Below are 121,383 nucleotides of genomic sequence, written 5' to 3'. Positions count from 1 at the left end.
AAAAGGTTACATAATGGTGTAATTTAAAGTGGATACTTTGGCTGAAAAATGTGTTTTTACTGATACATTCAGCGTGTGCTTTAATTTGCCTTATAGGTTAATAATGTTTCCCAATTACAGTGATAGAAAATGTAATTTTGTAGCAATTACATTTTCTTTAGGACATATTTGCGATTGCAATTTAGTTCTATAGAAACATAAATTGTAGGGGACAAGTTTGAAAAGTGTTAGCAGATCCTTACTAATACTATCTATCTTGCCTGTGTGATCTTTCCAGCATATATTAAACATTACAGTTACTCAGCAAATGGCAAATACATGAATGATATCATGATGAGTACAGCATCATAATAAACCATTGCTCTTGGCTAGCTCAGTCTGTAAAAGCAGAAATAATTTTTCCAAAATTTTCCACTGCTTCTTAAAGGCTCTGAGTGTAGCTCCTGGGACTAAAATACAAAAATACTTACAAGTGGTCCTAAATAAACACAAAGATGCAGCAAAGTCAAGGAGCTTATTCATCCCACCTCTGCACTTTTTCACACACAGAGAGACCTCCACCCTTTTGTTGTTGGCTGGCTGCCTCTCAGGAGGTGGCTGTGGGATTGGGCCTGACTACAGAACCTCCTTCCATCTTCTTCTGAGAGACAGGGAGGCCCCTCTGCAAGCATACATGCAGTTTTATATTTGCAGCCTGCCTTGTTGTCTGGGTGGAGAGGCTGTTCAGACGGAAGGGAGGAGGCACCTCAGGCCTCATTACAGGGATGTTCATTAAAGCTGTCTCGGGTGTCGACAGAGACTGAAAGCATACTCTCCATACCTGAATACTTGCAGTGTGTCCAGGCGTGCTCGTTTCATGACGTCTCTAGCAGAGGAAGGAAGACATCATTAGAATCAGCCCAAAAATGACAGTATAGGCTAATTGTTTGATGGCAGTTAAAACAGCCAGTGTTTATTTATTAAGGTGACCTCTTGTGGTTGTGTGAATAAGTACAGTACTTGTAAAATCTCCAAACCTTTCAAATAAGCGATTTCATGATAACTCATTTCCTGACAACCATCCATATATTGAATGGGATGAGAGAAGGATCTAATATGTGGTCAAAATTGTGAAAGGGTCTGTTTATATCCAAACCATTATCTCCTTCTAAGACTAAACTAATTTAGCTGCCACCAAAATCAAAAAAGCTAATTAATAAAAATCATAATATTAACTAAAAATAATATTGTTCTCACATGGGGCACATAGCCACCAGCAAAGTAAATAACTGGTGATCATAGCCTTGAAGCTTGGAAAACGAATTACTTTGGGTTTATTTTGTTTGTTTGTTTTTTTGTTGTTCACTGATGGTATGGTTTCTTTTTGTTCAGTGCAGTAATCTTCATGAATACAATAAAATATACTTTTTTAAATACCGCTTCCCCGAATCCAAGATCTACAGGCTGATCTCACGTGTTTTCAGAGCTGTTGATCATGTTTTTTTCTTTCTTCACAGTGTGACTGGTGTCATGCTAACATTTCAACCAGGGGAGGATCCCCGAAGGAGCCTGCCAGGCACAGGCCCAAGGGCCTGAGGTTAAGAGATCCTTGGGCAGTTCTTCTGTTGACATTTCCTTTTAGAAATTTAATCAACCAGCTACAAAGAGGGACAAGATAACTATAGGTGCCTTTTTAACTGCCTCCTTTTAGCCTGGCAGTGCCGTACAAACGTGTAAATGCAAATTGACATTTCCCTTCAGTTTCCATCAAGAGCTGTTTTCAGCAGATCAAAATGTATTTGGACACAATGGGCTCAACATACAACCACACAGTGCAATGCACCATCTGAATGATATAAAAATATATACACAGTTCAGCAGGCTGAGATTTTGGTAACAGAACAGTTACGATCAGCCTGGCATAAGCAGAGCAAGTGATTTGTTTCAAGGTACATAAAGGTGGTTCTTTGAATCAGTGTCAATTAGGGTTATGTGGGAGGAGTGAAGGGCCTCTTACATATCTGTGCCCAAGATCCCATTGTCTCATAGGCTGTGCATGGTGCCAGCTAGATAAAGAGTATAAAGACTTTTTTTTCTTTTTTGTATGTTGTTAGCGTACAACAATACCTCATTGTGAGTTGTTTTTATCGGAGATAATACTGATTTTTTTTTAAGAAAAGAAGAAATATAAACATTTCAAGTTTCATAAAAATAGCAGTTTGGGGGGGAACTTAACTGACTGAAGACCACGCACTATATAGAAAGTATACTGCTGCTGCTAGGTTATATGGCCTTGTACAAAACACACTATTATTGTTATTATTATTATCATTACATTTACTTAATTAATTAATTAATTAATGTATTTATTTATACAGAATCGGTTTTAACTCATATTTACCTGATTTTGTCACGCTAAAATACTACCATCCATTCGTATTCATATGGGTCCTGTTTTAGCGGTTGTGACATTCATATGTTCTGAGTCTCTTGAGTCTTTTTAAAGCGTGAACTAATCCAATAATAACCAGAAACACATTCGTTATGCTGATCACGACTCATCAGCAGCACCAACCTGCTCCATCATGCCTCCTTAGCTAAGACGACGGAGGGTCGTACTTTTTGCTTTTGTGGAAAGTTTAGCTTATAATGTTTTGCGCATTCATGACCGGAATTGACTGATTGATTGATTGATTGATTGATTTTTTCCCCCTGTGTTTATTTATTTAGTTATGTCCTTGACCTTTATTCAGTGAAACACTGAAGCCTAGAAGTGATTTGAAGAAGGCATTTTATTTTTATTTATCATTTCAAAATAAAGTACCCGAGACGTTTTATTTTGAAATAAACTTTTAAACGATAATAAGGATTAATTCCGTGTAGCAACCCAAATGTAAGTAGACCTCCAGCCTCCTCATTTTATTCAGTCTTAATTCCTTTTTTGCATCATCCGATAGCTCATGTGTTGGTATAATATGATATCGATACTTCAGAAATATAGTAGCAGGGTACTACAAGTATTAAGATTTTTTTAAACTTAAATAGAGGAGAAAAAACTAAAAGTTTATCATAAATCAGCTGCTGGGATTATGAAAATGCATTTAGAAAAATGAATTAACTCTGTCCTCTCTTAGGTTGGGAAATAAGTTTCTGTTCTCCATTTTTCAATCAGTAAATGTGCTTAAACTGAATTTGCGTCACATATTAATTTTTATGATGTTACAGTGACTGTAAAAGATGAAAAGATGAAAAATGAAGAAAATATAAATTTTCTAATGAGAAAAAGATAAACTAGAAAATGATCATTTTTTATTAAGAATAATGATGAGTGAAATCTCCTGCTTCGGGCAACAGGAGTTTCAAGCAGCTCCTTGTGTACTAACAGAGGTGATCTGTATGTCCTGTAATCTAATATGGCTGAAATAATCACAAAGATGTATTCAAATGTTCAAAAACGAAAAAGCGGCCCTTTATTTGTGATGGTCACCGGACAGGAGCTCTTCTCTCAGGGCCTTTTCTTTCTCTTTGCAGGCCCCGCAGTCTCTCCATCTCTCTTTCTCTCTCTCTTTTTCTTGCCCTGTCTGCTGAGGGGTGTCTAATCAGGAAAGACAAGCGGCTGACGGAATGACGATGCTTAATTGGCATGGAGTCGTGGGAACGCGTAAACAAACAGCTGCCATTTTCATTTTGCTTGTTTCCCCCTCGTCCCTCTTCCTCATGAATAAAAGCCGCCGCAGAGAAGAAGTGGAACAGCAACCTGGCAGCTGCAGGGAGGCTGAACTGAAGGAACGAAAAAGAGAAGAAGAGGAGGAGGCCCGGATTGGAGATTAGCTTCACTTTAATCCGCCCTCAACCTCCTCCAGTGATGGGAGGAAAAGAACACCGCACAGATATACCTTTCTGAACAACAGAAAAATCTCCTTTTTACATAAAGGGGAACACATTTCCAAGAAAAGTCCTGCATGTGATTATCCCTCTTTTATACAAGCATAGATATGCCCTGTAAGGAAACAAAATACCCCCCTCCCCCCCAAAAAAATAATCACAAATTTATCTCAAGAGCCATGAACTGCTCCATATAAATATAGCGTATTGTCTGTCCCTCATGGCTCTATATTCCTATAATATCTCTGTTATAGTGGGACACACAATTTAAGATCATCTTTTTATACTACACTTAAAAATTTGAATTGCTCAGACAACTTCAGTACACAAAAATTACTACAATAAATTAGAAAATAACTATAAAAGTTTAAAGATGCATAAAAGAGGTATACATGAACAAAAATGCCAACTTCTCTTTCACAAAAAGAATGCTTTGTATGTTTTTTTATTTATGTATTTTTTACATTGAATAAATTTTATTGGCTATTTAACTATAGTGTCCACCCAAAATCTGTCAATTGATTTATTTTGTGCCTGTGAATTGATCACACTAACAAACAACAGTCATAACAGATTAAAATGTACAGAAAAAAATGTACAAAAAATAGTTTACATATTACAACTGTTAGATTTAAAGTTCTGCATCAAAGGTAAGTAAGTACATTTTATAGTCCTACATAACTCTTAAAAACAAATATTTCAAAGTGCTGCATTGAAAATAAGAAAATACCAGACTAATAACAGATGCAAGTGCAGTAAAATGCATTTCACCAAAGAGATATGATGTAAGCCAAAAGACCAAAGAATCATATGAGAAAAATAAGGAATTAAAAAAAATATTTAAATATTATTGTTCATGGTAATGAAAGAACATGCTGACCAGTTCAACAGTGGACCAAGTGAAGTTTTTAATTGCTCTATGCTCCTCAGGGACAATATATTTCTCTGTGGCATTCACTGGCAATTAGAAAAAATAAGTTTTCTTTGCATGACTTCTTGCTTCTGTGAATTATTGTCCCTGATGTGAACTTTAGCCATTACAATGCAAACATATTAAACTTTACAAATAAATGCATGTTATCCTCCAGCACTGAATGAATGAAAAGGACCTGTAAAGGTCTGACCTTCTATACATGTCTCTTTTCTGCTCTTCAAGCTTTAAATCACCTTTGTCAGTTAAAGAAGAAACATGCATTATTCATCTGAGCAAAAGTCCACTAACATGTCCTGCTTACTTAAATTTATCAACATGAAACCAGCGATCGGAGACGTCTTCAAATTCATTATCTCCATTAACAATGCCATTAATTCAAATGGAAGCTGCCTGTTTCTTTTCATAATGTGTTTTGATGGAAATCCTGTAATTTCATCAACTTAACTGAACTCTGAATAAAGCCATAACCGCATATTAAAGTTAAAATGTCACATAAAGAATATTTTACCATCCATGTCTTCTGCGAGCCAAACTGACAACTGCACACTTATGGCACTAATTTATCTCTGAAACATGTTATTCAACAGTTAGTATAAATCTCCACATTAGCTGCTCTTCTTCTTTGAATACATTCTTATTAGCATTTCATTTTCAGCTATTTAATCCCCGCATATGTTCTATCAGAACTCCATATAGTGCCGAGCAGACATTAAGATTAAGCCTTGATTAAAAATGAGAATTAATTAATTCTTTTGAAGTTACACATGTTCTGATTGGCTTTTGTAGTGAAGCAAAACTTCATCCTGAAATGTGAGATCTGCTCTGACAGGGCTCTGCAAAGGTAGTACAAACAGGAGAGCAGTGCACTAACACAAATGTGATATGTAGACTGTATTTATAGAGCAAATCAAAGCAGAAAAGAGATATCCAAAGTTTCTCCTTGCTTAGCAGTTGATGCAGTTTTACACAGCTTGTCTATCTTTGATAGTGCCAGTTAATTAGCCCACTTAATATACACAAAAAGGGAGCTTGTGCAGTGGGATGGTCGAGTTAAAAGTCATCATGACTGATTCCTTTCTTTATTTTCTATCTGGATAAAATCAGAGCGAGAATCTGCACCTTCAGGGTTTGATTCTAGTGTCTTAACAAGCTTAATGCATATCAAACTTATCTTCCTCAGCAGATGGGGTTTGCATAGCTTTTTCTTTTCTGAACACTTAAACAGCTTCCAATATTTTGTTTGTAGTAGTTAGAAGTGTTTTACACAAAGAAATGTAACGCTTACAGCATGCTGCATTTTCTGTTACTTAATTTGTATATTACTATTACATGAAATTTCCCCTGTCAGAGGGGGCGATTAGCAATGTGACTTTATGTTTGGGATAAATGCTGTTTGGCTTGTCTTGTAGTGTACTAATCATCTCTGAAAAGGCTTATTGGTGGACATGAGAAATGTTTTTGAAAAGGAGTCCAATCAGTAAGCGAACTCCCACTGCTTGAAGCCAATGATAGGTGGGATGAACGGGGAGGGACCGCAAGCAGAGCTCTTCTTGTAAGGATTTAAGAGTTTAACGCACCTTTGATATGTTTCTTTAAATATAAGGGAGAATTTTCCTTTTTTTGTTTCCCGGAGTGGTATAATTGAGTATGGCAGCAGAAAGGGGACACCTCTGCAGAGCCACAAATTACGCCATTTGCAAAGCTGTGCTGTATTTTCTGCTCATGAGAATATGTGGTGGTGTTGGGGGTGCAATAGGAGAAGAAAAGCAACACAACCACAATTGGACCAATGAAGCATATCACGTGCATTCACTTTGCATTTGCCACTTCCTTCGAGACTTTTCTTTCTTTGATTTCTTTGATGCACTGCGGCACTCCTCACATGCTAATAATAGACTTGTCCATCAACTGTCCCCACCCTTGGAGTTAATTGGCGTTGTGCAAAGGGAGCCAGTGTTGCTCTGAAGTCGGGCCATCATTAGATCAGTGGATGCTGACCATCCTCTGCTCACATACATCCCTCTGATCTGCACACGCTCCCCATCTCTTTTTCACCACCCCACCTGCTCTCGCAGCATGCCCCCACCCCTGCAGAGCTGACCCTCCCTTTTGCCATCCCGTGGTGTCTTCTGAGAAGGTCTTGAGAAGGCCGACCTGGCTCTTTTCACATCTTCGTCTCAGATGCTTCTGATCTGATCTCACTTTAACTAGATAGCTCTCTTACAGTGCCCACCCCCCACACCTCTTCCCCCAAAAAGCCAGAAGACGGTACTCATTCTGCAACGGCAGCTTGGTTTTACCTTTATAAAATTCTCTGCTCTGTGTTCGTCCGTCAAATTTTTCCATTCAAAGTCTTATTGAATCACTTGTTTCTCTTATTTTTTTCTCCTTCTTATCTTACATAAAATCTTTTGCCAGTTTGTTGAAATTACTCCCACATATTCCTACTGTTTTACGCAGTTCTCTGCTGGTATGACTGGCTACTTTTTTTTTTTTCTTTTTTTTTTTTTTTTTACCATTTTTTACCCTTTCATTTAAATGATTTATCAAAAAACGGATAGTTAGATTGATTTTTCTTCCCATGTTGAAAAGCAATGGTTACAGAAGTAGCCATGACATAAACACACTGACTGCCAAGTTCATGTGTGTGTGTGTCAGTGGGTGGGAGTGTAAACATGTGAACCTTTGGTGCACACAAATATACACAATGCATATGTGTGCCAGCAAGTATCATCCTTGTTTTTGGCTTCTACTGTGATGTGCATGCACATCTCCAAAAGTGTGTATCTTCACTGGTGTTTCACTGATTGATATTGGTGTTTCATCAGGTTATGGTGGATAGTTATTTAAACATAGGAGAGATGTGGTGGTGTCCACAAAAAGGCAATGACTGGAGTAGTAAAACAAAACAAAACAAAACAAAACAAAACCCTCAGAAGAAAAACAGGAAAATATGATATTTTCATGGAGTGAAGAATTTGGACACCCAGCATGGGGTTTAATTCTTTTTACAGTCGTTTATTTTATGATATTTTCTTTTTTACTCTCAGCGCATTTCATTGGTTTATTTTTTGTTATTCGCCTGCCACTTTCATGAAAAGAAAGAAAGAAATTGAATCTATGCCAATAACAAGTATTTTATTTGTATTCAAAGCCTAAAATATCTTGCTTCTCTGCCACCGAGCTCCATTGTTGTCCAAAAGCACATTAAAAACACATCAGTGAACCATACTGTTGCATTGGGTGACATGATCCTTCATTACCATGAGAACGCACAAATCTTTTTCTATCCCACATGCACTGCCTTGCACAAAAACACTCTGTAGATCACTAAATGTTGATTAACGCACAGCTGATAAACCTAACAAATGTTTTTCTGAGAAATATTTCACAAAAACTGCAACAAAAGTGATTTGGATTTTTTCTATGACAATATATAGATTTCTGTAGAAGATGCTAATCTTTAGTAAAACAGTAACTATTACTGACTATTAACATGTTGTTAGTCCCTGGAATTTTATTATTTGAATGTTATATGGCAACAAAAGAAAGGATAAGATCAGTGTTTTATTCTTAATATGTGTGAATCTGTGGGGTTGTATTTAGATAGGCGGCGTTTTGGAAAAGTTCCATAAGAAATGTGTTAAAAAAATTGTGCTGAATACAGAATGAAAAAATAATAATTCAGATCTTTGTTAGAACAAAACCTCTAACAGCTAATGCCTAAAATATTGGCACCAACCTTAAAAAGTCAGCAGTAGCTGAACCCTGCTACATACATGCAAGCCCCAATTTGTGCGTGCAAGAGAATAAATGTGTCCTTTTGGGAGTTTGTGTATGTATATGCACAGCAATGAGTTTCGAACACAAAACACTGCCTCATGCCCTCTTTGTCCCATCCTCCTCTGCCCTGGCAGCTCTCCCAAAATGCCCCTGCCCCCGGCTTCCTGCCTCTAATGGCCGTCTCTGTGTGCCATCTCGGGAAGCCTGACATCCCCTCTAGAGGCCGAGGGCCTGGCGTTAATGAAAGCCATTGACGGGCAAAGAAAGCCTCTTTTGTGGTGCCGGGGGCAGGCGTGGGCACCCGTTTGCTCAAACACAGCTTCCCCTCCGCACACACTGGGCCCACCGCTCAGAACTGAGTGCCAAGAGCGGAGATCGAAAGACAGGAGAAGCAAAGTGCCCCCTTACCAGGGAAATGGCAGAAAGCGATGGGTAAAGCCGAGGGAGAGAGGAAGGGAGGGGGAGTGCTGGTGAGAATGAGAGAGGGAGGGTGAAAATGACAGGGGGTTGCGTTGGCAAAGAAGGGGAAAGCAAAGAGGAAGGGATAGGTGGGGATAGGCCCTAGTGAGAAGAAAGGCCGAGAAAGAGCATTAGAGATTAGCCCAAGAAGACAAATTCAATTGGCGCATAGGAGGAATGAATAAAAAAGGGGAAATGGGGTACAAACCTCGCAACCAAACACAGAACACCAGAGAAAGGAAACCTGGAGAAAAGGGAAATTGAGCAGCAAAAACAAAGAAACGGAGGTTGGATTTGCCCATGTAAATGAAGCTGGGTGGCCTTGAAGGATAAAAAACAGTGGCAGGGTGCTGGAGGTCTCCCTCTGCCACTGTACAGCCTGTCAGCTTCTCACTGGCTCACACCCCTTTTGGTGATTTATAACACCTGAATTGTTCTCCTTTAACAGAGTTGTGAATGGGAGAGAAAGAAGAGAGCTGCCAGCATGCCAAACAGTCGCTCCATTATTGATAACCAAACAGATGTGTCCAGTTTGGATTTAACATCTGACGCTAAATCTGGGCTAACGGTTTTTGTTGTCAGGGAAATACTGTAAACTGGCAGCCAGGCGCTCAATAGAGATGCAGAGTTATAGTGTGTAATATTGGCTTCATTCAGTTCAAATAAAACCTGTGTTTGCTTGTACATTGCCTTGCAGGTGAGCTCCCTTCCTTGCTTCATTGTTGGCTGTGAAAAGCCTTTAGCAGAAATCTAAAATACACCTTTTTGATTGTGTTTATTTAATGACACCTCAGGTTTGAATGCACATTTTGAGGTTTATGCATGGAAAAAAAAGAGCTTTTGTGCAGTTTTAAGCTTCTTTGACTCAACATCGCCACCTATTGGTTTGACATTCACCCCATCAGCCACCTCTTGTCTCCCTGCTGTGCAGCACACAGCCTACTGTATTGTTCAGGCCACTAATTCATCCCAACAGCTCCTGCTGCTAATTTCCAACCACTGGCAAAATGCCATTGGCGGAAGTGGCAGTGTGCGCTGCCTGTATCCATGCGCCACCGTGGGAGAGCAGCAAGAAAGTAGTGCCATATTTGTCCCAGTATGTCATCTGTTTAACACGCCTGATTGGCTTTCACACCATAGCCTTCTAATTAATATGCAGTGGCCCCTCGCCCCGCCTCTCCTTGCCATGCCCTAAGACAAAAGCGTATTGTGTGAGCACCTCCTGTTTTAATTACGCTCAAAAGGGAGCTGTGTGAAGGTTTTCAGTGTGTGTGTTCGTGCTGCATTTATGAATGCATGAGCAGCACTTGTCCACTTGTTTGTGTATATGTGTGTGTACACACGGTATGAAAAAGTACAGTATGTGCACCAAGGGAATCATAAAACAAGCACATTCGTCGTCGTGTCATCCTGTACGTATGCTCCTGCTTGTGTGTGTGTGTGTGTGAGTGTGTGCATACTAAAATGAGAAGAATTGCAATTCCATTGCTAGGGGAGGAGCTGCTGCTGTCCTCTCCCACAGGAGAGAAAAAAAGTGTTGTTGCTTGTTGCCTTTATGCAAATAGGCATCCGATAAAGGTTTTTTGGGAGAGCCACAAAGAGGGTTTGTGATCGGAGCACTGGGGAGAATGGGAGAGGTTAGGAGGGGTTATGGGGAAAAGACAGGGACAAAATTCCCATCGGTGTACCCAGACCCATCATGTTACATCTCTTCTCTGACTTTCTTTTTCCTCCTCTTTCTTTTCATCCCTCTTTTCCTCACATCCATGACCCAGTTATTAATTTGGTTGAGATTAGTCACTCGTTAATTAACGCACCCCCCTCAAATCTTTTAGTCTTTCATTCTTTCCTTCTTTTGATTGTATCAGATTCTGGCTATTTTCTTTTCCCCTGTCTTTCATCAGAAGGCTTCTTTTTTGTCTTTTTGGTGATGAGAATGAGGTAATGCACGGTGTGAGGGGAGTAAGAGAAGAGGATTGTGTGGGTCTCCTCGATTCCATCAGGGAGCTTTTCCAACACAGATAGTGAACACTTTAAAATAGGATGGTCTGAACTGCTGAATTTAAAATTTGATTTCATAGACAGCTGAGATCTGGACTGATTGCTTAGATCTTCAAACAAATTCACTGAATTTCATCCTGGAGAATGACACACAGAACACGTTTCCACCTCTAAAAAGACCTTGTCTTGTCTTTGTTCTTTGGTAGCTCTAGGATTTAGTGAAATTGAGCTCAGGGGTCTCTAATATGAGGCATACAATAAGATATATGCAGTAGCATTGAATAAATCGAGTCTGCTGTGTAAACAATTAAACAGTGAATAGTATGACCAGCAGCAAGATTCAGCTTGGAAAATTTTAAATTTAAACCCCCAGAATCTAGCTGGGAATATGTGTGGTTTGGCAAAAATCTCTGACATTGTCCTGATTCTTCTGATTCATGTATGGCTTCCTGTAAAGCGGTTGTCTTGATGTCTTCTTCATTTCTCATGAACCAGCATGTTTAGTTAGCAGATTATGTATCGTATTATTTCCTTTTTGGTTAAGCATATAGATGATTAATATTTCAGGCACACTCTTATGAGTAAGAACTTAAAACATCTAAACATTCCAATCAGACAACATTTTTCTGAAACCAAATACAAAAAGTTCCGTTTGGACAAAGAAACAATATTGTTGTATGCTATATATATATATATACACACACACACACACACACACACACACACACACACACACACACACACACACACTATATGTGTGTGTGTGTGTGTGTGTGTATGTTTTATTGCTTAATTAAACTTTTTTCCCAGTCATCTACTGTGTATATCCTGTGCACCAGTATTCAGATGACTGCTGTTTCCAGCTGTTTCAAGCTCTTTATATTCAGGTATTCAGTAGTTTTTATTAACATGTGGCCAATTTTGAGGATTAAATGCTGAATACTGAGCATCATGATAACTTTGGACCAAGACCTGAGGTCAGCATTATTTACTTATATTAGCTTTTTACTTTGTTGTTAAAAGTCAGGCACAATAAAATGTTTATTATCCAACAAGGTGATGCTATTGATAAGGTCTCAACAAGAAAGTCTTTACAAAGGAATTTCATTTAGAAAGGGCAGGTAAAAATAAATAAATACAATCGGCTGAAAACCTGCACATGTATTTAACCATCTTTTATATCTGGATTCATAAGGGCCCAAATTAACATTAAGCTCAATACTGTAAAAGCAGACAAAACCACTCCAGAGACGTGAGAGGTGGTGTGATGGGTTCTGCTGTTCATTCATACTGTCATCTCTCTCTCTCTCTGAGCTTTTCCTGCTCCGCCAGCTAAACTAGCGTGACTTCATAGCTGCTCTCAGCCCCGGGTCTGGCCATGCTGAGCCACATGCTCCCTCAGTGGCTCACTCAATTAAAAGGCCACAAAGCCCCCAACCTCTCCCGACCTCTGCCGACCCCCTCGTGTCACGTATCTCCACAATGCCTGCAGCACAGTGGGATGCGTGCGGTGGAAGTGGCTGATCTGGAGCAGAGGGCTCACGAGGGGGTTGGAGGTTTGTGGTGGTGGGGTTGGTCAGTCCGCTTTTGTTCCAGTGGTGTCCAGCTTGCCCCCCCTTTCACCCCTGGTGTCTTTCATAAGGAGTGTGTAATAACTGCCTTTGTTGGTTTTTCCTCTTGTAATGGGTCCAGTGGGAGGCCTTGTTAGTGCACAGGGTGCTAAGCCAGGGGACCTCGCAGGAACTCTGGGATTAGAGGATGCCCCATTCTGCCCTAAATGTGATCCTTCTCTGTCAGAATGGTCATTCAACCAGTGGATGAATGCTATTTTTTAGATCTTCCTAATTGCAAAAGCCTTTTTGTTCTATCTAAAGGTCTTACGTTTCAGTTTACTTAGTTATCTAAGGGAGAATTAAAGGCCCAGTACGCAGCTTGAGGAAGGATAAAGAGAAGTATGAGTTATAGAGTGGCACATCAATGATACAATGACCTCAAAGAAATAAAGTAATAGAGACTTGTGGAATGAGGTCATAAGAAAGCTGTTTAGTAGCAGTAGCAGAAATTGACTTGCTGTTTCTGTGGATTTGTGATAAGACTTGGATGCATTTTGGTCTTGATGTTAGGGGGGTGTAATTCCAGCACTTGGGTCTTAGTTTTAAAACAACAAGAAACTTTGGTTTCAACCAATTTTTATCCCCAATTTGATAACATCTTTTCTTTTTTTTCATCTAAGCTTGCTTTAAAATGACTTGAATGCCTACTTTAATTACATTTTAAATAGTTAGTAACACTCTCAACTCTAATATCTATAAAATGGTGTTGAATTGATACAGTTAATTTAATCTTAAAAAACTTCAAGAGGATAATGGTATTAAAATAGTGCTAAACAATGCATCCCTAACAATTTGCAACACCTCTATTTTTGAATCAGATGCTATTAAGTTGCCAGTGTCACTGCCAGTGACACAGTGATTATAACATACATTATCAGGTCTTTGAAGCTAATGATGGCTAAAATATTAATCTTGGTTGAGAAAATTTTAAAACACACTTCCCTTAATTTCCAAAATGCCTAGGGATAGGGTGAGATAGATAGCTACATGTGCCCTACAAATTCAGTGTGTGAATTTCTAACCCATGTTTGTATGTAATTTGGGGCATTATGAGTTCAACAAATCTTGAATTTTGTTCAAGAGAGAATATCTTCAAATCAGTATTTGCTCATGCTGGACTTGAGGGGAGGTCCAGGTGTGACGGGTTGCACTCTGCTTTCACACGCAGGATTTGTCGACCACAGGCAAGCTATAAAAGAGGCCCATATTTGAGGGGCACGAAATGAACACTGCCTCTACTTTTGTTGATTTGGCATTCATACAGCTAGCCATTTTTCAGGGAGGAAATTCAAGTGAAGCACTCCCATGTACTTGTGAAGCACACTGAAGGCAATTTCCCCTCAGTCAAGAGGCTAAAACCCACTCAAACTGAACTACTTCCTGCATTTAGTCAACACCCCCCCACCGACACTGCTGCTCCATCATCACCCTGCTTAGCTGGCATCAGTCACAACCTCTTACTGGGGCTCTGCTCTTTCCAGAATGGTGACAAGGAGGCTACAACAACAGCTTTGTTTCTGAACCTAAACCACAATCACAGACATAAATCTCAAATGTGCATTTAAGTTTAGTTTTTGCATTACATCCTATGGTTTGTTTTCCACTGTGAAGATTTTAAGTAGTAATGCTCAAGCAAAAATGTTTTCTGTGGTGTGGTGATTATACACACAGCTGACAAGTGCTGATTGGAGAGCTGATATGGCTTTTGGGATGACTTCAAAATTATAAGTGTGTGTTAAATTAACATTGATGAGTGTACACTTCTAAATGTACCTACAAAGTGTTTATATTTGTACTTGTGAGTGCAAATCGCAGCAAGAAGTTTGCTTTTGAGGGTCTCAGCTAAAGCCATAAGCAGATGGAATAATCATGCAATCAAAAGATTATCACTGTAAATTAAGAAGTTAGGTAACCAAAGTGCATGAAGTTTTGCACTTTTAGATTTTACTTTTTCACTCAGGATTCATCATGGAATAGAGAAAGCACTATGGGTTATGAAGAGACTCATCTCTGTGCTTGTCGTGTTAGGCCTCAATGCAGTAGTGCTCTATATTGTTGATTTTAATACACAGACTAAAATACACTATTGTTATCAAAGTAAATGCACAACAGTGGTTTGAATTATATCTATCTGATAGACTCACAGTCGCAGAGTTCCACAGGTTTCTGTACTGGGACCAATAGTTTTTACATTATACATGCTTCCTTAGACAGTATCATTAGAAAACAATGCATACGCTTTCATTGTTTGCTGATGATGTCCAGCAATGTCTATCTATGAACCCAGATGACAAAAATCAATTAATTTAATTGAAGGGTGTCTTAAAGACAAAAAGCCCTGGATGTCCCACTATTTTCTGACAAAACTGAGCTTCTTGTTCTTGGCCATAAATATCTTACAAACATGATGTCTAACCAGGTACTTACTCTGGATAAAATTACTTTGGCTTCCAGCAACGCTGAGAAATCCTGGATATGTCCTCCAATGTTTACAAACAAATGTAGGTATCGCTAAAATTAGAAACATAGTGTCTCAGAGATATGCTAAAGAACTAGTTCATGCATTCATTACTGCTAGGCTAAAGTATTGCAATTCATTATTATAAGGTTGTTCTAAAAGTTCCCTAAAAAGCCTGACAGGGATATACGCTTCTCCCATACATGCTTCTCTTCATCATTCATCATTACTGGCCAAGGTGGCTAGCAAAACGAAACTCATCTGTTACGATGATGTCACTGAAGCTCGTTTATTTGCTAATGCTAGCTAGTTTCCACGCAAAGTGCAGATCATAACTGATCTCAGAGCAGTGAAAGCTGAGCCAGAGGCAGTTTGCCTTGCACACTTGTCTCCCATCAATTTACAGTCAAAGACAGGAGGTTTATCCACAACATGCATCTACAATCAACCAGAAAAATGCTACCTGCCAATCAGCTTGCCCAGCTCTAATCATTGCTAACAGGAGACAGTGGAATTATCGACAGAGAGAGCGATAGTTCCTATGAGCGTGAAACAAGTGCAGTTTCCAATGACAATAGCTGACTGTGGCCACATGATGGCAGTATTTTAAAGGATGAACTTTTTTATAGCCCTGTCCGAGATAAAAGGAGAGAGAAATCAATTTACTTTGGTATGTTAATTTATGTCTGTTGTTAGATTTAGCAAGGCAAGTACTGCTTAACTTGCTTGTCCCAATGATTCTGAGAATTTCTAAACGTAGAATGGGAGGTAAAGCCTACAGCTATTAGGCCATTTCCTGTGAAGCCAGCTCCCAGTTTGGATTAAAGAGACAGATATTCTCTATATTTTTCAGATTAAACTCAAAACTTTACTTTTTTTTTAAAAAACAAACAAACAAACAACCTTTTAGTTAGACCTGGATCAGATAACCCTGAACTATCCCTTTGTTTTTCTGCTATAAGCTGACCTGCTAACCTGAACCTGAATTTTTGTACAATTTTTGTGTTTATTTTGTTTTTTTAAATTTACATTCAACTACACAGGATTTTATACTTTTACTGCTCTATACTTCTGGATGTATTCCAAATACCACATTATAAAATTATGTGGTATATGGCCTTACTTGTTTCCGAAAAACACTTTGAATTTCATGAATGAATAATTTGTGGTTTGAGGTACATTTTCTTAAACATTTCAGGTAAATAAATGCCCCCATTTCATGCTATCCCTTCATAAATGATGTATTTTCTTATAAATCTTATCAGGGTCTGATATCTTGTCAGTGTGTCAGATCAATATAGCGGTGTAAGCCTTACCCCATTATGGCCTCCACAGGACTGCAAGCAGACTAAGAGCTCCCACAGGGGACCAGGAGATCCTGAGGGAGCCTATTAATCCATTATGTTCACCTCCAGAGCAGTGTTAAGGATAACAATCACATACGAGCCGGAGGCAGGGCCACAGGAGGCTACAGCTGCTTAGGATGACCCGCGTTGCCTGGGGGACTGATCAGCATCATTCCCATGCTGTGTCTTGCCCAGTGACCACATGTAGAGAAGTACAGTTATAAGGTCAAGAGTATATTATTTGTAGAAATTTGGATGTGATGTTATACTGATAAGTGGGAAATCATGTGTTTTTTAAATTATATTCTACTGCCATATCAGGAAAAGTTAATATATTTTAACAATTTTACCAAAAAAATGTCATCATCATAATAATTATAAAAATGAATGAAGACAAAGACTTAATTCTAAAATGTCCCAAAAAAGGAGAAAATATGGCATTTCCTGTCCAGGCTTTATTTAGATTTATTATATATTTATTTATACCAGCTCCCTAAAGGATCTACTTTGGGCAGTAGAGATTTAGTATCACCATTTGTTTTCTATTATAATGAAAGCTTTTGTACAAGCTTGACAACCTCAAAGGATTTTTACTTTTTTTTTTTTTGTCATTGTCTTCAACATATTGCAGGTATGATGCCAAAGAAGCACATCTCCAGAAGACATATTAGACAATAGAATAATTACCATAATCATGATTATTTTTCCTTGCATTTTAATTAGCCCTATGAAGCTCAATTAAGCTCTTCAGTATAAGCGCCTATTCAGTAAACAGCTGTCCACCTGTCTTCTAGTTCTTGGGAAAAGGCTGTGGCGCCTGTTCACGCCAAGGGAACCATCACCAAACTGGGTGGGGGGTAAAACAAGGCCCCTGCAGCCTGCAAGGGGCCTCTTATGTGAAGGGCGATTAATGCAATGCAGTGGCAGGAAAACAACAGGGACATGGACTATATGCATGTATATAATCCAGACTGAAATATGATGTGACTGATCAGAAAAAAAATTGTTTTATAGATTGAATTCTGCTTGTTTAAACAAGCAAAAGCATTCTTGGCAAAGTTATCGGTTTGAAGAATACAATAAAATAAAATACATATATAAAAAAAGAATTAAATATTTTTTTGTGAAATAGTATATAATATGTAACAATATGATCCAAAAAATAAAAGTTCCACTATAGTGGACATAGTTATTATGGTTGGAGCAAAGGAGGAAGTTGGGATGTGGTCAAACATTGGACTGGAGGTGGCCAGTTACCTATGTCACTTCTTGTCTAAAGCATGACATAAAGCATGTTGTTCTGTGTTGTTATGTCCCACTCTTCCAGAGTTTTACTTGTAATGTTCTAACTTGTTGGAATAAAATCAGGTAAAGTGGTTATGTTTCTAGATATAAACCATACTGCTGGAACATCCATACTAGCGTCTCTTAAATGTATTGATGCATAAAATGACGGTAGAAAGAAACCATTGTAGCTTCTGTTTGTATTTTTCTTTCCATTATTTGTAATAAACCTGTGTGTGGTTACCATCAATCAGTCCTGCAAAGCAAATATAAGGTTGCTATTTTTGTATATATGCATTGTGAATAGACACGCTGCATTAGGTACAAGGGTTCCTCATTGCATTCTAGAAAAGGAAACAAAGAAGTGTACAAGTATATTTTAGGCACTGTAGACAAAGTTTGATAGTCACAAGGCAATATTTAAAAACTGATTAAAAACCATACAAATAAGAAGAACTCCGTTTTTTTTACATGATATACCATAATTATATTTATGGACAGTCATCTCAATGGACAAAACTGGATCGCAACTGATAACTGATTCTACTGACTGGGGGCAGATGCAAGGGAATAAGTTATTACAGTATGTGTCCTTTTTTAAAAGTTCTTCATCACGATGCAAATCCTGTCAAGTCTTTGTAGCTGCCAACAATAAAACAAAGTGTGCACACATGTTTTGTTTTTGATAGCGCTTCTGTACTTCTTTTTATTGGCATTAAGCACCTCTCATACAGAGGCACTGAGGACACCATTTCTTGTGAGGACACCTGCTTTCTTTGGTTGTTTCATCCTTGAAAGAGAAACTGTGTAAATTACTTGTGAGAGACAAATCCCATATGAATTGAAAGCATTAACCCATTCTGTCATTATTGCTACGCAGTCATTAAGCCTTCAAGACAAAAGAACTAATGATGACTGGCCTTCATCATAATAAGCAGAGACTTGATTACAAAGCTCCTTGCCTTCTTACCATATTCTATAAAATTACTAAAGAGGCTAAAGAGAGCCAGACCTTTCTATGTTTCATTCTGATGGCCATTTTTTGATTATGATGATCAATAACTGAATGTAATTTGTTTTTATTCCTATTGTTTCTGACCCCATCAACAAAAAAGTGCACCCACTTAGTCATAAATATTAAATGAGACACAATGCACATTTGAAATATTTATTTTGCCAAAAATATTACGATATTGTCTTTCAAAATTATTTAACTTCAGATGTAACCTTCCTTAGGTCAGTCTCGTAAATGTTAAAATGTGTGTCATACTAACCAAATAGATGTGCATAACTATAAAAAACAACATATTGGCTGAAGAATAATATTTGTAATATGTAATGTTCTGAAGGTATTTTTTATTAGATGTACGTCTTTGGTTTGAATTGTCTGTAAAACTTGTATTTTGTAACAATACCTTGCTTTAGGAAACAATTACAAAGCACCTTTCATCAAATGGACACCTCATTTGGAAATGCAGCCTTTCCGCAGGCCAGTAGCAGAGTGATGGAGCTCTAGATCGACATCTAGTGGTTGAAACTGTCTAGAACATATTAAATGGACACTTATGTTCTTTTTAGTTTCAGTTTTTTGGGGATTTTTTCATTTTGAAAAGCAAAGATGTGAATAAAATTGTAAAGGCTTCTAAAACAGCACATTTTGGCAAATTTACATTAACATTAGTACAATATAGGTAGCTTTATATATTTTCTTAGAAGGGTCTAGGTTGCTATAATCTCACAGTGTGTGTGTGCCTGGTTCTGTCTTTCTGTGTCTTTTTGTGTCTAGTTGAGCTTCTCAGTCTCCTCTGGCTTTGCAAACTCTTCTGTCCTCACAGTGGTCAACTGGGCCTCATGACTTCCCTCGTCCCCAGGTACCTGACAGATAGCAGGAGATTATTGAGTTTCCAGACTTACGATATCAACTGGTCTCAAACATCCTTCCATTTCCCACTATGTCACGATTCAAGGCACTCATTAGTAGCTGCTTCTTGGTTTAATGGTATTAATTGTCTACTGGTTCACTGTATCTAAATGTCAGACAGATTGCAAAAAATGGAACAAATGTATTTCTTTTAAACGTGTGGTCATTCAAATATTCATAAACACAAACTCAAAAGCACCAAGGGCAACAAAAATCTAAATGACGTCAGCCCAAAGTAATCAGATTCTGTGTAATAAACCAGGCTGATCATAAATTGTAGTGTTGAATTTGCTCCACCTGGTGGTTCAACAGCTTTACTAGCTATGAGCGTATGACAGTCTTTGACATCTGATTGTTGGTGAAACACTCCCATCTTGTGGCAAAATTAGGCACTGGTCTGTTTTAGAGCAGGGAAGTCTGAATCTTAAACTCCACGTAGCCTATAGTATAGTTGCAGTGTTTCTTTGGCTGTGGACAAATACAGAGTTTAGAAGTGTCTAAAAGTTTCTTTGAACTTACTTCCCAGTAGATGCTATCCTCAAAACACGAGGCGTCAGAAGGAGCTCCATAGATGGGCAGCTTCATAATGAAACCTAAACAAAAGATTATTTGTAATTAATCTTTTTTTTCTTAATTAAGATTTTTAAGAAGTTATTAAGATATAAGTTGAAAGCAAGGTTTTGGGTTTCTGCTGACCATTAAATTATAAATCTTGAGATATCGTTTACATAACATTTTTGGTTTTTTACTGATCTGGTAACTCACAGGTCACAAAAGTCCAGTAGATTGTATTTTATGTTTTGTATCAGGTACTTTAAAAGTGTGTTAAATCAAAAAAAAAACTAAAGGAGGGGTGTGAACCTACCAACAAGAAGCCCTCCCACCAGGGCCATGCCTAAAGTGACAGCAAGGGAGATGGCCTGAATCCCGCCTTGGGAAGATGCGCTTCTCGTATTATCTGCCACGTCAGGGAACACGTCTTCCATACTGAAATTCGCACAGAGGAAAAACATCAAGTAAGCTCACATTTAATTTATAGAATGGCTGGATGGATTTTTCACTCTCAAAATCGCACACCTCCACATCCAAAATATTTCCACCCCATTGCAACCCCCAACAATGAGAGGAGCAGGTTGAAGAAAGCCTTAAGTTTTCTGCATGATAATTTCTGATTTGTAAATCATCAAAAGAATGATTAATATGTATATATGATTACATTTTTTATATATAACATTTTAAATCAAATATTTTTAATGTTCTTTTATATCCTGGTCTTGACAGTTCATAACTTAGAACATATGCTAAAGTACATATTCGTTTTGTATTTGTTCTTACAAAATTATGTTTCAAATTCTATTTTCACTCGAGTTCTTTGCCATATGCTCTCAACTCAGATCGCTTCAAGATGTTTATTGGTAGTGCTCCTTTTTTTTCTATACTAGTAGAAGTAAAAAATTATATGTTGCTGTGTTCCTTTAAATCAACATTCTGTATTGTTATTTATGTTCTCCCTTATCTTTCATTACAATATTTTTTTGCGGGGGGAAAGGTCAACATAATATTTGACCTTACACCTTTTTCTTTTTTCAAACAAATACAAAAATAAATTTTTACCCGTCGCCATAAATCTCCGTGGTAGCTAGAGAAGCAGTGACTGCTCCCACAATAGCGCCCATAACACCGGGCATACCGTGTAGGTTGTGAACCCCACAGGTGTCTTGGATCTTCAGCTTGCTCTCCAGGATGGGCTGATGGAGAGAAAACAAAATGAGAGGATTATGTGGCAGTGTTTGTTTTGTGGATGAAACTGTTGCTAAATAACATCATCTATCCACAGCCCATTCAAGTTAATAATATTTTCAGTAAAAATGAATTCATTTTAGTGTTTTTTAACCCCACTTTTTAATAACCTGAAAACATAAATTAGCACATACATATTTTTGAAAGATTCACCAAAATTGTGTGTTTTAGCAACCAGTTTTTGTTCCTTTCCCTTCCACAAGTACATCACAGTTCCTTATCTGATTTATTAAACATGAAAACTGAATCATCCTTACTGAGAGGTATTTGTAGCCCAGAACAGAGATGATACCAGCCACGAAACCGACAATCATGGAGCCAAAAGGAGTCAGCATCATTTCTCCAGCTGTTCCTGCTGCCACTCCACCGGCCAGGGCAGCGTTTTGAATGTGGACCTAAAATAGTGACAGATGGACTTTTAATAATGCATCTTTAAAATTACAAAGCAAATCCTGTGGTCAAACTGATTTAGAAAATATATTAATTTTGGACTTCCAACTTTTAAATTTGAATAGTTTATGTATTCGGTTACCTTTGTAATGGAAAGTTAAAGAATTTTTTTTTTTTTTTTTACTTTTAATTTCTTATTTAAGTACATTTCATAGCCTGTACTTTTTCACTTTTACTTAAGTTGCTTCAATACTTTACTTTATTGGAGTATTTTTTAACCCAGGTATCTGTATTTCTACTTATGTAGAGAAAGTCTGTACTTTTTCCACCTCTGGTCCTGTGTTATGTACCACAAATATGACTTAAATAATCCCGTTTTACTCTCTTTTCATGAAACGCATGCTTTATTATCTTGCTTTCAGCACCTACAGTTCTGCAGAATGTAAGGATTTTAATATCTGTAGAAGAGACCTACAAAATAATAAATGAACAGATGAGACCATCAGATGTGAGCACCAAGAACTGTAAGATAATTCATCTTTCTCTAGCAAACTGGTTTTGCACCACGTGCTAGTAAATAGGTGGAAGATATTACAGACAAGCTGATTCCTTCCGGTGACTGGTTTGTCTTTACTATCAGCAGGTTGTGTGGCACGTCTGTCCCCTTTGTCAATTTTACGAGCTGTTTATATTTCCCTCTTTGGTTTGATTCAAATCAGCACAGGAATGTCTCGTCTTGACTTCTTATGTTAACAGATGGGCTTGACAACAAGCACATGTGACTAACTGACAGTGTCATCTTTGAGGAGGGAGTGTACCGTCAGCTGACACGTTTGTCAGTTTTTATCACAAGTGACTCTGTCGTGACCCGGATCAGCTGACTTTGACATTGCTGACAGGAGGAAAAAACCTAGTTCTTTCATTACTTTGTCTTGACCACACCCTCCCTTCACTGTGTTAATACTGATTGTGCACTCCCTCTGACCTCTGTTAAGAATATTTTTAATTATATTTTTTATTCTTAAACCTTTACCCCATAAAGAAGACATTTGACAACCTCCCCTGAACCATTATAATAAGTTTTACACCTCAGTATGGATCAATAAAATAAAATAAAAAATAAAAACTACACTTCTTTCTGGGTTTTACTAAGGGTAGCTGCATAGGCAGAGACCACCCAGACTAACTTCTAATGCAATCTCAGTTCCACATCTTTGTTCCACAAGGAGGCCTGAAATATGACAGTTTAGAAATAAGCTTCAAGGTATACTCCTATTAGGCTTTCAAACGGTAAAGAGTTAAGGTGAATTGCTTTTTGAAGCTACAATTCAAATCATAAATTATAATTTTGTATCCTCACCATGTCCAGTTTGCCATCATGAGCTGTGAGGGCAGACATGGCATAAGTAGACAGAGTGCAGGCTGCCAGGGAGTAGTAGGTGTTCAATGCTGTACGATGCTGATCGTCTCCATGCTCAGTGATGGCAGAGTTAAAGCTGGGCCAGAACATCCACAGGTAGAGAGTACCTATGTAGAACCAGTACAGAAAAGACAACATTTTAATATTTCATCACTACAGTAGTTTTGATTGAAATATACACTTTGAAACTACTCAAAATATAACTGTTCCTGTTTTCCTGTGTTTTCCTGTGTTTTTATTTGGGTGATTACAGACAGTTCATGATAATAGCACCTAGCAAGCACCTGGCAGCACAAGTGACCAAAGAGTTACTCTTAAATGAGACAACTATAGATACAATAAGGAACATTTAATATTTGTTTTTCACAGAAGTAATTGCAGGTGTTTACCGATCATAGCAAACATATCAGAGTGGTAGACTGAGCTGTTCTTGTGTTTGCTCTTGTCCAGGTTGGGTCGGTACAAGACTCGAGTCACCATCAGGCCAAAGTAGGCTCCAAATGTGTGAATGGTCATGGAGCCACCAGCGTCTCTGGTCTGGAACAGGCCAGGAGTAACAATGATGAAAATAGGTGACAATTCAGATATGCATTGTGCATTTTAGGCCAAAGTCTTCAGTCCCAGTCTTTAATTATGTAGTTAATGTTTTCATAATATGAATATCTTTATACAGTAACTTACTCCAAGAAGGCTCAGCAGGATGAACTCATTGACTGCAAACAGTGTGACCTCAAACACAGCCATAACAAGCAACTGGACTGGACTTGTTTTACCCAGAACAGCTCCAAATGAGATCAGCACAGAGCCGGTGCAGAAATCAGCATTGATCATACTGAAAGAAACAAAAATGTAAAAAGACAAAAAACAAACAAACAATTGAATTCATTCAAAAAATTAATTTCAGAAACATAAACTTCACAGCACAAAGACAACATAACAAAATACAATTCATCTTTACTAATCCACAGATTAATTTTGTAATTTGCATGATGTGACATATTTTGTAGCACTCCATTTTTTCTCAGCATTTAGAAAACCTTTTCAGTATGTTCATACTCAAAACTACTCTTGCTACCTAGAGTGAATACCAATTTTTTGTTTTGTTTTGGTTTTTTTGCATTCATCAAGTGATAAGAGTATTGACAGTTTACTACCTCCAGGTAACCAAAGATGTATTCAGGCTGCTTTAAATGCAGGATATGCAACTGGTCACATAGTGAAGGTGAACAATATTTCTAGGAATTGCTTAACCATGAGGCATTAACACTGCAAAAGTAGTTAGCCACTCCTATAGTTTTGAGAAAGAATATTCTGCCCCCCTTGTCATAAGAAAAGGCTAAAATAAGACCTTTATTGCCATTATTTTATATAAGTACACAATGTGCCAGTCTCACATGCGGAAATCAAGACTAGCTCTAGAATAACAAATGAAAATGATTTGTTTGTATATGTATTTGCACGGGTTAAATTGTTTGCACTCGTGTTTATGATTGTAATTAAGAGGATTAAGTGTCAAGAAAAAACAAGACTTATCCTATGTATTTTGCATATTCTGTATGTGTTTGCGTGCACATTCATATATGCATGGTTGTCCACATACCTCTCCACTCCAACGTGGATTTTGCCTCCATGCATACCATGGAAGAAACCCTGCATAAGTGTGGCCCACTGTAAGGCTAAAGCTGCAATCAGGAAATTGAAACCAACACTGCTGAAGCCATAACGCTGGAGGAAAGTCATGAGGAAACCGAAACCAATGAAGATCATTACGTGTACATCCTGGAAACCTGCAAAAGTAGAGCATATGGATGAAAAGAGTAAAAAACTGAGAAACAAAAAGATGAAATAATGAAGTATCTATGGTATTTAAAACATTTTCCCCTCATGTTTTTTTTTTAATCAAACTACAATTAATTTTTATTGGCCAGAGGAATTCCAACAGCACTTCAGGGAGGATATCACTCGCTTGGATTGGTCTGGAATGTTTTCCTCAATAGCTACTCTCAACAAACTCACTCAATCATTGCCAGCGACACTATGACTCGAGGGCTTTGTAGTCTAGAAAAAAACACAAACTGAATGGCTACTTACATAAGCTTTGGTTAACTGGAACATCAGGTTAAGCTGTGACATGCTTCAGTATGGTGAAACATCCTACTGATTCTTGGATCATCACTTTATCACTTGTATTGTGTAAAAGACTAGCTTTTGTGACAAGAGAGCATATGAATCTGAACTCTCTGAACTTGCACCTGGGTGTTTCCATTTATGTTTATCTATTTGTCTGATATTCCCAAACACAAAATTGCACTGTGCTTTGCCTGCTGTCACTGTGGTAATGGTTAACTGGCAGGACCATGCAGAGGTGTTGTCTTGATTGCTGTTTTGGCCCAGATGCAGTTCTCAGTAGTTCCTAGTTGACGCCATACAGTAAAAGCAATAATACGCTTCACTGGGTTGAGTAAGATTCTAATATTTTGCTTCCGCTTAACCTTTTGTAATAACTATATAACACAGCTTATTTGCATGTTTCCACATTGCATTGAATTCAAGACACTAATATTGTCTCTCATTTATTTATTTCTACTTTGGTTAAAAAAAAAAGAAAACAAAAAAACAGTAAAAGCATTAAAGCTATTACAGTAAAAGTATCTATATTGCTTAATGACAAATAAAATATGCTTAGTTGATTTAGGGTCAACAGAGACAGAATGTACACACTTTATAGTACATTTATACAAAAAATGTTTGTCCGCAGTATAGGGTATCAACTTGTAACCTTTAGACCACTGAACGATTACCTCTTTCATTATTTACTGGCTTTGTTCACCTTCAGGTAAACTATTGCACAAGAGTTTGTTCAATGGCACAGTTCTCAACTATAGTTCCTCAGTTAGATCATTTCTGTTTTTTTCCAAACCTACCCATGCAAGTGTTTTTTCAGTGAAACTTATATCTCACTGGTTTTCATAAGAACATATTTCAGAGAAAGTCCACATTAGGTCTTCATTTTAACTATAAGTTGTGACCTGTGTGTTTGTCTTTCTGGAGGACAGTCCAGTAAAACACAGGCTTTGTACAGTGTAAACTTCTATGTTTACTGTACATTTTTTCCTAAGAATGAAATAAGGGTAGACAATGTAGGTTTTGCATACACACAGGTGAAGTTTTCTTCCATCTCCCAGGATATTGGGGGTGTCAGGTTAAAGACTTCCATACACCACTATGAATCTTTTGTCTCTGCTTATTTTTCTTATTTTATGAATTTCAAATAATCTATTACGTCCTGTACTGTTTGAGGCAGAGCTGAAGAAAATCGTTGTTATTTGGTCAAAGCTTTGTTAAAAGTACAGTTTGTAATGTTTCATTTTGTCCTGCGACATTTCACATTGAATGATGTGTCAAAATGCAGTGACTATGATAACCAACTCATAACAGTCAAGTTATTAGTTTAGCTCACCAAACACATTTCCCACGTGTGGTACTAATAAAGGTGTATCTCTCAGTGCAAAGAACAGATGTTGCTGATAGAAATGTGATGAGTTTGTAGGATTTTTTTTTTTATTTAAAAAACTAGAGGGTCATGTAATAACTACGTAAAAAAATATTGCTGACCTTGTGGCTTTATTAGTTCCTGTAATTCAGTTTTGAAGTCACATGTAACCTAATTCTGCTGCAGTAGGTTCTGAAAGGTGACTTACTAATAGGGCAGGGCAGGCTCAACACCCAAGTTAGCTGCCTGCAGGTGGGAGGTGGCTTGTAAAGAAGAGGGAATTCATTTCCCCAGATTCTCTTCGCAGAATGCTGTCTGATTTGTTAACACACGCCCAGCATAACACAAAGCCCCATCTTAACAGACATGCCCAACTGCTAAGCTAGAACTTCCAAGAACTTCAGGGTTAAGTTTACCAATGTAAATCAAAGAAACAAAACGCCTATTTTCCATTATTAAGTCTACAACATTTCATTTTAGGTTCGGCTAAAAAAATATAATTGCTGCCTGGAAGTTCTATATATTGTCCTCTTGTGATAAGCAAAATGTGTCCTTTATTATGGTTTCATGTTGATTAAGCGTAAATAAAATGAAATGTAATAAGAGTGGAAATACAATCATTTCAAGTTATTACTTAAAACTGACCACAAATCTATACTTTTATGTATCCAATGAGTGCCCCTATAAAAGTTTTTTTTTTGTTGTTGTTGTTGTTGTTTTTGCCACTACCAGGCAACTTAAATCACAAAGTTAACAAATAGCGGGGACAATGTTTTTGCCTGCATGCGACAGCAGTGGACTGGAAGACCTTTCCATGAAATGTTCACTCATAATGAATAGGACTCATCCAATTAGAGAAAAGAGAGCTGGTGAAATGCAATTCAGCAGATTTTTCTCCTTTAATGCAGAAGAGAACATTTGTGTTTTGTTGAAAAAATAGTTGCATGCAATGATGAATTACGCAACAGTCCTAAAATAAGTGCACAGTGAGGCCAAGTCTCAAAACAACAGGCAACAAAGAGAACCACTTTAACATATATCGGCCTTTGAAACTTTGAAATAAATTGCCGATAGCCTTAAGAACAAGGCAGAGGCAAGCTTACTATTATTACATTATTATTTAGTTTTTTGGTTTACACTCATCTGTAATATGCTATGTGCAAAAATAACGTTATATTAAGTAGGAGTAATGTACAAACTTTCCTTTCCATATCTACAGAACACTCACTTGGGTAGCGGTAGTAGAAATCGTTGTCATATTCACTGTGGCTCGAATTGTGCCACTTCTTTGCGTCTGTCTCTTTGTCATACTCCACCAGCACCCCAAAGAGGATGATGAGGATGATCTCCAGGATGAAGCAGGTGATCGGCAGTTTCAGCCGCATGTTGGTATTTGTGTCTGTCATGTTTTCTTTCCGGTGAGATGAAGACGAGAAATTTAATGAGGCTTGTTCTTCATGAAATTAATTACAGCTCTAGCACAGAAAGTTGGACACACTGTCTCTCTCACACACTCAGGGGCGTCCTGCAGAGACAGGAGGATGTTTTGTGTGAGAGTGGAAGAACTAGCTCACAGACAAACACAAGCGCTGATCTCTGTGTGTGTTTCATCTCCTGGGACACACCTACCGGACCTAAAATGGCATAATTAATATTATTCCCGCCCCCTTCTACTTTACTTTTTAAGGTGGTTTGAAGCGCTGGAGTTCAGCAAATACGTTTATAATAAGTAATAATCCAGTACTTTGGATAGATACAGCTTGGTAATTTGTGTTTCTAGTGTTTTTAGACACTAATTTATGGCTAATAAGTTTAAGCTAGTTTAAACTAGTAGCTTAACACTTAGTTAAACCACTAGTTTATGGCTGCTGGATTACCACATTTTAGCCAGCAGCATGAGATTTAAGTGTCATTTTTATTTTCTGCGTACACTTGCCATCATATAATATTGCAATTTGGCAGCAACCACTCCTTCATTCAGAGGACATACAGTTTGAGACAGTTTCTGTTCTGTATTTGTGTTTCATGCTAAAAGCAGAGAAAAGCAAAGCAAAATAATTCAGCTACACAGATATAGTGGGTGTGTGTTTAAATACTGTTTGAGATAATGCATATACAAGTTCCTGAAAGTTCCTGAGACAATTCACTCAAACACTCACTCTGTGGGGATAGGTTTGCCCACAAAAACTACTTTGGTGTGGTTACTGAAAAAATATATTGTTTGGTTATGAAGCACCCCAATTGGCATTAAAAAAATTAAGCCACTGGAGTTCCTGGATTAGCCACTTAGGGCTGACTCACATGTCACTAAGCATGTTTACAGATGGGTAAAGAAAAACAAAAAAACAACAAATAAGAGGTGACTAAAAGTCCAGACTTAACAAAACTTAGAGCACAGTCGTCCTGTCTTTGAGGATGCACAGTGGATCTTCTGTTCTCTCAGTGATCAAAAAAACTGTAGCCACTACGGCCTACTACTCATACAACTGTTAATTAAAATCACACAGGATGAGTTCAGAAGGAACAGGCCAAGAAGCCAGAATCAGCAAATACATATAGGGGTTTATCATTTAAAATATTTGTAATAATACTAGACCATTAAAAGAAAAAAACCTTATTTGCACAAAGTATTAACAGTTCACACCAATGCCTTCTAATGGTGCAATATGCCAGCACTGTAGCAATCACCTGAGAAAAAACTATTAAATCACACCAACAGGAGGCTTATGGGTTACTTTAGTAACAAATCCACTATAAATAAATGGGATCCCACAGGAACTCAATACCTCCCCACTGCAACTGTTGCTAGCACTGCGACCAAATTATACTATCCTATACACAGAAAATCCTTACATCATGAACAATTATACAAAGCCCAACTCCTACATGGTATTAGCCCCGACTCAGGAATTGCGCCGTACCCAACTATAATATTGCACCATTGCCAGGTGACATAAAAACAAACCAAAAAAACAACATCCACAGTAATAAAACAAGGGCCTTTTAGCCTATCTGAAAGTAATACCATGGAAAAAAGGAAATTGGGGGGGTGGGGGGGTCAAAAAGCATGAGAAGAAGAAAATAGAATAAGTATCATATAAATAAATTACACATAAATATACTTAGTAAAACGTATACATGACCTAAAACATTGATTTTGCACCTTAAACCTCTGCTGAATGGTCTGAACGGCAACCAAATCTTCTCTAACGAGTCTCTGTTTTAACACTGCTGAGATAAATGCACATAGTAGAAGCAATAATCGTGATATTCTCACGTGATAAAGCTACAGTTCTTCAGCTGCTGCATTGCTTATCATGACTTTGTAGCATCCCACAAGCACATTTGTGCATAACCACAATTCTGCATCAGAACAAGAGAGAAATGATGAGCCTCGCTATTACTTCCACTTTATACTATTCCTTCTATCTCCTGGCTCCAAATAGAGACTGTTTTGAAAGGTCACTGTCCCTTTGATAAGTTACAGCCAGGGCTTAAATAAATGTAGGACCATAAAAGTACTGACACCATGAAGGATCAGTGGGTTTCTAGTTGGACCATCTGCAGTTTTATTTACACAGTGGAAGATGAAACAGATTACAGTGGTTTCCTGAGTGGCGCTCTCACTTGGGGTTGGCTCTCACAGTGGTGTTTTGTGTCTGCTTAGGTGTAGCAAATTTCATTAAAAACTTATAGATAATGTCTTATTTCATAGTGTAATCTGCACATGTTTTATCCAAACACAATCTCTGTTGATTCACCCATTAATTATATTCACAGTATGGCCCCTATAGCCAGTGCAGCCAAAGGTAGCGTAGCCACTATTAACTCTTCTCCAGCAGATTGTCCCAAGCAGCAGGAAAAACCGGATCACTGGGTGACCGTGGGGAGGGCGTATAGTCCTAAACAGAGGCCCACAGCACACCACCAACCCATTCATGTCTCTCATCCTTGTCCCCCAGTCTGTGACACACCCACTAAAGAGACGGTAACCATCCTATTTGGGATAGAGCAGCTCTCATTTCTAGCAACTGGGCCAACCCCCCCCCCAAAAAAAATGTGACTAAATAGTTTGGACCAGGAAGCAAATGTAACAGTGTTTATGTGGTATTATTCCACTTGCCACAAATGTTAGCGCAATGGGGAAACAGCGCCCCCCCCCCTTCTCGGTGTGGCCAGTCATACGACAGTGTGCTGTGCAGAGTGGTGTGTGGCCCTTTGCACTGATACAACACCGTTGTGTCCTTTCAGGAAATAAAGTGGCAACGATAGATTAGAGACTCCTTGTCTTCTTAAAAACACAACACAACGCAGAGTCGAGGAGTCTGTTTGTGCCGAACTGTTGCAGCGGGTTGAAGCAGAAACCGGTTACACAAAGTTGCAGTCTTACACGCCTCTCTGCAGCTTAGAGACTGTGTCTGCTCTGAAACCAACAAGAAACAAAAAAACTACATAAAAAATCACAAAGAAAGAACAAATTGTGTCCACATGTGTGCTAAAGAGTAAAACAGTAAAATGTGAAACATTAAACATTAGGTCTCTTTCTTCTGAGTCCCTGTTAGTACAAAAATGAAAGATCTCCTGTTACTGCAGCTTAATGAAATTTGCCGCAACTCCTGCATGCATGTACATTTCACACTTTGGAGAGGTCTCCAAAGTGTCAATTACAGATTTTGCCATGATATTGAGTTGAGCAGAGTGGCATACTTAGCAAAGCCCCACGAGAAAACAGTGGTATTATGAAGCAAACTACAAATGACTAGAACTTTGTGCTAGTCGGCAGTGGTAATTCAGCTACTTATGAGAGTCAATGGCCATTTAAAATGCAGAAATCACATGCCACAGATACCCATCTTAATGCCGCGGCACTTCTCTAACTTTAGATTGTGCTCTGTGAGTCTAGTAAAGACCAAATCAAGTCCTTATCAGTCCAAGTTGCTGATAAGGAAAATGAAAAAACAACAATACTGTCCAGATGCAGCAGCAAAGACTCTGCCTCCAAGCAAACAAAGACCTGCTAATTCACTTCTTATACTCTTGGCATCTTACGTATGTTGCCAGACTTTAATCACATACAAAAAACAAGATAAGGCAAAATGGCAATGTCCATCTCCGCCTGGTGAGGCATCTATAAACTGGGGCTCCCTGCTTTGTACTTCTAATGGATTAATTCTAAGTTTAGTATACTACATCAATTTGTTGGAAGATGTAATTACACACTAATCAATGTATGTTTATGGGAACAATATGACTGATTGTACCTAAATAGCATCATACCTTAAATTTATGGAGCAATCATAGATATCAGTGCCTCATAATGCTGATTTTTTTCCCCCGATAATTGCAAGTTTTCTTCCTTTTACAATAGAATGTCTGATATCTGAAACGAGAGAGTTCAACAGAAACAACAGAAAATTAATTCACCAATGTTGATATCACTCTTTTTGGAAAAAAAACATTCCCAATATGATATCACTGTATGTTATCACAATCAGTAAACTAAAACCACAAAAGCATAGACCATTTGCTATGCTGTTTACACAGACAGAGCTGTGACAGGCACTAGAGAAAACAGCTATATATTTGGGAAAGGACTGGACAAGCTGAGGTTGTACAAAGCTAAGGGAAACTATCATGTGCCTTCTTTTCCTCTTGCTATAATGTTTCATAACATATGTCACTCACACCTGTATCTTCATCTTCTATCAGCACAGGCTGCCTTGTCTTCAGAGCTGGCAAGAATGCTGTTATGTTTTTGAAGTATTTAAACTATTACCACGAGACACCACAAGAGTCAAAGAGAAGCCATGAACTCTGGAGAGACAGATAACTCTTTCTGCTCAGCTTCCTGTCACAAAGTCAAAATGTCACTGATCGGTATTCTCCTGCATTTCATTCAGTCACATGATGTCATGTGACAAATTAAACATTAAATAGTAATATAAGCTTTATTTCAATGAAAATATTTAAATTAACTGTGAATTCCTATGTGTGACATAATATTATTTATTATTCCTCTGTACCAAAGATTTAATCTAATATGTTGAGCTGAATTCATAGAAAAAAATATTATACTCACAAATATGCACTCTTTAATGTGTAATTGAGTCTTCCAACAACTAATCTTTTTGTAAATTTAGAATTAGTGGCAGTGTTAGCCCGCAATCTTAAATGGAAAATCACCATTCTACTTGGCTTTTATGTGTGTGGCACCACATTCGTAGTACGTCATGAGAGGAGAAGAGAACTTTTGAGTTTGTGTGCCATGGAGGTCTTTTTAATTCATGTCTGCACCTCCAGAAACCACATATGAAAGTTTAGGCTTGCAACTACTGTTTCTATCTGTTCATGTTTCTAAAGTAGAATCACTGTTGCAATCACTCTGAATGCTCTTTAGGCTGGTTTCCAGCTTTGCTTTGCATTTTTGGCTTTATGTTCATATGTAACAAGTACAAGAAAGATTGTATCCCCCTTAAACTTTAACTTTATTTCTTTCTTTAATTTCAAGCCCAACACTGCTCTGAAATGAGCTTCACTGACTCATCAACTCGGTTTCCTTTAAAGCCTCCTCCAGAGTAAATAGCTAAATAGCTCCGTTCTGCATGTGCATTGTATTCCTAACAAATGTAAGAGTAAAACCGTTTTTTAAGAAATTCTTATCCTAACAGAGTATGAAGATGGATTAAGGTTACCAGTGTTAAGAAATCTGACACACACCCTGACGAAGACTTTTTGCAGGTTTCGTACCTAACTGTTCAATCTAACAGAAAACAGAAGAATGCATTTAATTCAACATTCATGCAGGTATAGTGTTGTTTATGGGGGAAAAAACCCATTAGAAATGTCAAGTTTTATGATTTATAACCTAAATGAAACATAAAACTTCAGAGATAAGGACCTACATGTAGACATGCCTCATCTTGTCTTTGCTCTTGAACTGATCCTGTTCCTCATCGCTTTATCTTAGCCGTTAGAGGCTTACATTTAAAATCAACAAGGTTTCCAGCCAACTTCAGCTTTCTAAACTTGAAGCTGAAACTTTGATTAAAGTTCACAACTGCTGCTGCTGTTAACAGGAAAATGACAACATAGAAACCTCTCAGCTCATTGTATATGAATGTGATGAGTGATGTGCAACAGCCTGAAACAGAAACTGAATGAGAAAGATCTTGTTAGAAATGTAAAAAAGAGAGAGTTGTTTAGATATCACAGGGAAACTGACAGCTGTCCCAACAAATGCAATCTGAACCTGGGACGGCAACAAAGAGACATAAAAGAAAATTAAAGTTTTATATAAAACAAACAAGGAAATGATTTACAACCAATATAGGGAATGAATCCCCTTCTCTAATAAGGATCCATTACTTTAGAGAAAAAAAAATCATATTTATCATGGTTTGGGCAGTGAGATCAATATCAGTAAATCAGTATTTATCACATTACTGTAACTGCTTGTATGTTAGTGTTAGCCAGTCCTCCGTGTCTCAAAATGCTGCTGCATGACTTTTAACAAGAACAAAGAAGAAAGAGCATATTACTCATGATTTATCCTCACAGCAATGGCCAGCTTTCCATTTTAGAGTTCATTATAAAATTATTTTCTTTGTTTTAAAGTGTATAAATGGCGTTGCCCCATCCTACCTCTTTGAGCTGCTGCACTTCCACTTTCCTTTCCAATTGCTCAGATCAGCTGACCAGCTGTGGATGTGCCAGGCAGACAGGGCTTTTGCTGTATAGCAGCTCCCCAATTCATTTCCATTTCACATTCGACAGACGTCTTCGTTTTCAATTTTTAGATTTGCTTTTAAGAGCCATTCTGGCATTTATATTAGATTATTCTCAACCATTCCAAAGATTCTTAAAATCTCACATTAATATTGCAACACTTAAGATACTTAAGACAATTTTACAGTTAAAATTTGTGGCTCGTGGTTCTTTATAGATACTGATACTTTTATTTTGAGAAAGTATTTAAATGTTTTGACGTCCCTGACTTTGGATTTCGTGCACAAATTAGTTACTCCAAAAACACAATGAGTAACAATTTTTTATACTGTTTACTGTAATACTGTTGTTATCAATAGATAACACAACGTGGCACAGAGCAGGTAAGCCCAAGCTGAAATATATCCAAATATCGCTCTTCACAATCAAAACATCTGGATAATCCTTAGCCTTGCAACTTTCAGTGTTTATTTAAATGGGATTAACCTGCAAGTGATGCATGTGTAAATCTCACTCCAACAGGTGCATCTAAAAGTGTTGAGGGAGGGGAGCCAGATGTAATGAATGTAATAATCCAATTATATAATGAGCAACAACAATAATAAAACACAGTTGTTACCTTACTCAGTTGTGGATCTAGAAAATTTTCCATTGAGGGGGGGCAAGACGTCTAGACAGGGTGGCACATACCTCTTCAGTGAGGTATGTGAAAATCCCCTATATGTAAATGGAGTCAACAAAGTACCCACAAAAACACTTTTTCTTGAATCATTTTCTCATCTAAGAAAACAAACAATTTGCACAAACAAGCAATTAGTTATTAACACGCAAACACTTTTCTGACTGAAGTGAGTAGTAGCAACAGTGCTGTATAAATAAAACTGAATTGAATAGTAATAAATAGTAACTTCATTGTCTTCATGAGTAGATTTAAGCTAAATGCTAACTGTGGTGTGACAATATGCCCACAACCAGCTGGCCAAGTTCAATGCCCTATCGTGTAGTTATAAGTGTAGTGCAGTGTAGTGAAGCTCTTCCTTAACCATGATTTGAAAATGTTTTTTGGCCAGTTAGCTTTCCTGTCCTCTGATGTCAAAACAGACAAACCAACCGACAGACAAATGGGCACCAGACTTATAAGATACCTCAGCTGCACTTCTTCAAAGATAAGGCTGAAACGCTGCTGTGTGAGATAAATTTAGAATGTTTGATATCTTTTCCAGATCTTACGGGACAGAGGTGCATATGGAAACTACATTAGATAATTGTAGTCGGTGTGTCACCTGACTCATTGTGAATTAGCGCCAGGGGTTCAAGCGTGCATACCACAGGTTTTTTTTTGTAGTACTGTTTTACTTATTGTCATTCCATCACTGCAGTACTGGCTGCTCTGATCCACTGATAACACAATCTCCCCATCAGAGGCAGTATAGTAACAACAAACAGAACAAGCCCCAGCACCACATGAAAAGAGATAAATGCAAGCCTAAGCTTGCCTGTTATGTAAGACCGAGATAGTTGACAGTGGGAAGCTATACTGGTACTTAACAGTTTTATACTGTACTCTGGGAACTTTGCCAGGCCTATGTGACCTTTTAAGGTGCATCTATTAATTGATCTTAATATATGCATGAAGTTTCTTGTTATAGCGTTTTTGTTATAGACACAGACAGTACCTGAAAAAATAATATAGCTTCCTGTACAAAATGCCTTAAAATGGCATGGACACATATGAATTAAAACACATTCCTAATGAGTTCATAGCGTCATTGCTGGTTCACAGTATATATGTCTTTAAATAGTGTCATTAGGGTTAGGGTTACATCATTGCAGGAAATACTTTACATATATTTTTAGATATAAGTTATAAGGTAAATGACTGATATTTAAGCTGAAAATACCAACTGTATGTATACGAGTTACCTAAAGAGTGTCCCTACACACACACACACACACACACACCTACACACACACAAATAACGACTCTGCATTTTGTTGTTTTTGGTTTCCAGTTCTGGCAGGAAACAACCTGGAGGGGCTCCGTGCTCAAAAGGGAAAAACATGTATGGTGCTACAAAATATCCCCCTCCCTTCCTGATATAATGCAGATAAATATAAAATGTCATTTTTAAATGATTATTTCATTTATGTTTCAGTGGTGAACCTTCCCCGGAGTGGCCAGCTTATCAAAATTACTGACACTGTCAAAATCCACTGCTGATCAAAAAGACCACCATGGCTCGTCTCACATTTGTTTCAAAAAAAACAACCCCAAAACATCTTGATGTTCCCCAAGGCCTTTGGGAAAATATTCTGTGCAGTGCAAAACAAAAATTGAATTTTTTGGAAGCTTTGAGTCCTATTACATCTGGAGTAAAACTATCACGACATTTAATGAACATCACACCAACAGGCAAACATAGTGCTGGTATTGTGATGGTGTGGCATTACTTTATTGCTTTAGGACCTGAATGACTTGCTGTATCAGTGATTGGAAACACACCAGCAAGTCTACCTCTTATTAACTTCAAAAAGTAGTGTTAAGGACTGTAACAGTGTGTGCAGAAACTTGAAAACTTCTTTATATAAATAAATAAATGTGTAGCAGTTTTTATTGAAGCATTTTGTTCATCAAAACTAAACAATGTTGAAGTGTGATAATAATTTTTTTTGCACATCAGGTCATCCTGCATATTAAGCTATAGCTCTTTTGCACACCCCCATATTTTGTCTCCTTTTCTGTCTTCATTTATTTATTTGTACTATTTGTATTTTATATGTTCTATTTCTATTGCATATATTAATCAGCATCTGTGTGTGGACAGCAAAGAAAGAATTTCATTGCACAGAGAAATATCTTTTCTCTTGTGACACATGACAATAAACACTTTGAAGGTTGAAGGTTGAAGGTGTGACAGGGTATGAGTACTCTCATTAGAATGATGTATCTGAGCAGCCAACCAATGCATGATCCGCATCAGTGCTTCGAGACTAGCAAGTGTCACATGTCTTATATCGCAACAATCAGCATACCATGAAAACGTGATTTGTAGAAAATCATGGACAGAGTCAAATGACACATCGCACCGATAACTTGACAACCATCAGCGTACTACAGAAGTGGCATTACGGGAATGTTTAAATGCTTACAGCACGCTACTAAAATATGACACTATCCTACTAACATTCCAAACACAACCTTACACAACGTTAATTTGTATTGAAACAGTAACATCAGTGATAATGTGAAAGGAAAAATAAAGACACAGTCAGCGCGACTGGCACAGAGAACAAATATCCAATTCAATGTCAATGCAGTTTTTTCTTATTTACTTAATTTTTATAAAGTGCAAACAACAGCAAAAAATGTTGCTAAATTTGGAAAGTGAACTGCTACCTTGAATTATGTTCACTGGTAACATTTGAGTCAATTGAGCATGGAAAATGTGAAGGGATGTGAACGGGTGAATGGTAAGTATACAAAGGCAAGTAAAGGACTGATAATAATGACTGGTGTTTCCATCCGGCAGCCTGCATGGTGTAAAATGTGTTTTGTTTCATGTAAAAACATTTGCCCTTACTGATGAACTCATCTAAAATTACAACCTGACTCTGTAGTACACCTCAGCTCTACTTCTTACAAGCTTGTTGTTTTGGTTTTAAATACCAGCAACTTCATTTTCAGTGTAACAGTCAGTTGAAATTTCCAGAGAACTGTTTTCTAAGAAACAGTGTGTGCCCATATGGGGTTTATGGTTACAAGGACGGTGAAAGTTTACAAGGACCTCTGAAAGTAACAGGAAAAAAAACTACTACTATTATTTCTCCTAAGAGCTGGCTGTGAAAAAGAACCATGTCACTTTTGGTTTCACACATTTCTGCTGTAAACTTATGCACATTACTTGATGTAAAATTAAACTAGCGCAGGAAAGGAGTGGAAAACAGCTTTCAATGTCACATTTCTTATAAAAGATCATTATGCATTATGCTTCATAAGAATCAAAAGGTCAAAAGGTTTTATTTCAGACTCCTGGTACTTAGATGAAACGCAAAGACAAAAAAGCCACCTACACACAAGGAAGACACGGGAAATCTAGCCAGACAAGGAAGTGCCTCCAGTGACTCCTTAGCATTGGATTTTTTTAAAAACTGTAAGGAAGGTAAATAAGTCACTATGCTCACAAACTGTCACTCTCTCACAAGAAGAAGGGTATTTGTAAGTATGTTAGAAGTAAGGGTGATGTGTCTTTACATGATGAAGTTTCAGAAATGTTGGCAAAAAGTACATACTTTTACCATGAGGCACTTTCATGACCCCAGCACTTTTTTCACAGATTTTGTCAACAGAGTCACGCATCAGTACTACATCAGGGCTGCAGGCAGGTCGACCAGCTCTCATATCAGCCCCACTCATCAACTGTAGATGGACTGAACAGTTATAATATGTGTTGAGATTAAAATGTTGAATGTTTTTAACTGACTTTGTGATTTGCAGCCCTGCTTAGTGCTTCAAAAGTAAATTGCGAAACACCAAGAACACATCCATCAACAAAATGGAAACTAATTGTCACAGAGTGCAAGAGCATTTACCTGCAGGCTTTAATAAGTAGCTTTGAGCCTTAGGCAGCTGCCGAGTATAAGAAAATGAGCCAAAAAGTTGCAGTGAAAAAAAGAGGCTGTGAGGCTTTTTGAACTGATGTATATTTTTCAATAAAGAATAATTTAAAAAAAAATGTTGAAAAATATAGATCACAGTTTGGCGTAAAAAATATATTAAAACTACCACATGATGGCACTATGACAAAATAAAGTTACTTATTGTCGTTATGATAGTTAAACTGCAGAGGGCAACATTTCTATGCAACATAAATTCACACTAACAGCACAAAGCCCTCCAAGCAATATTCAGCTATCCATTACAATGCAACCAGAATCTGAAGAACAAATATCCTGATGATTTTGATTTTCTGTTCTATGATAAATTGGTGTAGCTTCCCCAAAATGGCATAACATTGTTTTTCTATTCATAGACAGGAGATCAACACTCACAAAGACCATGAAAGGCTGCATTTTCATAAGAGTCCATACACTTGATTAACTGATTATCAACAAGTGTGATCTCCTATATATAAGCAGAAGTCTATGTAGTTTGCTGATCTGGAACATTCAGGTCTTTGTTAACACAATGCAAGACTCTTCATAGGCAGTTCACCCCAAAGAGATTCCACAGGATTTAGTTTGCATGCTAAATATTAAACTTATGAGAACAATTATAAAACAAGCCTAAATCTGTTGGACTTGTTGGGAGGGTTACCAGAAGAAAGCTTCTCTCTATTAGGAGCATGACAACAGAGCATAGATTTGAAAACTTTGATTTGAATAAATCAAAAGACTTCTGGAACAGTGTTGTTTGGGGACACCAGCCACAGGACACATTGAGTCAACCATGAACTCTTCTGTATACCAGTTGAATGTGAGGTCAGGTAAAGCTTTGTTTTTCAGCAGGCAAAGTTACTGAAATAAAAAAGAATCAAAGAGTTGTAATCATCCAATCAAAGTGCAGAAGATAGCTGTGCACAAAAGAATACCTTCAAACCTTACCAAACTGAAGCAGCATAATGAATGCATTGGTACTGTATATGGAGAGAGTGCTGTAGAGCCACTTGGTTGTTGTCACCTAGAGGTGTTTGTGCGAATACTAATTGGAGGACATGAAAGAGTCCCATTGATGACGGAGCACAATGGGGAAGCAACACAAGCAAAAACAGAAGAATCCCATCATTTAATCTTTTTTCCACATTGGACGGTGTTTGTGTGTCTCCTGCCTGCTGTCACTGTGTGGAGAACATAACCCTCACAATGCCGCCCTTGTGCCGAGGACCGTGGTGGAATAGGAAACTAGGTCCGACACAGCTTCCTCTCCCACTGCCCCCAGAGCCATGTGGGCAATAACAAAGATGGCTCAATGCGCACTATAGTGCTCTTTGGCAACGACCTTATGGGAAAGGTTAGAATACACAGGCGAACTTGTTGTCTACAGGGTTCAGAGATGGCTCATCCCTCTGTGCACTTTATTGTACAATATGTTTTTTGACAGCACAAGGGAATGTAAGAAAAGTGTGCAGATTTGATCAAAGTTAATACGTTTCTTTGTTTTAATGTGTAATATTAAGGTTCTCCTTCTTAAGTGTTCTTAAGACGCAACACACAAAACTAATCTTTGTATATATTCATTGTTTTTTCAGTCATTTAAAACAGGAATTGAATAAGATTATAGATACTTTGCTATCTGGTAATTGATCAATCAATACACTGATGGACAATTAATAAATAATTCATTTATTCATGTTCTAAAGGTAACGTCTACCACTGACAGATTTAATATGTGTCAGCTCAAACAAATCAGATAATGGCATGTTTTACAAATCAGTGTTTGCACCTTGACCTGCAATACCAAAATGTAGAATTTTAGGTGCTAATGCTGGTTTCATTCATAGTTATAATCCTCTGAGAAAACTTTGCGTTTTTCATATTTTGTCTCACATTTAATAAAAACAAAGAAAAAAAGACTATAAACGAAAACAAACACGAAGCTTTTGAGTATCAGATCTTCATATGGTTACAAGAGTCCAGTTTACACACTGTCGATTACAGAGTGGACCATATGACCAGAGCGAGGGAAGAGAGGGAGTAAGAGTTAGAGACTGTTGACAGCTGAACATTTGATGATTGGACAGAGGACCCAACAGAGATAAATAGTAGAGAGACAAAGTCAAGCTTTATCCAGAGAATTTTCTGATTGGACACTGAAAACATCGTGCTGGACGATGCTGGAGGATGACCGAACGGCTGTATCTTCTCAATTACGCAGGTTTTTGTCTTTGCCTTTACTAATTTCCGATTTAAAATTTGGGAAACATATTGGATTGTAAAATGTACCACATTTTTTCTTAACTGAAAGTTTTATTGACTGATGATGCCAAGCCGTCTGTGAGAACAAAATATTGTTTTGTTTTCTCATGAATCACAGGAGGAGGAAGAGTGACACCCTTCATAATGAACTGTGCAGTGATTCTTTTATTGATATCAAGGTGCTTCACCTGGTCTTCAGCTTTATATACCCCTGAGAGAGCAGGTAAAATCCCATTACTCTCACATGATGGGTGATGTTTTGGCAGTGGTTTGCAGTTATATATTCATGTACTGACCTGAGATTACTTTACATACTTGTTAATTTACTGCCTAACTTGCGTCATTTTTGATGATACAATCTGTGAATTTATCTGTGTAACAGAAGAAAATTAATTCATATTTGTGGATGTTATCAATATTGCCCAGTATTGAACTCCTGATCGGTTTGTCTTATGTAAAATGCAAATATGGGCTAAATTTCATCTTCAGCACAGAATATTTTTTATCAGTGCTGCAAAGAAAAGAATATATGTTACTGCATACAATGTAGAAGGCTACTTCTAGTCATAGATTGAGTGGAACTTATATAGCACTACTCAATCGGAGCACTTAAAGTGCATCAGGGAGAACTTGGGGGTTTAGTATCTTGATCAAAGACCCAACCAATCCAACCTTCTGGTTGGTACTGACCTGCTCTTAAAAAAAAGCATTACTGAATTATATTGAATTAGATTTGATTTTTTTTAATGATTATCAATGCAAATATTTTTGCCACAAAAGTGTCTTGTGAAAAACAATTTAAAGCTTTAGCCTGAAAGGGTAAAAATTAAAACTTTTGCACTGCAGAAAAATTACACTACACTGCTCGGTGTAGTGCAAACAAGTTGTTCTTTTACCCAAAACAGTTGTCACAGTGGAGGTTGATGTTAGTGTTCTATATGATGCTCGATTTTCTTTTGCCCACAGCTTCCAAGAAACTAAAGTATCTTCTTGAGCCGCCTGTGTCTGCAGACGTCACTGGTCATAGAGGAGATAATGTCACCTTACCATGTATCCTCAGAACCAAACCCAGCCATTACAAGGTTAAATGGACAAAAACTGAACCAGAGAAGGTTGGACCAGAAAATATTATCATGATATCCAATGCACATGCATTCAAGCCATACGGCAATCTTGGACAGCGAGCTTCTCTGCGTAAGGCTCATGCCATGGACGCCTCCCTGCAGCTCGGCCGTCTTGAGCTGGAAGATGAAGGCACGTATCGCTGTGAGCTGGTCAATGGCATTGAGGATGAGAGCGTCACCATTACTTTGAGGATTGAAGGTAAAATATTTTTTGCATCTGCTTTTTCAGGATATCGGTACATGTCTGATTATTCAATTATTCATGTGGTATACACTAGCTAAAAAAGGGTATTTCTGGTAAAATAGTGGTTTGAGCTATTGGTGGGTCATGGGGCAAAAACACACACATGAGAATAAAAAGGACTTTTTTGTAAAGAAAATAAGGTTTACCCATGTTTTTATGGTTCAACTTGGATATTTTTTTCTCCTGCTTATCAAGAAGGGTCTGCCAGAAATAAAATAGTCTGAGAACTGCTGATGTGAAAGATATACTGGCTATTTTGAAATGTTGTCATAGCTTCATAGGGGCACTAATTTTGCCAGGGAAGAGAAAAACCAGCACTGACAGCAGGCCTTCTCTTTGTAGGTGTGGTCTTCCCGTATCAGAGTAAAGATGGCCGTTACAGATTCAATTACCAAGAAGCAAAAGAGGCTTGTACTGCGCAAGATGGCACATTAGCCACATACAGCCAGCTTTACAGAGGTACCCCACACACTGTTCAAAGCAACAACAAATGCTATCTACTGCTTGTCCAGCTTTAGTATTTTGTCTCTTCCTGTAGCTTGGACTGAGGGTTTGGATTGGTGCAACGCAGGTTGGCTCCATGATGGCACTGTTCATTATCCGATTATTCACCCACGACCAGTTTGTGGAGGCGAGTTGCCTTCAGGCATCCGCAGTTATGGCCCAAAAGATAAAAACAATGATCGGTTTGATGCTTTTTGCTTCACTTCGCAGACATCTGGTAAGATAAGAAACAAACTTTTCTACTCTTCCATTTTTTTGTAAGTGTGGTTAAATATTTTTCAAATCTCAAACTGTTTGAAATATAGAATCACTGATCCAAATGCTATTATTTATTCCTGTTGTAATACGCTTGTTTAAAATCACAGCATCCTGCGTTTCATTTACAATCCTTCACATAAATTTCTTTTTTGGACACTGTATCTTCAGAAAGAACCAATGAGCAGAAGCCGAGAGAGTCACATAACAAGGCGTGGAAGTCTTGAGAGGCTAGTGTATGTTTGGTCTTCACATGAGAGTTCTTCAAAATAGAAAAGGAATCAAATAATACTAAGTCAGCTTCTTTAAGAAATAATTTAACACCAGATAAAGTATAGAATGTCACACAATAGACTGTTTATAAAAGATGGACATAGCCACCGTGACCATAACCAGTGGTTTTATATCCTCATTAGCCTTTTGACTCCTGGAATGTTGGTTTTGTGAAACCTGAAACAACGTATTTTATTTGAGAGGGTGGAGTGTGAAGTTAATTTAACTCACCAAAACTGAAACACAAGCTTCATGTACCACACAGCAACAAGTTATATTTTGTGTAATTCCATTAAAAATGACCCAAGTTGTCTATATCAGCACTCAACAATACAAGAAAATTAATGAAAAAAAAAACCTGTCACTCATCTTACAGCTGTTACCAGTTGAGAATCAGCCTTGTCTGACTTTTCCAAGAAATGCAGGTTTTAGCGCCTTTAAGCTGGCTTCCTCATCCTGCCTTAGGCACTCCTGTAGGCTGTATGCACTCTTGGTTACACCCTTAATTATGAGAAAACAATTCTGAACTTCTATGAATCAAAGTGACAAAATAAACTGACTCAACCCAGATAAATCCTTAGAAAATGTAATATTTTTTTTGTATAAAGTTATACATTAACAAATTTATTTAAAAACACCATAAAGAACAAGAAAAGTCAAATATTTTTAAAGTCTGTTAGCCATTTTTTCAACTAAAAATGACTGGGTTCACTGAACTTAATTCACATTTTTCTCATTTAGGCTGAAACACAGCTTCACTGTAAAACAGCAAATTCATAAAATATAACTATAATTTTAGCATGAAATAATTTATATTTCCATACAACATAACACAATGATTATCTATTACAGAAACATAAAACGTGATATTGTTCATTATCAGTACTGTTAACATTACACTGGGTGGTGGCATAATAAATTTGTGAAGCACTGTATATCTCACAGTAAAAATCTATGCAGTGATCATTTAAAAAAAGAGTTCCCCCTTTAGAAACCCGAGCAGTGCACCTCAAACACACCCAGATCCCAGAAAGTCACCACAGTTTGGATTTCTTGGTAATGCCACTAGAGCCATGGTCTACAGGGTGTTGCTTCTTAATTTTTTATTGATGATTGTTTATGTTTGAGTGCAGTGATACTGAATCTGGATTCTCAGTAGAAACAATCTGCCCTTTAATACCTACCACACAAAAGCAGTATTGATAGTAGGTGCTGTTGTGACATGATGGAAACACGTTCAGTGGGAAAATGCTTGTTTGTCTCTCCAGCTGGAAAGCCCTACTGATACTCCCACTCTTACTGTTGAAAATATGACAGACATGTTTGGACTTTTAAATAAGGACTTTTAAACAGTTACAGATTTTTGCTTTTGTCAGCATTTAAAGAATTACTTATTCTCTATATCTCCTTCTACAAATGTTTCCTGCTCCCACAGGCTCCGTCTTCTACATAGCTGGGGCTTTCTCCTTCGAACAGGCCGGACACACTTGTAAAAATCAGGGAGCTGAGATGGCATTGGTCGGCCAGCTTTATGCTGCCTGGCATTTCCGTAACTTTGACCAGTGCGATGCCGGTTGGTTAAAAGATGGCAGCATTCGGTTTCCCATCAGTAACCCCAGGGAGCGCTGTGGAGGCATCCCAGAGGCAGGAGTACGGTCATTTGGATTCCCAGACAAGAACACACATGTTTACGGGGTCTATTGCTATAGGTAATCCAAGAGCACGAGCAAGAAAGACAGAGCATGAAAATCTGAGAGACCACAATACGTGTGTATACAGCTTTACATACCAAAAGATTGTCCCAAATAAGAAAGTTCATATCTGAGGCTACAGACACTTTGCACTATTGTTATTTTCAACATTATAGTAAAGTAACTATGAGTGGGTATAATAATGATTAAAAATAACTAAAAGAATGAAAGTTCATGGAAAGTTCAACAACTAGTAGATTACAGGTAAATGTTATAAAATAATGTTTATATGCACAATCATCTATCACTAAGCCTTTAATAATAACAGCTCTGCAAACACATAATGTGTCTATTTAACATAACTCTGACTTCCTTTTATATGAGCATACTCTAAGGAGAATAAACACAAAGGATAAACTGATTTATGTGTAAATTAATGATACATAATTTTAATTTACTGAATAAAAAGATGACCTGTTATCTGTTTGGATGTTTTTCTATATTTTTTTCCTTACTTTCCAAAAATATCTCAGCTGCTGGAGCCTCTGTCCTTATTTATCATAGAGTGCCTGGATGTAGCCTACCTTTAAAATACTCATTTTTGACATGCATCTAGATGCCATCAGTCGTTGGAATATAAATGAAGAAAGGAGTAGCCTCTTTCAAAACTGCACAGATAAGGTCATGATGTCAAGATGTTAATGAAGCAGCAACCAGTTAAATTGCAGTTTACTGTTAAGTTTTCAGTTGCTGTTTAGCTGCAAGCTTTCCAATGTGGGTCCAAGGGTGCAAGGGAAAGCTTCCTGACTCAACAGTGCATTAAAAGAAAATATTAAAGCAAGGAGGGACTTATTTAATGAGCCTTGCAATAGAACTTAAAATAACACAAATTATGCATTTTTTATTAAAAATATATAAAAATATAAAATATTGCAGTGATCTGCACTCCTATTAAATGTCTAATGAGTACCGAGACAGCCCGGTAGCTTTATCCATTTGTCTACATGAAATTTCTCTGATTTCAGTGTTGGTACTTTCCCTCATCTAAAGAAATACCAAAATTAAAGGGAATCACTGATGTCCCCTTCAAGAAAACTTTAACATAGTTTCCACATGGTGTTTAAATCAGTTAGACATGTTAGAAAACAAAACAAACTGCATCTGATTAAATCTGGAGCTAGTGTGACTCACACTTTGATGTGACCTTATCCACATGTAAACTGTATCTATACATTCTTAAGAGAAATAAAAAAAACATTTCCAAAGAAGTTCCCACCTCTTCCTCCTTCTCTTATCTCCGCCTTCAAGCAAGAAAACAACAACAGATGAACCAGTCCTGTGAAAAAAGAAGAAAAGGAAGAGCCCAAACAAAAGGGTTACTCCAGGACAGTCAAAGAACCATAAAGCAAAGGCCCCATAAATGATGAGGGTCACAATTACCATAAAGGGGTGGGCAGCTGGCCCACAACATATTACTCCATATTATTTGGATCAATGATAAATTTGTCATCAGTGTACGCTATGGTGGGCAATCCTATGGCTACAAATGAGAGAAACTCCTAAATATTCACACTGTTTTTGAGACATAACGTCTCTAGCAATAAACCACTTGACAACAACGCTTATCATGTTTGGGGGTTTTTTTGTTGCTTGAATTTTTTTTTATGTTCACTGTAATTAATGTTGTGGTTAGTTCTGTTTGCTACTATAACTAATATTACATGGAGGATATTTCTCAGTGGCAAGATTCATCAAGTTCAAATATTGTATTGCAAAATATACAGTTGACTCACAGTCAAGTGGGTAGCCAAGTCTAAGCAAAGAATTTCCAAATCTTCCTAATGCTTTTTGTGTTGACAAATGTAATCACATTGTCTAAAGACTAAAACTACACATTGCCTTGACTTGCCACTTTTAAGCTTGTTTTTTAAGCCTACACATTTTTCTGTACCCTTTTCGTAACCTATAATGATCTTGCTACAAAGTATACCACATAATTTCCTCTTATCTGAGATGCACTGCACTAGGCCTTATAACCTAAGTTACACATTGAGATCTACTACCCACTTTCAGTTAAAACAGAACACATATGAAAGCCCTTTTTACTAAAGGTGAAAGGTGAAACAAGATTGTGTGTTTGAAATTCAGCAAAGTTATAGCAGCTTCAAGAGCAATTTATAACAGTAAAAAAATGTGTCCCTTTAATGAGCAGTTACATGCTCTTTCTCCCAGTAATGAAGCATTGTGCTATATTAGAACAGAATAGCAGCACTTCCTCGAGTGCAGCTACTCTAAGGCCTCATTTGAATTTCTTTGATTGTTAGATATGTGTGAGCTATCTTAGGTTTGACACATCAGGTGAAGTTTTCAATATTAAAATTCACAGAAAACCTTCACTCATAAAGAAAAACAAGGAATCCATCAGACTGTAAGATCAACAGATTTTAGTGAATGTCAGACCAGCTGATGCTGACAATCAATTCACACTTTGCTACATTTAACACCTATCAGAAACTCATCAAACTATCATGAACAGCAGTTTGTTACAAATATGTTAAAATTACAGTGTGGTAGAAGCAGTCAAATTCAAGAATTCAACATTGTCTTTAAACAGGTTGATTTCAATGTCTGCTATCGTCACCTAAAACACAACAAAGGCCAGCTACAGAACGGCTGGTTGTGAAAGTAAGTTACATCAGTAACAGTGTTACTAAGTCATAACTGGCTACAGTTACTGGTTCATAAATATTCCTTGATCTCTTAGCCGCCCATATCGTATTAACAGCTTGGGTCAAAAATTTTTTTTATATCATCTACTTGGTACTTGGTTTCCATTTGATTTGGTGTATTTCAGGTATTACAGGCTAATCATCATACATAGATATGCAAGACCTAATTGTTTCCATAATCTGCAATTATTGTTCTAATTATACCACAGATCTCTCATCTTCTAACTGATTCTAATTGATTTATATAAAAGTTGTCCACCTGCTTAAAAGTTGTCCATCTGTATTAAAAGTAAGAATGTATTTCGTCCATACATAGTCCAGCAAAAAATAGATTTTTTTTTTCTTTTTAAACAGAAACCCATTTATTCCAAAAAGGAGGAGGATGATTGCTGCACCAAAGTGTCGTCTACTGATCCAAAATGCGTGTTGGATCCTACTTTATCTTTTGATAAGGTTCATTGGAAAATTATTCTGGGAATCATATTTTTTTCCATGCATGTCTAGATTGAACTGCATTTTTAAACAATATGAACAGATTTTCCTTCATTTCACAAACATTTTAGACACGCTTTGGTCAACACTGTAAAACGCATATTTAAATTAGAGCACTTTTCCAGAATTGTCCATTATTGCGGGAACTGTGACCTTGAGATGATGTTAAAATGAACAACTTGTTCATTTAATGCAGAAACTGGACAGGACTGACTTATAAGAAACAAGAAAAGTGTGAAAACAGGAGAAGGAATGTTTGATTTTTGCTTTAAATAAGGCAGGGTGGCTTTAAACATTCCAGTTAATGTCCCAGTAGAGTGGAGCTGCTTTCTCTGTGGCTGTACCCATGGCCTCCTCACGCTGCTCAGCATGTACGGTAACTAGGTCCTCTTCTTCTGAATGAGCTAAATGTGCAAGGAAACAGGGAAAAAAGAAATGATTGCAGACATTAAAAGACTGATTTACCATATTTTTAGGACTTTTTTCCATGTAAGCTGCTTTAGATTAGTTTGCTCTCTATAATCTTTGTATAAATGAGCTTCCTGTACTCAGCTGACACCCCTACAGCCTCATAATGGACAGTCTCAGCTGAATCTGAGATCTTCTTTCTTGCCAAAAGTTGGCAAGTTGTTCAGTACACCTTAACACCTGCAGACACTTTTTTTTAGTCCCACTCTTGGCCATTATGTCACGTTACTTCTTGTACTACAGAGAACAATACATGCATGCCTGATTTTCTATTATATTGTTCACTCAGACTGAAGAAATATATTTTTTAGGGACAAAAACTGGAGCAATATTTCACTGATCTGATATCTGAAGATATTCTGTTGTAAGGCTTTTAGGTAAAAATATCAGAAAAGTGTTTTTGTATTTAATTTACATTAGAGTCACATATTACATTGCAGAAGCATGTGACTGTTTTTTAGTAATAGGTGTAACTAATCAAGCTCAGACATATGAAGGACTCACTTGGCATGCAGGTAATTTGAGGCTCTTCCCACTGGCCACCTGGCAGGCATTTAATGACAGGATTCATTTTCTGGACAAAATCCTCTTCACAGTAGTATCGCACTTTGGTGTTTGTCTCGTAACGCGACCGCTTTTTCCCAAACACCTTGGCATGGGGAACATGGGGGGGCTCACCACAGGAGGCTGTTGGAAACCACTTTAAGTCTTAGATCTTTACTCTTTTCTTTTTTTTTTTTTTAGAAAAGGAGTTTAAAAAATAAGGAATTAGGGGAGATTAAAATGAGGTGAACTCACTGACGCCCTTCTTGCAGGTGTATGACAAGTGGTAGTTGCACGGCACGTCGCTCCAGCGGCCTCCATCATGCCACACCATCACCGCACAGTCCTCACCAGACAGGAAGTAGCTGTCAGGCTGCCCTTTGTACCAGTTTTCATAGAGCTGACAAAGAGAAGTGAGCAGATTTGAAATTACATAGTAATCTGGTTGATTGTGCTCTCATTCTCACAGTCATAAATCAGGTGACTAAACAAACCAAATGTAAGAAAATCATGTTAAACAGCTGATAAATCCTCATGTACTTGGAACTGAATCTCAAACATGTCAGGTCAAAACTAATAAAACTCACCAGTGGGTTTCCATCTGACCAGCGGAAATCTCCCTCAATGGTTCTGTCATTTAGTCCAATCCACTGATATTCTCTGTATTTTTCTAAAATTGGCATAAGAATATATGTATTATATATATTGTTTATTAAGTCATTGCACTTGAGGACAATTTGTAGACAGTTTTCTGTTTGTTGTCAATTTTTTTCAAATTAGTAAACCCTATTTTTACTTCTGAGAAACACTGCCACTCTAAGATGCTCGTCTTATATCCAATCACCTTTTGCCAATTAACCTAATTAAATTATGTTTGTCCAGCTGTTTCTGTGTTGTACTGTGAATAATGCACTTTATGACATTTGCAAATCATTCTGTTTTTATTTACATTTTACACAGCATCACAACTTTTTGTTGTGATAAAAAAATGCTTCATGTTCCCAATGTAACATTTATCCACAGCATGTAAACAATATACTAATATATTCTTCACACTTAAACTGTTTGTCAGCAACATTAATTTGAATTAAAGTATGTTTTGTGAGAAAATTATGAAAGAAAAAAATCTTTTGTGGAACACATTCCTGCTTTAAAGTTCTCTGCTGTTTTGGGAAGCCGGCTGCTTTTCACATCCTTACATAAGAGCACGAGTATCAGTTAATAGGATCAGTGCCCACTGCCTGCCGAGCACAACGAGCCGCCACCACAGCGATGTCAGATAACTATGTCATCGCCCCTTAGCAAGACAAAATACCAACAGCAGCTGTGAGTCACTGCCATTTTCTTGGAAAGAAAAACAAATTCCAAGTGATGAAAGACACGAGAGGTTATTGTTGTGTCTTGTCTGGAGAAAATCTCAGCGCCTTGTTCCTAAAACAAACTCATGACTTTTCATTTTTTAATAGTTTGACTCATGTTGAAGCATGAAAAATGACTGGTTTGACACCTGCCTCTCTGTGGCAAGGCACAAAACCCAACTGTACTGTCCTTTGATTGGGAATGTGACTGTTTTTTACAATGAATTTTAGATTTTACGCGTGGAGAACAAAATATATTATGCATTATTGACCACTGTGCCAGCATCTACCAATGTTTCTCCACTGTGATTAGGTTACTGACATTTGAAACAAATGAACAAAAATATTTGTACTTATTACAGTAACTAAACTTAATAAGTACCATTAAGTTTTTCATGGGAGCAACCGTCATACTCAACTCTGCTGCTCAACCCACAAATGCGGGGAAATAAACAGGTTTTCCTACTGTATAGGACTTACTGCCAAAAAGCATTATTACAACAAAGAAATAAATGACCAAATACATACTTTCTTACTTTTTGTGACAGGTTTATTTTTTAATGTCGTGTAATTCAGTGTATGCTTCTTAGACATGAATTGCATTTTTCAAGTAAGTATTTCAAAGCTTTGCAAGATTACCCAGTGCAAACATTAAAAATATACAGACAATCTAAAAGTGTGTCATCATTATTTGTGCGATATACTTGACATTTCTTCAGCTTCAAGAAGTAACATTTAACTCGTGCAGTCAAATTATGTTTTTGCTTCCTGATTACAAAATCTTTGATAATCATATGAGTCACTTGAGTCATGTTTTACCATTGATGTAGTCCTGCTCCTCAGGAGTCATGACAGAGAGTAGATGCCCGCCGCACATCCGACAGTGCTGCTCAGCTGCCTCCCAGCTCTGCCGCTTGCTAAAATGACGATAACAATATCCTTGAAATTTCTCCCAGCCTGGCTCACACATCTCCAGGTCTGAGACAGAAGAGAAGAGAAGGGACAGAAAAATATCAAGAAATGTATTAAGTCTGAATAAGTAGAAAGGTTGGTTTATATTTGGAAGATTGTACATCTGTATTTTCTGTAATTAGCTGGTGCTATACCTTTCTGGCAAAAGTCTCCTCCATAACCGGGTAGACAAAAGCATCTTAATGATTCACCATCGACACACGTGCCTCCATTCAAACAGGGATTCTCCAAGCAGGAGTCTGTAGATATGAGAAATGACAGTTATAACAGAGATCCAGAAATATTTCAGGTGTGTGCATTATTCTGTATCTGTGAAACTAATATTTATGAGATTAAAAAAAACAAAACTGCATACTTCATTCATTGTATTAAATTGTCAGAGTCCATGTATACAAACATTCATTTCCCAGCCGTTTTCTATATTAATGGAAATAAAATTCCATATATGTGTCTTATTTTATTGACAATTATAAAACTTATTGCTTAAAAAGTCAAAATACACTTAAAAAAAGGAACAGATTATAAAGATAAAACTGCTCAATTGACTAGTAGGTTGTCTGATTTTCAAATGTAAAACCCCTTCAAAGACACACCAGCAGAGGGAGGTGTTGCCTCAAACATGGTTTCTCCAAATTAGTTACCAGTATTCACTCTGTTAGTCAAATTTTAATATTGCAAGTCATTTAATGTCATTTTAAAAATGGTTTTTTTTTTGCACATTAAGAAAGAACATCCTTCATTCCAGACTTACACATGAAATACAATATTTGAACTATAACTACAACACAATCAACTCAAGGGATTTTACGTTACACATTATGAGTCTGTGATGACATGACCTGGCTGTTCTTTACACTAAAGTGACTAAGTTATGTAAATAACTAATCTAATCTAAACTAATAACTGATCCATCCATTGAGTTGCGTCAGCTTGAAGTCTTAAACCGCAGTATAGGACTGGGTTATATGATGAAAATCTAATATCGCAATATATTTGGGGGGCTATATCACATTACACGACATTTATCCCAATATGTCTTGAGCCGCAGCGCCCCTGGTACTGGGAGAAAGCGGGGTGAGCTACAGTTTAACCCTTTGTGCAGTATAAAATAAAACTCCACATTTGGCATTTTCCTAATCACACCTCACTCTTCCCAAAACATTGATAAGCATCAGCTGCTGTTTCTATTAGCACTTCTTTCTGGAGTACAGATACCTGAAAAGCCTCCTTGTCCTGCAGCTGAAACTTTAGCAGCAGGCAGGGAGGCAGCCATGGCAGTCTGCTCGTTCCCTTCAAAATACACAGGGTATATGGTGGGAGCAATGATAGTCATATCACTGTTGTCTGTGGTCAGTGCTGAACTGGAGGTCTCCTCCTCTTCAGGACGCCATGTGCATATTTTAACTGCAGGCTCATCTGTGCCGGTCACCTCCATACCACCATGGGATCCATGTCCTGCTGAGACATTTCACTACATGTTCACAAGTTAATTTTAAAATCAGACAACAACTTTCTTGCAGTTTGTGTAAGTTGTCTAGCTCTCCATGAGTAAATAAATATGTGGCTTATTAAAAACAGATATGTCCAGACTTCAGTACAACTCACTATGTAAGACGGTAGAAGAGGTTACTGTTTGATAAACAAAATATTTTTTGTGAAGTATCTAATAAAGGCCTTTAGAGGAGACATATTATTCACAATCTACTTTGCCACTGTTGTGTGCATAATTAGGTATCCCCACTGTGTCGAGACACATAAAACATGAGAAAATAATATTTCTTTGATTTCTTTCATTTAGGTCAGCAATCATATCTGTGAACCAATAAAATTTGCAGCTGTGGTGGCAAGCACAGCACTCCATCCATAAATAGATATGCCTGAAAAGCAAGAACTCATAAATCGAAGACAAACTAAGGCAGTTTACCATTGTTATTTCACTGCTACAGCCACCAGAGCATGTCAAATGCTGTGCTTTTGCTTAACGAGCAAAGCTGGGTCTTTACACACTCCAAGTATTTAGAGGGCATTTGAAGGACAGAAGATCCATTGATTTACTATTATTTTTGATAGAAAATGGAAAATCTTAAGTGTTCCATTCTCTTGATAGGCCAAAGATATGCCAAAAAAAAGTCAAGAAGCATGTTGCAAGTTTTTGCTTAATAGGTTAATAGGGCACAATGTCCTGCTGTTAGAGTGATGTTACCAAGGACGAATGACCCTAAGGTTCATTGATGCTTAGCTGGAGTGGCATATGCAGTAGTCACATCCACATGAACGCTAGTATCTGAACTGTCAGAGCAGAACATTGCTTGATCTCTTCTAATAGAGGTTTTCTCATCTACATTTTTTCTTAGTTTCTTGTGACTGAAATGTGACATATAGTCTAATTAACCATCCATCAGTCAGAAGCCGTTTTCCATTTTTCTATAATAATACTATGTCTCACATATGACTTATGAAAGACAGTGATTTCATACAATGGTCACTTAAAAAGCAAAAGTTCATCATTAAAAGGTTACCATTTCCATCCATGTCAACTGACTCACAGTCAACAGAAGGAGCTGCTACTCCCATTGGCTGCTCTACTGTGCCTGACAGAGATGTTATTGTAACAATCAGCAGCTCTTTATAGCTAAAAACATGTAAAAAAAACAAAACAACAACAAAAAACTGGGTGGCACAGGCGTATAAACAAGGGTTAATGAATGATCTGCATGGTTTCTTCAGCTAAAACTCACAATACACATAGTGGGAACATGTGGGCCCTACATTTATTTGTTAGAAAGGGGTGTCGGACCCTTTTAAACTTTACCATTAATGGTCCCGGTGTTGATCTCTTGCTCATTAGAAGCATCATCAGTTTCCTCAGGAGCAGCAGGAGGCTCTGCGCTATATTCTCGATCAGACCGAGACTCCTGTGGTGTGGCGGGAGAAAGCTCAGGTTCCCAATTTGGTGTGAGTGTTAAATGAGGGATCAGAGTGATTTTTATCTCTGAAGGAGGTGCATTTGTGCCAGCATCACCATTAACTCCTTCTGAATTGGTGTCCCCTGAGTTTTCTGGGTTTTCTCCTGATGATTTATCTGGTCCTTCTGTGACATCTTTTTCGGTCTCCTCTGGTGCAACATTTGTGATATTTTGGGCTGTACGGAGGATAATCACTGAGCTGTCTCCTAATCCCTCCATTTCAGGTTTATCCTGAATGTCGTCCAAAGGCTCAGCCCCAGATGAAACGTTGCTTTCTGGTATGTAGGTTATTATCTCTGAACTGGCTTCAACTTCAACAGGAGGAGGAGATAAGGTTGCGGAGATTGGGGATCCCAACAATAAGACAGGTTGGTTTTTTAGAACAGGAGCGTCGATGCTGGAGCCTGTGTCGTCTGAGAAAGTGATGACCTCTGCAGTTGAGATTACAGTTGGAGGGTTGTGTCCACTCTGCTCTGCGAGATCATCTGTTGCCACGTCTCCTGAAGTGCTACTCAATTCCTCAGCGCTATGGTCAATTGGGATGGAGGACTCTGTTACATCCGAGTGGGCTTGAGTAGGATCGTAACCTGCAAACAAAAAAAAAATATCTCTACACTTCTGAAGCAATTTAGACTGATAATGGGAAAACACAATGCATGATATAATGCTAAAAACTAGTAAAGTAGCAAAGAAAAGTAGCATTTTGGGTATTGGAAATATAAAAACCGTTTACAGGCCTAGACAGAAAATTGTGTTTAAGATATACATAATGTCACTGTGGGTCATTTGGGCAACTTTTTGTTGGATACAGATGTGGACAGGCAGGTGGGCTGACAGTACAATTTAATGGTGCTCAGAAATAATGTAGCAGTATGCAGAACAACATACACACACACAATCTCTACTAGTAGATGAAGTATACAAATTACAACCTTTAGAACTCTAGAAACTCTAGAAAGAGTAACTCTTAATGTTAACTTAACACCTCTTATTTAACCATGAACTATTTTTTCTATATTTTACATATTTAACCATATCTAATCCATGGCTAGTTTTAGAATCACTAGTTAACACTTTTGGGAAGAAACCCCCAGACACAGATGGAAAATGACCGCAGCCAGGGTTCAAACCTTCCTGCTGTGAAGGCACAGTGCTAATCACGGCACTACGACCTGTCTTATGGGCTAAATTTCACATTTAAATCTCACTTACTTGAATCAAGGTTTGACTTAGTGACCACTTTGGTTATGGCAGTGGTGTCCAAATCGACTGTCACAGAATGCTCCTGTTCTTCGTCTGGAGAATCATCAGCTGTACTTTTATCAAAAGCAAAAGCTGGCATCGGTGAAGTGGCAAGAACATGTGTTACCTCAGTGTGGAGTGGAGTCATTGCCACTGATATCTCCTCAATAGTACCAGTGCTGGCTTCTTCTGGCTGTTCTGAAGCATCATAAGAGGTGCTCACATAGACAAGCTCAGTCACTGAGGCATTTTCCTCAGGGACATATGGAGTGTGGTCCTTTTGCAAAACAGGTAAATCCCACTCTTGATGCACCTCATCAGCTCCAGATGTGTCATTACTAACTGGCACATCTGGATTTTCAGTCATAGAAATATGATGCTCTGTGGGTTCTCCGCTTTCTGGATCTGCCACATCAGTTATGGGTATAATGGAGTAATAACCAACTGTAACTACATTATCTGTGTTTGGAGAAGGGGATGAAATTATATACGACTCCTCATGATCTGTGTCTGGATCCTCTTCAGGTGCTGGCTGATAGGACTCAGGGTAGTTGGCTTTCTTTACCAGTTCCCAAGTGTCATTGGTGGACATGTGCTCTTGGTGATCAGACAGAGGAGTTGCAGTCTGAGGAATGTCTGCTGTCAATTGTGATATTGTCACTGTGTGAGCATCGACAGTGCCCTGCTTTATTGGATTTGTAGTCTGGGCAACTCCGTCTGTCGTTGCTTCACTTTTGCTGACATCCTCCTGCGTAGACGTAGTTACAAAAACAATATCTTGGCCAATATCCTCTGGCTCAGTGGCTAAATCCTGGGGAGAATCTGTGTAGGGGCCATTATCACCTGGAGAAAGAAACATAATTTGAAAAAAAATAAACTGAATTCACAATATCCTTATGTTTACTGGGATCTTCATGGAAATAAATGTAAAACACCAAATTGAATTTTGTGTAATAAAGCTATATTTCTTTTCTGTCCTTTTATCCATGAAACTACCTACAAAAGCACCGGCACTGAGGGGACAGAGAATAAACAAATAGAAATTACACGACTTGCTCTCTTACTTCTGAAGCAGTAGACATCATGTCGAGAGTGGGTCTCAGGAAAGCCCGTCTGGTTGCTGTATCTGTAAACAGTTCTGACCCCAGGTTCACCACCTCCACAGCGCTCTCTAGGGGTGACAATGGGGTACCGCACACTCCCGTCTGCCAGCCACCCTGGGCTGCAGTGATTTAGTCCGTCATTCCAAGCTGCATAAAGCTGAGCAGTGGTGGCCAACTCTGCACCATGACTGAGACAGTAGGCCTTTGCCTCACTAAAGGTGAAACGCTGGGGGGTGGAGCCATGGAACACCTCACCTTTCAAACAAAGAAACAATAATGTTGACATGTTACTTTTGCTACATTTTTACTTGTGATGTGCGATACCACTGATTTTCTTTCTGATCCGATACCAAGTAAAATTCAGGGTGGTATCGACGATACTGATCCGATACCGATACTCTGTACAAAAACTTAATGTTTCATTGTATTTCATAATACAATATATAATCGTATTATGTAATTGTAATAATAATATAATAATATAGCTTCATAGTGATTACTTGTTCTTATTGCTTAATAATGCAGAATTATCATATAGAAATTCAGTTCCCCTCAACATAAGCTCATCATATTCTGTGATATGATTTACCACAAAACCTCACTGTCTTGCCACATATATCGCAAACCGTGTCTTGGCTGTTTGTGGAGGTAAAATACATGACTCCATTTACGCTCAGCTATTGTTGTGAGTGTGCACGCCAGGGGCTGTGACACATTTATACAGCCGTATTTCGCATATGACTATGAAAGGTGTAAGAGGAAGTAGTTCCTTCCAATTTAGACGATCTGAATGGTATAGTTTCTTTTCACTGTGTTCCTGTTAATGAAAAACTACAAATTTACCCCAAAGTACTAAAATATCAATATTTTAATATGAGAATCGATTCTAGAACATAAATTGTTGGTATCGGAAGAAGATCTGCACACCACTAATTTTTACATACCATGTCTAATAAAGCGGGCAATTGCCATAAAGGTATTTTTGATCATTAAGGGTTTCAAGGCATGCTTTAAGTCCAGCTAGGCGGCAATATGCTTGCTCAGATTTTCCGACAGTGGTGACAAAATAAACAAATTCACTATAAACCACTTATTTTAATGTTGATGTGTCATGTTGAATTGTCTGCGCATGAATGCAAAATGTATAAGTGTAAGAAAAATGTCTTTCTTCTGGTTTTCATTCTTCCACATATATGGCCACATCAAAAGGGTTTTGCAGTAGATTCTGAATGAATCTTATATAAAGTAATAGATGAATGTAGTGTTTACTACAGTTTAGGTATCTTAGACTGAACCTGAGCTTATTTTTCAGTAAAAACCCGGTAATTACTAAACACTGCAGGCAGCCAAGTATCTGTGTGTAGATACGCTTTTTTTTCCTTCATTTTTGTAACATTTAAGTTTAATGTTAATTATTATTGTATCTAATTTACCAAAGTTTTGAGAACCCCAGTGATCCTCTAAAAAGAAATTGTAACTAATCATAGAAATAGTTTTTATGCTAAGAGGAAAGAAACAAGCAGGTTTTACACATTTAACACATCACAGAACCATATCATATTACTGAATCTGCAGTTGTTAAAACTGGTGACAAAATGTACAAAAAGAGTACAAAAATAAGACACAGGTTTTATCATAAAATACATTTAACATTAAAAACTTGTGAAATGCATTTTACAAGTTTTTAATAGTTGTATTACCATGAATATTCTCCACATAGCAGTACACGTCATACAGCTCATCGGGCTCTAATAGTCCATAGTTCCTCACTCCTGGCAAGCCATCCATGTCTCCAAAACAGCCCTCTCTTGGCATCTGAATGGGATATCTGTGGATGGAAATGCCAAACATCACTGAAGCACCTCTTCTTCTCTAATGGCAGCACTCTAAACATGGCACTTGTGTAAGTACATTTGTGAGTAGGTCTTGAAGAGCTGAAATGTCTGGTTTGAGATCAGATGAGTGACTCTCAGGTACTTGATGATCTCTGTGTTATAATGTGGAGAGCATATCAAATATTAGCTGTCTGAGTGGAGCACTATCATCCCCCAGAGCGACTGACCTCTACACTAAATGCTCTTTTTTTCTACATAGAAAACAACAAGTCAATCTACAATGTCAGGCCTGATGTTTGTTTGGAGCTGAAGAAAGGATTTGGATTGACTGCAAATGTACACTGAAAACAACCTTGAATTAATTCACATAAAATGCTTAAAAGGCCAAACATTGCCAAGTAATGTGCCCTGTCCTCTCAGGTCCTCACCTCACAGAGTGGTCTGAGAGCCAGCCTGCATCACACTGCTCATATCCGCTGTTATAAGCAGCAAGTAGCTGCTCTGGGGTAGCGATGTCAGCCCCGATGTCCTCACAAGCCTCTTTAGCCTGCTCAAAGGTAAAAGCGTAGCGGCTGGATGCATCACGGTAGAGAAACACCACTCCTGCAAAAAAAGAAAAGCTTTGTGAAATCTGTGCAGATCTTGTAAAACATGTAGTACTAAACAAGCACTCACATAAACAGATATTGCAAAGAAAAGTACATTATTGCAGAGCACATTATCAACATGATAAAATCAAATCATAAAATTATAAAAAAAAAAAACTTAACTAACTGTGATAGAATGCACTTTGCAGTTTAATCTTTTGACTTAGCTTTAAGATTCCTGTAATGGTTTCATTACTCCATCAGTGGCTGTTCCAAAACATAAGTATTTTTAAGCTTAATTGGCTTCAGCTGAGCATATGCTGCATGGGTACATGCTGAGAATGTCACGACTAAAACAAAAGATGGGCTGCATGTTGTATTCATCATGATTGGGATTCGTCTTGGGTATTAGAAGGGGATGTGAAACGCTACACATATAAAGGCTAATATACACCATTGAGCCTGCTCTTGAAAAACAGACATAGGTGTAACATTGTCTGTGAAGCTGGATTTAAGAAATAAGTGCTTAAAGTTTTAAAAACATGTTTACCACCATCTTGTGTCTGTGAGTGTGTCATGACATCATGTGTTTGGTTGGTTGCAGCTAATAGACTTAGTTTATGTTAGCTAAATAGTGATAGAATCAATAACTCAGTGGAAAACAAGGACTAATGTAAGTCTATTAGCCGCAGCCAACCATCCAACCACATGACGTCACGTTCCCTACTGACAGAAGACAGCGGTAAACTTTTACTTTAAGGACTTATCCAGCTTTAATCCAGCACTACATCTATGTCAGTTTTTGAGAGCAGGGCTCAGTGGTGTATATTAGCCTTTATATGTGTAGTGTTTCATGTCCCCTTTAAATTAATTAAATGGAATCTGAAATTAATTCCTTTCTTCTGTTAACTATAAGAAGAAGGTGGTTTATGTCCTTAAATTTACATCACAACAGCCCAACCTTATTGTGATCTTAGTGAGCAATACAATGGAATTCTTGTCATTATTTAATGCAAACTTTGTGAAAGCAGCATTCAGAGCCTGATATATTGGCTCACAAACTACTGTGGTCAGAATATCCATATTGTATTGCTTTGAGAGGGCAAAGTCATTCATCACACATGCTGAAACTGTGCATACTATTGATACAGAAACAGGAGAGAAACAGCAGCTTTTCTTCTGTTCTTTAGGGAACGGTTGACCTTATTCCTTTTCATCGTATTGACTGGAACACTTTTCTTTGACTCAGAGTCAAGACACACCTGACTTACAGCACCGACTCACTCATGCCTGGGCAAGGCCATTTCACTATTTTACTAAGTCATTGTGACATTATTGCTTGTAGAATAACTACATGATGTGGTTCGCTCTGTTTATTTCAGTACGAAAGGTGGCACACATAGCTTTCTTGTCTGTGTAAAAAAGTTGTGCTTTGAAAAGCATCACGCACAGAAAAATGCACTAAAAAGACATTGAAGGAGATTTTGCCATTCATCTAAAAAAATGTTGATATTTATATGAAAAGGGAACGTGAAAAACCCTCAGGTTGCTGAAAACATCTCTTTAAATAAAGTCAGACTCCACCACAGGTCCGTCAAATAAACTCCCCATGCACAAATTTCTTGACAACAGCTAGATATAAACTCCAAATCTGCTAAACTTTCACCTCTGAACCAAAGTTAACCTGATTCTACCCACCAGATGTGTAAATAAATCACTGTTTCCAACAGATTAACGACTATCATTGATAGAAAAAACATTTGCATTTTATTCACCGTGTCAAAGCAGCTAAAAGTAAAGTAGAAGGAACAGTATATTTCTAAAACGACTTCAGAACTCACTGCACATGTTCATGGTATTTGGTCCGTGGCCATTAATTCATAAACAATTTAAGTGTAGCTTAATTTTAAAAGTGAAATTCTTAGTATGTTCATTTATTGACCACATTATATTATGTTCTTGACTGACAGACTGATAAAAATATATATGTATGTCTCACCTTTGACCTTGACCTGCACAACATCATTAGCATCCTCGAGACCTTGCTGCACCTCACAGCGGTAAAAGCCAGTGTCGTTCTGCCTCACGCTCTCAAGACGCAGGGTGAGGTCAGCGGGGGAGTAGGCATAGTTGAACAGAGAGGCCCGTTCCTTGTAGGCCTCACTGACCCTCACTCTGTCACCACGGGCCACCAGGATCTCTGTCTCCATGCCATGATTCAGGATACTCCATTTAATCCGGGGGACAGACAGCACAGCGTGGCGACCGTTGGTAGAGGGGGATGGCGGAGGGTGTGCCAGAGACACCAGGCAGGGTAAAGTCAGAGAGCCACCGAGCACCGCAAACACAGGTTGGGTGGCGGGGATGGTTACATGGAGAAGCTTCGAATCATCTGAGAAGAGGCAAGCTTTAAAGTAACAAGTGACCTTTTGTAATGCACTCTAATTTTTTTTATAAGAATCAGATGAGAAGGTCAAGACCACTGTTATGTTTGTGTGTTAAGCACAGACATAGAGTCGGAGCAGCTTTAGAACTCCCAGTTTGTCCCTTGTTGCCTGCAACAAAGAAAAACTGACTGACTGGGTTGCCTGCATCTCAGTCTTTTCCTAGCATTGTCTTCCATCACCTCTGTATGTCTTCCTTTACTACATCCATGAATCTTCATTATCCTTTGCACATATCCAAACCCTCACAACCATGCCTTTCTAACTTTCTCACTAAGATACTCAACCTGAGATGCCCCTTATATATATTCATATCTGGTCACTGTATAACTCTGCTACCTTTAGCTTTACCTCCTGTCTTTTTGCTGCCATATCCAAACTATGCATCATAGTATGTAGGTCTCACTGCCATCTTCTAAACTGTCCCTCTTGCTGCAATCCTTCTGTCACATATCACCCTTGACACACTCTCTTCTTCACCTCTTTAATGCACTGGCTGACCCCAGGCACTCATTCACCTTCACTGCCACGATCTTTGCATTATCTACCACTGAAGCAGTAGAGAGCAGTGATGTGGCTGTAGTGAACACATATTTCAAGGTGGATTCGGGGGAAAATGTAACTAGGCGTAGGGTGACCTTGGACGTGAAGAAGAGGTAGTGAGTGAAGGTAGATCCAAGGATTAAATGGTGGAAGCTGAAGAAGGAAGAATGTTGCAGGGAATTCAAGGAGGAAGAAATTGGGTGATATGGTAGAGTTACCAGATGAAGTGATGAAGGAAGCTGCCAAGAAGGTGTTTTGTATATCCTATGGACAAAGGAAAGTGGATAAGGAGACTTGGTGATGGAATGTGAAAGTACAGATAAAAATTGAATGGAAGATTTTGGCAAAGAAAAAGTAGGATAGTCAAGGAGATGAAGAAAGTGGATAGGAGTAATTTTAGGCTATGGTTTACAGCAAATAGAGAAGTGGTAAAAAAAAATGAAAAAGGCTTATAGTGATTTGTATGTGAGGCTGGAGACTAAGGAAGGAGAAAGAGACTAGCAGCATTTGGCTCGATAGAAAGACTGAACTGGAAAGGATGTGCCAGAGGTTAGGATGATTAAAGATATAGGTGGTAACATACAAACAAGTGAAGAGAGTGTATTGAGAGTGTTGAAGGAGTAGTTTGAGGAACTGAGGAATGAAAATGAGAGAGAGAATAAGACAGATGGAGGAAATTGTTCCTAAAAGCAAGTGAGGGCAGCTTTGTAGAGGTTGAAGACTAGAAAGGTGATTTGTCCAGAGGACATGCCTGTGGTGGTATGGAGATGGCTTGGAGAGAGGGTAGTGGACTTTTAAACCAGATTTCTGAACACAAATTTGGAGAGTGAGAGGATGCCTGAGGAGTGGAGAAGTGAACTGGTACCGATTTTCAGGGACAAGGGTGATGTACAGCGCTGTAATAACTACAGATGGGATAAAGTTGATGAGCCATACCATGACAGAGGTGTTGAAGCTACGTTAAGGAGAGAGGTGACGATCAGTGGACGGTAATACGGCTTCAGGCATTACAGATGTAATGTTTGCTTTGACAGGAGCTGTGCTGTTTCTTTGTGTATCTAGAGAAAGCATATGATAGGATGCCAAGAGGGGAACTGTGGTATTGTGTGAGGAAGTTAGACGTGACAGAAAAGTATTTGAGGTTGGTGCAGGACATGTATGAGGATGGTGAGACAGTGCTGAGGTGTGTGATAGATGTGACAGATGGATTCCAGGTTGGCACGAGATTACATCAGAAATTGTCTCCGAGCCCTTTCTTCTTTGCGATGGTGATGGACAGGCTGACAGATGTGGGCAGGCAGGAGTCTCCGTGGACTGTGATGTTTGCGGACAATGATGTGATTCAGTCACTGGTAAGTTCAAAACCAAACTCTGGTGGGTAAAATATGAAACATGGCTGAGGTTTTAAATAACAGTGTCGGTGTCTCTGGGAGCCAAAAGCTCAGATTTTAGACTGGTCAGAACGCTCTGTTTCAGACAGTTTCTTCTACTCTTATCTGTATAAAAAAGAGGATACTAATGTGTTCATCTCAGACACACAGCTCTGGCTGTGAACACGACAGTATCACCCACCTGCTGTTATGTTTGCAAGAATCACCAAAGCAGAGGAAAGTTGACTTAAAGAGACGGAGACATTACATTTAATCCATGTTTGTCAGACAGTTGATGAACCGAGGGTGTGCACCAAAACCCAGAAGGAAATGTGAATCACATAAAATTGCTCTAGAAGAGCCCAAGAATAAGAAAGAAATGAAACTAGAAATGAGCATAAAAGGTCAATTTTAATTAGCTACTTCTTGGGTTATTATACATACTATTCGTTGAGGACATTTGTGTAAATATTTGTGTTTTAGTAATATTATATAAATTAGGGACACACAAACATGGCTCAGCCACTTCTCTTAAACGCAGACACAACGATGTTTTAACAAAATGCTAATGTTAGCTAAATACAGTTACAGCTCTCACCCTGATGATGGTACTAGATGAAAAGTTAAGGGATTGCCTGTTGATATAAAAAATGAGCCATTTGATTACTTTTTCTTTAATTTTCTTATTCTTTTGCTGACACAACAAAAGAGCTACATTTACATAGCGGTATCAATTAACCTTGATTTTTAGCTGGAACACTCAGATACCTTTGAGCATGGCCTCCACAGGGTGCATGTCAGCAAAAACAATAAATGACATCAAATGATTAAAGAGGACCCTACTGCCCTAAAATGTTAGAGGTCAGGTGTGATTTAATGAAGCTGTGGATGTCAGTAGTGGATGGCAGTGGTGAAAGTGATGGAGATAGAGAGGGAGAGGTGCATACCAGGCTCATGGAGGGAAGTAGAGGGCGATAGCAGGACGAAGAAACAGATGGCGCACAGCAGCACACGCAGAGGCACATCCAGCCTGTGGGTAAAAGACAAGAAAGGAGACCGAGGGACATAATGTGTGAACCTGAATATGACAAGGAGTTCTCCAGTTTGAACAACATGTCTTTTAGGCATACTACTTCCTAATACCCTATCTTCACTTTCAGTTATAGTACCCAGTGCATTAAATTTAAATCCCTTTTCATCAAAACAAACAAACAAAAAATTCTAATTAAACATAAATGATGAGTCGAAGTGCGAAAGAAGTAGTCACTGTCACAGGAAGTATTATTGTCATTATTTTTCTTAATAAAAAGAAATAAAACATATTTTTTTTGTATTACAATATTGTGAATGAATCTAATGCTTTACATGTTATCATTTTTTTTTCTCAATTTTTGTCCATAACCTGTTAAAACACATCACTGAGCCTTCCCAGGTGACTATATCCCAAATACTGAGCAGAGCACCAAAACAAAAAACTATAAATAGTATGAAAGTAATTTCTAAAAACTTAAATGTAAAAAAAACCCTAATATGCTTCAAAGAGGGAGTAGAGAGTTGATACCTAGCAGACTGTAGTTTTTAGCCTTGTGAAGGATTTTGACAGAAGTGCCAAAAAAATAAAACAACAGTAAAAACGGATAACTCTTCTCTCTGGATGATGTAACATTCAGAACTACTTAGGTGCTTGCATGTCTTTGGTAACTTCAATTTCACAAGCCGATGAAAAGCTTTTTTTAAAACATTGACACTTCTTCAGTTTTCTTTCTTGTTTCTATTTTGTTTGTTGTTAGGTTTTTATTTGTTACTAAAAATGACAACTGCAGTTACCCGTTTTTGAAAGGGTCAAGCACTTTTGATGTCAGCCACTGAAATGCAGCTTTTAAAGAACTACAAAACAGTATGAACTTGACTTCTTGTGCCAATGATACAGCCTCACTAAAGAACTTGAAGACAACTTTTTAGAGTGCACTACTTTTATCCTTTTTTAAGCATTCTTGGTTCATAACATTGTAGACAGCTGCAACTGCTGTTCCACAACACCTGACAGCAAGTATCTGCAAATATGAGTGTCTCACTAAGGACAGAATAAAAAACACATGCACTGATTTGAGAGATTCATCAAACTCAAAGCAGACAGGTAGTGACACCTGCTTTCATATCATGTTTAAACTGTCTAATAAAGCCAGTGAGCGGATAACATGAGCATCTCTGCTGGAAAAAATGAGAGAATGATGAGTGTAGCCATCAAAAGTAATGCTGATACAACCACAAAAGATACAATTTAGAACACTGCAGACAGGAAACACAAAGGACTTTTTATAATATTATTATAATAACACCTTCAAGAACAAACTAAAAGCCACAAGAGGCTAAGACTGGGCCTGCATACTTCAGTGATGCATTCTCCAAGAATAATGATTCACTGAGATAGAACAGTTTCAGCTGTTTCACCTGATTGATTTTTAGTTAATGATTTCCAGCTTTTTTCATTACTTCAGCTAGCCAGATTCATTGTGTTTATAGCTAATAGTTTTATTTGTTTACTCTAAGAAAACGATTTACAGCTGTTAGCCATGCATTTAGTGAAACGCGTCAACCATTTTTTACAATTTCTGACTACATTTTCTATTGACTATGTGGAAAAAAGAATCATGCTAAAGAATCATCATGTGGATAGAATCAGAAAATACAGAAAAACAGAACAAATTAATTTATTATATATTATTTAACTCATGATATTCATGGGAAACTACACCCAGGTGTTCTGAGAAAAAAAACCTTGAGTCATCATGAATAATATTAAAACAAGTAGTTGTTTTTTTTGTTTTTTTTAAGTTTGTTCGTGACCGGCTGTCACAATCAAATATTTTCATCAGCACTGTTGTTGGTGTTACTAATTTTTAGTTATATTGGGTAAATATTTTGAACTTGTATGTGTGAGTACAATTATCATTCTTATTATTAGATTGAGCTTGATGTGAGTTTAGTCTTCAAATTACAATTACAATGGCAACCTTCTCACAACCCTTTCGAGGCCTGTTTAAGAGTTAAAACTTGGTTTTAGGGTCAAGGTTAGGATCAATTTTTAACAGACTTTTTTTCAAGTCATGTTTAGATTGTTAGTTGTGATAGTTAAGGTTATTTTAAGGGGCTATGCAATGTATTATGTGAAAGAATGTTCCCATAAAGCTAGCTTTTCAAACATACCCGGGTGTTTTTGCTTTTGTGTGTGAGTCTGAGTGTGTGTGAGTCTGAGTGTGTGTAGGAGACAGAGAGAAGGACTGCCTGTGTGTCCTTGGAGCTTTGTGGCTGCTGTGAGTCAGACTTCAGGAGCTGTGGAGTGTGAGCTGAATTCTGATTTCTAGAAAACTCCCCGGAGGGTCAGACTGAAACCCAACCTCCAGCTTAACTAGATTTACCATTATTAGCACTTGTGTTACCCTGAGCATATTGTCTTTTGCTTTTGGTGTCCTGTTTTCCTTTGTTGTATTTTTTGGTAGTCCTAAGGGTATGTTACACCATTTTATGTTATCTCCTTTCTGCTTTTTCTTCACAATGGCAGCTAACAAACAAAGTGTGAAAAGCTTTTATCCAAGAGGAAAAGGCCTTCATATTACGAAGAGTTGCAAACAGGCTGCCGAGCTATAATATTACATTCTTTCCTCAACAATTCTTCATGCAAGTTAAGACCAAAACTCAGTCAGCTATTGATTATACTTTAATTTCTACTGTAACAGCTTGTGGCCTTAGGACTTGAAATAGTCTTATAATCCATTTTTTAAAAAGCAAAGAAAAAACTTCATGAGTTTGTAATTTATTTCTAAAGCTACGTTGAGAAAAAAAAGCAACAATTAAATTGAAACCTCTTCTATTTCTTTTTTTTTTTTTTTTAGTTAGAATTATCAACAGATGGCAGATTATTGGCCAGATGATTCAACCACAACCAAGCATAAACCGAGCAGGTCACTCCATCCCACAGGGGACAAAACCTGACAACACTTCGCCGGCGGGTCTGCATTAACGAGAGGTTCAACAGGAGGAAATAAATGAGGCTGAATGAGAGTAAATGGTCCATTCAGACTCTTAGATCTTTTATGCAAGCTCTTTTTACAAGTTGCCTGTGGAGAGGAGAAGAAGCTGGACTGTCTGTCTGCCTTAGCTGAAGATGAATGTGCAACTCTGGAATCAGACAGTTGTGTCAGTGAACGTTTCCTTTTGGCTGAAAGGAATATTAAATACGTGATGACGAGAGAAACTGAAGTTTGTTTTATAGGTCTCAGCAGAGACAGACTTCTAATCAAAACAGGATTAATAAATAATCGCTCAAAGGCTCTTATAATGGATAAATATGAAGGCTTTGAAGGCTTTGAAGGCAGAAATGCCACATGGGATAAAGCTGGCCGTTCAAATCAATTTAACCGAACAGAGATTTAGACTGACAGGTACCGATATCCACTAAACTTAAATGGGAACGGGCTAAAGAAAAGAAAAGTGAAATTCACTATACACTAAAAATTTGTCATATGAGAAAGAGTGCCCTTGAGAAACATTTACATGTTACATAAAGATTACCAAAGTACAGCTCAGCACATAAAAAGGTGTGGGTAAAAAAATAAATAAATGTAATTTAGACAATTCAAACAAGTTTGATTTTACATGAGTATTTTTATTTTATGCAACTTAATATTTTACCACAGAATTCACACAGTCCCTTCCCCTGCTTTTGTTTAGCGTACATCATCAATATAAAAGAGGGTCTCCAACAGCTGCTCCTCAAGAAATCCCATCTGTCGCTGGCATCAGCATTGAAGCCTGGGCTGGCTTCAGTGTCGATGCCAATTACGAAGCACGATACACAGTTCTGTCTATTCTATTGCACCAACTATTGCACTTTTTACAAAAAATAAATATGTGGACTGATTGTCTGCTTGATTACCAGCTATAATCTTAAAAAGTTTAAACTTAGTTGCACAAATGAAATGCTGATGTCTGATGTCTGACACTTTTTAGTCAATTAGCTTATTTGACTTCAATATCTCCTGGCCAAATAGATAGAACTCAATTCTGTCAATGGGAATTTTGCATATGTAATATTACTTAGTGTTACTGTTAAAGAGTTCACACATTTGATGAGCAAAGCAACCAAAAGCAGAACACTTTGCATGACACCCTAAGGCTGTCAAAAGCAAATGTAATTCCAATTTCACCCACAATCTTACTTGTTGCTGTTTTTGTTTTTTTAATATAACTGGGATGTCAACATCTCATCTACAAAACTAGGATTTAACACCAGCTAGCTTGACTTGCTGATAAAATCTGAGATGCGAGAGATTTAGATGTCTCACATAGAGTATCAATGAATAAAAAGCAGCATACAAATATGAAAATATTGTAAAAAGTAAAAAATAAAAAGAAGAAGTGGATATATTCACACAAAGAGATATTTTATTAAGATCATTTCAAATTCTAACACTAATAACTTCTATAATAGTTGAACAAGCTTGAATAAATAAGACAGTAATTGCGTCTTCCATGCTCATTTTATTCATCTTCAGGTCACACTGATGTGAAACTTTCTGCAAACTATCAGCTATCTGTCTCCCTCACTTGATAATTCAGCTGCTCTGTGGGCATAGCCTCCCACCATGACCACATTTCCACAGGGCATGAAGTTTATAGAGACACACAGAGTAAAGGAAAAAATAACAAGAGAGAGAGCTCTTTTTTGCCAGGCAATGGATGCATTCTGGTCAACAACAGAAGTGCAAAGTCAGGCATCACAAGTGACTGAATAGTCAGTGACTTCACCTTAAGGGAAATGCAGTGAGGGCCAAGAGAGAGGATGTTTGACCGCTAAGTATGCCAGGAAAGGTCATTTGAGGCTGGAAGGGAGGAAGGAGGTAGAGGGGGTGAACTACATTCTTAAGGACTGCACCAGCTTTGTGAGAGTTTGGCCCATTTGTCACTTTACCCAGGATGTGATGAGAGGGCTGATGCTCCAGCAGAAAGCTAAGTGCAGCACACATGCTGACATTTCTGTAAACGGGTTGACTGCATTACTGCATCTTAAGAGCATCAACCACAGTTAAGTGTTTGCAAAAAAGAAGACATTGGAGTTCTGTCATTGTGAATTTCAAGGAAAAGCTACCTTTTGAATTACACTCAGCTTGACACACTAAAGGTTTATTTATGACAGCAGTGCTAAGTTTACAGTTTTTAGAATTATTTCACACTTTTTCACTTTTTGTAGTTTTTTTGAGTGTTAGGTCTTGGAATACTGCCTCAGCTATTTGTAAATGATGTGATGCTGCTAAGTTCATCAGTGCTCCAGCCTTTTACAAATGGCAGCGAGGAGAATAAGCACCTCCAGGTGTAAGGCTATAATTCTCAACTGCAAAAGTGTGGACTTGGTATTTCAGGAAGATGAGTTGCTGCTTCAAGTCAAGGATTTCAAGTGTCTGGGGTCTCGCTGTCAATTTACTCATTGATCTGCACGAGGGTGGGAATGGGCTATGAGATGAACTAATAAGATTATGGATACGAGGGGTAAAAATGAGCTTCCAAAGGGTGTCTTAGTCTCACCCTTAGAGATCGTTTTCCCTTTGGAGAAAGAGTTTGTATTTCCCGAAAAGAACTGGAGGAGTTGGCTGAGGAGAGAGCGATCTGGGCTTCTCTGCTTGGACTGCTGCCCCTGTGACCCAGATCTGTACTGGCAGTACAAAGGGGATGGATGGATTTAGCTTTCCTTAGCTCTTTTATTTACAGTAAGGAACATGCAAATCTACTTATGTTAGTTAGCATCAAAGCTGTAAGCAGAATTTACACAATAGTGAGGATCAAACAATTTTTTCTCTTACTGAATCATATTAAAGCTGTAGTACGTGTGTTTTAGTGACCAGTAGAAGAAGCTACACTTCTGAAAGACACTAGGACCTTGAGTTGTAATACAATCAAAACCAGCTTAGAGGCTGTTATTTCATGTATATATATAATGTATATTTTACTACTGTAAAATCTATATTTTACTACTGTATTTTTACAGCAAAAACATCCTATTGTAATAGCATTTACAGTAAAGTTGCTGTAAATTTAATTCATTGTACTGTAATTTCATTTGCAAGAATTGTATTAAAAATAAAAACATATTAAAAATGTGTTAAATGTGTTTTTACAGTATCTTACTGCTATGTAGCCTCCAGTAAGTTACTGCTGAACTTATAATAACCTGTTCACAGTTTGTGTACAGTTTAAAGTTACTGTCACTGTTTTTAAAAAAAAGTATTTTCAGTATTTTCATATATATATTTATGCTAATTGACATCAGATTTTAAAGTCATATTAGGCAAAATTAATTATGAACAAAGAAGAAGTTTAAACAGATTTTATAAGTACTTTTATTAAAGGATTCGAAATTAATAAATGCAAAGGAACTCAGTAGCACCGAAAGTCTTTCACCACACAGTCTAAAACTGCCTCTTTTTGCTGCTGTCATTCAGATTTAAGAATGGATTCAAAAACTACTTGCCAGCCCATCATTGGTCAGACTTGACCTCCACTGTACCCCTCCATTTTCTCTAAGAAAGGACCCCCACAGTAAACTCCTGTCGCCCCTCGGCAGATACTCACTACCCCATCCCACCAGTCCCACATCACACCACCTAGAATGGATCAGCCTGCCCATCTCCAGGGGCAACCTGAACACCCCCACCTCCCACCCCGAATAGACACAATCTGACAGGAAGCAAGGAGCAGCCAGGGAGGGCTGGAAGCAAGGGAAACCTCAAAGAGAATAGGGGAGGCAGAAAGAAGAAAGAGGCTCCATACAGCATGACTGAGTGCTGAGAGAGATGTTAAGTTCACAGGAATGATTTGGAACAGCTCACCAGGCAGCCTCAGGCAGCAGTCATGTCTTGTTAGCTGTTAGCCGCTGACTCTGTGTGCTGGAGGGCAAAACTTTTAAAGCAGTGACAAAAGCCATAAGCTACAAGTCTCTGGGTGTTAGCTACAGCAGCCGTTAGACTTGTGTGAGTTTGTGTGTGTGAGTGTGTTGTAGTCTGTGTGCCACAAGCCGATTAGACAGATCTGCTGTGAGTTTTAAGGGCTTATGCCTCAGACAGAGTGAGAAAAAAACAACAGCACTGGTTTCCACTCATTATATACTTTTTGGAGGAGATAGAAACTTGCTGCTGCTTTAGAGAAGCAACACCTTTTGAAGTTATGGGAAAGGGTAGTGAACACAATGACCTGATCGCTTATGGCCCCCACAGAGAGCCAGCTGTATCATCTGTTGCTGAGAGCCCACAACTAATTGATTGAGTTAAAATTTACCTTATTGGAAAACTCCACTCGCCACATGCTTAAATAGAAATTAACAGCAACATTTACATTACATTTACCATATCCACTCAAAAAATTAAAAGGAAGTGATCAGATATACACCAAGATGTAATGCCTTTTACGATTCTAGAATTAAAAGTAAAGCTGATCAATACAAACAGATTAGCCAAGTCTAACCTTGGTCCTTACATAAAAGGGGTTATATAAACATGGAAGGGTTGTGACACTCTCTAAAATCTATTATGTGCTGGGTTTGTACAGATGCAAAATGCATTCAAGTTGATGAGTTTCTGCAATGTTCAGAGATGATCAAATTGTTGGTCTTGATTTCTCTGCAACAGGTTTTCAACAACAGTGTGTAATATGGTCTATGATCCTGTAGTGAATCAGTATGTAATGGATTTTAACAGAAGCACTATAAATTGTCTTTCCAGAACTCTGTTGATCTACTGAAACCTCTAAATTTAAACCGGTGGATCAGGCTTCACATAAAGAAGCTGAAAAGACAGAAGTAAAAAAGTTAACAGATTATGATACTGTACACTTTAGATGTTCAGAATTTGGAGTGAGAAATAGATTCTGTATAAAGGATTGTTGGTTACACAGAATTCAAATGAAGGACTGTTTCTTTTTATTTAGAGTTATCAAAAAGGTTTGACTTTGGAAAATGAACTTAGTAGTTTGTTCATATGCAAATTGGCCCCTAAAATAAACAGTAGATCTGCTGGAGTTCTGGTGCCTTTCTTTTCCCGATTGCAAACGTTCACCTAACTGCCCAAGTTTAAATCAAAGGTTTTTCCATGTGGAACAGTAATAATATTACCCTATTTGAATTCCTATATGTGAGACTGACAAGAAAAGACATTCAGTGATGCTGTCTGAACAAGTGCAAGCTGACTTATATTATAGGTAGGTAAGGTATTTTCAATTATTATATGAATATTCAAATTAAGGACTGTATAAGTAAACAAAAGTGGAGAGCTGCAGGATAACAACCAGGTAACAATTCAAACTTTTCTCATTAAGTGTGGATGTAAAACCAAGATTCAGCACTTTACATAAATACTGAATTTTGTATAATTTCCGATGCAGAACTGAAAATAGATGCATACACTTATACACTGTGTTGAATATATGTGACGTTTTTACAGCTAAATGAGGAGAAAATACATCTCAAACCTGAACTAATTAACTGGAAAGCTGAGTCTCCAAAGAGAAAATAACAAAAAAGAAAATACATCAATAAATAAATCAATTTTTAAAACCTTATTTGTATTAAGGTATTGATTGCATGTTAATGGCACAGTTATTTCCACTGGCTTATACTAACTGATTTATTTATTTACTTACTAACAGGTTACATGTATTTATATCTACCAGGTGCAACATAAGGATAACAAATTTGGCTAAATATATAAGACACAAAACCCTGAAAACAGGTAATTTTGTAAGATGAGCATTTCCCCCTTTGATGCTTGATGCACAATGTGCTGATTTTTTTCTTCTTCTATTAATAGCCTACCGCGTTAGAGTATTTTTAAATTGTGCTATCACTACTTTTTTCTTTACAACATCTTTACAACTTCTAGCTCTGCACATGCTATCACTAAACATCTCTGGGGTAACGTTGTGATGCTGAGGTTGTTAAGTGATGCTGTCAGCGCACTACTTTGTATTACCAAGCTGTATCACTCATTGTTCGGCATTTCAAGTTTAACGATCCAAAAAATTCGTTCCATAGAAATGCAAACGGTGTTTCGAAATAAAATGCATGCGTAGCAAGGTCAGAGGCTTGAATAAATATCAAACATGGCACAAAAAGAAGTCGAAAACCTAAAAGCACGATTTTGCTTGCGCGTTTTACACTAATGAAATTCGCAAAACAGATATAAAGGACTTACTTCATGTTTAGACCTCTCGGCTTGGTTTTGCAGAAGTTCATCGGCGTGTCTTCTCGAAGAAGCCTCCGCACAGGTGCAGGTATTTGTATCTATTTCCCCACCGAAATTCCTCCAGGAGTCTCTCACTGCTGAAGCGACTGCAGAAGAGAAGTAGAGGCTTTCACTCCCGTCCTTCCCCGCCGCCAAAATGAGAGGAGGTGGAGAGAGGAGAAACTGGGATGAGAGCACTTTTAAAAGCCCAAGAACTCCCTCACTCCCTCCTCCTCCTCCTTCTGCTAAAGAATGAACAAATGAGGATGCTTATCATCAGTATCATAAGCGGGTCGTCCCCATAGCCCATAATTTGATGCTGGAAAACTAGTTCATGCATTCATTACTTCTGGGCAGGACTATTGTCATTCAGTTTTATCTTTTTTCCCCCCCTAAAAGTTTCCTAAAAAGCCTCCAATTAATCCAAAACGCTGCAGGGAGAGTGTGAACAGGTGCAAGAAAGAAAGGTCATATTTCTTAAATACTGGCTTCTCTTCATTGTCTCCCTGTTAATTCCAGAATATATGCCAAATTTTAAATAATTCTCCTCCCATACAAAGTGAGGTCTTAACTTTTAAGAGTTAAAACTTTCCTTTTTGATAAAGTTTATAGTTAGGGCTCGATCAGGTTACCTGAATCATACCTTACTTATGCGAGACTTCACGTGATACACCATGCAATTATTCATCTCTTTTCACCCCACTGCAGCATGACATTAAATGTTCTTCTTCTCCCATAGCATCGTCATAATTGACATTTATGGCCACTAGGGGGAGGAACAATTCCATAAGAATCTGACAAAATGCTCTAATATATAATGCCCCTTATTAAGGGCTAATGACTGCAGTCTAACCTACATTTCCAGCAGACTCAATAAAATTAGCATTCAGCTGTAGTCTCAAAACATTAACACTCAAAATCATGTCTGGATCTCCAAAGAAGGAAAAAAGTGACACATTTTCTGATGATTTATGCTAGAATCTTGCATTTCATTTCACAAACTGTGTGTCACATAATTACAAGATAACATCTCAAAATATAATTAGTCAGTATTCTTGCATAATGATATTGTGGTTATCTGACTTCCTGTTGTTTGTTTTGTCACTTTGGACACAAATTGATGTGACTAATTCATCAGTGGCAATTTGCATGACAATTACAATTTGCAAAGTCCACCTATTTGCTCACTAGCTAATTTAGTGTTTATTAAATATTTTTCTCTGAGCATTTGTTTTGGCAAAGAGCTCAGAGTAGTGATCTTGAGCCATATAGTAATATGTGTATCAAAACTAATGCTGTAAGAGACTAAAGTGCCACAAAGCTGGAATGTAATTGTAAATGTAACTTTAGCGACCGAATATTGAGGTAAGCTGGTAGTTTTAGCATGTTATAAATGCTTGAGGTCATGAGATCACCATCCAAAAATTAAGCAACATTCATGGGATTTGTAATTTCTAAAAATAAATATGTAATAAACAATAATAAACTGTTAAATAAGAAAAAAATCCAAGGGTCATCTACAACAGTTTTTCCACTCACAGGCTAGCTCTTTGACCCTACAGTGACCTAGTTCATGTTGCATATTTATTAGCGAAGCTTATACAGCTCTATAAATGTTACAGATGAGCAGCAATAAAGTACAACTTTGTATTCACTGCTGGGTACTTGAATGTCACTGGACAAAGCAAAAACCATTAATGTGAGATACAGTGAGTGAGTGAACGAGTTATAGGGAATTCAATATGCCTACCCTATTTTATAGTGTATTTTAGACAGATTTGTAATAAATCTAGAAAGTTGCTTATTCCGGAGATTTCTATTTCCACCCGCACAGTTTTCATAACCCACATGCATGACACTGTAAGAACCTAAGCTTCCACATACCCTGACCCTGCTACCAACCCACTGTATGTACTGTAGGTTAACTACTGTAGAAATCTGCAAAATAGACAAATTCTTGATGGCTTGGACGTGGGCAATAAAAACTGATTATGCACATAGAGCTGAGGCTGGGCCATGACTAATATATTTGCTGTGTGATATGTGTCTGAAAAGGGTAATCTGCAGAGTCTAGCTCCCAATAACTTGACCCCAGGGGCAATAAATTCCATAAAATCCATATTGTATGGCATAATGAGATCCACCGTGGTCTTGCATGTATTCCAAGGTCTAATTAATCCAGCAGGTGGTCACTTAATCTTCTTTAATTTCAAAATTCAATTATAATTTAAATCAATAATGTGCAAACACATTTAACAAAGGGCAATGTTGACCAAAAGAACCAGTGAGCCAAAAGTTGTTTCTCATTTGAAATGGTCAATATAAAAAAGATTTCAAAAATATCAGACTTAATACAGCTGCAGAAGAAAATCCAAAGCCTCTTTAATTTAAAGCTCTGGCTTTCACTTTTGAATCTAATAACAGGGAATAAAATCAAAGTACTCACATTATTGGCCAGATGCAAAGAGATTAAGAGGGGATAAACAGCATGGGATAATCTAGAGAATGGATTAAACCACATGTTGCTTCACAGCAAAGGGGTGTAACGTGGTCTGCAACTATATTTACAGTAGATGGATGATAGTGTCAAAGTTACATCCACATGAAAGCCAAGGCCCAAACTTTCTTAGTAGAATAAGATGAGATGAGCGATTTTCATTCCGCTTGTCAATTATTTTAATGTTCTGGCTGACTGGTGTACTTAATTACAGTGGTCTGTGGGGGGGAACCTGCTTTCTGGGACATTGACTGGTGGCACTGGGGCCATTTCCTCTCACAACTTCTCTGTTGGTTAAACACTGTTATCCTACTCTGTGATGTGACTTGTGTGCTTTTTTTGTTGTAGCAAGTGTCTTAGCCTCTGTATCTAAAACAAGGTTGTATTCATTTGGTGGTATACACTCATTATATTTGGAGTATTGTTTCTCGGTTGGTTCTGGCCTTCTGATATCTATGTCTCAGTTTAATATATTTGTTGAAAATAGAGTAAAGAAATGTCATGTTAAATTACTTTAATGATTGAAATAGTTGTATTACCAGTTGTCTTTTTAACAGTCTTACCTTTGTTATTTCAAATGTAAATTTCCCAGCATTGCACATGAATTGAATAACATTAAATTTGGCAGTTAGGTCAGCAATATTTGTCTACCTACCTACCTACCTTGTTTTGCCAGAATTTTCCGGATACAAGGTTATGAGCTCAGTTTGCCAGCTGAGAAGCCAAAACAGCTGCTAACAGATTATGAAAAGCTCTATAGAGCAAAGAAGGACGTGAATAGCTTGGTGTTAATTCGTCTGCATGGATGAATTTTTTTCAGTGTTACATCCCTGCAAAATTATCAAGGTAAATTTGATTTTAAAAAAAAACTGTTAAAAAACACATAACATTAAAATTTCAAGTTAGGACATAAGTCTTCAAAGCTTCCTGCTCCTTGTAAGTGCCTTGTGCTACCACATTCACATTAAACAGATTTGACCCACTGTTACTAAGAAATTACCCCAATTAAAACCAGTATAAAACAGAGTGGATGTGTGCTGAATCCAATAAATCTGTGCTGCTGAGCTCTCAGGATGTGACAGCATGGTGTTTTGGTGTATGCAGAGATTTTCTAACAAAGACCTAGAAAGTGCTGGTGAATCACTGTTGGTGTTTGTGCACAGTATTGCCTGTGATGTTTGGTATGTTCCTACTATTTTAATGAGCTTCTCTGCTATAGCAGATGTGTCTGGTGTTGCTTTCTCAGGAAGGATGGTATTCTGTATAATTAATTCACTAGTGCTGAATTCACAGTGGGGGGAAAAATGCTGATACATTCACCTTTAAGGACAAACAGCTGCCAAAGGGGACATAAAGTGGAACAGTATGAGACTGTGGAAGAATTGTATGCTTACACTAGCAAATTGGTGTAAAGTTGGAAGAGTAGAAATATGTTGATGCAGCTGCTGATGTGCTCTGTGGAAAGGTTAGCCTTCAATAAAACAATTAATTCATATGTTTTGTGCCGTTTGTCAGATCTGTCATTTGACCAAGGTCTGTTCTGTCAAAAGACTTTTGAAAAGGGGTGGATGAGTTCTGAGTCGAAAAGTAACACTAACAACAAGTAATCTCAGAACTCAGCTATCAGTCCATTGGAGCCATAATGATTGCTGTTTTAGATATAGACATCAATTCTATGCATCTGCAGGATGTACCAGAATGCACTGGAACATACAAAAAAGAATAATTATTTTAAATTTTGTCCTTCAATCTTTGTTTTGGTAAAATAATCATCAACTGGCAGCAATTATACTCTTGCAGACATTTGGCATTCAGGCATGCAATTTATTGAAGGAATCTGGAACAACATAAGTTAGAATTGTTGTGCTCTGCTTTTCATTTTATGAGATTTTTGTTTGTTTGTTTGAAATTACAAACCAGGATATGTGGAAAACAAAGTTATGCATATATATGACTATGCCGTAGACACTAGAAGTCCAGATGCTTTTCTTTCCAAGCTCCTTAGACTACGATGACCTGGATGACTGAGAACCTTCACAGACATACTGTAGACACTATTGACTAGTGGTGCAGCGGATCACGGTTGATCCGTAATCCGAACCGATCCCACTCCACGGTTCGGCACGTACGTGATCCGAAGATTTGAAAAAGAAGAAAAAAAGTATGTGTATGGTGCGCGTGGTGGGTCTGTCAAGCGATAGTTATGGCCAGCGCTAGCGGTCCAAGTGGAGGAGCAGAGGAGTTTGCGGTATTTAAGCAGCCCTTTGCTGCCCAGTCCGACCGGGCTAAAGCTATTACAAAAGCTATTGGGGTGTTTAGCTGCAGACGGGAGGCCGTATTCCGTTGTGCAAAACAAGGGGTTTAAACTATGATGAACATGCTTGAGCATGTCCGTTGCGCGTCCACTTTAGTGGCAAGATCGTTCCAAGCATGTATGAGCAGGAAAAGATTTAAGTTATGGCTGAACTGTCCCAGGCATCTTCTGATGCCCTAACTACTACAAATGGGTGGACCTCCAGGGCAACGGAAAGCTACGTGACTGTGACAGCTCATTATATCACAGCGGAGTGCGATATAATGAGCGGTATGGTGTATTATTGTAGGGTCTACCTTACAATATAAAGCGCCTTGAGATGACTGCTGTTGTGATTTGGCGCTTTATAAATAAAATTGAATTGAATTGAGTGGTAGATACAAAGCCCTATACTGCCCTATATTGTACCATAATTTATTTTTTAATAATTGCGTGGAATGAGTCTAGAGTTGAATGTTTTTAACAGGCAAAAAATACTTCAATAAGTAAATGTTCAATTTTTGTCTTTTTTCTTTTTTTGCTGATCCGAAAATTGATCCGATCCGTGACTTAAAACCGTCATCCGATCCGAACCGTGAGATTTTTGATCCGTTGCACCACTACTATTGACAGAACATGTATGCACTATATGGTGGGCTGGTTCCCAAAAGTGCTTAATGGGGTTGAGATCCAGTGACTTGACTCCAATACAAACAGAATACCAGCTCACAGCTTCTTTAAATATTTTTTGCATCCTTTGGAGCTTTGTCATTGTCCTATTGGAAAAAGAAACCCGCTCCAATCAACTGGTATTCACACTCAAAAATAGTCTAACTTTCCTTATCATGATGTCTTTTGTCATGTACAAATCTCTCACTTTGCCTTTATATTTCCTCACCAAAAGGAATTGGAAATGTAAAGGTATTTCTTGACAAATGGCATCTAGTCTTATAAATTAACCCGTTAACCCAAAATCTTATTTTCTTTTTGAATTTGCCTTGTCCAGTGTTTGCACATTTTTGCCCATCTTAACCATTCCCTCTATTGGCTAGGGCTAGACAGGTCTCTTTTTTTTTTTCTTTGCAACTCTGTCTACAAGGCCAGTTTCCCAGAGTCGACTGTTCACTGTTGATTTTGAGACTAGTGCTTTAATTTAAATAGGTCAGGAATTCACTGGGACAGGAAATCTGCATTCACAGACTCACTAGCTTCATGGTCATATTTGGGGCTCTTTATGTGCTGCCACTTATGAAGTTTCTACACTCACTGATGCAAATGGGCACTACAAAGTGATACAGACATCTTTCACTACCTCAAATGGCCACAGATGGCACCGTTGCTAGTTTTTTTTCCACATTAAAAAACTAATGTGGAAAAAAACAGCGAGGAGTGTTTCAAACTGAAAAGTTAAACAGTGTTTTGTGCACATAAGTATTTGAACGTTATCTCAGCTGTGTTGGTTTCTTTACACCCAATTACAGTAACACCACAAAATTACTGCTGTAATGATTTATCGATTTTAAAATCAGGATGACAGTAGAGTGAATAACATATTCCAACAGACATTGCATAGGAAATTACACAAATTCAGAAAGTCACCACTTATGTTTCTTGAACTTGGTGGAAAAGAAGTGGAAAGAGGGAAGATGATTAACTGGGCACTCAGACCACTCCTGTAACAGGAGAAATGAAAGGAAGATCAAACCAGTGGCTAGCAGTGTGGACCCTGAAGTCTAAACAGAAGTATTTTGGGGAATGGGAGTGAAGTTTAATATTGATCAATTCTTGATTTTTGTGTTTTTTAATGATAACTAACTCCAATAAATTTAACAATGCAAGCTTTATAAATGTCTGTGATATTAACAATTCAGTCCTTAAAACATATTAATAAAGTCTACAAAGATGACTCATGGGTTAAGTCTTTGTCGAATTTTAGCTATGGTCCTGAATAAAATTAGATGTTTGACTAACGCTCTTTTAGTCAGGGCTGACTTTCTTTTTCACTGGCGTTCACATGGTAAGAATATAAGACCATTTATTTGCAGTGTTTACATGACTCTTGATAAAATGCGGTTCCTACTACAGCCCAGTGCTGATTTAGTAAAAAAAATAAAAATAAAAATAAAAATAAAAAAATGTTTACATCACATAATAATGTTCCAGCAAAGACATGACTGCCTCCAAGTGGCATGAGCACCATTTGAACACAGAGTAAAACCCTGGCACAAAATGTAACTGCTGCAATTAAAGCTTGATTTGTAGTCCTGCACTGAATCTCTGCAGGACCATAATGGCCATTGCAGCTTTTGCATGTTTACTTGTGGAGTTTGGACAAATGCGTCTCCATTACTCTTCCATTAAGGATGACACTGAGCTCATCTTGCTGGACTTGCAGCAAATACATACAAATATAAAACACTCATCTTTACTGAAAGAGAAAAGAGAAGTGTCTTCAAAAACACCTGCCTCTATACCAACACCAACATCCTTCTAGAAAGTCCCAGCAGTGAGCAGACTCCTCCAGGAATTTACTTGTGCAATTATTACAAGCATGTACAGAATTACTAGTCACATCTGATTAAACTTGATTTAAAAGCCTTGGTAGTTATACTTCTACCAAAATTTCTGCTGCAGTGCTACCATATATTTCAATGTAGGCTTCTTTGGGTGGGTAATATATCTGTCTATATACAGACTTTCATGGTTTAAAAAACAAACAAACAAACCACTGGCTGAAAACTGGCAACTGTGTTGGTTTTTTGAGGAAGCCAGATACAATTGTGGCCTATTACATATTGTTTCAATGAAACAATATCATTGTGTTACTCACATATTTTACTACCAAATGGACCAATCCAGATACATTTCTGGGAAGATACAGATGTAATGGTAAGGCATAGATTTAATCCAGTAATAAAAATCAAGCTTAAATTGATGTAGAAGAAATTTCAGCTCCAACAGATATTCACATTCTTCCCCTCCACTGACAACAGTACAGTTTTATTTAAATTCAGGCAGCTGGTAGAAGGTTATCCGGTTTGTTGAATGAGCAATTGCAGTTCTCCTGGTTTTGTTATTCACACAACAACGGGACAGTTAAATTCCGAAGTCCAAACTGCATGCCCGCCATATCAAGTGTTTTACCCCAACTTGGCACTACCTAGCCGTTGAGTTAGCAGCAAGTTGCGTCTCCCACTCATGTTCCACCACTTTGTAAAGCTCCATAGTGGCTCTAGCATCCTCCACAGAGGAGTGGCCTTTGTTCCCAGTCTGAGGACACAAGAAAGGACATGTTAAGCATTATGTTGGTCACATTTATATAATCATGATGACATTACATGATATTAATCTTTTAGTTGAAAAACTGGTTTTCTACCCAGGTTTCAGTTTAAATTTGTCATTGACAACAGGTCACTACATGAGAGAGGATTCCAGGGTTAAAAAAAGAAGAAAATAATTCAAAACCAAAAATCTTCTATGGTAAATATTTGTATTGAATTCGATATAATTCTGTTAGAAAAACACTGTCGTTAGTGATTCACATAAAAAAAATTACTGGTGTCCAGATGTGTAATTAATGTCAATTAATATAATTTCTAATAAACTGTACATATCTTCCATTTTCTACTCAACCAAACAGAGAACTCTGTCTTACCTGAATGTCACGGTTGAAGATGGCCTTCGTGAGCGTCTTCAGTGAAGTGCACTTAGTCCCTTCAATGCCGGCCATCTGGTTGAGGAGAGGAATTCGAGAAGTGTCCCTGGTCAGCTCGGGGGGATGACAGTAACCAATCACCTTGAAGTCATTGTGGATGGCATGGCCAACCACCACCTTACCCTTAAGCAACGACAGTATCTGTAGTACCAACGGAAAAAAAACATCTTATTTACTAAACTCATATGGTTTATACAAAGTAATGGACGCTGCAAAATCAAATCCTACAATAGAATGAAAAAATGTCTAAATTAAAGTTAATTTGGACATCTTACCCAGTTGTGATTCTTTTTTCCACATTAAGAGCATTAAAAGGAACCAGTAAATAAATTCAAACAGTAAAACATATATAAATTAACAGTTGGTTTACCTAAACAAATTCATTAATATTAGCACCGGTCTGCATGAAACTGTGAAGTTCCTTTCAAGAATACCTTACCTGATCATAAGTGTGCTCCATTTTTAACAACAGCTTTTTATAAAACTAACAACAAATACATTTAACTACCATAAGTGTTAGGAAACTTAATTATCATTTCATTTTATTTTTGAATTTTTAATTTTCATTTGTGGGTCCATACTCCAAACGCATACATGTTAGGTTAACTGGAGATTCTATTTTGTGTATTAATGGTTGTCAGGCTCTTGGTCGTTAGCCCTGGGTTGATAACCCTGTGATACTGTGATAGCATGCTGGGCATGTGATAGCATGCTGGCCATGCGATAGCATGCTGGCCATGCTATCACAGGCTCCAGACCAACTGTAACCCAGAACAGGATAAACAGACGAAAATGAAGTAGGATGATAAATTATTCCTGCAGTTGTCTTTAATTGCTGTTATTTACTGTGTCTTTACACGAGCTGCAACTTGTATGGTACCTCTAACATGTTGTGCGTCCATCCAGATTAAAATGTGTTTTATCTGACAATATATTTTAGTGCTGGTTAGCTTTCAAATTAATAACTATATTAACTATAACTATATAAATTATATATTAGCTATAATAACACTGGTACTTACATATCTTCCAGCATCTTTGCAGTTGTTGAGTTCACCTTTACATTTAAATTCAATATTTTTGCCCATATCTCTCTCTCATAACTCCTCTGATGACATGCATTTTACACTGTAAAAGAACATGCTAAATCGTTAAAAAAAGTACACTTTTCTCACCTCCATCCTGGCCTTGGCAAATGGCACGGCATTGACGAGGTCACGGCGTCGGATGCCGCTCCATCGAGTGCGATAGTCTGTGACTTGTGCAGAGGGCTTGATAAACTTATCGTAAATCACATCTCCTTCATAGGAGACTATACTGCAGCGTGCAAGCTCACTGAGATGCTTTGGTCCCGTGCCAACCATCTCACAGTCAATAGCCACATACTTAGAAGGGTTCCCTGATGACATGGTGATGGGCTTACAGGTGCTTGATATTGAGGAACCAGGGCTGCTGACTGCTGATTTCAGGGGCTCCTTTGGTTTTTCACCACATGGAGTCATGGAACTACTGTGTGAAGCACTGGCCAGACACGATAAACTTTTGTTTTGTGTGGAAGTGGAAGCTGGTGGACATTTAATGGACGCACCATTCTGAAGTGGTGTTTGGCTCTGTCTGAAGTCTTGCCTATACTGGTTGTTTTTTTGTTTACCTTCCCTGTACCCCTTTGCTCCACGGTTGTGCCTCTTTCTACGCAGCCACTCTTTTTTCCTGTTTAGCTTGCCTGCTGGAGCTTTTTTCGGTGCAGTTTCATCAAGAGATAAGTTAATCCAAATGTCTGACATGTTTACATCAAATTAAATAATTTCAAAACACACCCTTTCCCACAAAACAATCTCATAGATCTGCTTATTTGTAATCCTTCAACAGGTCCTTGTTGGGTTTAGTCCAGTTTAGAAGTCTCATCCTGCAAGGCAAACACAATATTATCAAACTGTGCCTGGATTTGCAGAATTATAACCAATCAGACAAGTGCCTGAAAATGTCTGCAAATTTTCAGATATTTTTCTAGGCAAAGAACACTTCAGGAAATCATCGTTACTGTTCTCTGTGAAACGGTCCAATAACTCTTTTTTACTGTGAGGTGAACACACTTCTCAGGCACAACATTTTACAGATATATCTCAGTATTTTACTGTTATACAGCCGTTTCTTAGATTTAGAAAGTATATATCATTCACTAATACAATTTTCACTACTTTCTTGCACAATCTAAGTCTAATCGTTACTTCTTAACTCATTTCATTTCTTAAAATGCTGTTTTTAATCCCTGTTGTATATATAAAATTTGTGCACTTTTTTCACTCAATATGTAAAGCCATCACTATGAGCATGTAGCATTTTTGCTTCAACTATGTTGCTTATAATTGTAGACTGTACTATTTTTATTCTTTATCCTGTTGCTATAACACAATAATTTTGCTCGTAAAATCGAATAAAGTATCCATAAATCTAATTATCTAACCTCTAGACCAATTTGGGGACGTAACATCAATCTGGACTTGTCCGGGAAACTAGAAAACATTGAAGTTGCCAGATTAACAATGTAAACATTGGTACTAATACAGCTTTTCACAACAGACGTTTTCCGTTTTAATTGTTTACTTTTTTGCGACGTGATAGTTTGTGGTCGTGGTTGAAAGGTTGAACACTTTTCCCAACTTAACATGGTAACCTGAGGGATTCGGGAAATATAAAATCGTAGAGCTAACTTTATACGGGATTTATAAGCAACTGGTAAATGAGCAGGCACAGTAACTGTCCCAATCAAGTCGCAGATTCAAACTTTACAAACAGTACTGTTTATAAAGTTGGGGAAGCCTGAAGGTAAGGAAACCCGATTTCCTTACCTGGATGACTGAGCAGGCATCAGGAAACCTCATCAGCTGCACTTGGTGGATGCTACTATATCTTCTAATACTAACATTAGCTAATAACTGCTAAGGTTAGCCCGCTAACGCTAACGTTGGACGCCAAACACTGATTATTGATAGTCTCTCTCAATGGACAGTTTCTCTTTCTGCTTGTGAACATTTGATCGGTCGATACCGATATATGCCCTCAAAGGAAATGTCTAAAATTAACTTTTAGAAACATAAAACCAGACCTGCTACACGTGAACCGAACGAATCCTCCTGCCCAGAACAGATGATCTACATCCGGGGCATGTTGCCTTTGGATACCCTTTATCCATCTTGAAGATTCCAGATTGGTATGAATACTTTTATCTCTGGTATCTCAAAGTCTCTCTATTATATTTCTTTGGAATCATAAAATATTTTAAAATTGACATGCACAATAACTTTGAGCAATATTCTAAACTAAAACTCTTTAAACGTCTTTTGTAGTATCCTTTCCACTAACTCCTAAATAATGTACTATTTACTCACAGTAAGGAGTGATTTATTATAAGTTATTAATAAAACCCCATATCAGATGTATATAAGGAACCAAGTAGAAGACTGTTTTCTAAAGTTTAAAATTAAGATTCTAATTTTAATTTTTGTGTGCACTTGTGTCTAAAATTACGGCAAGTACTTAAATGCATCACGATTCCATCGAAAACGTGAAAGTTGCAGTTAGCGACGGAAACAAGCTAGTGGCTAAAAGCAATTATCAGTTCAGAAATTTAAAGGAAGTACTTTTAACGTTATAATTGTATTTTATGGAGATGGTTGTAATAGATTTGGTATTTCAGATACACTCGGTCTTAACTAGAAAAATAAAATAAAACGACGTTAACGAGCTAACTTGTTAGCATTACCTTCAGGATGTCGAGATGTTTACAACAAGTTTCACAGCGGAGCAGCAGAGGGAACTAGCCAAGAAACTCGCCACCTTTCTGTCTCAGTACAGCCACCTGTCCGACTCCTACATAATTGTGCGTATCGATAGATATTTCTGAAGTATGCAGCTTGCCCAGTGGTTTTGTTTTTTTGTTACGTTTGGCATAAGTAAATAACCAGGTCTCTAAAACTACATGTTATTGTGCACATTTATTTACTTGTTTCGTACATGTCATAGCCTATAGTGCCCGCTAGTGACGAGTGATTGTGTACCTTTGCGAGACAAGTAGATCAGTGAAACTGGGGTTTGCAAGAATTTTTTTATCCAAAACTCTCTTAAGGCTTTACCACAGCATTTCATTCAGGTTGAGGTCTGGACTTTGACTGGACCATTGGAACACATTGATCCTTTTCTTTTTCTGCCATTGTATTGTAGATTTGCTGCAGTGCTTGAGATCATCAGCCCCTCGCATAACCCAGTTTAGCCCAGGCTTCAGCCGTCAGACAGATGATCTGATAGTTGGCTCTAGAATACTTTGGTATACAGAGTTCATAGTCGATCTAATGACTGCCCAGATCCTGTGACAGCAAAACAAGCCCAAATCATCATCCCTCCAGCACGGTGATCGATAGTTGGTATAATGTGTGTTGTGCTAATAATCTAATGTGGTGCTGTTCATTAGGGCCAGATATCTCCACTTTGGTTTCATTCATATGTCCAAAGGACATTGAGGAATTTTGTAGAGATCCAATTCTGCAAAATTAAGACACGCCACCATGTTCCTTTGAGAGAGAACAAATTCAAACAAGTTAATACTTGTTCAGTCTTTTTCTTGTCATACTGGCATGAGCTTTAACATTTAACATCTTAACTGAGACCTGTAGTCTCACTCTATGACTCTAGTCTCACTCATTCATGACCTCTAAGATGTAGCTCTTGGGTTTTCTTGGGAGTTTCTCTAAGCACTGACCTCAAAGTGAATTTGCTGGGACGTCCACTCCTTGAAAGAATGTAGATTACGCCTAAATGCTCCAGACCAGCAAACTGCTTTATTAAGGGTGGTCATGTTTGCTGATGATTAGTTAATCAAGTGCATTTGATTAGCACTGAGTGGCTGTTATGTACCCTTCTAATTTCCGTGGAAGTAGTAAGGGTTTACTTAGTTTTTCACATGACTGTAAAGTATGGTATATGAAATGTAATCAAGCCTTATTTACACAGTACAACAGCTGGATTCTTATCAGTTTGTCATCCCTTCTACAGGAATTCTTCACAGAAGATCTGTGGCACACATTACCCAACAGCTGGCAGCCTGTGTTGCAGGACCTGTCATATCCACAGATTGCAGACCTATTGCTGGATGCCACTCATGAAGACAGGAGGTACTACTGAATTGTTATTAGGCCCTTTACATATCCTTAAAGCAAGGTTGCAGATATCCAAATCAAACTCAAAGAAACTGAAGCAACAAAAGCAAAGTTGCTTTTAGCAAAGCCCGGAAGGTTTGGTAGCCTTGTTTTACAAAATTGTATTTAGGTGTTTTTGGTTTTGAATTAATTCATACATTCCTTTATTTATTTAGGCAAAGTAAGCATATTGACTTTTAAAAGCAGTAATATTACTCTTTTGTTTAAATGTGTATAAAATGTAAACAGTGTTTTGCAGCATTTCACTATAGCGCGATTCGAGGTTTATTTGTAATCAGCTGTAATAGGAGTTACTACCTAAATGGGTTTTTTTTTCTTTTTTGAAGAGGTTTGTGCCCCTCATATCATATCATATCATATCATATCATATCATATCATATCATATCAATAAAAACATCCCCATATTAGGTAATTAATTGCCTAAAACCTTTCTCATTACAGATATCCTTCGGTGTGGCCTCTGTCTCTCTTGGCTTTCCGTGCCACAGCCCATGCCCTGGCATTTCCTAGGGAGAGCAGGAGTGAGGGATGCAGAGTAGGTGGGTCAGTGAAGCCAAAGGAGTTCCTGGAAAATCACAGTCAGAGCTCCCTCCTGGGTCACATTTTCAGGAAGCATGTTAAACCCAAGAAACAGCATGAGATTCGCAAGCTCGGCACAGTATGTATGCTTACAGGTGGCTGCTTTAACACGTCTTGGCTTCTCTGATTAGAATGTTTTTAATATATATTTTTATATTTGCAGCTGGTTAAGCAACTTTGTGAGCAGACTGTTTGCAACAGAGTGGTCGATGTGGGCTCTGGGCAGGTATCACTCACAGTCGCATGATTTTAACACATAAGCACATCATATCAATACATTTTTTAAGGTAGCACTTTAATGTTAATGGGAATGGAATTAGATTTCATGGTTCTGTATTAAAAGTCTATAAAATCAATGTTTATATCAATTTTTAAGAGTTGAAATCAAAATGAAACAGTAAATCTTGCCACAGTAAACACTGAGTTCCATTTTTGCCTAACCAGGGTCATCTGACTCGTTTCCTGTCCTTTGGACTTGGACTTTGTGTGACTGCTATTGAAGCTGATCCAACCCTGGTTGCTATGGCATCCAAGTTTGATGGACAGTTGGTGTGGGCCTTGGAGAAGGAGAAGCAGAAAACGGTTAGTGATTTTCTAATATTATTGCACACTGTAAGTTTGTAAAACAAGTTTGGATCTCAGAGAACTCTAAATGTCCTGTAAGGTTAATAGAATACTTAAGTATTTTTTATAATGCTCTACCATTGACTCTTCCTTATTAATTATTATTTACAGTTTTCAAACCGAATTTTTCCATGTTTTTCCTCTTAAAAAAAAGCCTGTTGTTAAGAAGAGCATTCTGGGTGTCATAAAAAAGTCCAAACCTATAAATAAGAACTGAAGCAGTGTGAGTTAAAGTGCAGCATGCTCTGTGATGTCTGTTCGAAGGCAAGATTACGCCAGACACTTCCGTTTTTGCCACTTGGGGGCAGCAAATACAAAGTGTAAACATTGGCATATCACCCTTCTGGATAATTTGTTGACCCTCTTAGCAAACAGTGGGCTTTTCCACCTTTAGCAGATGCAGGGCAACATTGCCATTCACCTGGAATTTGTTTATTTCTACCTGATAAATGTAAGCACAGTTATTCACTCTTTAAAGTTGTAGTTTCCTCTCTATCAACTCTTGAAAAAATATGAGCTTCTTTACCTGTTAGATACTCTCTTTACTAGCTAGTCTCAAACAATAGTGGTTTCTGGATGTTTTTTCACTGAAAAAGTAAGAATGGATAAAAACACAGTTATTGATCAAGCTTTAAGTTTGAAATGTTGACCTCAAATTTGCATAAACGCTCTTTAAAGCCTAGGGGAACAACATAGTGATGATTTTGTGATTTACCAATCAGTGACAGTTTTTATTATGATTATATTTAATGAATCCATTGTATAGAAATGCTGATTATTTACATTTTACCTCCTACTATAGTACATATCAACAGAAATATTAATGAACATCTTTTGCTTCCTAGAACTGCTCCTCTCACATTCCAGCACAAAATTTTCCTCGCCACATTGCCGGTTGGGTAAACCCGAAGGCATCGTGGGAGGCTTTCATCAGACAGCTAAAAGCTGCAGATCATGTCAGTGAAGGTCCCCCGACTCCATCTGGACCCAGCAAAAAGAAACTGCGAGGCTCTGTGCAACAGGGAAGCCTCCATGTAGTTCAGACTTCTTATGCTCGTTGTGATTCTAACTCTCAAGAGTCTGAACTGTCAAAACAACAAAAGTCAAAAAAGATGTCCGGAGTGGAATTCGTTGACGAAAAATGCTGCTCATGCATCCACTCTGACAATCACGAGGGGGTATACTCTGAGGAAGTCAGCCTGCAAGGCTATCCAAACTTTGTCCTGACTGGTCTCCATGCCTGCGGTGACCTCAGTGCCACCCTCCTTCGCCATTTTGTCAAATGCCCGCATGTGCGCGGTATCACCTCAGTGGCATGCTGTTACATGAAAATCACAACCAAAGAAAACCCCACCCCTCCAGGACTGGTCATACCGCCTGCTCCACCAACACCGGATCAAGAGTCAGTTCAGTCAGAGTTTGGCTACCCGATGAGCTCCTGGGTGTCAGGGCTGTCGGGACATCAGTTGTCCTATAAGGCCCGAGAGGGGGCGTGTCATGCTGTGGAGGACTATGTGCGGCGACTTAGGGAAGAAAGCGAGTTGCTCAGGTCGCACTGTTACAGAGCGATGCTTGAGACCTTCATCAGAGACACGAGGCCAGATCTGCGCAGGGCAGGAATCCAGACCATCAAGAAATCCCACCTATTACCTTTTACGGAGTGAGTAAAAATTGCATCCATCAGGTATTTACACAGGTCTTTCATTTCAGCTGATATGGCTTGTCAGTTGTCTAAAAATGCAGCAATAATTGGTATAACAGGAGGAGGGTCACTAAATTAATAATAACAGTGCATGCCCATGTTATAGTATTGTTTGGCCTTTCAGTGCGTAAATGCTAAAATTTGGTCATTTTTGCCCAATGCTAGGTGGTTGCTAGGCAACATGATTATAATGTTTTACTATATGAAGTGTAAATCCACTTTTGTGGATATAAATAAGATGTTATAGTCATGAAATGTAAGTAATACATTGTGCTCATATTGGTTTGTAAAGGCAAAGTCAAATTTATTTATATAGCACATTTAAAACAACAACTGTTGACCAAGATGCTGTACAATTAAGATAATCAAGAGAAATAAAAACATAGGAAGACATGATAAAAGTTAAGAAAAAGAAAAGTAAAGCCACGAAGGCTAGAAAATCTTAGCCTGCTACTAGATGGTTGCCAGAGAACATGATGGCGACATATATATCTTGCATAGTTCAACTTTTGTGGATGTGAATTACGTGTTATTGTGAAATTAAAGTGACATGAAGGTGTTATACAGGCCATGAATTGGTAATTTAGCCCTGTTTGCTCAGTAGTGGCTAGGCAACTAGATGATATCATAATATGTGATATAGATAAAAACCTCCTGAGAGGCACATGTGTTTGGTTGCTCAGCCCCTGGAGGAGTTCTGGACAAAGACAGGCAGCGATTTGGTGTCATTTTTGCATGTATAATTTACATTCTGTAAGAATCATTCTAGTTTCTGACTAAAGTATCCTGTCCTGTTCTGTCTACATTTGTTATCCTTCCCAGATATGCTCGTTTGGGTCTGGCTCGGGTTGGACTGCCTCCTGAGTTGCCCCTGGACCTGGGGCGAGTGGAGGCCATGTTGAAGGAACAGGGCAGGGTGGTGATGTACTTCAGCCTGTCCCTGCTGCTGGCCCCTGTGGTGGAGACAATGGTGCTGCTGGATAGGATGATCTACCTCCAAGAGAATGGTTGGACAATTGATGCTGTCATATGACTTAAATATTATGATTGCGTGGTGTAGCCATTTATCTCAAACCTCTACTGTCTCTCTACAGGTGTGAACAGTCAGCTTGTTCCTCTCTTCAACCCAAACTTCTCTCCAAGAAACTTTGTGCTAGTGGCTTTGAAGCCTTGTGGACAATGACAACAAAAGGGGAATTCCCACTTAACCATTCTTTGTTTTTAGGAATTTTAAATATTGAATATTAAGAAAAGTTTTAAGCTTTTAATCCATCTGAGCATCATGATCCTGACACATACATGTAACACTGTTTATCACTTAAAGCCTGTATGACAGCTTAGAGATGTGCGTGGGTTAGGTATCAATTTTCTTTGCATGGTTTGGTTTCTGTATAGACAGACATTATGTTTGTGGTTTGTTGAATTGTTTTTATTTATTCTATTTCTTGTGCCATTTTTAGTAAAGGAGAAAGGGAACATCATATTTTACTGTGTGTGAACAGTATATCGATCCATCTTCCTGTGCTTATCTAATCCAGGGTCGTGGGGAGGGATTAAAGATAGATGTGGGCATCGTCATCACCAAGAAATGTTAAAGCCTAGAAATTGTGCCACTAAGCTGCTTTAGAGCAGGTTATGTTCAGGATAAAAGATCAACAAGTTTCAAAATCACCTCTTACCATCTCAAAAATAGTCACCATTCTTGGAAGATCACTTTGATCTTGGTGACCAAATAGTAATATGATCTAAACATTTTTACAACTATATAAAGCAGAGACAATAAACTGATTTTACATTGTGGGCAACATACAGCCCACTTTGATCTTAATTAGGCCGAACCAAAGAAACTCTTCTTGCTGTAAGTATAAAGAAGTTAAACGTAATGCATTTAATCCCTGCAAAAATTGTAACATTAAAAAAGAGCAATTTCAGCAGTATATCCCAGTTTTCTACATGACAAAAGAAATGCGCCTATAAATCAAAAACAAATCTGTCACGTTTGTAAAGTGTTTAAAATTGCAGAAAAAGTTGTAATAGCTGTATAATAGTTGTAATTATGTAATTACTTTGGTGTATTAGTAGTAATTCATAAGAAATGTTATATACTAGAGAAGTGGTCTAGCTGCCATACAAAATGTGCGCATGTCAGAGAGAGGTCTCACTTTCTGTTTATGGCCGCCTGAATGTCTTCAGCTTACTCACAATGACTTAACTGTGTGTGTGGAACAAAGCACGAAGCATATGTGATGCTATCCTATATGTATGTAAGTAAGTGACAAAAAAGTAATATTACTATTACTAAAGTGATCATTTCAGAAAATGAAGAAATTTCCACACTGGCCATTGAGTTGGCAGCAAGTTGCCTCTCCCACTCATGTTCCACCACTTTGTAAAGCTCCATAGCGGCTCTAGCATCCTCCACAGAGGAGTGGCCCTTGTTCCCAGTTTGAGGACACAAGAGTGAACATGTTAAACATTAAGTTATTCACATTTATAAAATGAAAATGTGACTGAGCAAAAAATTAAAAATCTTAAATGTTCACGATGTTGAGTAAAACTGAAGGACGAATGAAAAAAATCAAGTGCCTTTCTTTTAATTTTAGGATCCACTTCTAATAAACTAGCTCCACTAACTGTACATATCTTCCATTTTCTACTCAACCAAACAGAGAACTCTGTCTTACCTGAATATCACGGTTGAAGATGGCCTTCGTGAGCGTCTTCAGTGAAGTGCACTTATTCCCTTCAATACCGGCCTTCTGGTTGAGGAGAGGAATTCGAGAAGTGTCCCTGGTCAGCTCGGGGGGATGACAGTAACCAATCATCTTGAACTCATTGTGGATGGCATGGCCAACCACCACCTTACCCTTAATCAGCGACAGTATCTGTAGTACCAACACAAAAAATACATCTTATTTACTAAACTCATATGGTTTATACAAAGTAATGGACGCTGCAAAATCAAATCCTACGATGGAATGAAATAACAATGTCTAAATCAAAGTTAATTTGGCCATCCTCACCCACTTGTGATTCTTTTTCACATTAAGACCATTAAAGGAACCATTACCGTATTTTTCGGACTCTAAGGCGCACTTAAAATACTTAAATTTAACATAACGTAACATAAACACAGTGAAGCTGGAGGATAAACGCTAACCTTTTTCCACTTGATAAAAGTTAACGTGATGGTTCCTGATGGTTAGGAACAAATGCAATTGCATGGCAGGATGCTGTAAAGCAGGGGTCGGCAACCTTTCTGATGACGAGTGCCATTTAAAATTTCCTCAGAAGTCAGTGTGCCATATGATTGCATTAGCAATAGATTTAATAACGCTCTATATGAACAGTTACACAATATATAGAACAACTTTATAGAATTATATTTGTTTGCAGATGTTGGCAGCTATCAGCGAATAGTTATCAGCTATTTTGAAACAAAAAAAAAAGACACTTTTTATCCATAACAAGAACTCCATAACAACAAATGGACTGTACAACAGAAAATACAAATGCTATTTATGGTCTCCTCACAACAATGATAAGAAAAATAAACTGAGCCAATATGGCATGTTTGTTAATACAGAGACACACATGTTAATGTGATCACTGGTCTCCCACTCAGAGACACAGGTCTCCGAGTGTCCAGCATTCAGACGGCTACCTGAGGACACTTCATGTGAGAGAAAATCTGCTCACACAGATATGTAGAGCCAAATACTGTGAATAAGGCCTCTGCAATGTTCTGAAGACAGTTAAACTTGTCAGGTAGTGATGTCCAGCAGGTGAAAATGCAAGCTCCATGAACACGCACATCTATGGATTCCAGCTGCTTCACTGTTGCATTAACTGGCATTAACTCAGCCAGTTAATGCGAGACAAATCTAGCTGCTCATTAAAGATTTCTGGTTTGATCAGAAAATAAAACATTGGTCCATACACCTGAAAGTCCCAAAAACACATTGTGTCTCGAGTCTACGGATGTATCCGTGTATTTCCGTGGTGCTGATGCTGTGCTGAGCGGACAGCTCCTGAAGCTTTTGAAGTGTCGGAATGTGGAAAGCTAACAACGTCCCTCTCACCAGTAGGCTAAGTGATTTTTAGCCAATTACAAGTTGAATCTGGTAGTTGGGGTTGTTAGCTAAGATACTGTCATTAAGAAGCAGCACAACTAATGTGTCTATGCGAGCTGATTTGCGATGTGCACCGCTGGTGCGGCCATTTATTTTTTGATGCACCTTCTCAGATTAATTCACTGCGTGTCGTGCCCAGGGCTGGACTGGGACAAAAAAAACAGCCCAGGCAATTTGACTAAAGACCGGCCCACCAGGTATTAAAGCCATAAAGCCTTTGAATGAAAACAAACGCTGGTGTGACAGTGATGTACACTGTCTTGTTGGTATATGTATGATTTCTATACATTTTACATCAGATAAAAACTTTGGTTGTAAGCTTCAGATAATTATTTAATAACAGCCAGACATTTTAAATGAGAATAAGAAAGTATTTCTTTGTGCCCCCCTCTCCCTGTTAATGCCCTACCTGGCCCCCCTGGCAAAACTTTGCTAGACCCGCCCCTGCACAGTTACCAGCTGTCAGCTACTTAGAAAAGGATCCTGGTGTTATTTGTCTCTCAGAAACAGTTCATAACTTCCCTTCAACTCATTCATGTCACCTAAAAGGTAAACCTGTTTCTCCATCACCTGTTCAGCTCTGATGATTCAGTAAGGACATCTCCTGGTTTCATCTTCATGTTTCCCTCTCACCAGATAACCAAACCGATATCATGACCAGCAGCTTTTACAGCTGTGGCTCCAGCAAACATCAGCTGATACTAGAAATTAATATTAAATGAATTCTAACAACAGCTGATCAAGCTTAAACGTGCTGCTGTTGTGTAGCGCGACATCCGGCGGTTTCCTATTTCTGGCGCAAAGTGGGCGATAAACAAACGAGAGAAAAGCCGATCAGCTGATCATTGATCAGTTTCATGATTAAAGTAGCAACAGGAGAGGGAGGGGGAGAGAATGAGAGGAGAAGAGGCAGCTGTGCAGCGTAACGACAGAATAAATCCACCTTTGTGTCTTTTCCCATCCTAGCTGAAGTCCGGGACAAACTGCGTCCCTTCTCAGCTCAACACAAAACACGTAATAATTTCTCTGAATGCGGGACATTCGTCTTTTTACAGGACGGTTGGCAACTCTACTAACTAACCTTATGAATAAAATAAAGTTCACTATCAGTAACATCATAGCACCCACCCAGCTGTATAGAAACTCCGTCATGCTAGCTAGTACGAGTTATTGTAACTGACTGTAAAAAGTCAGCACAAAGAAAATAAACTCCACCTAAACTTGGTTTATATCTGACCCAGATAGACTGCAGGTCATAACTTCTTACCTGAAGTTCAGTTCACCTGACACTCGGACCGGCGGCTGCCTCGGGTCTCTCCTCCTCCTGCCTCCCCTCTCCCTCATCCACCTGCTGGCCTCCACCACTTGCTAATGTTACTGAATCTGTGGAAGCTCCGCCATAGCCACCACCAAACAACTGAGTTATTTTTACACACCAGCCAGCATCTGGCCACCTTTCATTGTTTATACCGTTACAAAAAAAAAATAATAATCATCGGGCCACCGAGCAAATGCCCGGTATGCCCGATGGTCAGTCCATATGGTCGTGCCATCAGTTAACCCTTTGCGTGCCAACTGTGGCGCCTTATACTCCGGTGTGCCTTATGGTCCGAAAAATACGGTCAATAAATTCAAACAGTAACACATATATAAATGAACAGTTGGTTTACCTAAAGAAATTAATTAATATTAGCACAGGTCTGCATGAAGCTGGTGAAGCTCCTTTTAAGAATACCTTACCTGATCGTAAGTGTGCTCCATTCTTAACAACAGCTTTTTTATCAAACTAACAACAAATACATTTAACTACCATAAATTTAATTTTCATTTGTGGGTCCATACTCCAAACGCATACATGTTAGGTTAATTGCAGATTCTATTTTGTGTGTAAATGGTTGTCAGGCTCTTTGTTGTTAGCCCTTTTAAAACCCTGTGATAACCCTGTGATAGCAGCTAGACAGCTACAACAGGCTCCAGATCAACTGTAACCCAGAACATGATAAACGGACGAAAATGGATTTTTACACGAGCTGCAACTTGTATGGTACCTCACAGGTTTTGCTTCCATCTGGATTAAAATGTGTTTTATCCGACAATATATTATAGTCCCGGTTAGCTTTCAAATTATTAACTATAACTAAATAACGATATAAATAATATATTAGCTTTAATAACATTGGTACTTATCTCTTCCAGCATCTTTGCAGTTGTTGAGTTCTCCTTTAAATTTAAATTCAAAATGTTTGCCCATATCTCTCTCTCTTAACTCTTCTGATGACATGCATTTTACACTGTAAAAGAACATGCTAAATCGTTTAAAAAAAAAAAGTACACTTTTCTCACCTCCATCCTGGCCTGGGCGAATGGCATGTCATTGATGAGGTCACGGCGTCGGATGCCGCTCCATAGAGTGCGGTAGTCTGTGACTTGTGCAGAGTGCTTGATAAACTGATCGTAAATCACATCTCCTTCATAGGATACTATACTGCAGCGTGCAAGCTCACTGAGGCGCTTTGGTCCCGTGCCAACCATCTCACAGTCAATAGCGACATACTTAGAAGGGTTCCCTAATGACATGGTGATGGGCTTACAGGTGCTTGATACTGAGGAACCAGGGCTGCTGACTGCTGATTTCAGGGGCTCCTTTGGTTTTTCACCAAACACAGGCATGGACATTCTGTGTGAAGCACTGGCCAGACATGGTAAACTTTTGTTTTGTGTGGAAGTGGGTGGTGGTGGACATTCAATGGAAGCGCCATTCTGAAGTGGAGTTTGGCTCTGTCTGAAGTCTTCCCTATATTGGTTGCTGTGTTTACCTTCCTTGTACCCCTTTGCTCCACAGTGGTGTCTGTTTCTATGAAGCCACTCTTTTTTCCTGTTTAGCTTACCTACTGGAGCTGTGTAGTTTCATCAAGAGATAAGTTAATCCAAAAGTCTGACATGTTTACATCAAATTTAATAATTTCAAAACACAAACTTCAACAGTAATCCTTCAACAGGTCCTTCTTGGTTTTTAGTCCAGTTTAGAAGTTTTATCCTGCAAGGCAAACACAATATTAGCAAACTGTGCCTGGATTTGCAGAATTATAATCAATCAGACACGTGCCTGAAAATGCCTGAAAATTTTCAGATACTTTTCTAGGCATATGCTATAGTGACAAATATTAGAAAATCTTTTGTGTCTTTGTGCAAAAATTCAGAGTGCAGATTTGATCAGAGAGCGACAGACCAAATTAGAACCTCATTATCCAATTTTTGTGCACTGGATAAGTGAGAAATACCTGTGGACAGGTTTAACAGTATCTCTGAATTTGTCTATCACACTGGCAGTCTGCTTCACACAGTTCAAACTCATCCTCACTTAGCGTTATATTATTCTCTTTACTACTGAGGCACAAAGAACACTTCAGGAAATCATTGCTACTGTTCTCTGTGAAACTGTCCAATTACTCTTCTTTCTGTGAGGTGAACACACTTCTCAGGCATAACATTTTATATCTATATCTCTGTATTATATCTTTTTACAGCTTTTTTTTTAGATTTATAATGTATATATCATTTATTAATACAATTTTCAGAACTATCTCTTGTACAATTTAAGCCTTATTTTAACTCTTTCACTTATTTCATTCATTAAAATGCTCTCCATTTTTAAATTCATGTTGTATATATAAAATGTTTGCACTTTTTGGTACTCACGGTGTAAAGCACTCACTATGCACATGTGGCACTTTTGCTTGAACTATGTTGCTTATTAATTGTAGACTGTACTATTTTTTTCTTTATCCTGTTGCTGTAACACAATCATTTCCCTCATGGAACCCAATAAAGTATCTATCTATCTATCTAACCCCTAAACTAATTTGGTGATGTAACATCACTGGGTATTTGTCTTGGAAACTAGAAAAATATCGATGAAGTTGCCAGATTGAAATTGCAATAACCTTTGTTTACTTCTTTTCTGCGACGTGATAGTATTGTGGTTGTGAATGGCGAACACTTTTCCAACTTAACATAGGAACCTGAGGAACCTAAATGCTCCAGACCAGCAAACTGCTTTATTAAGGGTGGTCATGCTTGCTGATGATCAGTTAATCAAGTGCATTCGATATATATACCCAATTATATACCCTTCTAATTTCTGTGGAAGTAGTAAGGGTTTACTTAGTTTTTCACATGAGTAGAAAGTATGGTATATGAAATGTAATCAAGCCTTATTTACACAGTACACCAGCTGGATTCTTATCAGTTTGTCATCCCTTCTACAGGAATTCTTCACAGAAGATCTGTGGCACACATTACCCAGCAGCTGGCAGCCTGTGTTGCAGGACCTGTCATATCCACAGATTGCAGACCTATAGCTGGATGCCACTCATGAAGACAGGAGGTACTACTGGATTGTAATTAGGCCCTTTATATATCCTTAAGGCACAAGAAACTAAAGCACTAAAAGCAAAGGGTTGGTAACCTTGTTTTAAAAAATTGTATTTAGGTGTTCTTGGTTTTGAATTCATTCATACATATATTTGTTTATTTAGTCAGATTAAGCAACAGATGAGAAAAAGTCTAAACAGAGTGTCTACAGGTTCTAAAAAGCTTTTAATTCCTTCAGAAAAGACTTCACAAGATTTTAAAGTTTTCAAGATTTTTCTTGACTTTTAAAAGCAGTAATATTACATGTTTTTGTTTAAATGTGTATAAAATGTAAACAATGTTCTGAAGCATTTCACTATAGCGCGATTCGAGGTTCATTTGTAATCAGCTGTAATAGGAGTTACTACCTAAATGGGTTTTTTTTTCTTTTTTGAAGAGGTTTGTGCCCCTCATATCATATCATATCAATAAAAGCTTCCCCATATTAGGTAATTAATTGCCTAAAACCTTTCAGGTTATTACAGATATCCTTCAGTGGCCTCTGTCTCTCTTGGCTTTCTGTGCCACAGCCCATGCCCTGGCATTTCCTAGGGAGAGCAGGAGTGAGGGATGCAGAGTAGGCGGGTCAGTGAAGCCAAAGGAGTTCCTGGAAAATCACAGTCAGAGCTCCCTCCTGGGTCACATTTTCAGGAAGCATGTTAAACCCAAGAAACAGCATGAGATTCGCAAGCTCGGCACAGTATGTATGCTTACGCAACTTTGTGAGCAGACTGATTGCAACAGAGTGATCGATGTGGGCTCTGGGCAGGTATCACTTAGAGTTGCATGATTGTAACACATAAGCACATCACATCAATACATTTTTTAAGGTAGCATTTTAATGTTAATGGGAATGGAATTAGATTTCATGGTTCTATAGTAAAAGTCTATAAAATTTTCATACAAATGTATTAAGAGTTGAAATCAAAATGAAACAGTAAATCTTGCCACAGTAAATGCTGAGTTCCATTTTTGCCTAACCAGGGTCATCTGACTCGTTTCCTGTCCTTTGGACTTGGACTTTGTGTGACTGCTATTGAAGCTGATCCAAAAAAGTCAAAACCTATAAATAAGAATTGAACTGTGTTGAGTTGACAAAGCAGTGTGAGTTAAAGTGCAGCATGCTCTGTGATGTCTGTTAAAAGGCAAGATTAAGCCAGACACTTCCATTTTTGCTTGGAAGGGGGCAGCAAATACAAAGTGTAAACTCTGGCATATCACCCTTCTGGATAATTTGTTGACCCTCTTAGCAAACAGTGGGCTTTTCCACCTCTAGCAGATGCAGGGCAATATTGCTATTCACCTGGAATTTGTTTATTTCTACCTGATAAATGTAAGAACAGTTATTCACTCTTTAAAGTTGTAGTTTCCTCTCTATCAACTCTTGAAAAAATATGAGCTTCTTTACCTGTTAGATACTCTCTTCACTAGTTAGTCTCAAACAGTAGTGGTTTCTGGATGTTTTTTAACTGAAAATTGCTGCAGTAAGAATGGATAAAAACAACACTGTAGGTGATAAACTGCACTTTAGAGAAAAAGGAAATTGAGTTGCTCAATATACACTGTTACCGAGTGAACTTTATAAGAGATACAAGGACAGGAGTTGCGGCCATAAAGAAATCCCACTTATTAGTGTTATTAGTCTCTCTCTTTGCAGTGGTGGTGCAGAAGTCTATGACAACATGTGAACGGTCAAATAAGAGACAGTCTGGTATTTCTCGTTTGAACAGAAACTGGAAATGGGGAAGATCATAGCTTGACCCTGTTCAGTGGAAAAACACCCTTCTCCAAACCATGTGAATGTAATTTTGTAATGTAATGCCGATTAAAGTATAAATGATAGTGGATTGTAATCCTAATCAAATCCAGTAGGCATCCCTGTCAGATGCCCAAACCACCTCAACTAGTTTCTGAGCTTATACTGAATGACTTTGCTTTTCACCCTATATCTAAGGGAGAGCCCAGCTGCCCTTTGCTGTAACTTTGTAATTTTTTTCCAGAATTGGTGGCAAAAGGCAACCCCAATAGAACAAACACCCAGTGGGAATGAGTTTATATTATGTGTGTTTTTAATGAGTTAAATGTATTTAGATGTATTTTAGTACAGGCTTCCTTCTATGGAGCTTGCCTTGCTTACAGGAATTGTGTTGCTGCATTTGGGATCCGTCCCCAGGGATGGAATAAGACATCCATATGAGGAGATAGTGACCAATATACTTAGGGGTTAAAATAGGCCAGAATGACATCTTTGTGCAGGTGTGGTCAGGGTATTTTGTTAATACTACAGAAGAAAAAAAAAACATAAAGGAAATCACATTTTTAGAGTAAGTAAGTAAAACAAGTTCTATTTATATAGCACCTTTCAAGACAACGATCACAAAGTGCTTCACAAAGAAATACCAGACTATTTAAAACAAAACAAAACAAAAGTTAAACAAATGCCATTCCAAAAAGATGAGTTATGAGTCCACAGATCTGAAACTCAGAGTAAGAAAGTTCCAGAGTGTGGGGGCCACAATGGCACAAGCTCTGTCTCGCTTAGTATAACAAGTAGGGCCTGATCACATGACCTCAGGGATCTGCTAGGGACATAGAGCTGCAAAAGTTCAATAATGTAAGCTGGAACACGTCCATGAAAAGCGCTAAAAGTCAGAACCAGAATCTTAAAACGGACTTCGAATTCACTGGGGAGCCAATGCAGGTGTATTAGCTATGGTGTCACATGCGAGTACTTAGAACATTTGGTCAGAAGCCTTGCTGCAGCGTTTCCAAGGATGTTCCAGGCAGTTTTTGCTTAGGCATATAAACAATGAATTAAAGTAATCCAAATATGATGATATACATGCATGAATAACAATCTTCATTTCAGTGATACAATAAGACTTAATTTAGCAATGTTTCTTAAGTGATAAAAGCAAGACCAAACCAGAGATTTGACATGACCATCCAAAGTGAGAGCGGAGTCAAAAGTTACCCCAAGGTTCCTGATAGACGATTTAACAAATGTCGAAAGGGGACCAAGAGCTTTCAATATCTTAGGTTCAAATCTGTCAGGAGCACATACAAGGACTTCAGTTTTTCCTTTATTAAGTTCAAGAAAGTTATTAACCATCCAATCTTTATTGGAGTCTAAGCACTTATTCAGAATCTGCAGCTTAGAAACATCTTGGGACTTAAAACAAATGTATAACTGAATGTCATCTGCATAGCAGTGGTAGCAAGTGTCCTTAAAGGTGCTCAAAATATGCTGTAGAGGAAGTAGATATATTAGAAACAATAAAGGCCCCAATACAGAACCTTGTGGCACACCATAGGTTAGGGAGGTGGAAGATGACCTGTACTTGTCTTTCAGACAAATATGAGGAGAACCACTCTAAGGCAGATCCAGATACACCGACCCGATATTTCCACCTATCAAGCAAAATGTATTAAAGGCTGACATAGGAGCAACATAAGAAAAATAGAACATTTTCATGAATTGTTTTGCTTCAAAATGTCAAAATGGAGACTCTAAGAAGAGCTGTTTCAGTAGAATGAGCTCTATGAAAGCCAGACCGAAACTTGTCAAGAATACTGTATTAGCCAAAATCTTAGCAAAGAGGCAGATAATGTCAAATGCAATGTTTCCACTACTGAGAAGATAGTTGTATTATGTTATACACTTGAATTGTCCAGATCAGAAAACTACCAGAACCTCTACTTTTATAGTGGTGGTCACATTGCTGCTGGCTGACTTATCAATTATGTTTAATTAGCAAAACCTGGACTCTTACCGTCTTAATTCCTGTAAACAGAGTAAGGGTATACTCAGTTTTTCATAGGACTGTAGGTGTTCGTACTCTATGAACAATAGTATATTTTCATGTACTAAAAATTTACTATGATACCAACAACAACATTTCTAGTATATTGAGTTGTGTTAAGTGGAAAAAATATATTTTATATTAAATCTAAGTACATTTCTTTTGTAGTAGTACTTAAAGGTAACCACAAAAAGACTACTACTTTGAAGTTACATTTAAATTGATAATTAGCATATTGACAGAGCATATACTTGAACAAATTTAAGCCCAAGTTCTACTGAGTTTTCAGTCTCAGGATCATTAGAAGAGCTTTTACCAGTATCATAATATTTATTAAATATTTGTTTGAGGTTTATGTATACAAGACCTCTTCATAATCATCTGCATGATTAAGAGGTGTCATAGCACCTCTTTTGATCAGCAACAGCACTGGTTTGTTCTAAAACACACAGAAAACATTTCAGAGACTCAATAAATCAAGATGGTTTTAGAAAAGACACACAACCAGATTTACATTCACATGTATATAAACGCTGAGAGTCTTAATACATTCATATTAACATTATCAATGAGTACAAAGGTGAAAGAGTTGCTGTATAATGACAAAAAAAATGATATTAACTGGGTTGAGAGTTGTTGCTGTATTGCGGAGTAAAAAATTATAGGCTGTTTGACATACAAAGAAATTACAGTATCATTTAGTTTTGTTTTTGGGTTGTTTTTTTTGGGGGGGGGGCAAAGACTTATGTGATGAGATGCATATTTTGTGCTTTTATGGTTACATTACAACAATACAGTAAAAAGGGTTGAGTGGAGGGTATTTTTCATTGAACAGAGTGAAGTTAAGATATTCTCCATTTCCACTTTCTGTGTTAGCAACATGCTAATGTTTAAGCTACATGTGCAGGAGTCTAATTTTTAAAGTAGCTATCACAAGCTATCATCAGCTGAGTCACATAGTGAACAAACTGCGCAAAATCCAAACTACTGCCTGGGTTTTTGTCCAGCTTTTCCAAGAAGTTTTTTATCTTGCCCGGGTGGTCCTGAAAAACAATTATAGAACAATGAAAAAACAAGGACTGATATATTTTTCACATCATCATTACATTTGGATTCATGGTTTGATTTATAGATGTACAACAAGAATGGGTTGTACCTTCGACCATTTTTCCAAATCATTATTCAGGATTCTCTTCAGGTCTGCATTCTTTATTTTTTTGTCTTTTGGGTTACCTTGCTGAAATACATCAAGAAGTTTTTCCATGACCTCTTCCAGTTTGCCCATTTTTGTTTCTGTGACAAATATCCTACTGAAAAAGTCCAAGGGAAGTGAGGTTAGACACACTTGAATGTGCCTATGTTCAAATGCATACAGTGAGCTTAAGTTTTACAATGCCTGAAGTATCCTATGAACACTTTCATTTGTAACTGAATACAAAAATTATTTACATTAAACTGCATTTAATCCATATTTCATTCTGAGGATGTCAAAACAGCACATCTAAAATAAACTATAAATAAGAAAATATTTTCAAAACAAAGTGAGCAAGTTTACTGTAAGAAGAGTGAACGATAGTTTCAGTATTATCCATTTACACATAAACAAGATTCTGTTCGGTATATTTTTGAAAGTAAACTGTTATTCATATTGAATTTATTTTACTGGCTGCATAGAGGAGTAACCCTCATCTCTAGTGCTATAAGCCTTATTGGACATGACTGAATATTAAGTTTTAAAACTAATAATCAGTTATCTGTTGAACTGATGTGCCATATATTGCAACAAAATGATGTACTCACCTCTGTAAAGATGTTGAGAAAAATCAGAGGATCTGAAGATATAATGTTCAAAGGAATCTAACTGTATTTATAGAGGGAGATAAGAATGAGGCCCGTCCTTTTGGGTGTTGCTGTAAGTGTCATCATCATCAGATGTCAGTACGGGTTCCACACTGTAGTCAGAAGCTCATTTCTGCTGCTTGTTCAACTAATTCTTTCGATCACAACCGACAACTCAGATTAACAGTGAAAGTACCAAACTGAAGATTGCAAACTTCACTTTTTCACTTTACTTCAAGTGTGCTGATTAAAAGTGCAATGAAAATAAACTATTAATGTATTTATTACAAGTGTACATCTCTCTTAGTAGTACTTAAATATAATTACAGTAAGTGCACTAGTTAGTCTTGATAATGAAATTATACAGAATACAGTGTATACCAGACCCAAACTAAACATTGGCATAAAATTGTTTCCTTTATTTACAGATTAAGAAAACTATGTTAACGTGGCATACAGTGACTTTTACAGAAACAAAAGCAGAAACGAAACCACCCCCCCCCCCCAGTCAGCTCTTGGGTAATATAGCAACTGTAAATGAGGATGGAATAAAATTAGTTTAATTTGACCGTGTTCACTCGAAAAACTATTCACTCGTCAGGACCTGTTCATGGAAACCTGATAAATGTATAATGTAGGTCTTTTAAACAAGAAAGAAACAAAACACTATGTTGTTACATCCTGCATACTGGAATAGGTAACTGAAATCTCTGATTATGCTTGTGTAAGCTTGACCTAGGTCAAAGCTAAGAGACAGTCTGGTACATCTGGGGAGAACAGAAACTAGGGGAAGATCTTAGCTTGACCTTCTTGATGCATTCTCAATCATCCAGGAAAGTAAATCTCCAAAAGTTAATTCCCAGCCCATTGTTCCTTCAGTGGGCTGGTTTCAGTCATTATGCAAATGTACTGTTTATAAGATTGGGGAAACCTGCAGTCAGCTGAGACTGAAGAAGTCACTTGGATGAGTGACGAAACGTTTCTCCCACAAAACGCTACGTCCAGATGAACAGAATCAACTTTTGGAGATTAGCTTGACCTTGTTCAGTGGAAAAATACCCTCTATTCAACAGTGTGAATGTAATTTTGTATTGCAATGCAGTTTAAAGTATAAATGATTGTAATCCCAATCAAATCTAGGAGGCATCCTTGCCTAATTACCAAACCACTTCAACTCAAGCTTTTCCTGTGTGGCTCTGTCCTTCACCCTATATCTAAGGGAGAGACCAGCTGCCCTTCAGATCAGTCTATAGGTCATTACTCATGGCCACCATAGCTGAAAGTAAGAATGTCGACTCATCTGCAAATCTGCTGATTTTCAAATATGGACATATTGTCAAAGTCAGCCAATGCATATGGTGTTGGTACTGAGAGAAGTGTATACAGTATACTGAAACTAGGTGAACAAGGAAGCCTTCTCTTCCATAGGGCCACCTTAAGTGAGATAGTATGTGACAGCTGCAACTTTATTAGTTTAGACAGGAGAGTTTGCCTTTATTCTGTCTTTTAGCAAATGAGAACCCACACATGTAACAACATCACGGACCGACTGGGAGTCTGTTTCTTTATTGTCTCAAGGATGGAGTAACACACAACACTACAAAACAGGACAACTAGATACCTGGTGAAAGAATTAAATTTTTCCCCTGTCCTGGAAAACAGCAGGCAGAAGAAATCTTGGCAGTTAAGCTATTCAGAAAGCAAATAGGACATTTGAGAGGAAGCACATTCCTGCTGCTGCTTTCACTACCCACAGCTCAGAGTCACAGTGAAAGTGCCCAACTGAATATAGCATTAATCATTTTTTTAGTTTATTAGAAGTACATTAAGTGTGCTAATTAAAAATGCAATGAAAATAAATTATAACTGTATTGACTACAAGCATACTTATTTCTTAGTAGTACTTCAATATAATTACTCAAAGTGCAGTAATTAGGACTTATAATTGAATGTGCCATATGTTGATACAATGCCAAACTGTATTATTGGAAAATTGTGCATATAATACCAAAAGTAAAACTAATTAAAAAAAAGAAAAATGTTTCCCATCATTGTTGAATGGCTATTACTGCTGCACATGTTTACGTTGCGTTCAATGTAATACTTTATATTACATATATATACTTTATATCCTATTTATTATATTTGATTTCAAATAAATTTTATTTATATAAAGCTTATCTTTAAGTTCAATAAGGAAGATCTGTAGTCACACATCTGTCTGCTTCCCATGTGTTGGTGGCTTATTTATGCCACATCACTTCCACTTTCCCATGCTGTCAAGCTCATTGCGACATCACTGGTGTAGTCCAATCATCTTTCCACACGTCTTCTTAAAGGCATTCAGAACTTTTCCCTGCCGATGTTTTTTTTTAACTAGAGTATTTAATAATTGAAACTATAACCCATGTTTCCAGAACTCTGGTGTCAGTCTTCATTTTATGCGTCATGACAAAGTGATGCACTCTGGAGATTTACTGAAGTCTTTCAGTACAATTGGGTCACAGGGGTAAATTCTTTCTGTGTTCTTAGTGCTGTGTTATATCCAAAAGTCTCTCCCCTTCTCTTCCAGAACAAACTCATTTATTTTCTGTAGTTGTGTAACTCTACTCTGTCCAACAGAAACACAATGTTGTTATAATATTGTGCAGCATTCCAGCTGTCCACCGGAAGTGACAGCCGGAACCTCTCAGATTCCCCTGTGTTGAAGCCACAGAGATATCCTCCTAAGGATTGGCTTCAAAAACCCTACCATGACTATCCTTTCCAGCCTTACTGACTAAAGTGCTCAAAGCTCACACATATAACATGTGCTATCCTAAAGCTGTTTGGTTGTTTTTTTTGTACAGCTTTTGTAAAATTGCACATTAAGACTTTTTTTTTTTTTTGCTTCACTTCAGTCTTATATACTACACATATCATTCATACCGATTGTGTTTTTCTTTTCAAAATACACATTCTGTAATGTCAGTACATTGTTTTATTGTGTAATTATAATCTGACACAATCACAGGCCAACAAAACACAGTGTTAGCTTCAACCACTTGCAGAACCACCTTTAGCAGCAATAACTGGAAGTACTGGTTTTCTGTATGACTTTATCCATCTCCAACATCATTGTAGAGGAATTTTGTCCTGCTGTTCTTTACAACATTTATTTGTTTCACTGAGGTTTATTCATTCTAGGTTCTGCCACAGCATTTCATTTAGGTTCAGGTCTAAACTTTGACTAAACCACGATTGCAACTATTTGATTTTTTTTTATCTTTTTTTTTTTTTTTTTTTTAACATTCTCTTGTAGATTTCATGTTGACAACAAGTAGAGAGACAAGTGATGGAGCCACCAAACAGCAAGAAAAATAGAAAAAAAAACCACATGACAGGAATTAATGTTGTGAAGGAGGGCAAGCATAGTTTTTATGTGGCAGACGAGGGCAGGTATGAGGTGTTTTTGTTGATATGCAATGATTTTCTCCAAATATGGCACTGGCCAAACATCTCTACTTTGGTCTCGTCTGTCCAAAAGACATTGTTCCAGAGGTCTTGTGGTGTTCTAAGTTGCAGCTTTGCAAACCAAAGCTGTGCTGCCATATTTCAGAGAGAAATGGTCTTCTTCTGGCAACTCTACCAACCCATAATTGTTCAGTCTTTTTCTGATTGTGCTGTCGTGAACATTAAGCATGTCTCCTAAAACCTATCTGAGATGTAGCTCTTGAGTTTTTTGCTGCTTCTTTGAGCACTGCACAATTTGACCTATGTTTTGAATTCTCCTGGGAAGACTGAAAACTGTCATGAAGGTTTTGGTGAACAAAATCGTGTTCTTCTGAACAATCTGTAGAACGATGAACCTTATAACACTTTCAAGGTTTATGCAATTCAAGGTCATTGCTGAGGTTTTTCCTCCTTGGCACTGTCACAACACAAACATCAATGCTCCAGACTCGCAAACTGTCAAAGCAGTATATGTCTTGATGGATGCTTAATCATCAAATATGTTATTTTCATTCAGTACTTTAAGAAGCTTTGTCCCACCAAACCTGTCATGGAAGTTAAAGCTATAATTTGTGAGGGTGTGTGTGAAATGCCAAATATATATAACCCTATGTGGTTTATTTTGTTTTTTTATTTTGTTGTTTTTGTTATAACAGAATTATATTCGTTCTATCAAAATCATTTTTTCACATAATTCTTTTTTGCACTGATCTCGTTTTTTGGTAAAGCAGCGTGCACTTCTCGAAATAAAAATCCCATAGACCCAGAGACACACAGCTGTTTTTGTAAAGTATGTCAACAGTTATTATATGTTGTGTGTATGTATATTTCAGCTCAAAATCAAATTTATTACAACAGTTTTATGCAGCACATTCTCAGCCCCCCCGAGAGACCAATAAAGCACATAATCTTAACCACATGTTGTTCTTCTATAGCTCTTAATCTCTACGATGTAAGACTGCTGCTCTGAGACCAGTTTGGCTCTCATTTTGTGTTGAAGTTTCACATGTGGTCTTAGCATTGCTCCTAAATCAGTTTTGTTTGTAGAAACTCCATTGGTGGAGTCGTACTCCACCTCTAAGGCTTACAGTAAGAGACACACTGGTTTTAACATTTGTTTTCTTACAGTTTTCCTTCATGTAGCAGAACTAATATAAATTTGATTCCTAGGCTATTCAGTGACATTGGATTTTATATTGTAGACTGTGTGATATTTTATTCTGTTATTTATTTAACCAAATCAAAACTTGAGTCACAATCACACATAGCAGTAAAGTGAAGTGTTCACATTCACTTTGTAAATGTTGTCAGAGAAGATTTTTTCCAACTAGATATCAGGGTTATTGTGCCAGCTTTTGCAAATACACTCTCACCCCCTAGGGGGGAAAGCACATAATCACAAGCAGATGTTCTGCTTGCAACTAAGCTCAGAATCCGTCTCCTCCTATTCCTCCTGGGAATCATGCATATATATCAGATTTTAACAGTGGTCCTAAATCAGTGCCTTGTTTGTAGAAACTCCATTTGTGGACTCATACTCCACCTCCACATTGGAGACACACTCATCTCAAACCTCCTCAAGCTTTGCTAAACTATCCAGGACAGTTTTCGAGCTTATTAATCACCAGTGTGTGAATGTGTGTGTGAATGGGTGGATGACTGGATGTGTAAAGCACTTTGGGGTCCTTAGGGACTAGTAAAGCGCTATACAAATACAGGCCATTTACCATTTTACCATTTATTAAGAGCCATGAAGCATTTGTTCTTGGTGGTTTGGGGTTTGCTGTCTCTTCAGTGGGTACACAGCAGGAGCGATGACAGGACAAACTGCAAGCCAGTTACAGCCAGCTTTTGTCAAGGTGTGGGGTACACCACTACCCTTCATCCAACGGGAGTTCAAGGCTACAACCTGCAGCAATTTGTTCAGATCGTGGAGACTGCTTGTTCACCGCATGTTGCCAAACTTATGTGTCGCATTGTTGTGCCTGAATGCAGCTTCTGGCCTAGAAGGCTATGATGTAAGACTTTACCTGAGAGCAAGTATGCACAGGTGAGGATAAAGTGATAAGAATGTAACGTCTTGCTCTTACTGGCAAATGAAACACAATCTACTCGACGGAACCTATTTAGATAACAAATTAGCACATTACTGAACTTTACTTGAACATTTCTTTGTCTGACAGCTTTTTATCTTTAGTTACTACATTATTGCACAAAAATCCCTATTTTCTACTACTTACATTTAAAAAACAGGCTGAATGAAACAATAACATATAATACAATCCTTCTGCTGGATCCATGATCTGTGCTTAGCACAATGAGATCAAGAGGCAAACCACATATAATTCATACATTATTTATACCCTTTTACTTATGGGCTAAATTGGGCCGCAATGACACTTTTAGTGCAGGTGGTTGTGCTCAGAAATTGGAAAGTATAGAGAGTTGTATTAAGTGCAACAAAATATATTATAAACATATTCATTACAAGTACACTTCTCTTTTGGTAAAACCTAAAGGTAACTGCAAAAACTGTAACAATTTAAAGTTACATTTAAATTGACAATTAGTGCATTGACAGAGCATATACTTGAAACAAGTTTAAGCCCAAGTTCCACTGAGCCTTCAGTCTCAGGATCATTAGAAGAGCTTTTATCAATATTATAATATTTATTAAATATTTGTTTGAGGTATTACACTAAGCTTTATATGGACCAAGAACCCTCTTCTTAATCCAGTGTCATAGCACCTCTTTTGATCAGTAACAGCACTGATTTGTTATAAAACACACAGTAGAAACATTTCAGAGACTCGTTAAATCAACATGATTTTCAAAAAAGACACACCACCCAGATTTAAATACACATGTATATAAACTCTGAGAGTTTTAATACATTCACATTTATGTTATCAATCAGTACAAAGGTGAAAGAGTTGCTGTATAATGACAAAAAAATGATATTAACTGGGTTGATATTTTCTGCTGAACACGGACAAGCTAAGATCTTCCCCATTTCCAATTCCTGTGTTAGCAACAAGCTGACAGTAACAGTCTAGTTTTGAAAGAAGTAATGACCGCACGTCATCAGTCGAGTCACATAACAAACAAACTCCTTAAAATTCACACAGTCATATGGGTTTTCATCCAGCTCACTCAAGATGTTGTCACGTTTTGTCTTATCCTTGCAGTTCTGAAAAACAATGGTGGAACAATGAAGACTCAAGGACTGATAAATATATTTTTCACATCATGACTAGATTTGGATTTATGGTGGATATACAAAGAGAATGAGTTGTACCCGCAGCCAATTATCCAGCTCTGCTTTCAGGGTTCTCTTCAGGTCTTGTTTCGTCATTGTTTTGCTCCTTGCGCATTTCTGTTTAAATATGTCAAGAACTTCTTCCATTGCCTCTTCCAGTTTGCTCATTTGTGTTTCCATGGCAAATGTCCTACTGAGAAAGTCCAAGGGAAGTGAGGTTAGACACATTTGAATGTGCCTGTGTTTAAATTCATCCACTGAACACTGAAAGTTTTACAATGCCTGAAGTATCACTTCTATTTGTAACTGAATACAAAAATGATTTACATTAAACTCCATTTAAGCCATATTTTTTCAAAGGATATCCACACAGCACATAAATAATACTATATACTATATTCAACAATGTTGTGAAAACAAAAAAAATAAGAAAAGCAAAACACAAGGAGAGTGAACGATAGTTTCAGTATTATTCGTTTACACCTAAACACGAGTCTGTAATTTTGTTCTGTATACTTTTGAAGGTAAACTGTTTTTCATATTGAATTTATTTTACTGGCTGAACAGAGAAGTAACCCTCATCCCCAGTGATAAGCATTACTGGACATGACTGAATGTTAACTTTTAAAACTTTTAATTAGTAATCTGTTGATCTAAAGTGTCATATATTATCTCAAAATGATGTACTCACCTCTGTAAAGATGTTGAGGAAAATCTGAGGATTTGAAGATATAATGTTCAAGGGCATCTCACAGTTTTTATAGAGGGAGATAAGAATGAGGCCCGTCCTTTTGGGTGTTGCTCTAAGTGTCATCATCATCATCATCATCAGATGTCAGTGTCATATTTCAAGGTTTCATACTGTAATCTGTATATTGCATTTTAATCAATTGTGACTGTTACAATATAAAAGGTTACTTTCTGTTTATTTTGGCTTTGTCATTTGTTAGTTTTTTCTCTCTTGGTAAATAGCATGCAGAAGAAATATTGACTGAAATATTGATATTCGGAAAACAAATCAGACAGAGTCAAATGCAAAGTTAAATTTATTCGTATAGCACATTTAAAACAAGGGCTGTTGCCCAAAGTGCTGTACAGCTAAAATAATCAAGTAATAATCATTAGGATTATTAGGAATTTACTTAAACATACTGATTCATAATTTGAATTGACATCTAAGCCAGATTGATAAAGGAATAATTCAACAATAATAAAAGATTTTTGTTTATACTTTGTTTATATTTTATTAGTCTTGTATTTATCTTTAACTTATAAATATAAGTAAAAAAATACCATGTTGCAGTGATGTGCAGTGACTTTTATTAAAACTCAAGCAGAAATTTCAAACACAAAAAATACCATCTCTGTAAAAATAAAAGTGTATTATAGGAAAATTGTGCATAAAATGTCAAAGGTAAAAATAATGCATTTTTAATAATAATTCTTTATATTATATTCTATACATTATATTCAATTTCAATTCAGTTGTATTTATATAGAGCCAAATTACAATAGTGGCTAAATATTGTAAGGTAAAGAGCTTACAATAATAGGGAGAAACCCTAACAATCAGATGACAGTGGGAAGGGAAAAACCTTTTAACTGGAAGAAATCTCCAACAGAACAGGTCTCAGGTTAGGGGCATCCATCTACTGTTTGGGACTATTTGGGAATTGGGGGAGAGAGACAAGCCAAAAACATGCTGTGGAAGGGTTGGTGAAAGAGAGCCAAAGGTCAATAATAACTCATAATTCAATACAGAGTAGTGTATATACACATAATGTGTGAAAGAAGAGGAAATGTTCAGTGGACCATAGTAAACCCCCAGCAGCCAAAGTCTATTGCAGCATTACTAAGGGTTATGTTGCTATCGCAACTTTATTCTAAACAGGATCATCTGACCCGCTTCCTGCTCTTTCTTTCCCATGCTTTATAAAGAAGTTCCATTTATTACTTATTACATCCCTCTGAAAAACCCCTCAAGCTTTTAATACTTTAATATTTGCATTATCTATTAGAATGGACATTTCATTCAGAGCTGTCATTCCCTCTCCATCATCAGCTTTCCTTGCTAATGTACTGAAAAAGTCATTAACTAGTTTTTCATACTCTGTCTTCTCTCTATCATACAGGTTAGCCCTTTCAGGTTACCAGAACACACTGCTTTTCAGTAAAAGCTGCTGCTAAATCAAAATATGAAGGCAAACGGTTCCATTTTTACTTGCTCACTCCCTATGGGAGAGAAAGCGGCGAAAAGGGCATGAAAGGGCATGAATAGCAGCCTTTACTGGCAGGAAGCAAAATTTTAAATCCAGTCCACAATTAGAATCACAAACAGTCACAAACAAACAGAGAAAAGAAAAGACCAGAATACGTAAATTAGAAATAAGTAATTTATTAGTCCACCAACTAATAAAAGGTTTATGTCAAACCTGCCCTAAACTAACATAATTGGTAATTATCAATAATCAATCATTTTTTACATTTCTGTAGTGGTTAATTCATCAGTATGCCCAAGATTGAAACAATATTTTAAATAATAAAATCTAGTTATTGTTGTCATCTATAAATTTTCAAATGTATTGTTAATGCATGGTAATGCATTGCATTATTTTCGATTAATATGCCAAATTACAGTTATTTACTTTCTTGAAAAGAAAAATCAGTTCTAGTGGTTAAATGTTATACTTGATTTACTTCTAACTTCTCAGGGAGGTCCAGTGTGTTTATAAAAAAAATGGGTATAAAAATGTGAATTTAGAATTCAGTTATTTGCCTAATTATTGGTTTATGGCATACTTCTAAATTATTTGTGTTTTCTTCCTTTTATTCCGGGTGGTCTAATGACTGTGTTAATCATTGATTGTCCATTGAATGATATGAAGAAGTAAATAATCTCACAGAAAACACTCTAAACAGGGTCATCTGACTCGCTTTCTGTTTTTTGACTTTTCATTTCACTCGGTGACTGCTACTGAAGCTGGTCAAACTGTAGTTATTATGGTGCCCAAGTTTTCTGGACAGCTCCTCGTGGGCCTTGGAGATGGAGAAGAAGAAGCAGAAAAAGGTCTGTGATTGGCTGAACTCTTCCATGCTGTCAGTCTGCAGTATAGAGAAAGTTAAAGGTGGGTTGAAGTCCAGCACTACTTTATTTTAAGTGTTAATATAAGTGTTAATATAATATGTTCATTATTTGATGCTCGCCTCTATCCATAAATGACATAAACATAACTAAATATATATACATACATTTCTTTCTGTTCGCACCACAAACACATGAGCCTATACTGTGTTCACTGCATCATTCCATTTTTGCACTGATCACCACCTGCATTCATGTATATATCTACCTGCTTAGCACTTTGTCACATTTGCAAGATTAGCATGAAGCTGCAAGCATTAGTCAGCTCTTGGGTAATACAGAAACTGGGGGGGAGGGAATAATGCAATTACTCTTTTCAAAGGAAAAAAAAGAAGGTTCTAAAAGTAAAACCAAGGAAAAGAAAAAACCCACAATGTTGTTAGAATTTGCTGACATAATATACAGGACCTGGAAATCCCGAAGTTAAAATGGGACATGCATCATTGAGAATGACCAATCAAAGATCCTGTGGGATTTCCAGATACACACGGAAAACTCATGATAGCTAACAAACCGCCCATGGCAGTCGTGGACAAGCAGAGGAAGAACGCCGTAGTGATAGATGTAGCTATACCAAGTGATAGTAACATCAGGGAAAAGGAACGTGAGAAGCTGGAAAAACACCTGGGCTGAGAGAGGAGAAGAGAAAAGATGCGGAGGGCGAAGGCATCAATGGTCCCCGTGGTAATCTGAACACTTGGGGCAGTGACCCCCAACGCAAACAAACAACAAACAACACATCTGGACAACTTCTCAGACTTCTGTTGATTGAGCGAAATTGATGATCTTTAAACACAGACAATAACCTAACAGGTTGTTTCATCAAGAAACCCATTCATATTTTGCAGTGATGTCTTTTTCTAGGTCATATTGCATGAGACTATCAACTAATTGTCTTACCGGTAAAGCAGTGCGCTCTTCTCGAAATAAAAATTCCAGAAACGTCACGTGTTCACAGCTGTTTTTGTAAAGCAGTTATTATTTTCTAAAACATTCCAAGGACATGTTTAGGTCAAAGTCAAATTTATTACAACAGTTTTATGCAGCACATTTTCAGCCCCCGCAAGACACCCATAAAGCACATAATCATAACCACGTGTTGTTTTTCTATAAAGCTCTTAATCTCTATGATGTAAGACTGCTGCTCTGAGACCAGTTTGCTCTCATTTAGTGATGAGGTTTGTATTCACATGTGGTCTTAGCTTTGCTCCTAAATCAGTTTTGCTTGTAGAAACTCCATTGGTGGAGTCGTACTCCACCTCTAAGGCTTACAGTAAGAGACACGCTGGTTTTAACATTTGTTTTCTTACCGTTTTTCTTCAAGTACTAGAACTAATACGAATTTGATTCTTAGGCTATTCAGTAACATCGGATTTTATATTGTAGGCTGTGTGATGAAGTATCCTGTTATTTATCTGGTAAAATCAAAACTTGAGTCACAATGACAGTAGAGTACAGTAAAGTGTTCACATTTACTTTGTAACTTTGTAACTTTGTTATTTTCTGACCAGATGTCAGGGTTATTGTGCCAGCGTTTGCCAATACATTCTCACCCCTAGGCGTGAAAGCACATAACCACAAGCAGATGTTTTGCTTGCAACTAAGCTCAGAATCAGTCTCCTGCTCTGAGATCAGTTTGGTTCTTATTTGTGTTGGGCAACCTGTTTAAATGTGACCTTAACAGTGGTCCTAAATCAGTGCCTTGTGTGTAGAAACTCCATTTGTGGACTCATACTCCACCTCCACATTGGAGACACACTGATCTCAAACCTCCTAAAGCTTTGCTAAACTATCCAGGACAGTTTTCGAGCTTACTACGAGCCATGAAGCATTTGTTTTTGGTGGTTTGGGGTTTGCTGTCTCTTCAGTGGGTACACAGCAGGAGTGATGACAGGACAAACTGCAAGCCATTTACAGCCAGCTTTTGTCAAGGTGTGGGGTACACCACTACCCTTCATCCAACGGGAGTTCTAGGCTACAGCCTGCAGCAAATTGGTCAGATTGTGGAGACTGCTTGTTCACCGCATGTTGCCAAACTTATGTGTCGCATTGTTGTGCCTGAATGCAGCTCAGAGGACGATAGCAGGTTGAAACCATGCCGAGCTCTCTGTGTACAAGTCAAGGCAGACTGTGAATCCACCCTCAGAGCAAAGCGGTTGTACTGGCCTACAAGGCTCCGATGTGAGACTTTACCTGAGAGCAACTGTGTAGGGGTGAGTATAAAATAATAAGAATGTAACGTCTTACGCTGTCTGGCAAACGTAACGCCATATAGCTGACTGAACTCAACAGTCATAATCATGAATGTTTGTTTTTTTTATTAATCAGCTTTTAGCATCAATATCATGGGATATTCAATATTAAAACTGCACAGTCTTTGCTACTGTGGATCTTTGATATTTTTTTCCTGATTATTAACTGGAAAAAGTGCTTCCTGTTTAATGTTTCATGCATCACCTCACATGTGGAATAGAGCATACGAAAGGTCTCATTTTCACCCAATTAATTAATGGATTGCTTCACAATTTATTGTTGCATTGTCTGTTCAGCTTTGGCATAGGCCTTTCACTGACATTAACAAACTTTAAATGGGAACATCCAGTTATTGTAACACTTCATGGTATTGTCCTCATCTCCTGGCTAATATTCAGCTCATCTGTTTGTGTTTTTCACAATTTGTCAATTAATGCAGTCATTCCACAAGTATGTAGAAATGTAAATGCAATGACTCTTCTAATGCCTCTTTAAGACTCTTCATTTCATCAAATTTCATGTATAAAACCAAAGGCACCAATATCAGAAGAGAATGCATGCCTTTATACTCCCATTAATATTAAAAATATAAACTAAAAGATTTATGTTTGTGTTCATCCAGGCGTCATCAGTCATCAGTGTTACTCAGACACCGCTTTCAGCATGTCAGCCAATCACGGTTCCTTTCTGCAAAGACATGACTTACACAGAAACTGTGCTGCCCAGGCAGGAAACCAATATAGCCTTAACAATAAACCGGTTTAATCCACTTGTGACATCAGGATGCTCCCCTCATCTGAAGCCATTCTTATGCTCCGTCTACGTTCCTGAGTGTGTGTCAGGAAAACCTCGTCCACCTTGCAGAACGCTCTGTGAGCATGCAAGGTCCAGCTGTGGAGCACAGATGAGAAGTTTAAGTTTGGAGTGGCCCGAAGCTCTCAAGTGTGAAGCATTTACCACAGAGTCCTGTGAACATGTAAGTAATATGAAGATAAACAATATTGACAAAGACGCACACATTGTGATAAAATCTTTGACTCTTTCACTTGCCTTTCTGGCTGAGTAGCTCAAATCTGTTTCAGCTCTGCATATGTTTGGGAATATGCTTTTTTGTACTTGTAACTATATCAAATAGTAAGTGCTGGTTAATGACAATAAATGATAGTACATTTATTCATCCATTTTCTTCCACTTCTTCAATGTGGCAGGGGGGGAGTAGACCCTGGACAGGTTGTCGCAGGGCTTCCACAAAGAGACAGACATCCAGTCACAGTCACATTGACACCTTTGGCCAGTTTAGAATAACTGATCAACCATTACATTTCCCCTTTACAACAGCTTTTCAGTTGCCTTAGAATGAAGACATAGTAAAGTCACTCTTCCAGCATGCTCTCTAGTTAGCCAAGTTTTGGCCAAGGGAAACTTTGGCTGCTCACAAACCCTTAGACCTGATAGAACAAGACAGACAAGTATCACAGGATGGACAGAAAAAAATAGTTTGGATATACTCTCTTCTTTGGCAATAAGAGTTAAAATGAGCATGCAGATTTGTAGCTAATGAGCAATGACATTGTTCATTCATTCTTCTAATCATCCACTTAATTACCTGTTTATTATTATTATTATTATTATTATTATTTACCAGTTCAGGTTCACGGGTGGGCAACACAGCTACACACTTCAAACCTGGAATCCTCTTACTGTGACGCTGCTAGCCACTGCACTACTGTGCTTCCCAGCATTGTTGACATTTAAGTGATTTATGTTTCTGTTCATCCAGGCTCCAGTCATCAGTGTTAGTCAAGCACCCTCTGCAGCATGTCAGCCAATCACCGTTCCTCTCTGCAAAGACCTGCATTACACAGAAACTGTGCTGCCTGAGCAAGAAACCCAAGATGATATAAGCTTGAAGATACATCAGTTTTCTCCACTTGTTAAAGTGGGGTGCTCCTCCCACTTAAAGCCGCTATTGTGCTCCGTCTACGTTCCTGAGTGTGTGTCAGGGAAACCTCGTCCTCCCTGCAGAACTCTCTGTGAGAAAGCAAAGTCCGGCTGTGAGCCACTGATGAACAAGTTTGGCCTATCATGGCCTGAAGAACTGAAGTGTACAGCATTTACTACAGAGTCCTGTGAGCATGTAAGTCTGACACAACACTAACACTGTCGTGTCAAACTCAATTTAGTCATGGGCTACCTATGACCCAGTTTAGACCAGTAAAACCAATGCACTGTAATGGAATACAGTGCAACAGAAGCTACTATTTCCTGTGAAATTATTTCTCGTTTAATAAGTGATCTGTTTACATAACAGATGATGGGCAGCCCTTAGATGCCTTAAGAAAAAAAGTGCAAATTCAACAGATTATCTCATTTGTCCCCATTTATTATCTAAAAATATTCATAGTAGTATTTGCCCATTTTTATGGCTCAACCAATCTACTAAGATTACATTTTTTAAAATACTTTTTCATACTTAAAAAACCACCTTTAAGGCCACAGGGTATAAAAAACGTTTTGATTGTAGATTTGTACAAACCAAAAAATGTCAAACCTAATGAGTCCAGGTTTCAGACGTACAACAAAAACAGATTTATTTGGACTTCAAAGACAGTTTTTAACATCACAAGCAGGAGTGAGTTACAACAGCACATGATTACCTTTCGTGGTGTCTTGTTCTGCTGATGTGTCCATTTTTTTCTGTCACCATACTGATATTCCCATCATATTTGCAAGTCTATGTATAATTTGGTATTTAAAAATTTTTCAGGCTTTAGTTGGATTTTTGTGGCACATATTTACGTAAGACCATGTTTCACTATAAAATTATTATCATTATAAAAGAAAGAAATGTATCATATGCTGAAGGTAACCAGAGCTGGAATGACATTGTGTACTTGTGTCTCCAGTATGGAGTGAGCAGCAGCGGTGGGGTCTGTGAGCCAATCACCATACCAATGTGCCAGGGTCTGTCCTACAACCAGACCCTCATTCCAAATCTTCTGGGACACACAAGCCAAAGAGAAGCATTCACAAAGATGTCCTTCTTCAACTCCATGGTGCAAACCGTGTGCTCGGTGGACATACGCGTCTTCCTGTGTCGGGTTTATGCCCCTCAGTGTGAGGCAGGGCAAGCGCAGTGGCCCTGCAGGTCATTCTGTGAGAAAGCCAGACGGGACTGTGAGGGACTGATGTCCAATTTTGGCATTTCCTGGCCAGAAGAGCTGCAATGCAGCTCATTCCCAGAGGAAACGTGCATATCAGTAAGTAATTGGCAATTTGTTGATGACCAAAGAAACATTAACAATTTAATTTAATGAAGTAAAATGAGTTATTTTTATTTTTCAGTTATTTATCTTTACTTGACATCTTCCTTTTTTTTCTTTCACAGGAAGAAAAAAGGCCTAAGGTATTTCAGTTCTTCAGAAATTTAAAGTAAATTTGATAACTTTTACTTTTTGCTTCTTTTGTAAGTAGACAACTCAGGGGGCTGTGGGGCTGATAACAAAGTTTTAACCTGCCAGTGCTGATTTCAATTTGGTTGTCCATCTCAGCAAAAACAGACTCGGGAACTACAATGATGTCATCACTGCTGCTTTAGTGACTCCTAGTGGCTGAAGGGAGCTCATCACCATCACCAAAGGCTTTAAAACTGTTTGTTTCCTTAATTTGAGTCAAAAGAGACATAAATGTGACAGCGGATGGGAAATAAATAAATAATAAATAAACTTTGATAAATTACAAAAAAAAAATATCATAAAACAAATAAAAAATAAAAACTTTAAGGGTCTCTGGTGTTGATGAATATATCTGTTTGTAGTCTAGCAGGATTTGTCCAGCAGTTGATAGTAAAAAAAAAAAAAAATGAACAAACATGCTATTACACATGCTTATAAAAGTACACAGGATTCAAACTTTTAAGTCATCTCTGATACCAGAATGTTTTATGATGAGGGGAAATTCTTTCCACATGTTAAATGTTTTGGTATTTCTGAATATTAACAGATGTTTACA

General features: G+C 37.8%; 6 protein-coding genes and 1 long non-coding RNA gene across 10 annotated transcripts; 3 read left to right on the top strand and 4 right to left on the bottom strand.

Annotated features, from left to right (window-relative positions):
- Positions 1-18,918: 18,918 nt before the first annotated feature.
- Positions 18,919-28,345, bottom strand: rhbg (Rh family B glycoprotein). The gene is made up of 10 exons (XM_063486686.1): positions 27,995-28,345; positions 24,874-25,060; positions 23,955-24,105; positions 23,663-23,810; positions 23,214-23,380; positions 21,721-21,858; positions 21,278-21,411; positions 20,529-20,650; positions 20,183-20,256; positions 18,919-19,617 (listed from the first exon to the last, which is right to left on the bottom strand). The coding sequence occupies exons 1-10, from the start codon at positions 28,170-28,172 to the stop codon at positions 19,525-19,527; spliced, it is 1,392 nt and encodes a 463-aa protein (XP_063342756.1). The 5' UTR covers positions 28,173-28,345; the 3' UTR covers positions 18,919-19,524.
- Positions 28,346-41,232: 12,887 nt separating this feature from the next.
- Positions 41,233-45,934, top strand: hapln2 (hyaluronan and proteoglycan link protein 2). Its single transcript, XM_063486877.1, has 6 exons — positions 41,233-41,362; positions 41,522-41,626; positions 42,370-42,726; positions 43,114-43,230; positions 43,310-43,492; positions 45,239-45,934. The coding sequence occupies exons 1-6, from the start codon at positions 41,329-41,331 to the stop codon at positions 45,514-45,516; spliced, it is 1,074 nt and encodes a 357-aa protein (XP_063342947.1). The 5' UTR covers positions 41,233-41,328; the 3' UTR covers positions 45,517-45,934.
- A 2,031-nt stretch (positions 45,935-47,965) lies between these two features.
- bcan (brevican) lies at positions 47,966-74,570 on the bottom strand. Of its 2 annotated transcripts, none has more exons than XM_063488065.1 (15): positions 74,385-74,570; positions 65,094-65,176; positions 61,789-62,181; positions 59,631-59,805; positions 59,068-59,195; positions 57,329-57,622; positions 56,235-57,107; positions 54,869-55,609; positions 53,272-53,514; positions 52,191-52,295; positions 51,904-52,062; positions 50,314-50,396; positions 49,982-50,126; positions 49,688-49,870; positions 47,966-49,119 (listed from the first exon to the last, which is right to left on the bottom strand). In XM_063488065.1, exons 1-15 carry the CDS (start codon positions 74,423-74,425, stop codon positions 49,004-49,006), a joined length of 3,762 nt encoding a protein of 1,253 aa, XP_063344135.1. In that variant the 5' UTR covers positions 74,426-74,570; the 3' UTR covers positions 47,966-49,003. The 2 variants fall into 2 exon arrangements, with proteins under 2 accessions (XP_063344135.1, XP_063344136.1); XM_063488066.1 differs by having other exon boundaries at positions 53,272-53,511.
- Positions 74,571-79,209: 4,639 nt separating this feature from the next.
- isg20l2 (interferon stimulated exonuclease gene 20-like 2) lies at positions 79,210-86,750 on the bottom strand. Of its 3 annotated transcripts, none has more exons than XM_063485545.1 (4): positions 86,683-86,750; positions 84,095-84,825; positions 82,860-83,060; positions 79,210-82,474 (listed from the first exon to the last, which is right to left on the bottom strand). In XM_063485545.1, the coding sequence occupies exons 2-4, from the start codon at positions 84,701-84,703 to the stop codon at positions 82,361-82,363; spliced, it is 924 nt and encodes a 307-aa protein (XP_063341615.1). In that variant the 5' UTR covers positions 84,704-84,825; positions 86,683-86,750; the 3' UTR covers positions 79,210-82,360. The 3 variants fall into 3 exon arrangements, with proteins under 3 accessions (XP_063341615.1, XP_063341614.1, XP_063341613.1); XM_063485544.1 differs by lacking the exon at positions 86,683-86,750 and adding an exon at positions 86,026-86,082; XM_063485543.1 differs by lacking the exon at positions 86,683-86,750 and adding an exon at positions 85,769-86,076.
- On the top strand, positions 86,475-92,520 carry mettl25b (methyltransferase like 25B). Its single transcript, XM_063485541.1, has 8 exons — positions 86,475-86,799; positions 87,969-88,087; positions 88,574-88,790; positions 88,875-88,937; positions 89,156-89,293; positions 90,181-90,995; positions 91,860-92,044; positions 92,132-92,520. Exons 1-8 carry the CDS (start codon positions 86,698-86,700, stop codon positions 92,218-92,220), a joined length of 1,728 nt encoding a protein of 575 aa, XP_063341611.1. The 5' UTR covers positions 86,475-86,697; the 3' UTR covers positions 92,221-92,520.
- Positions 92,521-104,080: 11,560 nt separating this feature from the next.
- On the bottom strand, positions 104,081-105,214 carry LOC134637789 (uncharacterized). The gene is made up of 3 exons (XR_010095174.1): positions 105,187-105,214; positions 104,543-104,696; positions 104,081-104,429 (listed from the first exon to the last, which is right to left on the bottom strand). It is a non-coding gene; the product is annotated as an uncharacterized LOC134637789 (long non-coding RNA).
- An 11,728-nt stretch (positions 105,215-116,942) lies between these two features.
- LOC134635533 (atrial natriuretic peptide-converting enzyme-like) lies at positions 116,943-120,808 on the top strand. The gene is made up of 5 exons (XM_063484910.1): positions 116,943-117,332; positions 117,995-118,348; positions 119,153-119,509; positions 120,279-120,632; positions 120,761-120,808. Exons 1-5 carry the CDS (start codon positions 116,943-116,945, stop codon positions 120,806-120,808), a joined length of 1,503 nt encoding a protein of 500 aa, XP_063340980.1.
- Positions 120,809-121,383: the final 575 nt, after the last annotated feature.

The sequence above is a fragment of the Pelmatolapia mariae genome, linkage group LG10_11 (genome assembly GCF_036321145.2).
Source record: "Pelmatolapia mariae isolate MD_Pm_ZW linkage group LG10_11, Pm_UMD_F_2, whole genome shotgun sequence".
NCBI classification, from domain to species: Eukaryota; Metazoa; Chordata; class Actinopteri; order Cichliformes; family Cichlidae; genus Pelmatolapia; species Pelmatolapia mariae.
The sequence above is the reverse complement of the archived record's forward strand: the minus strand, read 5'-3'. Positions and strand labels throughout refer to the sequence as shown.

Bases quoted from the DNA above. Each gene is read 5' to 3' on its own strand.
- bcan (XM_063488065.1), bottom strand. From the start codon at position 74,425: ATGAACTTCTGCAAAACCAAGCCGAGAGGTCTAAACATGAA. The intron at 65,177-74,384 runs GTAAGTCCTTTA...TTTTACCCACAG, and splicing joins CCGAGAGGTCTAAACATGAA to GCTGGATGTGCCTCTGCGTG. The intron at 49,120-49,687 runs GTGAGTCCTTCA...TTGCACATTTAG, and splicing joins TCAAATTACCTGCATGCCAA to CTCATTCAGAAGAAGAGGAC.
- hapln2 (XM_063486877.1), top strand. From the start codon at position 41,329: ATGACCGAACGGCTGTATCTTCTCAATTACGCAG. The intron at 41,363-41,521 runs GTTTTTGTCTTT...CATGAATCACAG, and splicing joins GTATCTTCTCAATTACGCAG to GAGGAGGAAGAGTGACACCC. The intron at 42,727-43,113 runs GTAAAATATTTT...TTCTCTTTGTAG, and splicing joins CATTACTTTGAGGATTGAAG to GTGTGGTCTTCCCGTATCAG.
- rhbg (XM_063486686.1), bottom strand. From the start codon at position 28,172: ATGACAGACACAAATACCAACATGCGGCTGAAACTGCCGATCACCTGC. The intron at 25,061-27,994 runs GTGAGTGTTCTG...CTACTTTTGCAG, and splicing joins TTTCTACTACCGCTACCCAA to GTTTCCAGGATGTACACGTA. The intron at 20,257-20,528 runs GTAGGTTCACAC...TCTTTTGTTTAG, and splicing joins GGTGGGAGGGCTTCTTGTTG to GTTTCATTATGAAGCTGCCC.
- mettl25b (XM_063485541.1), top strand. From the start codon at position 86,698: ATGTTTACAACAAGTTTCACAGCGGAGCAGCAGAGGGAACTAGCCAAG. The intron at 86,800-87,968 runs GTGCGTATCGAT...TCCCTTCTACAG, and splicing joins TGTCCGACTCCTACATAATT to GAATTCTTCACAGAAGATCT. The intron at 92,045-92,131 runs GTTGGACAATTG...GTCTCTCTACAG, and splicing joins GATCTACCTCCAAGAGAATG to GTGTGAACAGTCAGCTTGTT.
- isg20l2 (XM_063485545.1), bottom strand. From the start codon at position 84,703: ATGTCAGACATTTGGATTAACTTATCTCTTGATGAAACTGCACCGAAA. The intron at 83,061-84,094 runs GTGAGAAAAGTG...TTGGTACTACAG, and splicing joins TTGCCAAGGCCAGGATGGAG to ATACTGTCGTTGCTTAAGGG. The intron at 82,475-82,859 runs GTAAGACAGAGT...TTGTGTCCTCAG, and splicing joins TCTTCAACCGTGACATTCAG to ACTGGGAACAAAGGCCACTC.
- LOC134635533 (XM_063484910.1), top strand. From the start codon at position 116,943: ATGAAGCATTTGTTTTTGGTGGTTTGGGGTTTGCTGTCTCTTCAGTGG. The intron at 118,349-119,152 runs GTAAGTAATATG...CTGTTCATCCAG, and splicing joins CCACAGAGTCCTGTGAACAT to GCTCCAGTCATCAGTGTTAG. The intron at 119,510-120,278 runs GTAAGTCTGACA...TTGTGTCTCCAG, and splicing joins CTACAGAGTCCTGTGAGCAT to TATGGAGTGAGCAGCAGCGG.